We start from the raw sequence: 144,179 nt of genomic DNA, 5'->3' as shown, positions 1-144,179 counted from the left end.
GAGGTGGGGGAAATGGGGAACCCGCTCTAACCCGCCCCGAATAGGGCAGACACGTCCCGTTAATACGTGGAATGTGGTAGTGATGGGGAGTAATATTCTGCCCCGCCAAAATCTAGGGCAAGTATGGTATATGTCTAATCCCCATGGGGATTCCCCGCCCCGCCCCGCCCCGCCCTGCATATGTATGTGTGTCTATATATAATATTATTTATTATAATATATTTATCCCTTTTCATATTAAAATTATTATGCATGGTTATATTGTTATCCTAATTTGACATACATATATTTATTTAGTGCTTGGCTACATGACACGTACGCATTTCTAGTATACATGTATTGTATATATTTTTTTAAATTCTCAGAAAAAAATTACTATCCTTTTAAGCTTAAAATTATATATAAGAGCGGGACAAGGCGGTTGGAGCAAAAATATTTAAAGTCCCCAGTAGCGCGGGGATGAGAATTAAAGGCGGGAACGGGGAGGAAAAAATATATATGGGCGGGGTTGGGAATTGAAGTCCCTAACCCATTTTAAACCCTAAAAGAACAGGATCAGGATAGCAGAGATCATTAGGGTTGTAGAGATCAAGGAGCTGAAGGATGGTGCAATTCTTTGTAAGTACACAAAAATTTCTATACACCGGCTCTTGATGATTATAAATAATTTTTTTGTGACATCATGAATCCCCATACGATGCACGCACTTTTGGGTAACACTTTATAAAGCTAAAACTTTGCTAGAGTATATTTTTGAAAGCCATGTCAAGTTGTTTATGATTTCTGTATTAATCAGATGAATTATAATATTGATTTTGAATAATATAGTCATTGCAATCAAGGGTGGAGCTGGGAAAATTATCATACCTGGGCTATTAAATAAATTACTGACTATAAAACAAAAAATTGCTTATTGAAGTAGGCTGCAACGCCACAAACCAGGACACATTAACCAACAAATTATCAATATTTGCAAACCAGCAGTAGAACATTAGGATCAAGTGCTTCGTACGGACCGTACCTGCAAAAAACAGCATGACAATCAGGCTCGTAAAATTAAAACTACATAAAATGTAATGAAATTATAAAATTCAGAAAGTAAATGAAATAGCTACTCTTAACACTTGGGAACAAATTGAATTTTAAGAAATCTTATTTCATTTGAGTTGCGCTGTTCGATTTTTCATAGCATAAAATTCATCTATTATCGATCTATTTCTATATCTTCAACAAGTTTTTGCTCAATATGAATCATCATAAAATCTGCCAAGAATGCCTCATCCATATTGTTTCGTAGACCAGTTTTAATAAGTTTCTTAGCTGAGAAAGACCTTTTGGGAGTGGCTGTAGAAACTGGTAATGTCAAAACAAGCTGAATCAATCGATCAATCAAATTATAATGTTCCATCTTGTTTGTTTCAACTAATCTATGACACAATTCATTGATAGGAGTCATATTTTGAAAGCTCGTATGATGAATCACATCAAGTTTATAGTGCTCAAGTTGACTTCTTAGATAATGCAATTCTTGTCCACTAAAGTCACTTAGATATAAAATTTCTGCAAGCTTGTAAATGTCTTCAGCTTTAAATGATCTAAAGCTGTCCTTAGGGTCTATAGCAAAGGTGAGTGTAAGGAGTTCCACTGCTCCATCACTGAACGTGGATGCAACTCTTCTTGCTGAAAATCTATTGTTGAAATAAATATTTTTAAATGGTAGTGCTGGTAGATTTTCATCGAGTCTTTTGCCTGGCAAGAACGTCCTGTTGCGCTTTTGTACAAAGCATTCATATTTGGAACTTCAATTCCATGTTGCGTGCAAATGGATTGCACATATATAGGGAGATGATCAAATCCTTCTTCTGTCAAGGTTACAAGTAGTGATTTAGTAGTTGAGACTAGATCTATGGCACTTAAAATGTCAAGAGACTTTTGTTATAGTGTCCAACAAATTAAGTCTGGAATTTCCATGATTTAATGCATCATTTGAAGTGTAAAAATAAATTTAAAAGATTTCATAACTACCAAACAACCACCAGCTTATCCACGTAGTGAACTAGATGTTCCTTATTCAACAATATTTTCAAGCACTGAAATGGTTGCACCATACATATCAATTAAACTACAAATTATATCAAAATGAGAGCTCCATCGAGTGGCACCACTCCGATATAGATTACCAATCTTATTAATGCCTCTACCTGTCTCAAGTTCACTTGAAGTTATCATACGAGCAATTTTAATAGCTTGAGTAGAATGTAACTCACTATCCAATTTGGGAGAACAACCAATAAGATTACAAATGACTGATATTTCTTTTTTTTTTGGCGGGGGAACCACATAAAAATCTCATTTTCTGGAAGCTCCAACCAATTCTAGTTGTAATCTATGAGCAAACCAATGTATATAATAGGTATAAGGAGAATCATTAAGAAATAGAGCTTGAAGTCCATTTCAAGAAACCAGACATATTCTAGCACCATCATAACCCTGACCTCTCATATGAGAGATATGTAAATTATATCAGGAGAGGACAATGGATATTTTCTCCTTCACTGTTGAGGCAGTGGTGTTTGAAACATGAACGATCTTAAAAAAAGCTCTCGTATAATACGAAGACGGTCAACAAATCTCAAAACAATAGACATCCCTCCCTTATTTGCAGAATATTTGCCTTCATTAACTAAAATACAGAATTTTGCTTCTTTAATTTTTTCACAAATTTTTCTTCTCGCTCCATTTGCAAAAATATGTAAAACTTCTTTTTGAATAGTCGGTGAAGTATATTTGTATTTTTTGGACCTCTTTCTAAGAATATATCACCAATGACTTCATTCATTCGACCTGCAAATCTGATCATCTCGATAAGATTACCATGATTGCTAGACTTTGGAGATTCATTATTACCTCTAAATGGACAAGATAGCAAGCTAAGCCCTCGAACACTCTCAATTGTTGCTTTAAGTCACATTCGTTTCTTCTAAATTTCTTTCAAATTTTGGGTACTAGGCACTTTGTCAGTATGCCCCATAACTTTTATTAAATCTTTAACACAATGTATTGCATTACTATGTGGTGAAGTTAGACCTTCAACATGCATTAAAAGTGGACATCTAACTCCATCATTAACCCTCTTCCAATAATTAAATCCATCAGTGGTAAATGTTGGATGAGGAGGTGTTTTATTGTGAAAAAAAAAGAACCAAACCAAATCAGACAGACCCAGTATATCCCGCTTGGAGCAGGGTTTGGGGAGGGTAAAATGTACGCAGACCATACCCTTACTCTAAAGAGTAGGGAGGTTGTTTCAGTGAAGACCCCCGGCTTAGAAACACGGGCACCCCTTACTCCCCCATAAACGTGATCTCAGAAGATGATAACCAAGAGAATTTTTCAAACCACGAGTATTGAAATCTACGGTACTGTTTCTGTGTCCCATATATTAATCTTGGATAATCAACTATTTTAGGTTGATATTCGATGGATCAATGTTCAGATGATGACACAGCAGCTGGATTATTCCCACCATATCCTCATGACTCCAAGCAAATACATCAAGATTAGCTTTTAAGAACTCCACCAGTTTTCACTTTTTCTTAAGATTTAGTCGGGACCCTATTTTAAAGTCTTATCATCACTCCCCGGGACTACCTGTACATCTACTTCATCCTCGCCAGATCCTGCATTCTGACAAGCATAGGCATTTTTGGGGCCAAATTGAAATTGTATTCATTAAATTTTTCCAAAAATTGAGAGATTTCGCCCTCCAAAGGAATGTTGTCCTCTAGTTCGATGATGGGATACAACTCACGTATAACTGCCTTCCCATTATTACCAAAACTATCGGGGTTTCATTTGAAAGATTGTTCCTTCAATCATTGGATTTGAGGGCATGGCCCGAGGTTATGCTTTTCGGGGAGTTGTACTGGATACAGGGTTGACCTTTCGTTCTTCATAGTTCAATAACTCATCCTTTAGGTCTTGCTCATTCTGAAAATCCTTCACTGAGCGACTATAGTAGTCCCGCGATTCATACTAGCAACCTCTCACACATCCAACTCTTTCAGGAGTAGGGAATATTATAAATAGGTGGTAAATTGATGTAACCACTCTCATATCCATTCAGAAGGCACCCAATAAGTGCATTATGCATCGACTCCTGTTCAATCGGCATGAATTCCAATTTGAGTAACAGTACGGGGGACTCGACTAAAGTCAATGGTAATCTAATAGTGCCCTTCACTTTGATAGCCCCCCAAAACCCGTACGAGTTTATGTTTTCAACTATCATGTCCCTCCATGGTATTCTCATCTTCTTATAGGTATCATAATAGAGGGTGTAAAACCATCGTGATTTCATCTGAAAGACTGTTCCTTTAATCATTGGGTTTGAGGGTGTGTCCTGAGGTTCTGCTTTTTGGGGAGTTGTACAGGATACAAGGGTGACCTTCCGTTCTTCATAGTTCAATAACTCATCCTTTAGGTTTTGCCCGTTCTGAAAATCCTTCACTGAGCGACTATAATAATCCCGAGTTTCTTACTAGCAACCTCTCACACATCCAACTCTTTCAGGAGTAGGGAATATTATAAATATGTGGTAAATTGATGTAACCACTCTCATACCCATTACGAACGCGGCCAATTAATGCATTATGCGCCAACTCATGTTCAATCGGCATGAATTCCACAATTTGAGTAGTAGTATGGGAGACTCGACTAAATTCAGTGGTAATCTAAAATTGTCCTTCGCTTTGATAGCTTATCCTCCAAACCCGTACGAGTATATGTTTTGAACTATCATGTCCCTCCATGGTATTCCCATCTTCTTATAGGTATCGTAATAGAGGGTGTTTACTAAGCTTCCATTATCAACAAACACACGATGCATGTTCAAGGCCCCAATCCGGATAGGTACCATCAAAGCAGAATTGTGAGGGACCCACTCATCATCTCCTTCAGTGAAGGTGATGTCTATAGTCTCTAATTCACATTAGTTATGGGGCTCTCTTTTGCTTCACTAGCTATCGTTCCATTGTGTTTCACCTGCCACCATCAATATAAGGTACCCAAATATCTTTGGATACTAACTTCCTTTAGATTTTAATTTTTAAAATTTGATTAATCATTATAAAACCTACTTAATATATTTTTGATTATACTAATATATCATATGTAATAATAAAATAAAGTATACTTACTAAAGTTTGATTATTTCTTCTCATTAATTCCTGATCACTCAATTAATTTCTAGTTTGTGTTTAAATCCCCAAGAACTATTCAACCCCGTTCCTAAATTTTAGATATAAGTATCGTAATATGAATGTGAAAACTCTCACAATTATTGAATTCACCCGACCTGATAGTACCCATTTTAGGTAGCGTCATAATATAAACACTCAATTATGAAAAATGGAAAAATAATAACAATATGATGTTTTAAAGTTTATTTTTAGCATAAATATTACAGAGCTGCAATTTGCGATCAGAATCAACTTCAAATATAATTCCAACATTTTAAAATAAATAAAAAATTGAAGAAATTTTACACATGACATACTCTAAAATGATTCTTATATAAGTTGGTTGATATTAATCTGTTGAGATTTTTTTTTAACATATAAGGGGTCATTATTATTTAAGACTTTAAAAATTAAATAATATACCCCAAATTCTAAATATTAAAATTGAATTCTAAATCTTGCTATTAAAAAGTTAATCCCTAATACTAAACCTTAAATCTAATTAAAGTTACATTGAATTGTATTTGTTTATGAGTTGCAACTAATTATATTTGTAGTTGCAAAACGTATTTTCCCCAGAATTTTACAAAGATTGTGAATACAGGAAAAATAATCTAAAAAATCGATATTTTAATAAATACTCTATAATAATTTACACATGTTATGCGCCTTATAGTCATCTGGCCATACAACATGTTTGGTGTATATTTTTCCGTTGAAGATAAGGAATTAATTTTGAATAAATTTTATAATTTTATATAATACTCCCTCCGTCCATCCCGTTTTTTATCAAATGGGTTGGGCATGGAGCTTGGATCAATTGATTTTTAATGTATAAAAAAGAGACAGTGGAAGAAAAATGAAGGAAGTGGTTGGACTCATCGATTATTTTTGATAAGTTTTTAAATGTAAAGAATTAGATAGTACAAAAAGGAAAGTGTAAAGAAATGGAACGGACGGAATAATTTCTAACATAAAATATATAATAAGTATTTATTGTCTTTTTTTCACAAAAATATTGTCACTTATTTTAATAAACAGTACCAAGTTAAGAAATAAATTATTTATTTCTGGAAAATGGTATAAATCAAATGGATCGATATCTCTGGTTTAGTATTATTTCCGAAAAATGTATAGACACCCGTAGAATCCACATTATTTTATTTCGAAGAGTCAACTTATAGTAGCATGCTCTAACAAACATCCGAAACTTTCTGGTTGTTAGAAAACCTATGATATTTTAATTCAACCGCCCAACTTAATTAAGCGACACAAACCATACTAATCTCACTTGAAAAGCTTAGATTATAAATTAAACAGTTTCATATTATATACTTATATATAATAAGCGTAAGGGAGATAATTTGGTCGCATGGTCCTATGGTCCAAAAGTTTATCATCCGTTGGATCGTATATTGAACAAATAAGCACCATTAGATTAAAATTAAATTAAATTATGTTATATAAGGAAACTGATATATACTTGCATGTTTATAATTCTTTTTCTAAATCCAAAACAAATTCTGTCTTTCATGTCTTTTTGGTTTTTTTTAATCCAAAATAAATGTTTCCTACCAATTTTAATTGTACAATCGTATAAATCGCACCGTCACAAAATTATTTTTATCTAAAATATTTTAAAATTAATATGCCCGATTTATGTGAGGAACGAATACAAAAATGTTTTCTTAATCCAAAACAAATTCTACTATCTTATTGCATGTTTATGATTCATCTTCTTAATTCAAAACAAATTGTGTTTATCAATTTTAATCTCGAACCATAAAAATATTTAGAAAAATATTTTAATCACAGTATAATAATTCTAATATAAAATACATTTATAAATATAATCTAATAGGAGTTGACGTCACATATTCTACTTAAAATAATTCAAAATTTGATAGAAAGAATTTAATACTTTGGCATGATACATATTATTTTAATTTATTATTTATAAATTTAATTTTTCACACCATTTAAAATATATTTAAAAAGTTTATAAATAATTAAAAAGCTCCCGTGCCTTGCACGGGCTATAAGCTAGTTTAAATAAATATTAGATAAATCGGTATCAGATGCATGTACTCAACAATTTTGAAGAAAACATATATATTTTTATTCAACTAGACACGACAAATTTGAAAAAAACATATAGTATATTTTTATTCAACTAGACACGACTCACGAGACAATGACGCACACACATGCAGGCTACACAAGATACAAGCTTTTTGCCAAATTCCTGATTTAATGCCCCAAAAGTAATAATTGAGAGGAGGAAGGGAGTATTCCTCAAATATGGCTCGGTCCCACTTAAAGCTGTAAATGAGTTGATACGCTTGATAACTGCTCGGTATTTGGTTCGAAAAAAACTCGGTTCAATTCATAAACGAGTCGATTTTGAAAACGGTTTGTTTTATGAACGAGCTGAACTTGAGCACATAGAGTTCGACTCGATAGTTCGTGAACACGTTCGAATTATCAAACAATTATGTTCTATTTTATATAATTTATTTATGTCAAACTTTGTTTTTTTTTTTTGTTTATATTGGATTAAGCATGTGGGAGTTTTATTAGTGGATAATTTATTATGAATTAAAATAATTTAAATATTGTTAAAATTTTAATATATATTTTTAATTAAATTAAATAACAAACCAGCTCGTAAATAAATTTATGAGCATAAGCTAGCTGTTAGTAAAGTTTGTTAAACAAACTTGTGAACAAAATTAATGAGCGGGTGGTTAGCAAAAATTCGTGAGACACGTTCGTGAGCGTAAGTTAATGAGCGGTTCGTGAGCAAAAGCTAATCAGACGGCTCGTGAGACATGTTTGTGAGCGGTTCGCGAGCCGTTCGTGAACAAAGTTATTTCTTAATGAGTCGATCCTCAAACAATTTGTTTGGCTCGATCCAAACTCGAGCTCGAACTCGAGTTCGCTAATTTTTTAACAAATGATACATGAGCACTCTAGAGTTCGGCTCGACTCGACTCATTTATACTCCTAATCCCACTTGTTTATTTAGTGTTTTCGTTAAATGTTTGACACATTTTAAGATATATATAAATTATAATTTCATAATTTATTTTTTAAATATTCTTTTTAATACAAATTAAACACGAAATTTTTATTTAAAAGAAAACATATTTAAAATAATTTATAGAACTATACTTTATAAGTATAAACAACTCACGCCACCAGACAAAAGGAGTATGAATCATTACTTTTCAAAAAAAATTTATAAATTTCCCATTCTTGCTATTTATTTAAAACTACTAATCACACTCTACCTTTTACATATTGTTAACATTCAGTAATGATTAAAATTGAACTAAAGATTAGATCTTAAAAAATTATACTAAGAGGTGGCAGTAGTTGTTAGAACTTAGAAACTTAGAATGAGTACAAGGAAATGTTTGTTGCAAATCGCGGTATCTTCCGTTTCAAAGCACGCCATAGTGGTCCAGTACTTGGGAGAGTATAACGACAGCGTTCTAATTTGTATATACGTTTGCATGCATTTTGAATGTTGACCCGGATAAAGACTAGTTTTATACTTTGATCTTTTATTTTTTTTCTAATATAGGAACCCTCAACCGCTACCTTTCGGGTATGCATCGGTAAACCCACAAGCTCACGTAATAGCCTGCAAACTACGTGAACAAAATAAACCGCACTTAAGTGACATACTCTGATCCAGGAGGTATAACCACACATTCTCGCTCCAACAATATTATTTTTTTAATTTTTTATAAATAAAAATATAAAATACTAATATTTTTATTCACAAAAAAGTATAAAAATAATAATTTTTAAATATATAATTAAAATTCTTAAAAATACATGCAAAAATATCAACAAACTAATATATTCAGGAAGTATTTGATTTTGAGAATCTGACATCTGCCCGGAAGTTCCCTACGTTTTTTCCTAATATTAATAAACAAATAAATGTCAGTAAAGAAATGGAGTTGTGGTCACCTAGAAATTTCTCGACTAGACTTTGAAAAGAAGTTTTACAATTCAAATTTTCAAGAGAAAATTCATGCGGTCGCGCTTTCCAGTCAATGACATTTTTTTTTGCCAGAGAAATAATAAATTTCATTACTGCAGATCGATCTCAAGTACATGAATAATATCTGGAGAGACATCATTTATCTTTTATGTGCGGTCAGCTACACAGAATCACTACAGCTTACAAATACATGAGCTAAGCTATTCGCAGATCGCTTTACAAACTTAAAGACTACACCTTTGTCTTTCACTTCCATCAGAAGGTTTGTGCACTCCTGAACTATGACTCCAAAGTACGATGACATTGTGGCACTACCTCTGATAGCTTGGACAGCTACAAGGAAGTCTGTTTCCACCACTACCTTCTGCATCTGCTTTCCTTTGATCCAACTCAAAGCCTTCCTTATGCCCATGGATTCAGCATATTCTGGAGTGGTTCTTCCTTCTTTACAGCTGGATCTAGCTTCTAACAACTCTCCTTTATAATTTCTTGCAGCAAATACATAGGAATTTCGATTAGAAGAGTCATAAACCGCAGCACCAGTATTTATCGTAGTCGTATTTTCAATTGGAAGAGTCCATAGCTCATCACCATCGTCTGGGTTTAGCAATGCCCAAGATCGATCGAGAAATTTGTCTTAAACTTCTTTCCATTGACTAAGAGCCACTCTAGCTGAACGAATGCTACTTTCATGCACTTTTGATTCCACACTAAATCGTTTCGACACTTCCAAATTCTCCAGCACAGCATAGCACCCATTTGACGTTCATCATTACTCTATACATTGTAATCGTTTAAAGCCCAATCAGAGAAAGATACCTGAGTAGTATTGTTATTTCGAGTACCAACCATTCCCCAACAAGATTTTGCGAATGAGCATTCTAACATCAAGTGGTTCACAGTTTCCACCTCATTGTTATAGAGAGCACACACCACATTAACATTAACCTGTTTCATTCTAAGCACGTCCTTCGTTGGAAGACACTCCGTAACAGCATGCCACATAAAGTTTTTGATATTTGGAGGGACTGTTAAATTCCGAAGCCTTATCCAAAAACTATTATTACCAATTTGATTGGGTAGGTGCTTTGATTCTTGAAGCAAAATATATGCTGTTTTAATTGAGTAGTTCCCACACTTCTCCTTTCTCAAATACCAGATGTCTATATTCCCATTTGATAGCGGAGTAGCAAGAGTAAGATTGAGATCTCACTCTATAAAAATATCTTTGATCGAATCTGCGTCCCACTGCCTCTCCTTAGGGACCATCAAAGCTGATATTGTTTGTCCTTTAATAGACTCACTTTCAGTCATTACAAACGGATTTTCAGTGCTCGATAACCACGGTTTGTTCTCGATTCGGACTAACCTGCCATCACCCACTCTTCGCCCCAGGCCCTGTCTTAAAAGATGCTGAGCTGCTAAAAAGCTACGCCAAACGAAACACGGGTTTGCACCTAATTTAGCACCCAAAAAACTCTCATTTGGAAAGATTTTGCTTTGAATATTCGAGCCACTAGTGAGTTTGGGCCTCTGACTAATCGCCAACCTTGCTTCCCCAGTAAAGAGATATTAAACTCATGGATGTTTGGAAACCCAAGACCTCTATAAAATTTTGAGACGCACATACGCTCCCAACTCATCCAATGAATGCTTTTTTCTTTCTTCCCTGATTTCCACCAATACTTGCACATCATCTGTTCCATATCTTTACACATCTGTATTGGCAGTAAGAAGACCGACATTGCATAAATAGGAATTGACTGTGCTACCTTCTTGAGTAAAACTTCTTTACCACCCCTTTTTAAAAGACTACCATCCCAGCTCTGAATTTTGTTGCAAACTCGGTCCTTCAAATATCCTAGGACTGCCGCTTTATTTATATTCATACAATTTGGAAGTCCGAGGCATTGAGTATTGGAGTCAGCTTCAGGAAAACCAAAAATTTCAATCACTGCGTCCTTGATCTCCTGCTTTACGTTTCGACTGGAAAAAACACTAGATTTGCATGTGTTTATTTTCTATCCAGATGCTTGTTTGAAAATAGCTAGAATCTCCATTACTTGTGTAACTTCTTCTTTAGTGGCATGACAGTATATATAACTATCATTCGCGAAAAACATGTGGGACACTTATGGAGCACTCCTGGCTACTCTGATTCTTGTGATCAGACCTTGTCGTTCATAAGACTTTATAAGAGCTAATGAGCCCTCCATACAGAGTAGAAACATATAAGAGGAGAGAGGGTCACCTTGACGCAAGTCCCTCTGAGGAATTATGTTTCCAAATTCTTTACCCGAGTGAGCTATCTTATACTGAGCTCTAGTCACACATTGCCTGAAAAGATCAGTAATTAAGTCAGCAAAATCTAAGTTAAGAAGCATAGCTCTAATATAACTCCATTCCATCATATCATAGGCTTTGCTCATGTCGAGCTTCAGAGCCATCCATCCTTTCTTGTCTCTTGTTTTACGCTTCATGTAGTGGATAATTTCAAACAAAATCAGAATATTGTCCGAGATTAAACAGCATGGAATGAAGGCACTCTGCTCTTCATAAAGAATTAATTAATTACTTCTTTCAAGCGATTAGCAAGTACCTTTGATGCAATCTTGTACCTGAAATTGTAGTGGCCTAAGATCTACCATGTATTGAGGATTTTTCTTCTTCGGGACAAGGACAATATTAGTATCCGTATACCACTCTCCTAGAGTACTTGTATCAAAGAATGTCCTGACCATTCGAATCACAACACCTCCAACTGTTTGCCAATATTTGTGATAGAATCCCGGACTCATACCATCAGGTCCAAGGGATTTATCAGAGTGCATATGAAAGATTGCTTGCTTTACCTCTTGATCCTCAATATATTTCAGCATAGCTTCATTCTGCTCGACTGTGATTTTCCTATCAATACAGCTGAAAACTGGATTCCAGTTCGACTCCGATGATGCAAACAAACTATTAAAATACTCTATCGTTAATTCCTACAAACCTCGTTCTCAATCCACCTGATCTCCTCCATTCAACAAGAACTTTATTTGATTATTCATCCTTCGGGCTCGAGTGGTGGTGTGAAAAAATTTGTTATTCTTGTCCCCTTCCCTTAACCACAACTGCTTCGATCTTTGTTTCCAGAAAATCTCTTGTTGAGTAAGAATTTTTGATAATTCCTTGGTTGCACATTGATGTATTTGGATGGATTTTGTATCTCTTCGACCCTTAGTATTTTTTATGATTTTCTTGCACTTCTCGATCCTCTTATGAAAATTACTAGTAAAGTCTTGACCCCAAGCAACCACTTCTTCAATGCATCTGACAATTTTTACTGGCAAACTTTCATCCTGATTTTTACTCCACGAGTCCTTTACAATTAATTTGCAAACTGGCTCACGAAGCCAAGCATTTTCAAACTTATGATTTCTAATTCTTGGTAAGTCAATAGATACTATTGGCTCGAGTAAGATAGGATTGTGATCCGAGGTTGAGGTCTCAAGATTGACTAACCTTGCATCTTTAGACAAATTCAGCCACGAACTAGAAGCTACAACTCTGTCAAGATGTATTTCAACCCATTTGTCCGTGCGATGTCCTAATTCCCACATAAAAGAGTAACCTTGGAGCTCCAAATCATGAAGGTCACACTTTTCTAATGCCTCATTAAAACCATTAATTAACCATGAAGGATACAAAGGACCACCTCTTTTATCAGCTTGACCCAAAATGTTGTTCATATCGCCAATTATCACCCAAGGAAGCTGATTATGAGTATGCAAATTTCGAATAAGAGTCCAGGTTTCTCCACATTTCAACCTGTTAGGCTCATTATACAACCCCGTTAGTCTAAACTGATGCCACCCTTGGATTCCAACAATCGTGTTTATATGGTTGGCAATATAAGACTGAATTGTGATTTCTTCCTTATTCCTCCAAAACATTGCCAACCCCCCTCCCTGCCCCTGACAATCAACAGAGACGCACCTTCAAAACCTATTCTTTTTCTTACATTTTCAACCTTCTCTTTTCTGCAAAGAGTTTCACTTAGAAAAATTATATTGGGCTTCTTTTGGATCATTTGATCCTTTAGGAATTGAATAGCCCACGGGGTTCCAAGCCCGTGGTAATTCCAGCTAAAGGTTGTCATAATCCTAGGCATGCCCGACTTTCGGAACCCGCCCCAAATCCATTTTTTGGACCACTAATTAAATCATCTTGATCCATATTCTCATTTTTTGATTCATGCCCAATTTCCGTATTAAAACCCATAGATTCCTCCCCCTCACAATCTGTCCTTCTTTTTTTATTTTCCACAATAATACTTTTGACACTTGGATCGGATTTCCCTCCATCAGATATATCCCTTTTATTTGAAATTCCTAATTTACCGTTCATCAAATCTTTCTGTTGTGTAACACCTCCAATAATTTTGTCATCCTTATCTATCACAGAAAAATCAGGAACTGAACACGCATGCTAAACAACTTTGTCCGGCACCGGATTTCGTTTATCATAAGATAATGTTGAAGACTCACCCCTTCGGGGATATGAAGATCTTAGCACCCCGAGCCTATCCAACCTAATTTATAATCTTTAATCATGTATTATGTGAGGTTATATTTGTGCGGGGTTTGAGTTGATCATGATTCTTATTGAAAGCCCTCTGAGGTAGTATGAAGAACGTTCACATATCTTGATCCTGCATTCTGATGAATAGTCGTCCTTAGAGGATTGAGATAATCGTATGTCTTGGTAATTTATGAGGAGACCTTACATTGTTCTCTATTGGGTTACTATCGTTGGGGATTAATGACTCGTCCATACACATCAAGGATGGACATAACTACACACTGTGTCTCCTTCTATGATATAAAAAGTAGTGATTAGTGTTACCTTTAATAGTTAGGAGTAATTATAAATCCGTGACGTAATTCAATTTGGAGCGAGGTATTGGACCTCACAACTAGGCCTTGATGGAATGGGCATTCCCTCTGTTAGGAATCAATATTTTTTGATGATAACATAAACATTCTGTAACATGTCTTACTTAGAACCTTTATCAAATTTCAGTTGTAATTGTTATGTTTCTTGTCTTTGGGAATTATCAACGGATGGGTAGAATAGGATGGCTAATTGTAAATATCCAATGCCATGTAATTTTATCTAAGTGAAGGATATTCAACTGATGAGATGTAACTATTCAACTGATGAAGACTGGATGTTGTTTCAACTGATGAAAATCAAGCATTCAACTGAAGACAAAGTGTTCAACTGATGATGCTGAGGAATTCAACTGATGAGACTGGAACAGCATTCAACTGATGAAGTTTGTAATTCATTCAACTGATGAGCCGGGCATTCAACTGATGAAGTCAAGAGCAGTTGAAAGTAACCAGAACTTTCAACTGATGAAGCAAAGAGCAGTTGAAAGTGACTAGAGCTTAAGTCTGACAAATCACATGGATCGAATTACACTAAAATAGACATGGAAGCCTAATTAGGAAAATAAAGAAGAAGCAGAAACATACTTATCTCATGCAATGCAATCTGGATCAAATCAAGATGATGGTCAAAGATGAAGACATCTCAGAAAGCATGCATAAGACAAAGTTGTGCAGCATTGTTTTTAGATTAGAGTGCATTTTGTAATCTAGCTAAAAGTTTTGTAAAACTTGGAGTATATAACCAAGTTAGTAGCATCAGTTGAACTTGTTCAAATTACTTGAGAGAAAAATCTGAGAGTTAGAACTAGTTTTGAGTGATGAACCAGCAGCTGTGCGAATTGTAAAACAATCCACAGATTCTTCTATATAAAATCTCACGGGTGGATCATTCAATCCACCCGTATTTTTAATACTTGGTGTTTTTCTGTTTACTGTGTTCTTAGTGTATCATTCTTGAATCTTTTAAATTTGTAAAAGATTGTATTCAACCCCCCCCTTCTACAATCTTTCTCATAGTTGGTGTAAAATAACAATTGGTATCAGAGCGAGGTTCCCAACAAACAGGGAAAAAGATCAACACTGCTAGAGAAAGATGGGAAAGAAGGATGCTGGAGTGAAGATTCCTGTTCTTGACAAAGACAACTATTTTCACTGGAAAGTGAGAATGCATCTGCATCTGTTGTCCATTGATGAAAGCTATGTGAACTGCATTGAAAAAGGACCTCATGTCCCCATGAAGGTCTGCACAAGCATGGGAGCTGATGGTGAAGACATGGTGGGTAAGATGATTCCAAAACCTGTCCATGAATATTCTCAAGAAGATACTGAGGAGGTGCACAAGGACAAGAAAACCATGAACCTTCTGTTCAATGGTTTGGATCAAGAAATGATTGATAGTGTTATTAGCTGCACAAGTGCCAAAGAAGTTTGGGACACCATCAGGACTATCTGTGAAGGGAATGAGCAAGTGAGAGAAAACAAGATGCAGCTTCTGATTCAACAATATGAGTCATTCCATTTCAAGGCTGGTGAAAGTTTGAGTGATACATTTAACAGATTTCAAAAACTGTTAAATGGTCTAAAGCTCTTTGGAAGAGTATATCAAGTTAAGGATTCAAACCTGAAATTCTTAAGAGCTCTTCCTAAAGATTGGAAACCCATGACAGTCTCTCTCAGAAATACACAAGAATTTAAAGACTATACTCTAGAGAGACTGTATGGAACCTTAAAGACTTATGAGCTTGAAATGGAACAAGATGAAGAGATTGAGAAAAGCCAAAAGAAAGGGCATTCATCTGTGGCTCTAGTTGCATCTCTGGAGGATACTGTCAAGGACAAGGGAAAGTCTCAAGTTGAAGAAACTGAGAAGTTGGTCAAAGAGGAGAGCTCAGAGTCAAGCAAAGGAAGAAGAAAGGAGAAAGAAGTAGCTGATTCTGGTGAAGAAAGTGATGGAATTGATGAGCATCTAGCCTTCCTGTCAAGAAGATTCTCCAAACTGAAATTCAAAAAGAATTTTAATTCTGCAAAATCTTTTAAAGGCAATCCCAAGTCTGATAGAAGCATGGTAGACAGATCAAAATTCAAGTGCTTCAACTGTGGGAATGCAGGTCACTTTGCAAATGAGTGCAGAAAGCCTAAAGTTGAGAAGAAGTCAAGTGAAAACATTGACTACAAAAAGAAATATTATGAACTTCTCAAACAAAAGGAAAGAGCATTCATCACAAAGGATGATTGGGCAGCTGGAGATGATTCTGATGAAGAGGAGGAGTTTGTCAATCTAGCTCTAATGGCCAACTCCACAGATCAAGAAGAAAACACTGGAAGCAGTAGTCAGGTATTCACTACAAACCTAGTTGAGTTAACTAAAGATGAATGCAATGCTACCATTAATGAAATGTCTACTGAACTGTATCATTTGCATGTTTCTTTAAAATCTCTTACTAAGGAAAACAGTAGAATTAAGGAAGCTAACACCTTTCTTAGTGATAGAAACAGTGCCTTAGAAGCTCAATTTATTGAATTTGAGAAGCTGAAGATTGAGTGTCAGACAGCCAAGGATGATCTCTTGGTTGTTCTGAAGAGAGAAGAGGTCATAAGAAAGCAGCTTGATAAGGAACAAGAGATCATTGCCAAATGGAAATCTGGTAGAGATGTTTCCACCAATATCATTAACATGCAAGGCAGAGAAACCTTTGTGGAGAATGAATGGAAGAGGAATAAGAAAGTGCTTAAGATATCTGAGAACAGTTCAGGTGATGAGAATACTGATGATGATCATCAGTTGAAGAACAAAGTCTCAACTGATGAGAGTCATCAGTTGAACAAAAACTCATCAGTTGACAAGAATGTTCTCAAGAAGCTTAACAAGAAATATGGTCCTGTTAAAAAGAATTTTGTTAAAGGTGAGAATAGTTCTTCTGAGACCAGTGATAGTGTTAATAACACTCTTCATTCTAGTAACAAGAACAAGAAGAATTTGGATACTAATGAGCATAAATCTGAGGAGACTAAAAGGAAGAAAGGAAATAGAAATGGCAAAATAGGAGTTAACAAGCACACCAATTACACTCCCAATGCTAGTGCTCTTAGGAAAACCTGCAGTAAGTGTGGTAGTGTAAATCATTTATCTGCTAATTGTAAAACTGTGATTGCTCCTAATTTGTCTTTGCCTATTCCTATGACATCTGTTCCTCACATGAATTTATCTGCTATGAATATGATGCCTGGTTTATTGCCTCACAATCCTTATTCTCAGCCTAACATGCCATATATGTTCAATCCTTATTTCAATGCCTTTAACATGCCTCAATTTCATTCAAATTTGCATGGAATGAACAATGTATGCATGCCTCAAAGGCCTGTGTTTGAAAACAAAGTTGATATTCCAGTTTCTCAACCAAAACCAAAGATTGAACCTATTCAATCCAAGGAAAAGGTTGAGAAGGTGGAAAAGGCTGCTAAGACTAACAAATCTGGACCCAAAGCAATTTGGGTACCAAAATCAACTTGATCTGTTTGTGAAATGTGTGCAGGGAAACCACAAGAAGAATTTGTGGTACTTGGATAGTGGATGCTCCAGGCACATGACTGGTGATTCCTCCCTGCTCACAAAGTTTGTGGAGAAAGCTGGCCCTAGCATTACCTTTGGAGATGACAGCAAAGGATATACTATGGGATATGGCTTGATTGCAAGAGAGAATGTCATCATTGATGAAGTTGCATTGGTGTCTGGTCTTAAGCACAACTTGCTTAGCATCAGTCAGCTCTGTGACAAAGGTTACAAAGTAAATTTCACTTCTGCAGCCTGTGTTGTCACCAAAGGAGATGACAACAATGTGGTTCTGATTGGACAAAGAAAAGGAAATGTGTATGTAGCTGACTTCAATTCTGTCAAGTCTGAATCTATCACTTGCCTTCTCAGCAAAGCAAGCTCAGATGACAGTTGGCTATGGCATAAGAGATTGTCTCATCTAAATTTCAAAACCTTGAATGAGTTAGTAAAGAAGGACTTGGTAAGAGGTCTACCAAAGATGGAATTCTCAAAAGATGGACTTTGTGGAGCTTGTCAGCTAGGAAAGCAAAAGAGAAGCTCTTTCAAAAGCAAAACTCTTTCATCAATTGTGAAGCCCCTTCAGCTCTTGCATATGGATTTGTTTGGACCAGTTAACATCATGTCTATTTCAAAGAAGAAATATTGCCTAGTGATTGTTGATGATTTTTCAAAATTCACTTGGACTTTCTTTCTGCATTCTAAGGATGAAGCTGGGAAAATCATCATCAATCATATCAAGGCATTAAACAACAATCCAGATGTCAAAGTTGGAAGGATAAGAAGTGACAATGGGACAGAATTCAAGAACTCTGTGATGAAAGAATTTTGTGAAGAAGAGGGAATTACTCATGAGTTCTCTGCACCAAGAACTCCACAACAAAATGGTGTTGTTGAAAGGAAAAATAGAACTCTTATTGAGGCTGCAAGAACCATGATTAATGAAGCTCAACTTCCAACCTATTTTTGGGCTGAAGCTGTGAACACTGCTTGCTTCACTCAAAACATCTCACTAATTACCAAACCTCATAATCTAACTCCCTTTCAACTCTTCAAAGGAAAGAAGCCAACAATTAGCTTTCTTCATGTATTTGGATGCAAGTGTTATGTTCTAAGAAATCAAGGTGAAAATCTTGGAAAATTTGAGGCCAAGGCAGATGAAGCTATTTTTGTTGGATACTCTGATGGAAAATCATTTAGAGTATATAATCTGAGAACCAACATTGTTATGGAATCAATCCATGTGGTTTTTGATGATAAGAAGATTCAAGGATTCTCAGATGAAGGATTTCATGATAATCTCAGATTTGAAAATGAAGGTGAAGGTGATCTGTATGACAGTGATGATGATGATGACATTATTCAAAATGTTGGAATTAATCCTGGAATTAATATCCCAACTGATGACTCTCTAGTGCAAGGAACAACTGCAACTGGAAATTCAACTGAAGCATCAGTTGAAACTACATTGGAGGGATCAGTTGAAACACCTCAAGGATCATCAGTTGAAAGAATGTCTCAAAGTTTCAATCAGTCTAGAAATAATGAGATGTCAAATTTAGGGGGAGCTTTCCAACATGGAAACCTGAACTTCAACAATGAAGCCACATCATCAAGACAATCACTTCCACCACAAAGAAAGTGGACAAGGGATCATCCTTTTGAACTAATTATTGGAGATGCAAATGCATCTGTACAAACAAGAAGAGCAACTCAAGATGAGTGTTTGTACAGTGCATTCCTTTCACAGGATGAACCTAAAGTCATAGAAGATGCTCTCAAAGATGCTGATTGGGTTCTTGCTATGCAAGAAGAATTAAATCAATTTGAGAGAAACAATGTTTGGAAGCTGGTGCCTAAGCCTAAAAATAAAACAATTGTAGGAGTAAGGTGGGTATTCAGAAACAAGGTGGATGAGAATGGAGTTGTCACCAGGAACAAGGCCAGACTTGTTGCTAAAGGATACTCTCAATCTGAAGGAATTGATTTTGATGAGACCTTTGCACCAGTTGCAAGACTGGAAGCAATAAGAATGTTCCTAGCTTATGCTGCTCATGCCAACTTTAAAGTTTATCAAATGGATGTCAAGAGTGCTTTTCTAAATGGTGAACTGGAAGAGGAGGTATATGTCAGTCAGCCTCCTGGTTTTGAAGATCCAGAATTTCCAGAGTATGTTTACTTTTTATTAAAAGCACTCTATGGACAAAAGCAAGCACCAAGGGCATGGTATGACACTCTGTCTCAATTCTTATTAGATAATCATTTTTCCAGAGGAACTGTGGATAAAACACTATTTTACAGAAATGTAAATGGTGCCTTTATTCTGGTTCAAATTTATGTAGATGATATAATTTTTGGTTCTACAGATGAGAAACTTTGCAAGAAGTTTGCTAATCTTATGAAGAGTCAGTATGAAATGAGCATGATGGGAGAGCTCACCTACTTTCTTGGTTTACAAGTTAAACAAGTAAAGGAAGGTATATTCATAAATCAAACTAAGTACATCTATGATCTACTTAAAAAGTTTGATTTATTGGATTGCAAAGAAGCTAAGACTCCCATGCCAACAGCCACCAAATTAGAGTTAAGTCCTAATGAGAAATCTGTGGACATCTCTAATTATAGAGGCATGGTTGGTTCTCTTTTATATCTGACAGCTAGTAGACCAGATATTATGTTTTCTACATGCCTCTGTGCTAGATTTCAATCTGATCCTAAAGAATCACATCTTATTGCTATAAAAAGAATATTCAGATATCTTAAGGGAACACCAAATCTTGGCATTTGGTACCCTAAAGACTCTGGATTTGATCTAATTGGATATTCAGATGCTGATTTTGCAGGATGCAAAATTGATAGAAAAAGTACAACAGGCACCTGTCAATTTCTTGGTGACAGATTGATTTCTTGGTTTAGCAAAAAGCAAAATTCTGTATCAACCTCTACAGCTGAGGCTGAATACATTGCAGCTGGAAGCTGTTGTGCACAATTATTGTGGATGAGAAATCAATTACTTGATTATGGATTAAATCTCTCAAAAATCCCAATATTTTGTGACAACACCAGTGCTATTGCTATAACTGAAAATCCAGTACAACACTCAAGAACCAAGCACATTGACATCAAATACCACTTCATAAGGGAACATGTGATGGCTGGTACTGTTGAAATGCATTTTGTTCCAAGTGAAGAACAAATTGCAGATATCTTCACAAAGCCTCTTGATGAATCCACATTCACAAGGTTGGTAAGTAAATTAGGTATGTTAAATTTCTCCTAATTTAGAGTGAATTTTTCTGTAATTTGGCAGCCAGAATTTGATTAATTTTGATTTATCAAAATTGAATTAATTATAATTCTGGATAAAATCTATAATATTTCAACTGATGAACTAGTGAAATTGTTTCAACTGATGTTTGAAACAATATCCTCCTGCGCTGTTTTTCATTCAACTGATGACATCAGTTGAAGACGCCTTCAACTGATCTTCATCAGTTGAATAGGAAGTTTAAAGAGGCGCTTATTTCATCCGTTGAAAGTATTATCAGATCTGAGCCGTTGAAATTTCTTTTGTCTCTCACCTACTTTATACACACGATCGTGTGTGTAATTTTTGTAGAGTTCAATAAGAGTAATTTCTTCTCAACGGTAATTTCTCAGCCAATCACAGCAATTTTCTGAGAAAGTATTTAAGTGTTTTAATCTATTTTCATTTCTTTTCATCTTACTCTTTCGAATTCTCAAAGCTCTCTTCTCTCTCTGTGCAAAAACAAGTTCTAATTCTTCTTCAAGCTTTCTCTGTAACTGCAATGGCACCAATGAAGAAGTACACTGCACCAAGTGGGTTTATCTATGAGAAGAACAACTTTGCGTCATTTGTGGATACCAAGGCTGTGGAGGAGAAAGAGTATCACAGGATGATGGAGTTCATCAAGTCAAGCCAGCTCTCTTATGCTATGACTGAAGCTCCCATCATCTACCATGAAATTGTTGAGGAAATGTGGACCTCTGCAGAGTTTAATAGTGAGCATGAAACTCTAACTTTCTCTGTCAATAATAAAACTTACTCTGTTAATGCTGATGTTATGAAAGCATGCTTTAAGATTCCTGAAAATACTGTTTTATCTTTGCCTAGTGATAATCAGTTGGTTAATTTACTTTATGCCATGAATTATGTTTTGCCAACTGATGCCTTAGGTAAAATAGAAAGAAGGGGTCTTAGGAGAGAATGGAGTTATTTATGTGATGCTTTTATTAAGGCATTTTCTGGTAAGATTAGTAATTTCAATGCTCTTACTTCCCAGATCTTACAAATGCTTTACATGTACCTGACTAATGAATATTTCAACTTTGGTGGTTTGATGATCCAAGAAATTGGGGAGAAACTAGGTGATAAAACTGATAGACCTAGGAATATATATTATGTCAGATTTCTTATGATGCTAGCTAATCATCTCAATGATAAGCTAGTTATTACTAACAAGGAAGCCAAGCTTCCCAGTTTTGTGCAGGAAAAGAGAGTCTTTAAAGACCTCTTTAGGATGAATTTATACCCCTCCTTGGAGGTGGTGTACCTGCCAACAATGGAGGCTGGAAAGCACAAAGAGGTACATGGCTTTCCTACTACTCTCTCTCAACCCTCAACTTCTTTGCTTTCTGCTATCAGGGCTGTTGAAGAGGCCCATCAACAGCCTACACAAGTAGCAAAACCCTCTAAAACCAAGTCTTCTAAACCAACCTCAGATGCCTCCCAAAAGGCATCTGTTGTAAAAACTAAGAAACACAAGCCTGAGGGGAGTGTGATTGGAGGAAGTGAGGGGGAGGGAAAGGGTGATCATCAAAGAAACCCTAAGGATAAGGATGGAGAGGTGAGTGCTAACCAGCCTAGCCACTCTGCAGTCTCCCAAAAGACTGTAGATGTTAATATGGATTTAAGCACATCCCTAGCAGCATCCTCCCAAAAGGATGTTGTTATTGAAAATAGTCCTCAGCCAAGGACACAGTCAAAAAGGGGGAGGGACACCACTTCTTCACCAATAAAAGCCTATGGGAGAAAGAAGCTAAGAAGTGACAAACTGAAGCACTCTGCACGCACACAGGCATCCATTCTGGATTTTATGCCTTTAACTTCTCAAAGTCAGATTGATGTGACTCCAATAAATGTGGAGTCACAGCCCCTCTCTTCATCTCAACCAATCACCCATATTCATGATCTTACTATTTCCACAACTCAAACACAATCCCCAACCTCTTCTGTGGATGTGGAATTGATCCACACCACACTTGTAAATTCTCCATCTTTAGATTTCATGGAGAAGTCCCCCTCTGAGATTGATCATCATCACTTTGATGATTTGTTGGATCTTTCTCTTCCAATTCCTTCTTTTGTGACAGTGTGCTCTGTGGATATACCATTAAAATCAATCACCACAGACTCAACTGTCACAGCCTCTAAACCTATTTCTTCATTTTCTTCAACTGATCTTTCTCATCAGTTGACAAGTGTTTGTCCTTCAACTGATCTGCTTAACAGCTCTCATCAGTTGAATGCCTCCTCTACTCATGTTTCAACTGATGTCTCTCATCAGTTGACAACTGCTACTACTTCAATTACTTTACCTTCTTCTACAGCAGTTGATCACATGGTAGCACAAACACTTTTAGGATTGAGTGGAGTGAGCTATGGAGTGGAGAGGCAGCCTAGTGAGCTGGCAAAAGGAGAGGGTGTGGAGAGTCTGGCATTTTCTTCTAGCCAGGAAAAAGGAGAGGATATGAGTGACCCTTTAGTAAGGGTAAGTAAGGGAGAGGTGAGTTGTGTGGTGAGCCAAGGGGAGCCCTTGATGCAAGAAAAGAGAGAAATTGAGAGAAATGCAGGTGTCAGTGAAGGGTTTAGTGAACAAGAGTTTCAAGCTGAATACAGATCCATATTGGATGGTGTTTCACTAGACCCTGAGACTTTTACTCATGGAATGTCTTCCATTCAAGATTTTGCCAGATTGGACAATCAAGCAGCTGAGAGGCACCTTAATCTAATTCACACTACATCTTCTATGCTTAGAGCAAAGGAGGCATTTACAGCTCTGCCTGCCAATGCTGGAGATGATTTTCAATATGATGATAGTGATGAAGACCTCAATGATGCTCTTGAGGAATCCCTTGGTGAACAACCTACCACTTCTTTACCTTCATGGCTCTCCATGCAGTCTGCAAATGCAATGGTTGTCAGCATGGAGCTGGAAAGGCAAGCCTCCACCATTCTTCAATCACAACCTGGAAGCTCATCCTCCTCTCAAGCCATCTCTGCCACCATTGCCAGTCAAGCTTTGGAAAACCTCAAGCTTCACAAATATCAATCTCTCCACTTTCAGAAAGAGATAGAGCATCTCAATTGTCTCATTGCCTCTGTTAAGACTGATCTGACCAAACAAATTGATGAAAAGCTTCCAGCTCAGGTCAAATCAGCTATTTCTGGTTCTGAGCAAAAACAACTGCAATTGGAGAAGCAAGTAGAAGCTCTGGAAGGCAATGTCTATATCTTAAACTCTAGGATGGATGAGATGTTGCAGCATCAAAGAATTCAGACTGGACTCCTTCAACATCTTCTTCTTGCCTCTGGTGCTTCTCTTCCCAGTCCATCCCTTACACTTGCTGCTAACAAAAAGGGGGAGAAAGAATTACCAACTCCTGCAGAATTAATCAGTCAAATTCCTCCTCCTTTCCACACTGAAAGGGAAAAGCAAAAGATTGAAAGGATGAAAGAATTGGACTCCATTGCAAAGAGAGTGGCTCAATTGGGCAAGAAATCATCTACATCTTCTACAGCCACCACAGCTCAAATCTCTTTTCCAACCACAACCACAATTCTCAGGGTAATCACACCTGAGATTGTTATTCCCTCCAAGACAGAGAAGGGTGAGCCATCATTTCTGAATGAGTTCAAACCAACTCTGTTTCCAAACAATTGTGGTTACTCCAGGCCTGGAAAAGACTCAAGCTCAATCTACTTTCCATTAGCCAGGCCTGACAAAAATGAATACAAGCTTTTGGGCCAAGAAATCAAAAGTTATAAAGATTGTGCAGATGTGGCCTTAAAGACTCATTTTGCCATCATCTACAGAGAAGGCCAGAAGTTGTTTATTGGAACTGGCCATCCTCATTTCTCATATGCAAAAGCTGAAGAGGTGGCCAGAGAATGTGAAAAAGAGGAGTTTGAATCCCAACTCTCTTTAAACCAAATAGAGGTGGATGAAAGGTTTGCTATTGAGCTGGAAGAGGAGTTGGCAGCTGAGCTTTTAAATGAGGAAAGATTGCCTCTTGAATCATCTCCAAAGAAAAAGAGAGTCAAATCTAAGACTAAGATGCCTGAGGCAGCCAAGAGAAGAGAAGAAGTGCCAGAAAAGCCTATCTCAAAGCCTTCTTCTCCAATCAAGGACACCACAGTGGTACATCCAGATGTCAACTTCCATGATGAGCCAATAATGCCAAAAGAGGAGCCAGTTGACTTGGAAGATATCCCAATTCCAGCTTTTCTTGTTCAAGAACCTTCCAAGCCAAAGAAGAAAGTCAAGTCTGTTGCTAAGAGGATGGCTAACCCTCCTAAACCTCCAAAAGAACCTGAAAATCCTGATGACTATCTGATCATTGCTAACATTGAAGAAATTTCTGAGTTGGAGCTGGAGCTGGATGATCTTCAAGAAGTAAGAGGAATAGAAGCAACTTCAAAGTTACCTGAAAGACTGGTATTCTCTTACAAAAACAAGGGTGATGTCATCTGGCCTCTTCACAGAGTTCTGAATTCTGAGGGATTCAGTTCTCTAACAAAAATATATGGATCTATGAAGAGGACTGGAGGATTTACACCACCTGCAAAGCAAATGGTACTAAAGAGAATCCTTGAGATCAGGAAGGAATGGAACTCAGATGCTAGTCTACAAAGAAGGCTGAAAATTCCCTACACTGGAAAGAAAATTCATCATGAACCTACTCCAGTTATGGAATTTAGGGACAATCAAGGTGTTAGGAGATTTTTCAGACCTAAAGATCAACTCAAGGTTGCTAGCTTGAATACTCTGAAGACTCTCCAATCCAAGCTCAACAGACAAGATAGTGATGAAGAATGGTTCTACAGGATCTTTCAGAAGCAAATTAATATTCTTGAAGAAAAACTTAAGTCCAGAAGAAGAAGATCTTCTAGGAACAAGTAACTGCTCAGTCTAGAGGAGCATAATCATCTGTAATCTTTTCTAACTCTTGTATTTAAATTCTGCATTTTATTTTATTAATGTTTTTGTTATCATCAAGTGTAGAATTTATGTCTGCATCTTCTCCAGTCATAAATTGGGGGAGATTGTTAGGAATCAATATTTTTTGATGATAACATAAACATTCTGTAACATGTCTTACTTAGAACCTTTATCAAATTTCAGTTGTAATTGTTATGTTTCTTGTCTTTGGGAATTATCAACGGATGGGTAGAATAGGATGGCTAATTGTAAATATCCAATGCCATGTAATTTTATCTAAGTGAAGGATATTCAACTGATGAGATGTAACTATTCAACTGATGAAGACTGGATGTTGTTTCAACTGATGAAAATCAAGCATTCAACTGAAGACAAAGTGTTCAACTGATGATGCTGAGGAATTCAACTGATGAGACTGGAACAGCATTCAACTGATGAAGTTTGTAATTCATTCAACTGATGAGCCGGGCATTCAACTGATGAAGTCAAGAGCAGTTGAAAGTAACCAGAACTTTCAACTGATGAAGCAAAGAGCAGTTGAAAGTGACTAGAGCTTAAGTCTGACAAATCACATGGATCGAATTACACTAAAATAGACATGGAAGCCTAATTAGGAAAATAAAGAAGAAGCAGAAACATACTTATCTCATGCAATGCAATCTGGATCAAATCAAGATGATGGTCAAAGATGAAGACATCTCAGAAAGCATGCATAAGACAAAGTTGTGCAGCATTGTTTTTAGATTAGAGTGCATTTTGTAATCTAGCTAAAAGTTTTGTAAAACTTGGAGTATATAACCAAGTTAGTAGCATCAGTTGAACTTGTTCAAATTACTTGAGAGAAAAATCTGAGAGTTAGAACTAGTTTTGAGTGATGAACCAGCAGCTGTGCGAATTGTAAAACAATCCACAGATTCTTCTATATAAAATCTCACGGGTGGATCATTCAATCCACCCGTATTTTTAATACTTGGTGTTTTTCTGTTTACTGTGTTCTTAGTGTATCATTCTTGAATCTTTTAAATTTGTAAAAGATTGTATTCAACCCCCCCCTTCTACAATCTTTCTCATAGTTGGTGTAAAATAACACCCTCCAAACATATCAAAACCGTCTTAGTTGATGACTCTTGAAGACTCTAGAAGACCAATGGGCTACCGCCTTAGTCTATGACTCATCCACAAGAAACCTATTAATTCTAATCGACTTAGATTTCTTGGCCTTCAAGAACTACATATGCCTTGTTCCTATAAATACAGGGTATATAGGCGCATTGAAAGGACCGAAAGTTGAGATCAAGAAAGCAACCTACAATCTTTTTTTATCTCAGCCACCCATAAACACACTCAACCACATTCCGTCAAACAACCACTAAAATAGATTTTTGTTCCTGCAAACAACCTCATTTTTGTTGACTATCAAATTCTTCCATCAACAAATTGAAACTAGAATGAGGGGATTAAACGTCTGAACCTTAGGAGGAAAAAAAGGATGATTTGTGTTGATAATTTGTATGAAGATGGAAGCTACTACATTGAGGATGAGTCTGTGGAGGAGTATGTCCCAAAACATGATATGTATCCATAGAACATGCCTGGTAGTCGATCTCCCGATTTTGGCAAGTAATACTAAACTTTTAGATATCTTGCATCGTATGGATCAGAACTTGCAAAGGTGCATGGCTAAACCGGATATTATAGAGTCCATGATGGATGGAGGGGTATCCTAGAAACACCCGTCTTTCAGGAAATCGTGGTAGAGGGAAAAATAGATATTTTAGGCAATTTACACTATAGACAATTGGATCGTAAAGAAAAAAATAAATCCTAAAATTTGAAAAGAAAAGTTTGTCCAAACACGTTGTTAGAATGGCAATTAAAACTCTGAATTTCCTGGTGGGATTGTAATTTATGATCATTTTCATCATGGGAAATGTTTTTAGCTTAATAATATTGACCCAAGGATTCCGTGAACTCCTAGTTATATTGATATGTATTCGATTTTAGATTTCCGTTTGCTTGAATTCAAAATTAAGACTTATGACCTAATCTGATTTATTGTGATAAATTGAGAGTGTAACATGTTTCTGTGGATATTTTTAACTTATTAATAATTTATGAGTTATTTAAAAAAACGTGATTTAAGGGTAATTTATGGGTAACTTTTATCATAAAAAAGTTTAAGAAAATGAAGCCACCGAAAAAAAAAATTCAAACTAATTTCTGATTTAAAATCAGTTTTGACTTATTATTAATTTTATGTCGGTTTCCGACTTATTTAACAAACAAATATTTTCAGCTTAAAATCGAAGTATAGTTTAAAGCTCAACTTTAAACTCACTCGTGAAATATGACTTGGGAGCAGTCCAAAATGAAATTGATTATCAGGCCTGGTAGGCCCGGGTAATGCTCCGAGATAAATCTGGTGATTTCTGCGGATCTAACTTTATTCTTATGAATTGATGTCAAGCCAATGATGAAGAGAGGTATACATGGTTCCACACTTCCACTCTTGTCATTTTGACCCCTAGAACCTAGGTAAAGAGTCTGCATTTATCTGTATGAAATATCGAAAAATTAAGTAGACATTTTACCTGCAAGTAGTTCAAATTTTAAACTATTTCCGTTCCATAAGAAAAAAACTATGGGGGTGTTTGGTTGGAGGCTTATGGGCTTGGTAAATGGGAATGGGCTTCCCATTCCGTAACCTTGTGTTTGGATTAAATTTTTAAGACAAGGGAATGGAAACTCGTAGACCTCTGGCATGTTAACACAAACCTGGCCTGTACCCCGAATTACGAAATTTGATTCTCAATCTTCTGCTCACTCGATATACATTTCTCTTTCATCGTTTCTTCGTTTCTCTCTATCATCATTCTTCCTGTCTTTCATCTCGCCTCTCACCTCTCTCTCGATCTCGATCTCGCCTGCCCCTCTCTCTCTCTCTCTCTCTCTACTCTCCATTTGCTCGATAGTCAAGGCTCTTTCCAAGGTAACTTTTTACACAAAACTCTCATCATATCTATACTCTCGTCACAAATATATGCATATGTTTGTGTAAATTGGCTCACCATTTATGCAAGCCATTTATGCAATTTATGATTCTGTTGTGCTGTGTGTTTATTATCTGCTCATGAAAACTGGTATCAAGGTGTTTGATTAAATGTCTAAGTGGGAATATTATAGCTGAATTGAACAAGTTATGTTATTCAATATTTTGATTTGAGTTAAACCATGTCATAATCCAACTATGTTGATTGATGTGGTTTGTGCAAAGTATGTCAAAGTTTGTAATATTGGATAATTAAAGCATATTCTTGTAGGATTTTTCATTTTTTTTCTTACGATTTTGATTATTTTTCATATTTTTAGTAAGACATTACGGTTTTTTGAAAATTCAAATAAATAATAAAAAAAATGAAGAATGAATTGATAGTGAAAGTAAATTATGAATTTCAATTATCCATGTAAAAATAAAAAATTTAATTTCTACAAAAAAGTAATAAGAATATGATTTTTGGAATTATTTCATATTTCTAAAAGGAGTAAAAAAATAGAATTTTTTTTTAATTATTAAAAACATATAAGAAAATTTTTAATTATTTAAAAAAGTATTCTGATTCCCATTCCAGTATAAACCACGCAGCATGTGGTAATCTCAATCCGATTCCAATACGATCCAAAAAATATCAGTAACCTCATTCCCAATCCTGTTTCTCCCCATTCTCAGACCCTCCATTCTCATTCCCTACGCCCATGTACGATCCAAATGGCCCCTATAATTTGATTTGGGAAATGGAGTGTCGGACCAAACAACGGTTAGTATAGAAATATTTGCCTGTTATATATTGACCACACTCAATTTTATATTTGTTAAAAAAAATTTAAAATAATAGATTTTTGTAATATAAAAATCTCACCCACAAAGTACTTTCGACTATATTTCTGATTTTACCAATGAAATATTGATGAGTCTTGTCATTTCATCCACTATTATTTCTTTTCTCATTAATATATATTATTTTATACACATGTCTTGATCTCCCTCTCATTCGTATGTATATAGTGGGAGAGAATGAGTACATTTTAAGATTTTGTTGGGACTTCATAATATCAAATGTTGTGATTACAGGGGATCTGAACCTTCTGCAAAGAAGCTTGATACAAGTGCCGCTGAACAATATTTTGGTTTTTTTTTTGAAAAATATAATCCTCACACAGGAAAGGGAATTGAACTCGTTTCTATTTTTTGTGTTTTTTAAACAAACCTTATACCTTATCGCTTGCTTTGCCGCTTAAGATTGGCCTTTTTCATCGTACATGGCAGTTGATTTTACTTGTATGATTTCTCACTAAACACGTCAATCCTAGGTTAAATTTACAAACGGCTCTTCTACCAATTTTGGTTGTGTCCATCAAGGTCTTAATGCATGAATCTTTCTCTCTTTGTTTTTTGTAAACTTATTTCTAATGCCTGTAATTTGGTTTATGCAGGATGATAGAAGAATGGGTAGTCAAGTACCAAGCTGATGAAGTCTACTTGTTAGCTTCTCAAATAAAAAAGAACAAATTAGATAACTGGATTAGATTAATCAAGATTAAAGCATGTAAACCAAACTAGATGAAACTGGAAAACAATTTGAAGATCATATTGTAAACCCCGTAATTAAACCTTCCATATTGCTACATAGTCACTCTCTTTTAGCTATCAAATTCTCTTACTGGACTTGAGACTCACAAATATAAGCAAATTCTATAGTGCTGATGTTATATGAATTGAAGTATGGTTGATTACCGGTTGGTCATTATTCTTCAACATGCCATCAAGTTCGGCTACGAATTTTTCCATTGCAGGTGCTGGTAAGCAAATCGGCATCACAATTCCGTTCTCACCCTTCTTGTTTTTAAATGGTATGTAAAAACTAGTCAGGCCTGGTATGACACCCACCCCACCTCTGGCTGGACCGCCATACGCAGGTTTTCCCCATCCAAAATCAATTTCTCCGAATCCTGCACGTGTCACGTCAGACACGAGATAGGTGCGCACAGCTGTGAAGTGTGGCCGGTCTTTCAAAACCATCAGGTCTGCGACAGATCTCATGTACTCTTCGGTAACATCTTCTTTAGTTTTCCTGACAAGCTCCAAGGCATATCCAATTGGATTCTGACAGAGCTTTCCAGCTGTTGTCAGAGCTCCTGGGAACGCAAATGCATTGCCATAGTATCCAATAGGCAAGGGAGGATTGAATCTTGCTCGTGCATTAACAATACAGAGCATACGGACCTCCTCCTCGGGCTCAAGCTGCAAGGAACGAGTACGACTTCTCCAGAGACAAGCAGTGAGCAGTTCAAAGGAAGAGCACTTGCGAAGGTGAGGAGGAACCAATTGACGAAGGGCACGAATCTCCGTGGGACCAAAAAAGAATGAACGATGAACCATGTCATCCAGAGGAAGAATGGTTCCGTTTGTGTCAGCAACTTCATCATACTCACGGTGGGTGCACGTAACACGTGGTGGATCCCTAGCATTAAGTAATTCCCTCTGCCACACAGGAGGAATAGACGGGACACTAGCACCTCTGGCAATTTCACTTAGAGCAGTCATAAATTGAACAAGTCCAGCCGCATCAGACATTGTGTGATTAAGTCTCAAGGCAAATATAAATCCTCCACACTTGAGCCGAGTCACCTATAAATCATAAGCATAAACCATAGAGTTAGAATTCATTTACCACTGTATATCAAGAGTCACATGCTTAACTAATATATTTGCTGTAAATTACTAAAAATCCTGAATATAGACCATAAAACACATAACTTATATATTGTAACGGGTGGATTTTATCTGTTGGGATATTTTATAAAATTTATTTTCAACAAACTATAAACCTGTGAATGAATCATTTAGCCAAAACTTAGATAGCAGCAGCAGCAGAAGGGCTTTAAGTACACACTCGAACTCTACAAGCAAGAACTAAACTCAACTCCTTTCATTAGATTTCCGAGTAGCACCATCTCATTGTCACATTCCTAAACTTTTAGACTTTATACAGGCATATCATCTGGCAATCTAACCTTTTTCCCCTGACCAATGTACAACAGTTAACTAATAGTCTTCTTAAAATAGTAGTTATACAAGTCTTTTACAGTTTTCTGGAATTTATTTATTGCTTCTGTTTCCGGTTGTTGCATCTGATGACAATACAAGTACAAGTTCAGATGAAATCCTACAGTCCACAAGTTTCACAAAGTTTGGAGATCCTATCCTATATAAAAAAGATTGGATCAAACATTGTGACTTTTTTGAGTTCCACTACTTGGTAAAAAAGAATTTTCCTAATTTTCTAAGGTTTCAAGAGAACCGATTTAACATGATATTAGAGCTTATGCCGACGGTACTCGAGTTTGATTCTTATAGTCAGGATTCCGTACTCCACTCTTGACCCAAAAAAAGACTTTTGAGTGAGCGAAAATGTCTCGAGTTCGACTCCAGCCTCCAGGGATGGTAGAAGTAATGCATCATAGGCTAACTCTCAAGAAAGTAATTGAACATAAAAATGAACCAATCATATATGGGTCCAGGTCCCTGGCATAGGTCCCTAGCATATGTATTCTGAGGACATGTTAAAAAACATACAGAGTGGCCGTGGGATGAATATCCACCGGTTATGATTAAAACAAAATTTTAATATGTCCAGCGCTTTTTCAGCGTTTTATGGGTAAAACCCATTTTTCACACGTCCAGCGTTTTTTTAGCGCTGACAGGATTTTTCCCGTCCAGCGGCGTATGTTTTTTAACAGGTCCCAAGTCCCAACATATGTGTATGCTAGGGACCTGGACCCATCAGATATACATAAATAGTCCGCAATCACCATTCAATTTAAACCTCACGTTCAAGATTAACAAAAATATTAATAAGAAATCGTACAATGCTACCAAATTTCTTGAAACACTTTGTTTAACAGTCAATTTCGCAAACAGATTGCGGGCAACACATTAGTGTTAGAATTTTGATGATACACCATCATGCACGTGTCGTTTAATTTTAGGTACAAATAGTAGCTTTCCAGGAAGTTCACTGTAGACCAGATATATTTTGTCCAAAATGAATTGTATAGTTTTATCATTTATGTTGTTTTGTATCAACACTAAATAAAAGCAAATGTTTGAAAGATGTTTTTGAAATTATAGCAGTCAACAATATTTATTAAACGAGTTATGTTCTGTTGCAGTCTATGTTTAAGTTGAGTCTTCAGATATTGCTCATAATATTTTAATTTAATGATAAATAATAATTATATTAAGATTTAAAGTCCAGGTTTCAAGTTTCAACACGTCAAGTAACAATTCCCAGCGTAAAACCCTAAACCCCAGCTTTAATAGCTTTATAATTTATTTTTAATTTTTTCCTGATTAAAAATTTAACTATTCAATTTTAATTGAAAGAAAAATTTAAAAAATAAATCATGGAACCATATTTTAAATAAACGTATAGAATTAAATGGAATAGAGGAAACTTCAACGTTTTGAAATCACAGCAGTACCTGAATAAGAAGAAGAGGACAATCCAGGACTCCAGCAGAGCCAGGGACATCAAAAAGCAGCTCCTCCAAACAAGGAAAGGGTGGCTGAAGAGCATCACCAAACTCCTCCAGAGTAACATCTGCATCAGCTTCAATGAACATCACTCCCTCCGCTGTACAATCCACCCCCATTTTTCGCCCCGCGCCTTCCCTTAACCGCCCAGCAAACGGGTAGTAAAACACCAGAGTTTTCGCAAGGGCCTCCCTGATGACTTTGACAGGGTCCATTTTTCGTGCATCCACGAAATCATTTTTTTTGGCGTAAAATTGAATGACTGGGATCTGGAACCGGAGACCCTCTTGATCATCAATGTCGGAGAGGAGTTTGTACTCGTGTGGAGTCGCTTTCGACGGAGTAATGAGCTCCGGCGATTGCCTTGTAACTGTGAAAGCTAAGGACTCTTGAAGTGCCATGAAATGTATTGAGGTTTGAGAAATATATGCGGGAGTTTGCAAGCAGATACTGGCTAGTTTTGTAGCAAGAGGAGTGGTACCCAAGTTGTGAATTAGGGACATGTATTTATAGTACTGGATTTGCCCAAGTCTGTCGTATTAGTGGCAAGTGTTTCATTTTTTAAATCAAAATATCATAGAAATTGGAGGGACATCAAGTTGCCTAAAATGTAAAGCGCAGGTTTCTTTGGGGAAATGCCACCTCAAGACCGCAATTACTATTCCCTCCGTCCTCAGTTACCGAATGACTTAGGGGCCGTTTGGGTGAGCTTAAAATAAGTGTTTATTGCTTAAAATAAATAAGTGGAGTAGAAGTTGGAAGCAATATCAGACTTATAATTGATTAAAGTGTTTGGGAAATAAGTAGAAGTCCTGAAACAAAAACTAGCATTCCTAGCTTTTTATAAGTGCTTCTTGACTTTTTACACAAACGGTACGAATAAGTGCTTCTAACTTATAAGCCGAGAAGTCCGGCTTAAAATGGGTTGCCAAACACCCACTTAGACTTTCGGCACCTATTTTGTCTGCAGCAGGACCAACACATAATTGACAACTATTTATTTATTCAGGGAAAATAGAATTTTTCGCCATCCAACTTATTGTTTGTTTAGAAATTTGCCATCGATTTAAATTTTTTTTCTTTTTTGTCACTAATGTTAGGTTCAGATTTTTTTTAGCCACTAACTTTAGGTTCGGATTTGATTATTAATCTTATGTTATTTTTTTAATATATGTCTATATCTGTGTATATACTACTTTATATGTCTCCTGGATAGTTCAACTTGGAGGACGAGAGTTTGACATATATTTTAAGACTCCTAATAGATTTAGTTTCATAAATTATTTTAACTTTCCTCAAAAAAAAGTTATGATAATCTATTGTCTATATTATATATTGTTTCATAAAAATTAAGGTTAGATGTCATCTACAATTATTTATGTTATTGTACAAAAATAAGGACGAATACTATAAAAAAAAGTAGACAATAAACAATTATAGAATTTCTTAACCTTGATTTGCGGTTATATGATATCTAAATTGGTGGTTGAACTCCACAAAAATATCGTATCACTTGATTCTAGGGGTGTAAATTGATACGGACTATGTATATCGGCTTATATCCGGCTCGAAAATATGATACATGTCTCATATCCGTTTTGAAAACGATCCAAATCTGGCGGAAAAATTAAACATGTATAATATATGATCCCGGATACGAGCACACCCATACCCGCTCAAATTCGGTCTTAATTTTTTATAACATTATCCTACCCGAATAACCGAATATGATCCACGGTTCATATACTATTCGAACTCATATACATATTATATTTTAAATACATCACATTTGTAAGTAAATAGTCATCATTTTATAAATTTTTAATATTTTATTTAAGTTTATATCTTCATAATATATGATTTTTATTTAATGGGAACATGCTTATTATCTTCATATATATATTTAATAAATGATATATATCAACATATAACTATAAGTTTTAATTTAAAATTAGTATATTCTATAATATTTTGTTTACTTAAACTAAATGATAATTATTTGAATAATTGAAACAATAATGATATTTAATGTTAGTGGATCATATTCAGCTCATATTCGATGGATCATAAACTACCCGGTTAAAAAATTAGAAATTACGATACTGGATCATATTCGGTCCAGATCCGGATCTCAAATACCCGGGATCTCAGATCACCATAATATTGCGGCTACCATTATGTTTCAATATTGCTAAAAAGAATAGTATAATGTTAATAATCAAATCCGAACCTAACATTAGTGACAAAAAAGAAATCCGAACCTAATATTAGTGGCAAAAGGGAAAAAATTCCTAGTTCGGTGACAAATTTCTAAACAAACAATAAGGTGGGTGGCGAAAATATCTATTTTCCCTTTATTTAGAAGGTAAAATTTTATTGACTGAAATTTTTGTGTCTATCAATAACAATTAGATTTTGTAATCAATAAAAAAATTCATGACATAATTAATAAGTGATTTTATTGCGTATATAGATATAAATAATAAATTGTGATTAAAGTAAAAAAAAGTATCTTATACATATCTTTACATATGTTTAGATATTAATTTCTCTAACGGTTTTTTAACTGTTCGACACATATTTTAGTGTGTGTATAAAAAGGTGTTGCTAAATGCAAATCACCTTTGCTTTGCGCACACTAGTATATTAGAGAATTCCAACAATGTCCTACTAGATGCCTTATAAATATAATAAAATATAGTGTCCTGGTCATTGAAGGCATAATTTTTGTGTATTCACTTCAACAATATGTCTTATAAATGTTTCTTATGATTAAAATAGTATTATATTTGAATTAAAGTTGAAAAGAGAAAAGATGAGAGAGAACAGATGGGTAAAAAGTGAGGAAAATATATTTTCTATTGGTAAAAGTGAAATAGGGCATTGCTTAGTGAGGCACTTGGTGGATGTCCTAGTGTTTTAAAGCACCACTAGGACATTGTTGGAGCACTTATCTATACAAAATGCCTTCAATTCTAGTTTAGGACACTAGTTCATGACACTTTTGGACTTGCTTTTACGTTTATATCTTCGGATGCATTTAAGTGAATGAGACCCTAATTAATGGGGCCGTTTGGGTTAGCTTAAAAGAAGTGACTTCTTGCTTAAATTAAAGAAGTGGTGTAGAAGTGAAAAGTAAAAGAGTTAATAAAGTGTTTGGAAAAGAAGTAGAAGCTCTGAGAGAGAAGCTAGCATTCTCAGCTTCTTAAAAGTGCTTCTAATTATTTACACAAACGGGTCAAGAAAAAAAAGAAGCCAGAAGTAGAAGCCACTTCCATTGCACAAACAGGCCCAATGTTTGGCTTGACTTTGTAATATTAATAATTTGTCCCGCATATTTGTGATATATCTACGTGTTATTTTGTCGTGCACATTTATGATAAATCTAAGTGCATTCCTAGAAAAACTGAAAGGATCATAATTGTTGCATAACTCATGTGCATCATTGTTGGATAAGGAAAGAAGTTATAATCTATTAAACTAGAGAATATTAAATATAAAGTGCTTAATAGAGTAGAGGCGTTGGATTAGAATAGAATGAAGGGCTATAATCTAGTCTTTATATATATATATATATATATATATATATATATATATATATATATATATATAGAGAGAGAGAGAGAGAGAGAGAGAGAGAGTACGACTCCACTACAAACCCCTCTCATTATACAAACTAAAAACTAGGCTGAAATATCACTGAATCCTTAAGCAAACACCACTAATATGTTTAACAACCCCATCTTCACCAACCCCGCCTCCATCCTCCGCCATAGACTCCACCTCCGTCGTCATCACCTCCACCTCTATGCTGCCCGCCACCTCCATAACCGCCGCCTCCATGTTCACCTCCATTATTTCTCAAACAACACAATCTCTACCTCCATCTTCATCAGGCCGATCTTGGCCGCTGCTTCCACCTCCTTCAGCCCCCGTTTATACATCTTCCCCCAACTCAGGTTTACTTCAAAACGCGGCGGAACCGCTATGGCATAACCCCTACTTCAAAATCGCTCTCCACCCGGTAACAACACAACGGTTTTGGCCTCCCCGACCTCCGCTAAACTCTTCCTTCATCTGCACCGCCACCACCACCACCTGAATCAATATGAACAGGTCTGGAGATTTTCACCAGTTTCTAGAAGTTTTCACCAATTTATGTAACACAAATCACTAAATCCTACGAGTAATATCACTAAATTCTAAAGAGAATATCACTAAATCGCACTGGTTTTTAATTTTTATTTTAGGAGTATGTGTGTGTGTGTTTATATATATATATATATATATATATATATATATATATTTATTTATATAGGGATAGGGTCAAATAAAAACTTTTTTAAGTTACAAACTTACAAACTTTTTTTTTTGAATTTTTTTTATTCTCCCATCACGTTAATCCTTAGTTATAGAAAGTATCTATGTTGAAAATTCTTGAAAAAATATCACAATTTTTAAAAGTAACGCATAAATAAATCGTGCATTCAACACATTTGTAACTAGGGTTCAACATCGGGTGTAGAACACTAATTATCATTGTGTTGAATATATCTATAAAGATACTTAAACTATACCTCTGGGATTTAGGTAGGGTCTAGAATCATAAATATTAGTTATATAATACGTTTAACTTAGTTCTTACATTGAAAAATTAGTTTATGTACTTCTCCAACACAATTTTAATCGATGTTCAACAAAATATATTAAAAAATGTTGAACTCAATTATATATGTGTTGAACGCATAAAGTTTGTAAGTTTGTAAGTTTGTATTAGAACACACCCCTATATATATATATATATATAGGCTAATGATCAAATAAAAACCACTCTTAAAATAAAAACTAGAAACCAGTTTCCCTACCACTATATATAACTACGGGTATCACTAATTTATTCTGCACTAATCACTATTTTTATACAGTATGTAAACAGCGATTTTTAACATCAAAATTGAGAAATTCTACTTATCTAAACTATTGATAATCGATTATAGATGATCAATTTCATCCGTAGGAAGGTTCTTGACGATAGGAAGCCGCAAGAAAAGTTGTATGATGATGGTAAGCAGTCGTTAGTTTTGTAAGTTATGATGGAAAGTGTATGTGACTATTGGTGATGATAGACAATGGTGGCAAGTCATGAAAACGGCTGGTAATGGTGATAAGAGATCCATTATTACGATTTGGGTGAAGATGATGGTCATATACATTGCATATATGTGTGTGTGTATATATTTATATCCGCGAGATATGCTATTTATAAATTAGTGATATGTTATGTACAAATTAGTGATTTATGTAGTTAAAAATAGTGATAAAAAACTGTCCAGAAACTAGTTTTTAGTTTCTAGGCTAATTTGGTTTCTATTGGAGTAGGACTATATATATATATATATATATATATATATATATATATATAGTCATTTTCAACTACAAACCATTTTAAAATAAAAACTAAAAACCACGGGCCCAGCCCACATTTGGAACATCTTAACCCACCCAATTAAACCTTGCCCACTACTTTACACTAAAACTGCTACCCGTTACAACTGATACATATGCCTATACATACAAAACCATTAGAGCGCACTAAACACAAACCCACTTTCTCTCCACTCTTCATATTTTTCGATTTCAAGATGTAATTACAACGTGTTATTGGTGTTTTGAGCAGATATTTTCTGTTTTGAAGTCTGATATTCTCGTTTACAGGTGATTTTCGTTTTAACACACAACAAATGTGAGTTTCTGCTCTGGAGTTCACGAATATCACTAATTTATAAAGCCAATGTCACTAATTTGTAAAGCGAATATCACTAATTTGTACAACATAAATCATCGATTTTTATAACTATGTTAACAGTCACCCCGCCTCCCCCTCTTCCACCACCTTCATCTCAGTCTCTGCCACCACCACCTCCGCCTAGAATTCTACCACCCCCACCTTCACCTCTGCGCGCTATCTCAGCCCCTACCTCTGTCATACCTCCACCTCGACCTCCAACTCCACCATCTCAACCCCACCCCCGCATCCTCCATGCCCCAGCCCCCCCCCCCCCCCAATGTCCACTACTTCCATCGCCACCACCACCAGAATCAACAAACAAGAACAGGATTAGAAGTTTTCATTCAAGTTCTGAAGACTATAACGAATATCACTAATTTCTACAGCGAATATCATTAAAATGTACAGCTGATATCAGTGAAATGTATAGTAGACATCATTGAATTCTATAACTATATCAAAGCTTGAACAACGCTAAAATCCAAAACTGAACTTTAGTCATTTAAGACATTAAGAGAGAGGTCGTCGAAAAAGATTGGGGAAGTGGAAGGAAAAAATGGAGGTGATGATGATGGAGAATGAATGGAGGTGGTGACGACGGGGAAAGGAATGGTGACGATGAAGGGTGGGAATGGTGACGATGATGGCGAAATCAAGGTCAGAGATGGATCGACAGGTGACAGCGATGGTGGGTTTTAACTCGAATTACAAGAGGTATCACAGGGGAGAGGGGGTTGTGAAAGTTGGTGAGGCAACTGGGTTTACCAAGTGCAAGTGCAGGTGTGTGTTTTACAAACTGCAGGTGTGTGGCGTTGGTAGATAATTTGTTTTAGTTGGTTGCCTTTAGTAATTATAAGACTTTAAATAGTGGTTTTTAGTTTTTATTTTAAGTTTGGTTTCTATTTGATCATGAGCCTATATATATATATATATATATATATATATATATATATATATATATATATATATATATATATATATATATATATTATATATATATATAGTTGGGCTCAACGGAGACCAAAAATTTTGGAGTCATTAGAGACTACAAGATCTACCGTTAAATAATATGGCAATTAATGGACATGATTAAATATTATTTGTCCTGCATTTCTTGTCCTGCATTTCTAGTAATGTATTATTAATATTCTTGTCCTGCATTTCTTGTTTTTAGTTTTAATTCAAAACTATGTTTGTAATTTACACTATTCTTGTCCTGCATTTCTAGTAATGTAATATTAATAATTTGTCCTGCATATTTGTGATATATCCAAGTGTTATTTTGTCTTGCAACAAATTCAATTCGTTGCAGGACAATGACAATGAGTTCAGTGCCAATCATAGCAGTGTCCAACTACATCTTTGTTTTGTATGCAATTATTATTTTTATTTGTTAGGATTTCGGTGATTGAACACCAATATTATGGAATTATTATTTTATGTTATGCAAGATTTAGAAGTACTGCTTGTTGTTCATCGATTTAGAAGTGCAGGACAGGATAGGGAGAGAAAACAAACGTGCAGGACAAAATATATGCAGCCGTTGGATGTTTAATGATTGGATGGCCAGGATTAGGTCTCTACAGTCTCCAAATAATCCAGTCTCCATAGAACTTTCTTCTATATATATATATATATATATATATATATATATATATATATATATATATATATATATATATATATATATATATATATATATATATATATATATATATATATATATATATATATATATATATATATATATATATAGGTGGGTTCTGGTACAAACTTACAAATTTACAAACTTTATGCGTTCAACACATATATAATTTGAGTTCAACATTTTTTTAACATATTTTGTTGAACATCGATTAAAATTGTGTTGGAGAAGTACATAAACTAATTTTTCAATGTAGGAACTAAGTTAACTAATATTTATGATTCTAGACCCTACCCACACCCCAGAGGTATAGTTTAAGCATCTTTATAGATATATTCAACATAATGATAATTAGTATTATACACCCGATGTTGAACCCCAGTTACAAATGTGTTGAATGGACGATTTATTTATGCGATATTTTTAAAAATTGTGATGTTTTTTCAAGAATTTTCAACATAAATACTTTCTATAACTAAGGATCAACACGATGGGAGAATAAAAAAAAGTTTATAAGTTTGTAATTTAAAAAAGTTTTTATTTGATCATATTCCTATATATATATACACATCATATGAATCATCAAAATAAACTTATATTTTCAAAATTATCCATTCATGTCATGGGTCATAAACCAGTGAAAATAAAATTGCTAATTATCTATTGACAGTGCCCTAACCTCACTCATGAGTCATGAGTATCACGAGTTGCAGACAACATAAACAAAACGAATATTACGAGTCAATGGTCTACTGAATCATTTACTTCACATACATTTCCTTCTCTGTCACTGCCATGAGTGAGCGTACGAGTGGCAAATAATGCACTAACGCGTCAGTGGTCTACTGGTCCGTAAGTTTAGTTCACACATGTTTGCCGAGTGGTCAATTAGGTCACATGCGTTTCCTTTTCTCGGAGCAAATGGTCCATTAGCTCCAAGTCTAAGCAAATACTCCTTCCGTCCCAATTTATGTGAACTGGGTTGACTTTCACGGAGATTAAGAAAAATGTAATAAACGTAGTTGAAAAGTGGGTAAAGTGGTGGGACCCATCAATATTTAATAATAGATTTGAGATAGTGGAGGAAAGTAGTGGGTGTAATAGTGTTTATTTAATAAAAAGAGAGTATAAAATATAGAGGTAGTGGGTGTAATAGTGAAAAGTAGTGTTCAAAAATAGTAAGTATTGTAGATTCATTCTTTTTGGGACGTCCCAAAAAGAAAATGAGGTCGCATAAAATGGGACGGAGGGAGTACCCTACAAGACATATATAGTGCAGTTGTCTCACGTGATTTGTTAAAAACACGTGAAATACGTAGCTAATTCATTTCCTATTAAAGATTCAGAGCACAACTACCATGAATAGGATATCTTCTTCTATAAAGAGGATGTGCTTGTCTAATACTCAAAATATTGAAGAATTAAGAAATTTAATGAGTTTGTCAACCGTCCAACTAAACTAACCCGGAGGTACTAGATGAGAAGTTGATATTTACTCCCTCCATCCCATTTTAAGTGTCCACTTTGCAAATTTCACACATCTTAAGAAACAATTAATGTAATGTTTTTATCCTTATCTTCACACACCTATTCACCTTGGTTTTTATAAATATTAATTACATATAGCACCACTCCTATTGTGTATTTGACCTTTCTTCATATTAGAAAGTTGGTTGTATTTAATACTCCCTCCGTCCCTTTTTACATGTCCATTTTGGAAAAAAAAATTGTCCCAAATTACTTGTCCACTTCTCTTTTTAAAGCAACTTTTTGTATGTTTTTTCAAAAAGTAACAACTTCCAATGTTTGACTAGCATATATATATACACAACTCTATCTAATTCATTACATTTATTAGGGATATGTATGAAAACAAGATATCCAACTAACATTTTTTTAAGATGCGTTATTTTTTCAAAAGGGACAAGTAAATGGGGACGGAGGGAGTACTATATTGGAATATATTGGAACTAGTAATAAATTGCATGGGTTAAAAAGTATGACACATATTTTGAGAAATTTTTTTTTTGGCAAAATAGACACTTAAAATGGGATGGAGGGAGTATTATTCATCGACCTTTTTTGTAGCATTCACATACTGTTCACTGAATTCAAATTTGTTTGCAATCTGAAGTAAAATGTGATTCACGTAAAACACCTTCGTCCAAATATGACCTGATTCATGCTTCACTTCACTTCCAAAACAAAGTTCTCCATTTTCTGTTTTGACCTCTAATTTAGCTTGCTTACTGCCTCCATAAACATCCAACATGCAATAAATTTTGTAAACCATGACTCAAGTTCATTTCCAAGGCATGTTTGTGTGGCCAATAGATACAATTAACTGCCAAATGATTATATATGACTATATGTTCATGTAGAATCAGTCTGTCATGAGTTGGTCTACATTGAAATCAAAATCATGCCATGCAAAACCACCAACAAAGAGACGACTTATGACAAGTTACTCTACTTTAATTTAAAACCATACCAAACCACCACCAGAAAAGAAGACTACAAACTGCATATCAATCTCAATCTATCCTAATTTGAGATCAGTTTAGTTCATGTAAGCTTGTAGGTTTCAAGCCAACCATTTATCACCCTTATAATGCCACAAATATTATACTCATGGTCAGAGCAACACAATGTAATGATTGTAATGATACCAATGCAGAACATAGAAGCATGCAATCGTATAAAATACATTGATAAGGTGATTTCTAAAAACAAGAAAAGTACAAAGGGTAGTTGAACTTTCACAACATATAAAAAGCCCAAGTCTGTAACTGAAAAGATAAATATTTTCAGGCCTCTATCCTCATCGGCCGGACATCGTTGCAGTTTAACCATGACCATGGACATTCTTGTCTGCCCTCAAAATTTTCAAGTTAATTATTAGACACGACATCCTTCTAAACTATATGTGAAATTCTATAATATGTAACTAAAAAGACGATGAGAAAGAAAAAGTACAATCAATTTACCCAGAATCTCACAACTTGTCTCTGCAGAGACAGGATGATCAAAGATGGACCATCCCATTGCGCAATCTATAAGGTCCATTACCTCAATGTTCCAGTAATTCATCATCTGACTTGGGAGGGAGAGCAGAGTAAACCTGAAGCATCAGCACCGACTGTTGCAAGATCACATACATTACAAAGCTGCCCATCCTGGGCTGGCACAAACCTGGAGCTACAGTATGGGCATGACACATCTTTCTGTCCTCGGTAAATAGGAACATATGTGGCTCCACAAACCACAAAAGGATTCCTAAAGTCATAGTTCAGATGAGACGCATCTTTCATATTCTTCTCAGCAGCTTGCAGAACTTGCCTGGCCATCTTGGCTTGGTTCTCATTTGTTGGGTTGGTCTCTAGAAGGCGTCTAGCAAAGTTACCAGCCGTGTTAAGGTTTTTAGCCCTAAAGCAAACCGTCATTGCATTCTGCAAAGCTAGCCTCAAATGCGGTAGTTGAAGGTTACAGTGGGTAAAATATGCAGCAAGCTCTTGTTGGCGGATAGGATCATCTTTAAGTTCCTTTCTTTTTAGCTCCATCTGCAGTCCTAAAACATACTCTTTGACTATAACTATCAATTCCTTAACTTCATCAACTTCCCTTCTTGAGTCAACTACGATTAAAGGAATAGTATGCAGAATAGTAAGAAATAGCCGAAGAGCTTCAGTGAATTTCCCAGCTGTTGTTGCTTTGTAACCAGCCTTTAATTTCTCTTCCAATTGAGAGAAATTAAAAACTAGGTCTGGTGGACCTCTTACATTAGGGCTAGAGGATTCTGTCCACCCTCGTTCCACTGCCACTGATAACACTGGAGCAGAGGTAAGTGCACGGATATAACTATGACTTCCGTTGTGAAGGTCGAGGAACATTGATTTCAAAGGAACAAAGTTTCGGATACCCAACTGACGGCTCAACAACCGCATAGCAGTGTCAAAGTTACCAGCAGCAGCATGTTCAGCTGCAAAAGATGATCTCTGAGTCCAAATCTGGCTTACAGCAATACCAGGAGTTGGGGCCACAAATACTCGAGAGTTTACAGATGCCTTGGGAGTATCTGCTTCAGGAGGGAGGTCCAAATCCTCAAGATCCCAACCGCCATCCTCCTCATTCTCTTCCGCTGCTTCTTCATCCTGAATCACTGCAGCCAATTCTCCATTTTCCAAAGCTTCTGCATCAACCACATCCAATGCTTCACCCCAGTTGGCATCCATATCTTCATCATCCTCAGCTGGATCGCCTTGAACAATATTGTCCAGCCCACCCTCGAAAATTCCTCGCATGACTCTTAACAGGGGCCAATCTCCAGCACAAACAATTGGAGTGGGAGGGATAAGAAGGGAGGGTGATTTGTTTGTTGGCAATGTTGGAACATTATCTCCCAATGCCGCTGCTAGCCTTTCTGCGACCTCATTCAATCCATGAACAGAAGCAGTAATATAAGCAAGTGGCAAGTGCCCAGCATTTTCCAAAATTTTCACACGCTCCTGAACATCACCAAGATAAAGAGCATTATGAAATTGGCCCATCACATCATTCTTGACTTCAGCAATTTTAAGCATCTTGGACAGCTTTTCAGTATTCCCAGTTATAAGATAAAGAAAAGATAATCTCTCAAAGTTTTTCGTCCTCTGGTAAGCATATTCAACTATACCAGCATTACCCTGACGTAGAGCTTCAACCCCTAATCTGTACCAGTGATCCTTCTCATCAATTTCCTTGGCTGCAGCAACTGCAGTCTGAATATTACCACTCTCTATTGCCAAACTAAAACGAGTTCTCTCATCTTTCACAAAATGAAGAGCAACTTCGGGGAACCCCTTCTGCTGCAAATAAGCAATCATTGCTTGCCCACAAAGCTGTGAATTCCTGATCATGCTCATAACATGTTCATATTTCTTCCTCAACAAGGACAGTTTGAATATATATTCTGCTGCATCAATCACTATCACCCTGTTCTTCCCATCACGATCCAAGCAAAAAATCTTATTGCCAGAAACTTTAGTTATGTAAATTGGAACATCAAGTGTCTTTATTATTCCACTATCTCCATTTGGTAGGCAGTATTTGATGTGATTCAGTGTTGTATAAATAAAGACTCCATTGTCATCCCAACCACCACTCTTTACTCGAATTGTTTCATGAAGGGTGCATTGGTGTACAAGCTTCTTACTAGCAATCACAATAGCATGCTTGCTAAGTAAGGCGACACTTTCCATGTCATTTGACCAGACAATATACTTCACAAAGGGTGTATGCAGATCACCAAGAACAACCCGTTGCTGGAGGTCAAATATAACCACTCTGTCCTCTGCTCTACAAAGCAAATTCCCCGTTCCAGCATAAAATATTGCATCTGCAGCTATAGGCAAGACACTTTTTTTGACGGTCTCATTCTTGAGGTTTTTGACCAACACTTGATTGTTGGTTCGGTCAAGCACAGCAAACCGATTTCGAGCCACAAATATAGCCGATCCACCAATGCCTCTCTTTGCCTCTTGGACTGTATCTCCTCTACTAATGCTATCTTTCGGTATGATGTATAGCTCATAAGATCCTCCGTCCATGTCTGAACATATAAGTATCGCATTTTCTGTAGGACTGTATGAAAGTGTTCGTGGACTCTGATTCAAACTTGCAGAGCCAGGGCGTCTTATTGGAATCACCTGTGTTTCTCTCTGTGTTAAGAACTCATAGAACCGCAAAAAGCGATCCTTTGCATAAAACATAGAATCACCGCTCACTGAAAATGCAGGCCTTTCTCTCTCCAACTTGAAAACAATCACACCACTGTCGTGGCCAGCAGCAAGCAAATTCATCTCTGGATGAGATGCAAGAATCCAAAATCGATCTTGTTCACGACGAAAAGTTTGGATAGCAGTACGTTTTGTAGCGTCCCAAACACGAATGCTCTTATCCTCAGAGTTGGAAACAATGATATCCTGCTTGGCATGAAAAAGGACACATGAAACATTATTCATGTGACCTCTCAATGTATCCACTTCCCAGGCCTTTGTATCTGAAAATATATGGAAGAGTATGAACAGACTGTATAGCATGTTCCAACTGAATAACTGATGATTCAAATAAGAGGTAATCTCAACCAATCATGATTCAAGAACCAAATATGTAACATTTAATCAGATGGACATGTAAAGATTTAAAAAGGCGAAAAAGGTTCTACAATAACTAACCATTCATACGCCAAAGCTTAACTTGACGATCATCAGCTCCTGAGACAATAAGAGGCAAGCTAGGATGGAATGCAGCCCAGTTGACTCCGCGGTCATGACCTTCCAGTACATACTTGACCACAGCATCAACTCCACCAAAAAAATCGGTGTTCATCTGACTGAGACGTAGAATATCATCAGCAGGAGATGCCGACTTCTTCCTAAGTGCACCGATATCCCAGACACGAACAGTCTGATCAAGTGATGCCGACACAACAAGGTCATCTTTAGGGTGGAATAAAGCACACATCACATAATGGTTGTGCCCAGTCAAGACAGATATACAGGTTCGTGACTGCCAGTTCCAAATTCTAATAGTCTGGTCATCACTTGCACTCACAATCCAAGGATGCTCATGATGAAACTGAACAGTGCGGATATAATCAAGATGTCCGAGAAGAGTAAACAAGCACCGATGCAACTTGTAGTTCCAAACTTTAATTTTATAATCATCTCCTGCATTAAAACAAAAGGCTGAATTGTGAAAAATGCAAGTGCATGCTACATAACAACATTAAACTTCAATATGACATCAAACAAATTACAAAGCAGTATCATCAAAATGTATATCTTCACCCTCCATTTAAACAAAAAAATTACTGGAACTGAATAGATTTTCTCTCAGAACCCACCTGGAGATAAACCCATAGTCAATATGACATTAATCTCCACTACAATATTATGTTAATTGTTACCATAGCAATCTTTATATTTGATTTTCTGTTATAATAAATACTAAATTGATAATAGATGCAGACATCCGAAAAACATACTAACCATGCAAATTAATTGCATAAATCTAATGTTTCTGAATTCTTATCATAATTCCATGTAACCACCTAAAACAATGAATTATTAATAAAGCCCATCCATACAATTTCTTTTTTGTATACGAACGCTTTTACAGAGTGAAAATTGATTGACTGCCATATATCATCCTGAATCTTGATTACTGATTATTGTTAAGAAGTTCAATATTTAAGTACCTTGCTTTACAAATTATCTACACAGATGTCTTCAAAGCTTATTTGTATATTATTAAGGTAATTATCTTACACAAATCTTATTTTAAATACATGATAGCTGTGCAAATCAACACATTCTTATGAAAATGACGAAAATAGCCTAAGCAGGCCCTTGAACTGAATTAACTAGAAATTCTTCTAACTTATATAGCATCCCTAAACAGAACAATACACTTATCTTCATCACAACATCAATCAAGACAAATAAAAACAGCAATAACAAACCTACAAACATCAAGCAATGTCTTAAAACCATACCTCCAGAAACAAAAAGCGGCTGTGATTTATGAAAATGAACACCGCGAACAGGCCCATCATGCTCATCAAACCTATCAATCAGCGTGCCCATTCGATAATCCCATAACTGAATCACACCACTGTGAAGACTCGCAAGGATCCACGGTCTCTTACTATGAAAACTCAATCCCTTGACTCTATTACTCTTCGTTTCAAATTTCGTCAACATTTCACCTAATCAGAAGCTCGATAACCAAAACCTAGCACCACATTCATTAAACACCACCAAAAATCAGATCAGATCCACCTATATACAACTCGAAACAACAACAACAAAACACACAGTACACAAAACAATTCAATACACAAAATTAAAAACCTAATCAGCTTAATCAATTAGCGATCTACAAAATCAAATAAACAGACTTTACACATAACTGATTGTCTATCATACATACATCTATAACTTCTAAATCAGATTCGATAATTGAGCGAAAAATGAATCGATCTAGAAACAATATACATACAGATGGCATATAATTGAAAAATTACCTGAAATTTGAGAAATTTAGGTACGGATCAGATTGAATAAGTAAGTTTGCTTAGGAAACATATACGTATGCGTGTTTGTGTGTGTGTATGAATCGAAATATAGATGGCAAGCTCCGAGAGGGATGAAAGTTTCGAAGTGATGTCTGCGTTTTAATTTTTCTCGGGGAGAACAAGATTTAGATCTACATATATTTAGGAACTATTTTACATACAATTTGAGTCCTCTTTTATCATATTATTATTATTATAAATGTCAACATATGATCTACTATTTATTTAATATATTTGAAGGGTTTCGAGTGTAAAACTAATTATAAAATCTAAACCTTTCGAAAATTTCATGTAAAAATATTGATTTAATTCGAAAATAGGTGATAATTTATTGAAAGTTTAATAAAGGGTCACTATTAGGAGTGTTTGCTAACTTGAATCATCACGAAGTCCACTATGTGATACATCTCTGTATAAAATGATAACGGGTTAGATCGTTTCGAATTTCGTTATATCTAAATTTATTTTTTTGTGTTTCGGTTCAGTACGAATTCGGATCTTGATATTGAAAATGAATATCCAAACCCAACTTGTGAGATTTTTCCGAATTTCAGTTTGGTTTTGGTTTAGTTCGGATCTAATAACAGTAATTAATTAAAAATAAATAAATTCATATAATTACAAATACCAGGATTTTTTTTTTTGCCAAGATAACAGGATTTTTTAATGTTAAGAATATAAAAGTTGTAGCTAACTAAAGGTTGGTACAGAGATTGAGATTTTGACTTTCCTAAGTTAAGGATGCGACTCCCGTGTGAGTGTGCTTAACTAAAAGAAAATAGTACTCTATATATTGATGTAGTTCAATATTAGCGTCAAATATATTAAGTTTAATTATAAAAAATTATTCAATTTATCGGCTATAACCAATAGATCTAATTATTTGATGTATATAAGTCATGTATCATTTTTATAAAACTATATAAAATAATTCATGATATATATGTAATATATATGTAATATATATATATATATGTATTATATATATGTACATGTTATGGGATTTTTTTTTCTCATTTTGAGTTCAGATCGGATTTGGAACGAATTTCGATTTTCGGATCGGGTATCAGTTCGATATACTTAAGATCTAGATCCAAACTTTTTCGAGTTTGAAAAAAAAAAATCAAATCCAAATCCAAAATCCAAATGGATCGAGTATCCATCGGGTGAGACAAAATTGTCATCCCTATCTCTATATTCACACAAATGCTTGTTTTTTGAAAAAGAGATGTATACCTACATTTAAAACCAATCTTTCTCTATCATTTAGCTCTCAAACAGCTTGAGTTTACTAAAAGGTTCTCCATCTTAATTTGAGATTTTAAGATGTCGAGAGGAGGATTCACTTGATTTTGATTATAACATAACACTTAGTGCATTATGTAATATATATATAAGTGTTGTAACTATCAACGGAGAGCATGATGCCTTCGATATCCATTGATAGAAAACTTATCAACTGATAAGTATTTTGTAGCATGTCTAATTTAGTTCATCCATTAACGGATAAATTTGATAATGTTAGTGTGAAAATTCAATTAACCATCAACGGATATATGGAATAGGTTGGTCAATTATAAATATTATATGCCTTGTAATTCTTTATGTAAAGGATGGTCAATTGATGAAAACGCTTGCATAAATCAACGGATGTTACTAATAAGCTTCAACCAATGAGAGTGTAATATAATCAACGGATGAATAAGATCTCAAAAGATGAAGAATCTTTCAAAAAATAACTTTTTAACATCTGTTAAAAGTGACTGGACAAGCATTTTTACAGTTCACATGGATTGATCACACATTCTTGGACATGGAAGCCGATTTAGGAAACTAAAGAAGATGTAGAAATATTTTAATTTCATGCAAACAGGTTGGATCAAGGTAAACAACTCAATCAAATATTAAGACAGTCCTGAAGATTTGCATAAGACAAAAAATGAAAAAGCAAAATATTCTGAGTATAGAAAAATGTGTCATTTTGTAGTTTAGTTTGCTTTGTAAACTTGGAGTATATAACCAACAGTGTCGGCCCTGGACCGGTGCAACCAGTGCTCCAGCACTGGGCCCATTGGTCCAGGGGGCCCAAAATTGTTTTAGGTCCAGTGTATGTGCTACTATACTTCTACAGGCTGTTTTTTTTCCCCTGATACAACTCAACGCACTCAATGCACAGGCCACGTACACTTACACGTTACCTGCTCCTCTGCTCTATTATACGATCAGTCCAATTACAAAATTAACTTCAAGTTTCAAGTTCTAATTTAGTACGTCAATTCTTAGAATAACAAAGGTAATGGCTAATTTCAATCTTTTGATTTAGTTGTTTATATATAATATATGTGGATGACTTGACTTTAAAATCTTTATGTGTGACAGGATGGGAAAGTCGGATCGAAAGTGTTAAAGCAATAAGAACTCAAGCTCCAAATGAGCCTTAAATGAGTTTTCAAGTTTTGAATTTATATTGAGTTTGTTTATTTGGCATGATATTCTGCACAAAATTAATTTGGTGAGCAAGAATTTGCAATCTGAAGATATGTGTCTTGATGTTGCTATTGCAAATTTAAAAAGGATGGTTTCTTTCTTTGAGAAATATCGAGAGAATGGTTTTACATCAGCTATGAATAATGCTAAAGAGCTTTCTAATGAAATGGATGTTGAACCAATTTTTTTGATAAAGCGTAGGATTAGAAGAAATAAACAGTTTGATGACAATCCTGACACCAAACGGGAACAACAATCTGCCTTGGAAAATTATAGAACTGATTATTTTCTTGTACTAGTGGATATGGCACTTTCTCAACTGAAGATAAGATTCGAACAAATAGAATTTTTTGAGTCTGTGTTTGGTTTTTTGTTTGATGCAGCGCAGTTGATTTCTTTGGATGATGAAGGACTAAAAACTTGTTGTCTGAAACTTGAAAAGTCCTTAACTCATGGTGATGCTTGTGATATTGATGCGAAACGGTTGCTTTCAGAATTACAAATTTTACAGGAGATGCTTCCAAGTGTAGCATATGAATGTGAAATACCATGGAATTCTCTTAAAGTTTTAGAATTTGTGAAGAAGATGGACATGTTTCCAAATATTTTAGTTGCTTATAGGATTTTATTAACTATCCTATTACTATGGCATCTACCGAATGGAGCTTCTCAAAATTGAAGTTAATAAAGTCTTATTTACGGACAAGCATAACTAAAGATAGGTTGAATGGATTGGCAATTTTGAGTATTGAGAAAAATATACTCAAAAGTATTAACATGGAGCATGTAATCGATGATTTTGCTTCTAAAGATGAGGATTGATGTGTTGCAGGTTTTCAATTCAGGATTTTATTAGGATGAAAAAACATGATTTAAACATATGTAATTTTTGTTATTTATGATATATTCATTGTGACGACCCAGATTTTTAAAAATTATTTTATTATGTTTCTGAAAATAAGGAATAAAATTCAATATTTTATTCCAGTTTGATAATTCTCAAAAGTATATGTTTATATTATTTTTCCGGTTCATTAAGGTATCGAATTTTTTTTGTCTGTTTGTAATTGATTACCATGTTAAATATATGAATTAATTGTTCTACAATTCAACTTTATTATCTGGATGTGATTTATGCTTGTGTGTATATTTGTTGCTAACTACTCTGTTGTTTTATAAATATTTATGATTATCTTAAAAATGGATTATAGGAGCAAATTTCTAAAAAATACAAAAATGACTTGAAAAATCCTTTTAATTACTTGAAAATGATGATGAATATTTTTGGGAATTTTTAAAATATTAAAAATCTTATTTCTATAAGGACATGATTTTTAATTAGTTTCTGAATGCAACAAACTTCTAAGTTTTGTATGAATTTTGAAAATGCTCTATAAATTCCGAAAATTTTATTTGATTAGTTTTATAATATTTAGGATTTATAAAAATATTTCGGTAGTTGTCGGGAGAAATTTTACTACAAGTTAGAGCATCTCCAAGAGCCTAATTGTTGGCTCCTAAATATAATATAAAAAATGTAGCTCCTAGCAATTTAGGATAAAGTTAAGAGTGTGAACTCCAACAATACTCTCTACATCTCTTCTCTATTTCATATTTTATTCATATTGGGCTCCAATATAACAAAAATTCAAATTCAAATTTGTACGACTCAAATGATAATAATATTGTGTACTCAATAACTTGATTTAAATGTTAAAATTAATAATTCACAAACTAAAAGATAAATTACTTCAAGGTATTAATGAAATAAATTATTGTAAATATTTTATTTAAGTATTTTGTCGAAACTAAATTTTACTATTAAATACATCATTAAACTTGTGTATGAATTAGAAATATATTCTTTAAATATTTTGTCGAAACAAAATATTACTTTGGCAGACTACAGTGATGTATGCTGAAGTTCTACAACGGCTCTTCTCTTCAACGGTCAGCTATCAATTACCTATCATCTTCACATAACATTTTCATCAGTTCACCTAGCACTTTGTAATTTAACTTCTCTCATAATGGATCCTCAAGACATGATTGCATATTTGCTTGAAGAAGAAGAGCAGGAGGAGGAAGAAATGACTACTGTCGTGACCACATTCACAGAATCCAATCGCCGAAGAAACAATCTCAACATCATCCGTCACGGAGGCTCAGTATTCAATCACCGCGTCATTCATCGTAACAGAGAATTAGGTAATCAACTTATATCTCGTGATTACTTTTGTGAGAATTCCACGTATCCGGATTATATATTTCATAGATGATTTCGTATGCGAAAATCACTATTTGTTCGAATACAAGCTGCCATTGAGTCCCATGATCCCTATTTTGTACAAAGATGTAACGCGGCTGAAATCCTTGGACTCTCACCACTCCAAAAAATTACAGCTGCATTTAGAATTATTGCATACGGACTGCCAGCAGATGCAATTGACGACTATGTTCGAATTGGGGAAAGCACTGCAATTGAAAGTCTCAGAAAGTTTGTCAAAGCTGTTGTACAAATATTTGGGGAACAATATCTGAGAAGGCCAAACAATGATGATATTCAAAGACTAATGGATGTTGCTGAGAAGCGCGGATTTTCGGGAATGCTAGGCAGTATAGATTGTATGCATTGGAGGTGGAAGAACTGCCCAACAGCATGGCATGGAGCATTTTCAGGTCGTTATCACGAGCCCACGATTATCCTTGAAGCTATAGCTTCACATGATCTTTGGATATGGCACGCTTATTTTGGACTACCTGGATCACTAAATGATATTAACGTGTTAGATCGTTCAAATTTATGCAGAAGGTCGAGCACTTGAGGTTAACTATACCATCAATGGCCATGATTATACTATGGGATACTATCTTGCTGATGGAATATTCCCCCATATCCAACTTTTGTCAAGACAATATCAGCTCCTCAAGGGAACAAAAAAAAAAATTTTGCTCAAATGCAAGAGTCCGTAAGAAAAGACATTGAGCGTGCTTTCGGTGTACTTCAAAGTAGATTTGCTATAGTACATGGACCAGCGCGTTATTGGGACATTGACACCCTCAAACATATTATGTTGGCATGTATAATTATGCATAACATGATTGTCGAAGATGAAAGGGATCTTCAAAATTTAGATTATAATTATGAGGCATATGATGGAACTCCATCCATCTCAATTTCTCGTGAGCAAACAAGCACTCTCATGGAGTTCATGCAATTTCACCATCGAATTCGAGATAAAGGTGCTCACATTCAACTCCAAAATGACCTTGTAGAGCACTTGTGGGAGAAACATGGTGGACAGAAGTAATTTTAGATGTCTTGGTCTTCTGTTATCTATTATGAGTTTGCAGTGATCTGTTTAGTCTTCTGTTATGAATATACAAGTCTGTTATGAGTAAAAATTCTATTAGTTTGCAATGGATATTAGTTTAGTATATATAGCAGCTACTAGTGGTTGTGCATTTGTGTATGTGTAATATGGTTCCATTTACTTATTACAGCTATACACAATTAAGGACTTGTTTTGGCCTTTTCGCAAGTAGTTCAGCAGTGCATCTCCATTTTTGTAGGCTTTGCAGGGTGTGCACAACTAATAAAGTTTAGTGTGCACAATATTAGTACTACTAATTTTCAATCTTTTTGGCTACTATCATTTGCTGAGGTTCCTTTCGAGTTGCTATATATCTTTCGTAGTTGTCAAATTAGAGTGCTACTGTATATTGCAAATAAAAGATGGCATAGCTACTTAAGGCTTAGTTCTGGCTCTTCTTGTCTTTTTAGTTGTGACACTAGAAAATTGTAATATGGTGATGTAATAATATATCTAGTGTTACCAGTTTGTATATTGCCCTGCCCTTGTCGTTTTATATACCGAGTAATACTGGAGCAATTAGTTGCTATTAGTTGCTCTTATGTTATTCATGTTCAATGTTCTTATAGTGATCTGGAATGTATATTGATGTTGGAGTGCTTGTTCTGTAAAATATTGTGTTGACAAGAGTGATTATGCCTAATTGTGCCATAAAAATTAATTAAAAACAAATATTGTCCTGTTCTTTCTATAAGAATAAGATATACCCTGGAGAGGAGTTTAAATAGTCCACAATATCTTTCTGCAATTTGGTTCTTATCGGCCCAGATTCTTACTAGTATCTGTAGGGCTGAGCAAAACCGAACCGAAACCGAAAAACCGAACCGAACCGTGCAATTCCGGTTAGGTTCGGTTTTTATTTTTCTGAAAATTTCGGTTAATTCGGTTTTCGGTTATTAACCGAATTACAATTCGGTTCGGTTCGGTTATTAAAATTATGAATTCGGTTATAACCGAAATAACCGAAATATATTTATATATTATTTTTAAATTATATATATATATATATATATATATATTATAAAAATAGTTAATAGAAATACAGATAACAGATAGCAGACTTACACTACACGAACCCAACCCTAATTACACGCTCTCTAGTCTCTCGCCTCCCCTGGTCAGTAGCCACAAGCCGACTTCAAGAATCTGTATCTAATAGTCAAGAATCAAATCAAAGATTTAAAGGTACTAATCTAATTTGTATCTAATATTCTAACCCGTATCTAATCGACTACTCTAGTCTCTATATCTTTTGTTTTTCCTTGTTTTTCAGATGGTGGCCTACTGGCCTGTGACTTTGAGTATGAACAAAGCAGCAACAACAAGCCTCTGGAAGTCTGGAACACTTCTGGCTTCATTTAAATTCTGTTTTTCGATTAAGAACTAGTACCTTCCACTATCTTGTGATGTTGTAACTGACCAGAATATTTGGGATTTGTGTAAAACTAAATTCTTGATTATTTTGCTAATTGCTAGAAGGCTTGGGTGTATTAATTTTTAATCGCTCTTTTGATTTTTCATAATAATGTTTTTTTAAAATCAAAAAAAAAATCGGTTATTTCATAACCGTAACCGAATTAACCGAATTAATTCGGTTCGGTTTCGGTTCGGTTTAATAGCTAATTCGGTTCGGTTTAGTAAAAAAATTGCATTTCGGTTTTCGGTTATTTCGGTTCGGTTCGGTTTTAAACCGAACCGACCGAATGCTCAGCCCTAAGTATCTGGTAGATTGGTTCTTTATTTTTATCGTTGTGATATTCTCAATCTAGTGCCAGATATAATCTGAAATGTCGATCTGCCAATTTGCTGTCTGGATACTATTAATCAGCACTGGAAATGAGGTAAGGATGGAATTTTGGCATTCAGCAAACTTATGTTGTCAATATCAGGGAGAGAGTTTTATCTAATTAAAATATACACAGAAGTAGGATATAGTAAATCCAGCAAGACTGTTTATATCAGCTACATTAGAGAAGTAAATCTCCAGTCTAATTATGTTTACTGTAGTTGCATATCAGCAAAAGATATTTATGAATTGCACCCCAAAAACCTTCTTACAATTCTTAAATGACAGAAGCAACTTAATAGACAATAGAAGCATAAAATAAAGGCTCAAAAATTGTTCTGCAAAATTATTTGAATCAATCAAGCTTCTTCAGAACCACCACTGTCTATAGCATTCTCCAATCACTTAATCACTTGGCAAACTGATTGCGCTTTCTTTCAATAATTTCCTTTTTCCTCAAGTTAAAATACTCAGCTACGATTTCCCCCATAGAACTTGTATCCATAGCCATTATTCTAGCATCAGCATCATCTTGTTCAGCAGCTTCTCTTCTCTTCTCACATTCTTCTTTCTCTTTTGCTAATTGCAGCAACTCTGTGAGGTGCTCATTTCTTTGTTTTCTTGATTCCAATTGATCAGCTCTCATCTTTTCTAATATTGCTGCTCCACCATCATCAGCATACTCACTCTCCATTTTCTTCTTTTCTTTTGAATTTCTTTTGCAGCTTTCCTTCCAATAGGCCTATCAAAGTCTGAGTTATCCAGCAGTACACAATCCGGAGTAGATGGAGAATTAACTGTGGGATTTTATTTTTGAAAAACTTTTGTCTTCTTCGTACCAAAATCAACATTCCATTTAGGCAAATATCTCAACAGCTTCCAACAATGCTCAAGAGAAAAATTATGTTTACAAACATCTTTATACATATCTTTTGCACCTTGTATCTGTTTAAGAAATCACAATTATGTATGTCATTCATGTAAATATTCAATTAATTACAAATGATAAAAAATATTACCTTATCAATTTCAGTGAATCCACTTCTTCCGTCAAATTGGTTATAGAATCCTTAAAATTTATTGACCCCAAGATGAATCACGGACCAACGATGCATCAATGAACCCCAAGTACAATCTGATTCAAAGTCTTTGTGTTTCATATAGTAGTTGTGCACCCTTTGCCAGTAAGTCCCAGTTGTTTGATCAGTCCCTGTGATGGGATCCATCGAAACATTTTGCCATGCTGAAATTAGTAGTTCATCTTCTTGTTTTGTGAAGTTTTTTGTTCTCTGCCTTTTCTCTTTCAACTTTTGTGAACAAAACAATTGAGGGGGAATCGACATCATTTCAACATTTCCTTCTTGACTTTGGGCCATATGAACATTTAAATCTGGTGTAGTAAAATCATCATATACCGGAGAGTCTTGACTTTGTGTAAAATGAGTTGAATTTGATGTTGAGAACTCATCATATACTCCACAATCTCCAGCAAGCATATTTGATAACGACGGTAACTTTCCACCATAATTCATCCCCAAATATATCTATAAGACCAAAGAATAAAAGAAAAGCTATAAAAATCACCTATAATCTCTTGAAATCTAAAAAGATCAATCTATAGTCAAATTTAAGTGCTATTTACATGTCCACATGAAGTTAATTACTATGTCAATAATCTAATTTAACATATGTTATAATTTATTTATTCCACAAATGATGGAGACCAAAGTTAAGAACAAACCTGAGATTGCTGATTCCGTGCTACAACAGTAGGTTGTGGGGGTGTTTGATGATTATCGGGTGAGTGTGTATAATCCATAGTTTATCACTGGTATGAAGCTTTCAGAAATTTTTAAAGCAAATCCATGTAGTAGATGATACATAGTCTGCTGTAGAGAGAAAAGTTACTATACATTTTCTATTCACTGATAGAAGTCGGAGGGAAACAAAACAAAAAGAGAGGGAAATGGATCAAAAGAGAGGGAAAGATGAGGTGAATTGGAGGGAATGCTAGGTCCAGATACGATTGTAGAAGGGGGGGTTGAATACAATCGATACCAAATTATCGCGGAAGTGAATCTGATTGAATGTAACTTGTTAATCAGATTATAATTAATTAATATAACAATGTTTGAAGTCATTATATAATTAATATGGTTCAGTTTTAATGTCCACTAAAGTTCGTAGAATAAATTCGACAGGGTATATTCTAGATTTAGTGATTAAAACAACCGGGTTATCAAAGCACAGAAAACTGTGGATATAACGATCAAGCAAGTTACGAACAACTTGAAAGCTTTACAAATGCTTTGAATTACAAAGTGATGAACACTTTCAAATGAAGAAACTAAGCCATATTTATAGGCAAAACTTTGTACATGAAAGACAATCACTAGACAAGACAATTACAAGCTAGGAAAGACAAATATAAAGAAGGTATGACAATCTAGGCTTGGGCAAGACAATACAAGGCAAGGTAAGACAATTTTGGATTGTCTACCATGCTTTAAACTCGTCAGAAGGACAATTCTAGGGAAGGTATGACAATTGCTATGGCAGAAAGACAAACAGAATTGTCTTACACAAGTTAGCACATTCGGCAAGACAATTAAATTGTCTTGGCAGCCCCTCTTGATTTCGGCAAGACAAATAAATTGTCTTGGCAGAGGTGTGAACTTCGACAAGACAATTCATTTGAATTGTCTTGCTGCTTCATTAATCCATTCGGCAAGACAATTTATTAGAATTGTCTTGCACACCTCTTCCATCCCTTGAAGCAAGTTCAGTAAGACAATCATGGATTGTCTTGCTGAGCTTGTTTTGGGGATTATAAATGGAATATAAAATCATATAAAAAATAGAAAATTATTCACTTAATTAAGTTAATCATATAAATTCATAAATTAAATTAATTCGAGAGTGAATTAATTTAATAAATAAATTACATAATTAATATAATTATTTGAGAAGTGAAATAATAGTCTATTAAATATTTAATCACCCATCTTCAGTAGAACTGCTTCCTGTCTTCTTTAAACTTTAATAACTTCTTCTTGATTTGTCGAACGAACGAACTACCACTTCTGCTTGACTTCAAATATTTAATTTGAATAACTGATACACAGATGTACTGTCTGGTTCATCTGTATCGAGTTAAATCAAATATTCTTCGTCAAATAAACAATAAGAATTTGGTTTGTTCGTCGAGTCTTCGTCTTGTACGTACTTCTTCATTAAATGGAATCTTCTGATGAAATAAAGTATAGAAACTTTATATCTTCTGAACTCCTGGACGTGCCACAAAAGATTATTTATGCACTGAGGCTTGAACATATTAATGAACTTCTTTCAGTGATATGCAGCAGCATCCTGGAATTTATCTAACATATAATTCCCATAAATCATTTGACGATCTTCGTACTGATTCCGATGACTTGCTATTTACTGAGCTTTCTCATCTGAGTTAAGTTGTACCTCTTTAAATACAAATAGGCTGAACATATGCCTTTCAGGGAAGGATTTTTTTATTGTGAAAAAATAAGTTAGGAGCCATGTGGTGGCTCTTAACTTTGAGGAGAGAGAAACAAGAGGCTCTTAAGATTTAAGAGCCACTTAAGAGTCTCTTGGAGCAACATTTTTCCTCTCTCTCCTCAAATCTCAAGTTAGGAGCCTAAATGAAGAGCCTCTTGGAGATGCTCTTATCTCCGTAAAAATAATTAAAGCAGGTATAAGATCAGTTATTAGCCAGCCTTATAAAATAGATGACAGTTGTGCCACGTGCGACATATCTCTTCTTTCTTCAAGGCACGTGCCCCGTATTTTCCTCCACCGCCTATGTATATACGCGGTACGGTACCTCTTCTTTTTCCTCTAAAACATCAGTGTCTCTCTAAACTCCCCCTCTCGAAATTCTCTCTCTTTGCTTCGTCTCTCCCACGCCTTGTGTCTTCTCCTTCTCTGTCAAGCTTTCCCGCCATTGATATGCTCCAGACGATGTCATTGCCGCCGGTTTTGATTCCGGCCCGAACTGTTATGGTCACCCCGTGAGTTTCTTCTTCTCCATGCTTCCTACTTCTTACCAGTCGGAAGTTACCAGTAGGTTTCTTTCCGGGTTCCTCTACAACTGAGTCTCCAACACCTGCATCAGTTGTGGCGTATCTATTCAGCGACACCAGCCCTATTCCATCCCTCGAGTTTGATTCAGTTCGGTATAAAGCTCTATTTAAATTCTTATAATAGATTTACATGTATTTTTGTGGGTATAATCTGATTATGTGAATTACATCTGTATTGTTATGTGCTAATCGAGGCTCACACTTAATTGGGTGATTAAGGACAAACTGAAGTTAAAAATTGTGTATATATGTGTATATGGGTTGTGCTATGTGCATAATAGAGGACTGAATTGATGGGGATTAGTATTGATTAATTATATAATTAAGGCAAATTGCTTGCTTATATACATGTTATGTATATGTGTTATAGGTAACTGGCCAAGGGCTGATTGTGTGCTTAATTGATATTTGAATTGGTTGTTAAAGGTTGGTTATAATTAGTACGCCAACTAGTAGTATAATCGGATGACTTGGGTACTTGAATTATGGGAATATATAATTGAGTATTCAAGTTTTCAGGTTTGAGAATTTGTGTAAATGTTTTCAGAATAGTGTTTTAAGAGTTTAAGTATTGGGCTAAAAATTTAGATTTACACATAATCGGTTGAATTCTAGGTTGTTGCTGATCTGTTTTGCAGTACAATTTTGGGCTCATAGAGTCGAATTATATGCTTAATGTTTGTGTGGTTATGTGCTCCTCAGAGAGTAGTTTATGTGCGCGAAAGAATCGAATCGATTCGATTAGCGAGCTAGGAGATATGACCGTTTTAGCATGGTGTCTTATTCAAAAACCCAATTAAACAATGAATAGTTTGAAAAAGAGATTATCTTATGTTAAAAAGATGATTGATTTCATTTTTATCTCTACAGCTTTAAATTCATATATTGATGCAAAACTGTTTATCATGGTATACTTTCACTCTTTTATACTGAACTGTTGATTTACAACATCATGTTTAATCCAGAGCTTACCTTTACTTCAAACATTCTAATTCACTTAAATATGTATATCTTGTGGCTTTCACTTATCATATTCTTGTTGAGCATCATTGCTCATTCTTGCTATTCCTTCTAACCCTTTTCAGCTAGGGATAAAGATGATTCACTTAAGACTGCGCGTAAGAGTAATGATAGGCAAGGATTGCAAGTGGATGAGTTTCAGGCAGATGGTCAGGTAGAGTATCTATTTTTTTTTGAAAAGCGAATAAGATGCATTGATCAGAAAGGTTGATTACATAAGCATATCTACTAAGATATGTAAAGACATCCTTCATCATTACTACCCAACAAAATATACCCTGGGAATAACAACTACCCAATCAGCATTTTATCCTTCAAAAATTCTCTCCTGCAACCACCTAGAAACCTGCATAGCCACCAAAAACACAATCTCCCATACATCCCCATGCAATAGACCCCATAAGCTAATAATACCCTATTACTACTAGACTACCTAGAACTAAACAATTGTTTGCATGCCCATTTTACTCTTGAATCTCGTCCACCTCCACCGGCTCACCATCAACATTCACCTGAGCGTCACCTCCCACTATCAGAGCAAGATCTGGTTCTTCTTCCAACACAGGTTGATCCATAATGTCCGCATCGTTCACTGCACCAGGGCCAACATCTTCTTCGTTCACTGCCATAAACTGGGGTTCTGCTGGGCCAAGCCCCATGTCTGCATGCCAGATTTCAAAGATCCTCCCGAACGGCTGATTTATGACCACCATCACCTGATAGTTTCTCGCACCGTGGTCAGCCAGGAATGCTGCTAGTTCATTAGCATTTCTATCACAGATGTCGACTTCCATCTCAAAGTTGTGATCTGCTCTGCGTTGGTTAAGTTGCTGCACAACATACTGATGATCTGGATGGACCCCCTCGACAGCAGAGTGCCTCCATTCCCAGTAAGATTGGAAGTGATCCGACTCCAAGATGTAATGCTCCCAGTTCTCCGCATAAGCTCGTTTACATCCTTCAAGCATGGCATAGTACTCGTTAACCCTCCTGTTCTGAATCCGTAGGGACCCAGAAAGCATGCGCAGAATACGACCCCGGCTGTTCCTTATGACCACTCCTATTCCGGTTACATTTCCGTTGGGCAGAGCCTCCACAAAAAAGCAGCCATGAACGTTTATCTTCACCATTCCTCTTCTGGGCAAACTCCACCTTGGAAGAGCTTCGACATTCTCCACTTGGGCCATGCTTGTTTTAGCACAGTGTCTTAACAGTTAATGACTAAAGGCTTAAGGGGTGAACAGTTTATTTATAAGCTGTAACTAGGTTAGTGCGAAGTTACTAGAACTAACTCTTCGAGTTCCACTACTCAAGGCTTGGGCTGGGAGAATGGGCCACTGCTATTTGTGATCCAACTACTTGTGAGATGTTTACTCTTGGCACCTTTTTTGGCTAAGAAATCAGCTTCGCTGTTTAGGTCACTAGGAATAAAAGCGCATCTGATTTTTAGTCCTTTAAAAATTTCTCGTAATTCCTGCTTTTCCTCTGTACAGTGCGCAGTTGTAACTTCCAACACCTTGTGCACTAGTTTTAAGCAATCCGAGTAGACTACCATATTACTTGCCTTATAGCCTGAATTTGAAAATGATTTAACCAGAAACTCCAATGCTTGACTCTCTGCTTCGAACGAGGTTGTAGCGCTAGAGGGTCCTGAGAATGAAAAGATTACATTTCCTTTTTTGTTGAAGATGTTCCCTCCTATTCCAGCGAATTTAAATTCGCCACGTGTTTTGCATGAGCCATCTGTGAATCCGATTAAATCTTCCTCGACCTGCATTATATTGCTTAGCTGAGCTCGCTCGGAACTTGTTAAGACTCCCATTGGATTGACACTCCACCATGCTGCTGCATTTTGAAGAATCAAGTTGTTTGCCAAGCACCACTCCTTGGCTAGTTGTTTGAAGTAGCTTATGACTGATTGCAATTTGACTTCCATATTACGGAAAACCACCTGATTTCTCACCAACCATATGCACCACAAAGCTGCACTCACACATACTTTCCAAGTGATTCGTGCTTTCCTAGTTGAGAACTGCTTAGACTGTTGCCAGATGCTCATTAGTGACATTTCATGCGGAGGAACTGGGTTGATTTGCCACCAACTGAACATCTGGGTCCAAACTGCTTTGGCCATTTTGCACTCTATCAATAAATGACTTGTTGTTTCCCCTTCTAACTCGCAAACAGGACAAGTCGCTGGGTCGTTGAATTTAATATTCCTGAATGCTAAGAAGTTTCTAGTAGGAAGGATTCCCAAATGAGCTTTCCAAAGAAAGATCTTTACTTTGTTGGGTACCTTTAATTTCCAAACGAATTCCCAACTGATTGGACTGTTGTTGCATGTCAAGAGGTCTGTGGCAGCCTTAACTGAGAAGCCTTTCTTAGTGTATGCCCAGATCATTTCATCTTTGTCTTTTGTTAGGGTTATTGTTCGGACAAGGTCGCCTATTTTTGAGGCTTCCTCCATTTCCCACGGTCTAAGTGGCCTTGACCAGAACTGACAGCTTGTACTAATGTCATTCCCCTTCCAGCGTTCAAACACTTCTGAGACTGAGGTCTCTTTCAGCGTAGACAGCTTATACAGCTTAGAATGTGCGTCTTTTAGCGATGATTTTCCAGACCAACGATCTTCCCAGAATAAGATTGTTTTGCCATTTTTCAGATTCCATGCAAAATTATCTTGAGATAATTTTTCTCTTAGACCGGGAAACTCTGATGCCTTCTTGATTGCTTTCATACTTTCCGACAATTTATTCAGGTGCTGAGTCGAAGTCATGCTCTCGTGAGCAGAGATACCATATTTCCCTCTCATCCAAACATTCCAGGATTTTTGTCTTTCACTGTTCCATCTAAAGTTCCACTTGCTTAGCATCGCCACATTCTTTACTCTGATGGGGATTAATCCCAGACCTCCTTGTTCCAGTGGTTTGCACACTTTACCCCACGAAGTTAAGTGTAGCTTCCTTTCCTTAAGAAATCGAGTGCCTACGTGCCCCCAAAGAAAGTCTCTCCTTATTTTTTCCATCCTCTTCAGAACTACAGCTGGAATGAAATGTAAGTTCATCCAATAAATTGGTAGGCTGTCTAGCACTGATTTGATAAGAGTGAGCCTTCCAGCTTGGTTAAGAGATTCGGCTTTCCATTTAGAAAGTTTACTTCTCATTTTCATTAGTACAGGCTCCCAGAAAATTTCTTTCCTAGCAGAACAACCTATAGGAAGGCCCAGGTATTTCATTGGCCAAGCACCTACTTTGCATCCCAATATTTCAGCACAATTCCTTAAGCTCTCGCCAGCTGAGCTAGAAGCGTATAGTTCACTCTTGCTGTAGTTGATCTTAAGGCCAGAGATGATTTGGAAGCACTGCAAAACTCTTTTGATCCCCCTTGCCGACTCCAACGTTCCATCTAAGAAAACAACCGTGTCGTCCGCGAATTGTAAATGTGTGATGTTTGCAGTTCCTTCTACAAGAGTGATACCCTTGAACAACCCTTCTGAAGCTGCTTTGGTAAGCATGGAGTTTAAAACTTCTCCGACTAGATTGTATAATAAAGGTGAGATAGGGTCTCCTTGTCTGAGACCCCTTGCTGGGGTGAATTCCTTTGTTGGGGAACCATTGACTAAAATAGAAATTCTTGACGATTCCAACAGAGCTCTTATCCAGGAAACCCACTTGCTATCAAAATTCATTTCCAGCATTACACTGTACAAGAAGTCCCAATTTACAGAGTCAAAGGCCTTCTCAAAATCAAGCTTGAGAATGAGACCTTCACCCTTTCCCCTTTGAATTGTATGCGCCACCTCCTTAACTATAAGTATTCCTTCTGAAGCCTGACGACCCTTGATAAAGCCTGATTGCACATCACTTACTAGCTTATCCATGCATCGAGCTAATCTAGTGGCCAGTACTTTCATTAAAATCTTCATGCTGGAATTAATGAGGCTGATAGGACGGAAATCTTTGACTGTGGTTGGATTGGGATTTTTAGGAATCAGCGCTATGAAAGATGAGTTGAGCCCTCTCGGCAAGATAGCCTCTTTCCCAAACTCTGATATTAGGGATTCTATTCTTGGCTTGATGAACGGCCATAGAAATTTCAGACTTTTTACATTAAAGCCGTCGGGTCCAGGGGCCTTATCCTCAGCCAGGGCTCCCAAAGCACCTTCAATCTCCAAATCAATTCTTGAACACATTTGAGAGTGTTCTTGAACACACAAGTGCTGAAAAATTCGTAGTTGTGTATTTGTAAAATTATTACAGATTCTTCTTATATAATTATCTCGGATGAAAAAACAATCCACCCGAAATTTTGAATATCTTGTGTTTACTTGATTGTTTGAAATTTTTATTTTCTAAGCTATTTATTAGAAAATTAATAAAAATCTTGGATTATATTCAACCCCTATTGTACAATCCATTTTGTTAGATAGTTGCAAAACAACAATTGGTATCAAAGTAAGACCCCAATATACAGGGAAAAAGATTAGCAAATTACTAACAAGAAATGGGTAGAAAAGACACAGGAGTGAAGATTCCAATTCTTAATAAAGATAACTACTTTCATTGGAAAGTAAAGATGCATCAACACTTAATGTCCCTTGATGAAGGTTATGTAAACTGCATGAGAAGGGTCCCCATGTTCCTATGAAAGTTTGTACTCGTTGAAAGGGGTTGAATATAATCTACAAAATTTTCGAATTCTATTTGTATAAATAGATTGTATTCAAACACAGAGCAATTAAATCACAAAATAGGAATTTAAGAACAAGGTCTTTCAAATATTTCAGGTGGATTGTTTTGTCCACCTGTGAATTTTTATATTGAAAACTTCCCAAGTAAATCTATTTGGCTGCTTACAAAGAAACTGAAGACCAAAATTTTTAAAATCATACTTGCTAAACTATCATTCTTGCTCTTCTGTTCTTGGTGTGTTTGTTACAATGAAATGAAATATTACATTGTGAATATATACTCCTACATACTAGGTATGACTATGCTAGTCTGTAAGAGAATATACCTATTTTTTTCTCTCCAAATACAAATCTAGAATTCCTTGGACTTGACAGAAAATATGGCAGCTGAATTCTTGTTGCTTTACTTGAAATGGTAGGTTTTGAGATTTTCAATATTTGACTAAACCCTTTATAGTTTAGCTTCCAGAACTGATGCAACACCTTTCACATCAACCCATGTGACCTTTGTCATTCTATTTGATCTGTAGATGTCAACTGATAACTTGTGGAACCATCAACTGATAACTCAGAGAGCAGCCGTTGATGAGTTGAGATAGTAGTTGGTGATTCTTTTATTCTTCATCCGTTGATTCTGTGATTAACAATTGATTCTTCGCTTCACTTATACACATTACACTTGGAAAATGTTACTTATATAGCATTTTTTGGAATGTGTTATGCAAGTAATATACTTGCATAGTTTTTTTTTAAAGGAAAACATGGTACAAGCTATTACTAGGAAGGATGAGAAATAAAAGAAGAATTAAAAAAATACTAGCATAGCGTTGTTTTAGGGAGCGTTATATATAATCTTTGGAGAAATGTTATGCAACATATATATATTTTAAGTGATTTTGATTTATTTTTATTTTTTTAAAATTAAGACTTCCTCAATGTTTGTGAAAATGCTACTCTAAGGACTGTAGCCTAACTCCCAAGTAATTTTACTTATTTATTTCTTCTTAGTAGCTCAAAGAACGAGTCTTTGATTCATCCATTCACAACAAAGTTTACATCTAGCAAATTCATAGTAAAAATTCAATGGATATATTTCAACAACCTGACCTTATGAAGATAATATCTAAATATCATAGTAAATAAATTTATTTAATACAAATTTAAATTGTATAGTATTCATTTTGTAGATATTTTTTAAAATTATGTTAAATGTATTGATTAATCAATTAATATTTGTCAAAAAATGAATGAACCGAACCACTAAATTATTTACAAATTTACATATTTATTCGTTTTTACTACCATAAAGTTGAATTTTTAATTAGATGTATAAGTATTGGGAATGTGAAGCACACTAGTTAAAAAAATTTATACTATAACCTTCAAATTCTCTTTTCCCTATTTCTAATACTACAAAAATATGCATCTATAATGTATATCTTTAAATATACCTTAAAATATAATATTTATATATAATTATATAATTAATTTTATATAGTGTCTCGAAACTAAAAATGTACATAACAAAAAGATACATGAACACAGGTACACGAACCCGAGTCACTTTGGAGTTTTGCATTTTACATACGAAAAGAATATATGAAAGAGCATGTTTGGCAATAACAAAAGCCAGGTTATTAGGGTTTTAAGCTGTTATACACCTATTTGGCGACCAACGTTGGAGTGGACATAAAGTCCAAAATAGCCTAAAAGCCAGAAGCCGGTAATAACTATTTTTCCTAACTTTTTTATGTATCGACCTTGAGCATGTCTGGTAGTAACTAAATCTAGCTTATCAGGGCTTTAAGGTTCTATACACCTGTTTGGCAACTCAACACTAAAGTGGGCTTCAAGTCCAGAGCAACCTGTAATAGCTATTTTTCCAAACTTTTTTATATATCAACCTTGTTTCTTCGTTCTTTTTATACACTGTGATTAATATAAAGTTTAAATACCCAAACACCCACATGTAACTTAAAATCGAAACTTTCACGTTTAATTTAAAATCACATAAACCAACTTCAAATCATAAGTAACTTATTTTAATTTAACCTAAACATGTTGCTATTCGTTTGCGTCACTGCTTGGTTTAGTATATAGAATTATATACTCCCTTCGTCTTCCTCAATCACTCAATCTTACACATCGAGTGAATCATATATAATGGGAGACGAGGACAATGACAAACACTATTCTCTTATAGAATACAATTTTGTAATTTATTCAAGATTTTCATTTTTGAATAAAAATTAAGATTTAAATTTTTTATTCAGATTTTAAAAAAATTAAAAAAGTAAGTTCTAGAATTATATTTTATAAGAGTATTAAAATATGTGCCTGCAGTAAAAAAACATATAAAAATGAGTAGCAGGGAGGGAGTATGAAATTAGGTTACCAGAATCTGAATAGGTCCGGAAACCATTATGAAACAGTTTATGGCTAACAAATTTTCTTATTTTAAAGAATACAATGTCCCTCGGAAATCGGAATAGACAGATAAAGTAGGAAAATATTTCATGCACATTATTGGGTACAAAATCTTTCGCAAAAAAGCATGTGTTAAAATGTGTTGAGTTTTGATTGAAATATACCTCGCATAAACATCATCAACTAAAAATCTCACCTTAATTGCCATGTCATTTTGTGCAAATTTTGCACCCAATTTTATGAATGTAGCACTACTCGATAAAAATGAATAAAACAGTATGCCACGATGCATGTAGCTCGTTAACTTCTTGAAGGATGGCTTATGCTGCAATGCATATAGTTCATTAACTAGATAAATGGATAATGTGAATCAGTTCAATCAAACCCTATAACAGAAGTAAAACCTCATCTGGTATTGACTAACTAGAAAGTCGGTAAAATATACTTTTGCAGGAGGATACCTATGGGCTAATCTTTTCTATGCCGGCTGCTTTGTATAGTATAGTAGCTGGAAAATCAGTCCCAAGCATCGAAATCCATGCAAAATTCTCTTCAACCCACAAAAATCATATGTACTAATGGACAGGGAGTTTTCAAGTCTATCTGCTTTATCTAAGCTGAAGAACAGACCTTGTCTGAAACAGAAAGTCATGGCAGTTGTAAACGTGGTTAGTCTCAAAAGATCCAATATAATTTAGAAGATAAAAATTTCAAACCTGAACTCGGCATCTTACAATAAGAACACTTGCAAAGCATATGTTTGTAAATTTCAAGCGTATAATATGAGAGGGCAAAGGTTACTATTACATTTTGGAAGGAAGCATCATTGTATGTGTTTTGGTGATTTTGTGTGTGTGCTTGTGTGTGTGTGTGGTGGTGGTGGTGGGGGTGGGGGTGGGGGGGGGTGGGGGGGGGGGGGGGGGGGGGGGTTCAACAGTGTTACTATCTTATGATGGGACCGTGGTAGAGCAAAATAATATTTGGGGCGCAATCGTCAAATTTAGGGAGACCAGTTAACTAGGGGGAAGTTATGCAAAGGAGGGAATAAATTAAATGCCAGATGAAATCAGTAAATGAGATGGTTCTCTATGGGACTCTATATAAGATGATTCTCTATGGAACAATGGCACATATATATATATAGGGAAGTGCTCAAATACAAACTAAGTTAGTATACAAACTACAAACTCAATATAAGCTCTTGGATGAATCTAATCCAATGGCCCCGCAGGGGCAACCACACACCAGTTAATATACACCCTGTCACACATGATCCGCAGATTCCCCTTCGTTTTTAATTTGAATTTTCCCGTTAATCGGTGAACTTTTTTTGAAATCCGACTTCACTGTATTTTTGTTCATCTCGCAACGATCAATTTCCATACCATATGTGCTATATTTCGATTTGATTTAGAGACTTTTTAATTTTAGTTTGTAGTTTGTACACTAAGATGGTTTGTACCAGAGTAGGACAGTCCTACTCCAGTACAAACTCCTTATGGTACAAATGTACAAACCAGTGATTATGACAATAATATTTAGTCATTGACAGATTTTAACTTAACATATACATACATCCATCCATCACCATCACCACCACAATCACCTCCAATCACCACCCACCACTAGGGGTGGCAATATTGGACCCGACCCGACAACCCGACACGAATTCGACCCGCAAAATACGAATTCGGGTTGGGGGTTTTCGGGTTCGGGTCGAATTCGGGTTGACCCAAAATCAACCCAGAAAAAACGGGTCATTTTCGGGTTGAATTCGGGTTACCCGAAATTGACCCGAAATTACCCGAAAATTAATATATAATATGAATATTATATATATTTATATTATTTATATTATTTATATAAAATTTATTAGTTAAATTTAAGATAAAAGTATTTAATTTAATAAAAATTAATTTTTTGGCTTAAAATAATATCTATTTAATATTTTAAAAACATTTTTATTAATAAATATTAATTTTCGAGTCGGGTTCGGGTTACCCGCGGGTAGTGCGGGTCGGGTTCGGGTTGGGTATTCTGACCCATTAAAATTTCGGGTCGGGTTCGGGTTGGGTAAATTTTTTCACCCGCGACTGTCAACCCGACCCGAACCCGACCCGAAATTGCCAGCCCTACCCACCACCAACCACCACTGCCACCCACGAGCGCCACAAAGCAGCGCCCCTGCCGAACACCATATCTCTCTCGCCACTGCCGAACACCATCCCTCTCTCCCTCTTGCTCCCCCTCTCCCTCCCTCTCTTTCTCCTTCCCCTGTCCCTCACGCCACCATAGATGGTTATTCATCTTCTCCGACCAGTGCTGTACACATGCACACAATATCACCACTTCTTTTCTCCTCTCCCTCAATCGTGCTAGAAACACTGCAGGCCGCGCCGGCGTCGCGGCTGCCGCCAGCCGCGCTGCACCACCACGCAGCTATGCCGCCCCGTAAGTGCTCCCCTCCCCTTATCTCTCCATCAGACCTCCTGGTAGGTTTAGTGATTCTGTTCAAACATTTAGTGATTCTATTCAACACATTTAGTGATTGTTTGTACCGTAAGGAGTTTGTATTTGAGCACTTTCCTATGTGTGTGTGTGTGTGTGTGTGTGTGTGTATGAGACTATTGGAGCACCGGTGAAAACCATATATATTGCATTATTAATTAAATTAACAGACTTTTTGCATAAGATCAACAACAAAAATTGAATATATTTTGAAATCTAGAGTATATACCAAAGGAAAGACCAACATAATATAATAACTTAATAACTAACTGATAGGTTTAATTGCTTTATCAGGATACACTCCAAAATACACCAAGGTAATGTGATTTATTGAGATGATATGTTTCAGGTGATTCCTTATTAATGTATGTACGAGTATTATTCTATGGAACAGTCTCTGCTCTAAGATTCTAGTCAGGTCTCATCAATCTCAAAAAGCAATAGGCCTTTCTACTGTATTAGTTTTTCCAGTTCCCTAAATAATCCAGGGGATTCTGCTTAAACATTTACAACTCAAGTCACATGAACAATTTTTAACACACTGGCTACATCACTGTAAATAGAGCAACAGCTCCGACTTTAACAAATCAGTAGTAATTGTAACCTCCAGCCTACGGGAAAATTAAGTTGGATGAAAACAGAAACAATTAAAATTGCAAAATTAGATACCAATGAGGCAAATTTTGTTTTGCTGCAACCACAAAAAATTTATATATCTTTAAGTAATGCATAGAAACATTTGTACCTTGTCTTGCATTACTACAGCAGAGCCGACTATCATCGATATATGTTGCTTGGAGACCCATCATCCATGAACCAACTGATGTATCATCATATGCATAGGTCTTCAAAGATGCACTATACAAGGCAGATCATGTGCAGAAAGGATCAGAGGATATAGAAGTATTGCTTGGCCTGCTAAATATAATTAACTGAGCAGGAATGAAATGGTTAAAGACTGTCATTGGGGAACTGGCATACTGGAGCTATATTCCAACATGACTTCTGCAAATTTCTCTTTTGTATACTTTTGCAGTTCAACTAGTACATATTCCACGTATAATCATACTCCCTCCATTTTACAGCTCCTTTGCAGCATAGAAAAGAGTTTCTCCAGTATGGTAACAGAAAACTTAAGAGCACCACAACTAAAGTCCACTATTATAGTGAAATGTATGAAGACAACAAATAATTGTCATAGTCTACCAATACAAATTAATTCTCTCTGTTATGCCGAATAAATGCTACATATTAGAACAGCTAAGAAAACTTACATGGTACTTGAGTGGAACATAGGCAGTAAGATGAATAATCAGAGAGAGAGAGTGACGTGTATTATCTCAGTTAAAGAACAGAGGGAGTAACATGTATTATCTCAGTTATGCCAAGTAAATGTTACATATTACAACCATGACATCTATTATCAGAGAGAGACCATGGCCATATTAAAATGTTGTTGTCTTCAGCAAAATGTTAATTAGATCCAGATACATAATAAAATTATTGAGCATTGATGTAAAAGTTAAAGCGGCTGTTTTTAGACAAAAAGTTCCCAGACAAGAGCATAAGAAAAATCCGTGCATAGAAGGAAACATATCAATAGCTAAAACTTCATTTAAGCATATCAGCCAACCGGTTCAGACCTCATAAATGAAGGCATTCGTCTAACCTGTTTATATTGATATACTGAGCAAACTTTTTGGATAGAATGAAAAGTGAGCCACTAGCATGTCGAAAGTACCTGGAGCAATATAACATTTAAGAACTGAGATATAAGCCAAATGTAGTCGAGTTTTTATATAAAAAAAAATGATATACAAAGTATACGGTTATATGTACTTCATATAGTTCAGAATCATATGCTTCATGTAAATCACAAACTCCGAGAAAACCACGTATATTTGGTAAGAAACTTTAGGAAAGTAAATGACCATATGCTTTTAGCTGGCATGTACCAAAGTAAATAGCTGTCATCATTTTCGGAACAAAACAATTTAGAATCCAATTTAGCAAGTATGGATAAGAATGATCATATTTAACATTATTACAAATCAAGCAGGCATCTATGAGCTGTTATTAATATCCTTCCATATTCTCATCTAGCAACCAATGATAACTCAACAACTATGATGGTTGCACATACTTTGGCCGAACATTAATACATGGTCTATTACAATGACAAAACACTAATAGTTTATGTTTCAAAGTTTAGTTACAAGGGGAGATTAGTGTACATACACTTGCTGCATATACTATAACTATAGGTGCATAAAATTTCCAAATTCAAAGTAGTAGATAACATAATCAGGATGTTTACTTTTACGCATAAAAAGAATACTTACGATTTCTCATCCCCAAACTTCCACCAATCAGGCTCATACCATGGCCTTCCCCTGGAACACCAAATATATTGATTATTTACAAAAAGTAAATACATAAAAAGAGCCAAAGACAGGTATGACGATTAAGTCATAAAATTATGTGATGAATTACTAAACTTAATTGATGTTCAAGGACTCATTCGATATAATATCCATGTATCTCCATAGGTATGTCGATCAAGTCTAACTAAACTTATTTTGATGTGCAATGACTCATTCGATATAATATCCATATATCTCCATCGATTTGTTTTCTAAATCTATTGCAAGAGCTGTCAGACTTCTCTTCGACCTTTTCCATTGCAACAAAGAGTTAGGAATTGAAGATGAGAGCAGTACATCAGCTTTTAAGGAGACTGCCAGGAGTTCTCTGAGATGCAGTTCAGAATATATTACACTTAAGAAAGGCACATCGGCTTGTGCAGAAAGAGAGTACTAGATAACTGGTCTACCCATTTCTTCCTCTCATGTAAAGCAATTTGCATTAGTAGTAGGTCTTCTCCAGCTCTAAACTGGTCTACAATAACTTCCTAATAACTGGCAAGTGCCTAATGAGTGTAATCACAATGGTCATCAGGTTAGTATCTTAGAATCTACAGAAGTTTCCAAGGCTGGGATTTTCTTTTCCCCAAGGTATTCACAAATTTTCAGCAGAATAATAAAGTCAATCAGGTAACACTTCCTGAGATGAAATCAAGCACCTCTACCAAGATTTAGGAACACGTTAATAAATTAATTTCTTTTCTTGTTCATAAATGATTTTTCTGGAAGAAAAGAAAAGGGAGCTGGAGATTGGAAAAGAAATTCTTTTCATAATTGTGTCCAAACCCACTTTCTATTCTCTTCTTCTTTTCCTATGTGTTCAGGAACACAGTTTTAGTACGATAACTAAGAGCATCTCCAAAAGCATCCTAGTGGGTTCCCTATATATATATTATAAAAAATACAACTCCTAGTAAACTAGGACATTATATTGAATGACAACTCCAACAACAATCCTTATATGTGTTCCCTATAATTATGATAATATTAACTTAAAAATATTAAGAGGGAAATAATGTGAAAAAGGTTCGAAAGAGTGTGAGGAGGGAAGTGAATATATTATTCTTGAAAACAAAATGTAGAATGGTTCCAGATTCCCTAAAATTACGGAATGAAGTAGGTAACTCAACTTTTTAGGGAGCTGCTAGGATATTGTTGGAGTTAAATTTTGCACCATATACCTCAAATTATAGCTTAGGACATCATATATAGCTAATCTCTTGGAGATGCTCCAAGGATAACAACAGTAGAATGATATTTCTCTTGTCATATCTTTATACACTAGGATATGAGGGTCAAAATCTATGTTACTCGGACTCGGCTAGAAGTGTCCGACATGGATACGTGTCCATGTGTCGGACTCGAGACTATTATGAAAAATTTACATTTTTTTGGCCGAAAATAAGTGTCCTAGTCCAAGTGTCCATGTCCGAGTGTCGAGTCAAAATAGACTTTACTGGCTTAATGGAACACCAGAAACACTCAGAGCACTGCATATTCCTGTTATTACTTTTCCTAGTAAAGGTGATACAAGCTAAAATCGAATATTTTACTATCCCTTGGTAACACTTAATAGTTAATACTTTCTCCAATCAAATTTTAAATTACCCATTCATTACATATAGGAACTTACTCATTCAAATCCTTTAAAATGGTTCTTCCATCAGTTTAATGGTGTCAGAATATGCCCATACATATCGATATTTATGGCTTCATATGAGGAAAAAAAATTACATGTCTAACTTTGAAGCATGAATCTGTTCTCCCACCAAGTTATAGGCGCGTTTGTGCATATCTAGAATTCACCAAGTGCAAAGTCTATTGATCTTACGTGTAAGTTTAGAGGTTATCCCTCGTGTCCAAAGGGGTCACAAGTTGTGATCTTTTTGCAAAAGAGTTTACGCATCAATAAATCTTAGTTTATAACAAACTTAACCAAAGAGGCCTTATAATGAGATGCAACTGGGCATTTGCGGTAAAACAGAACTATAGAAGCTAAATCGAAATAAAATCTACTGGCTAAAACAATTTGGTCTAGTCTGGTACAATAGCTAAACTGAACACACAAGGGTCCCTGTCTTATGTGTTGTGATTGTGGTTGGGATCCGCAACAACTACTTGTGGACAATGTGATCCTGCATCGAGTTTCTAATGAAGAGGTATATATAGGTATTTCACTAGGCTTTTCTAATAACACTACATTAGGCACAGTTAGATGTCTTTATGATTTTTTGTAAATTCTTGACGACATGAACAAGAACAATCTCTGTTTGTTGGTTTTAATAATTCTATAAAACTGTGTAAACTTAGATAGCTGGGTATATCAACCAAGTTGAGAAGGAAAAATATATCATTACAAACTATTCCACTGTTTACAAGAGGGTCATGACTCATTACACTAAATGTACATTAAATTCTATATGCTTATTAATGACACCCACGAAGCTATTTTCCACTTTTCTATTTTCTGATACCTAAAAATGACTGCCACATTTTTCTTAGAAGTCTAGGATTTCCCAGATTTTTGCTATTTAAAATCAGAAACTTTATTCAATATTTTAGCACTTCATCCAGTTGAGACATTGTAGTATTCCATGGCAGACATTTTTCAATAGGCTCCCTTAAAAATGAGTTATATATATAGTACCATGGACAACTTCGATATTATTGTCTATAATGGCTGCTCGACTTCAAGAGTTTCTTTTCTTGGCAAAACTAATTTTGTAAGACATATGCCAATTTGCGGGCCCTTTGATAATCATCTTCTGACTTGGTGAGCAAAGTCCAAAAGAATGGCTTATAGAAGATCTTGTATTTTCTATGCAATCAGTCTAGTACTTGGTAAATTCTGCATTATCAATATTGTTCAACAGATGCCTTCATTCGAAGTCTTCACTATATGTCTAATTGCACATAGTTAAAACAGAATGACATTTAAGTGTAAGCATTTACAAATTTAAAGTAGGCTAACATTGCAGGGTTGTGGGAAAAAGACACGCTTTTTCTTATGATTATAAGCAATGGGTGCTTCTATAGTCCTATGGAATCTAAAATTGCAAAATATTATTAAATTTCTTGTTCAGAAGACTTCCACTCTACACTCTGGAACACATCTGCCACTATATTCCCTCACGACACCTATTAACATGGTAGCCTCGAACACTTGAGTCATGGAGATCAACTTTAAAGCATTTAAGTTCTAGAAAATTTGATAAGGTGAGATTAATACCATGTGTTTTATGTTAAAGACAACTTAGCCAGGTATATATTTACTAAGCATGTTATTGTTATTAAAATGGCTATCTTATTTGTACAACTACTTCATGATAAAAGGCTGAAGCACCAAAAGCTAAAAGTCAAATTACTGAAACCATAAGAAGGTTGAAACTATGCAAGGGCATAATCAAATTCAAACCATACTAAACTGGATAAAGTCAAAGATAAAGCATTACTCTTCAGCAACAACTTCTCCCGATTTCATGCATCCAATGTAAGCATTATCTTGACTACGTCGGCTCTCAAGAAGTTCAACAAGTGCATCTGATATGCAAAATAGAAAAATATTATGTCTAACCCAGGCACCATAAGGATGGAACTGCCATTAATTTTAGTAGTGCAATAATTATACATATGCATGTACCAAGATCAATGTCAATGTTGTCATCAACTTTTACATAAAAATCAGCATCCCACTTTTGAACAGCCGTACTGAAGAAGAACTTTGCTTTCTTAGGAAGTTCTTCTTCTGCTTCCTCGTGCCCATCCTTAATAGACATTTAACTACACAAAGTTAATATTAAGATCCAAACATTTCAAAGAAAATTCAAAGGTACAGTTACGACCTCCAAATATATACAACATATGCATAAAGGTGAATCAACATAACAATCTATTCACTTGTTCTTCTCATTTCATGCAAACTGAAAGAGTCACTGGCACTGAATTGATGATAAACTGAACTTTAATACTAAACCATCTAGCTTAATCTAATTACGAGCTCTTTATACCAATCAATGTGTAAGCATGCATACTTTTGTAATCATCTAACATTATCTTCTTCAACTCGTAACTTGTCAGGAATTAATTGATTCCTGAGCTGCTAAATGCTATTTTTGGTGTTTTCTGTATATATTAGCTGAGAAGATAAGCAGAATAGAGCAAGAGAGGTCAATTGAAAGAGATTAAGAGAGAATTCATACAGAAAAGAGAGAGAACAGAGAGTTAGAGGGAGAGAAACCCTAGAGAGAGAGATAGAATAACAGAATTTAGGGAGAGAAAGAAGTGGTGGAAACATTCCATTTGATATATTTGCATAATCTCAAAGTACATGACTCAACAACTATTTATAGACCATGAACTTGTAAGTAACTCTAGTATAGTAAATGACTCTATTACCCTTCTTACTACTGTTACCCCATACTACTATAAACTACTACTAAGCTGATTCCCAACATAACTTTATACAACTTGATCTAGTTATGACTATGAGCACAATTACACATTTTACATATGCCCATTACCCTATCTGGCCGTTCTTATTTTCATCTCTTTCTAACTACACAAAACATCAAAGTTCAAACCCATCATGACCTCTATTAGTCCCCTACCTTTTTTGTGCATGTAGGCTCTGTTTGTTTTACAGAAAGTAAAATACAGACATACAGCAATACTATACATTAATTTTCATATCAGGAAACACAGACACACTCCTACACAAATATATAGACTAGAGATGCATACAAATCATTTAGTAATTAGCATAGTATGGTCTAAACTTTTAGCCATAACTTAATGTTGGTACCTTATAATCAAAAAAGATACAGAAGAAATGAAGAATGCCCTCAAAAATTCATGAACATTGATTCAGATTTTGTAATGTCATACTTTATAAAAGCCCACACAAGCACCACTTCAAATATTAAATTCAGTCTATCAAAAGCACTTTCTTCAACATAGCAATTATAATTTAACAGATCCAGAACATGAATTTTAAAATCAATGCTACTCCAGGTAAGGAAACATTACTATACGAACAGAAGCAATATGATAACAAAAAATGGCAGCCATATATGTGAAAAATATTTTATCGTGCAAGTTACTCTGGGTAAGCTGAAGTCAGTTCTCAACTTACCATAATTAAAAAATCATTTGTAGTACGATTTTCCTTGTCTATATTGCGGTCCAAGCTATCACCTCGATTGGCACTTCATATTTAAGAACAATAAGTAAGTACAAAATTATGTAATGAGACTAAAGAAATTTCCACCTACTACAAGATAGTATGCTAATTAAAATTTGAATATGAAAGAGAGTTGGAAGACCTTCGACCAATGACAAAACGTATGACCACTCCCCTTTCTTCAAGTTTCTTTAAAGCATCACCTACAACATATTATGTGAATGTATAAAACTTGCCTTCACAATATTACAACCTAGATAATCATCAACCATTATGCTATACAACCCAAATGGCATCCCAATTGCATGTCTCAACTTCTTTCTGCAAATTTGAACCATCCAATCGTTGAACACTATAAAGTGATTGATGGACACCCAAAGGAAGCTAACCAAAAAACTTATTTGACCGAGTAGATACCACAGTTCTAGGTATCTCGAAAAGGCATATGCAAACTCATGCAAGTGTTGACGGACATCATTATGTTGGAACTACCAGAATCTTGAGATACGTGTGAGATGCAAGATGCATTGTGATGATTTTCAAGCAAAAGAAAAAAAAAAGAAAAAAGAAGAAGGGTAATAGACCAAAGGACAGGTTGTACCCTTGCCTCTGTTACAACTATTTATTTTAATTACAATAGATTTAAGCATTACCTTTTGGCATCCAAGAACCTCTAAACACGTTTCGCCTCAATCGACTTCCAAATCCAGTATACACACCAATAACAGCAAGAAGCCTTTTGCCTGACGTGGACCCACTTTGCTGCAACTGGAGGTAACCTTGGCTTTTCACCAAAGTTAATTCCATCTCAGCTTCCACAATTCTCCTCTGCAAATCCCTGGATATCATAGAGAGAATTATCCAAGACTATTGATCTTCATGTGTATCTTTACAAACTTGATATGTATGTGCCTATAATAGAAAGAAACAGAGAGCTTGCCTGCATCCAAAGACTGTAAGCTTATCTTCAACAGTAAGATACTTTGGCCTCTACAAAAAGAAATGAATACAAGCACTCACTTGAGATTAAGAAAAAATAACATGGGAGGGAGGCTACTAATAAATGTGCATGCACTTTCACCAACCACCTACTTCCTGAATTTAGTTATTTCGGATATTAAACACATGCACATTACTACAAGTAGAAGATATAACTATCCTTTTTGGATTAAATTTGTGTGCCCATTCCTGATTTTGAGTCCTTAAGAAGGGGATGCATTTGAGTAATATCACTGGTTGCTTTTAATTTAAGTACTGTTAAGTGAACACTATTAGTTAATAAGATGCTCTTATCTTTAAGATTTTGTTTTGCTGGATGCCCATTAGAACAAACAAATTATACATTACATCAATCATGTGACATTATACATATCCTGCATATTGAGTGGATGAGTGATCATTGACATAAACCATTATCAAGTCAGCTAGCTCAAACACCTTAGGCCAATTTTCCTAAAACCTCAAAGTCAAACTCTTGAATCCTTAAAGTTTTGAAGCATCTCCAGGAGGCTCTCTATTTAAGCTCTTAAGTGAAAAAATAAAGAGTCATGTATCAATTAGAGCTCCAAGAGGCTCTTCAAAAAGTTAAGAGCTCATTCTCTCTCCTCTTTTTTAGGAGCCACAACTTGGCTCTTAACTTATTTTTATCAATAAAAAAATTCTTTCCCTCCAATTCATCCCCACTCTTGAATTTGGATTTTTGTTATAGTGGAGCCCAACATGAATAAAATATGATATATAGAAGAAATATAGAGAGGATTGTTGGAGTTCATGCTCTTAACTTTGTACTAAATTGCTAAAAGTCATTTTTTTTTATATTTAGGAGTCAATTAGGAGGCTCTTGGAGATGCTCTTAGGAAAGGTCGTATTGGGATCATATTATCTTCGACATCCCCGTTGAAAAGCCCATTATCTGGGTCCGAAGTATGCATTACTAGGCGGTTTGTCACTTCTTCCCTTGGTGGGCCTCGGGTTCTATCCAAATTTCAATTACTAGGTAGGGATCTCATGCCATCATTGACCCCACCATAATACATTAATGAATCATAAATATTGGCCTGATCAAAGAGATTTGAACTCGAGATCTGATATCATGTTAAATTATCTAACTCATCAAAACCTCAGAGTGTCTGGAAAAAGGCTTTATTGGTACACATTATCTTCACAAATGCATATACTAGATTTTCAGAATTAAACTGTGTGCAACAGCTGAAGGGATAATAACAGTGCTCACCAAGCATCCTAATTCACAGGATTCATAATTTTTATGAATATAGTATCTGCCCCGAAATTTAAGATTGAAAACACAAATCAAGTAAGAAAACAGCTCAAAAAATTCTAAAACCTCAGCCACCATTCCACATTATCGATTTCCATCGAAAATAGAATCACTAGGTCTAGACGTCTAGTTAATCCTCAGCAACCATTCCACATTATCAATTTCCATCAATTAAAAATTCAAAAAAAACCTGATTAGAATTCTTCTGCAGGAGGTTCGCCAGCAATTTCCTGTTTTCGGCATCTTGCCACAACCTAATCATCCAATCGAAACACAATCGCAACTTATAAACCATTCAACACATTCAGAACTATAACAAAATGCAGTTATCAGAAACTGAAATCACCAATACATAAAAACATATATACACGACGAGGTGAGTGACTAACCGTCCAGCGATATAGATCCAAGCGAAGCAAGAGAAGAATGCTAAGAACAGAGAAGGCTTCGATGAGGAGTTTACCGATGATTTCGCTGATGATCTGGATTTTCTATCTGCTTTCGAGAACGACGTCGTCGGGAGAACATCCATTGCTCTCAAAGCTCTGATCTCAACGATAACAGCTCAGCTGATAACTGCTGATTAAATTGGGGGGTTTAGTACTAATCGGGGGTGCACGGAAATGAAAATTTCTTTCGTTATTTTCGTTATTTTGGGATTTATTGCGATTTGCTTTATTCAGATTTTCATTTTATTATACATAGAATTTGGATTGTGTAAATAAAAAGTGAGGAAATAATATATCTTATTTTATAGTATCAAATTATCTAAGCGCAAACTCAAACGTTAATTCCGATCAAGTGGAGGATAATCAAAAAGGACTAGCAACAGCTCAGAGGAGTAAATAATGAAAGTGGATCCCCTAGTCATCACACTCAACACAATTATGAATTTGGAGAATCATCAAGGATGAATCTGCCAAGGCAAACGGTATGGAGCAGAGATCATCTCTTTGAACACATCATCAGTGATCGGGACACAGCAGTGCAGATTAGAAGACCAACTTAAAATGAAATGTAACTTCGCAAGATTTATGTCTCAAACCGAACCTAAAAAGGTTGAAAAAAGCTTTAAGTGATCCAAATTGGGTATCTGATATGCGGGAAGCTCAATCAATTTGAAAGGCAGAAAGTCTGAAAATTGGTGTCAGGGTTCAAAAGCAAATCTGTAATTGTTACCAAATGGGTTTTCAGAAACAAGCTGGATGAAGATGGCATTTGCACGAGGAACAAGGCAACACTAGTAGTCAAGGGTTATTCACAAGAAGAAGGAATCGACTATGATGATCCTACGATTCATTTGAAAGGCTTGAAACAATCAGAATGTTCTTAGCATTTGCTGCACACTCCAACTTTAAGGTATTTCAGATTTATGTGAAAAGTGCATTTCTGAATGGTGTTTCCAGAGGAGGTTGTCTATGTTGAACGACATCCTGGGTTCGAAGACAAGAAATTTGAAGACTTTGTGTGCTTTCTCTTCAAAATCACTCTATGGCCTTAAGCAAGCCCCTCGGACATGGTATGATACTCTCTCCAAATTCCCACTTGAAAATGATTTCACAAGAGTTATCATCGACAAAACTCTTTTTCATAAAAAAACATAAGAATGATATAATTCTGGGACAAGTATATGTGGATGACATAATATTTGGTTCTACTAATGATCTTTTTTGCGAGAGATTTGTTAAGCTTTGTAGAGCAAGTATGAGATGAGCATGATGGGAGAGTTGTCCTTCTTCCTTGGACTTCAAATTATTCAGAAATCTGACAGTATTTTCATCTGTCAAACAAAGTATATCAAGGACCTTCTTAATAAAAATGAAATGAAAGAAGCTTCTCCTGCCAAAACCTCAATGCCAACTGCTGTCAAACTTGATCAGGGCAAATCTGGTAAGTCAGTTGATATCACGAAGTATCGAGGTATGATTGGCTCACTTCTATACTTAGTTGTTAGTAGACCAGACATTATGTTCGCAACTTGTTTATGTTCAAGATTCCAGGATGATACTAAGGAGTCTCCATTTATATAGTTGTTAAGCGTATTTTTAGATATCTTAAGGGAACCCCCGATCTTGGGATATAGTACCCTAAAGATACTGATTTTAACCTAGTTTGCTATACAGATTCTAACTTTGTAGGATGTAATATTGATAGGATGAGTACTTACGGGAAGCTGTCAGTTTCTGGGACGAAGGTTGGTATCATGGTACAACAAGAAGCAACATTCCGTATTTACATCAACAGCTGAAGCTGAGTACATAGCTGTTGGAAGTTGTTGTGCTCAAATTTTGTGGATGAGCAAACGACTACAAGATTATAGACTCATGTTGGATAAAATTCCGATTCTATGTGATAACACGAGTGCCATTGCCTTTGCTAATAATCCTGTTTAACACACCAGGACGAAGCACATTTATATCAGGTATCATTTTATTCGTGAGCATGTCATGAATGGAATAGTAGAGTTACATTTTGTGCCTATTGATCAACAAATTGCAGACATATTCACTAAACCACTAGACAAATCCACTTTCTCTAAAGTGGGTGGTGAACTTGGCATGTTAAACCTGTCTAATTAATTTAAAAATAAATTACTGCAATTTGTCGTAAGATCACAAGTATGTAAATGACCATATTTCTAGGACTTGTGAATTTACAACTGTAGGAACAATCGGACCTTGGCCCTGCGTTTTATGATATCAATTGAAAAAGTTCGAACAAAATATTAACCTTAATCGCTACGGCGCAAGCGATTCAAATCCACGTTTTCTACTGTATTCCCTAATTCTCCTTGGACGAAGTGTGGCCTTCGATCTCCCAAGGTGTACCTCTCCTTAAAGCTCCGAAATTCCAAAACCCTAGCTGGCTCCTTGAGAAAAACGGCTGCCTCTCTCAAACCCTAGGATGTGAATTCGTTTTTTGTGTGTCTCATAGCTTTTGGAGAACGAGAATATATATAGGCTACAGTAGGGATCATGGACCATTAGGTCAGACCTTCCAATGACATTCCGGGCCAAGCCCAATGTCATTAAATATTAATTCAATCCACTAAAGAATTAATATTTGCACTACCTTTCCTAATTCTGTAAATTAATTATTTAATTCGGCTCCCATATTAATTGCTTATAAATTCCTCATGTTTAAGATATCGCATGTCCATTAATTAAATTAATTTCTGACAATTAATTTAATCAATATCTTTTATCATTGATCATCCACTCAACCTTATAATTATGCAAGAACAAATCTGCCTGCAAGACTAATGCATAATTATCTTTATGAGTTTTCAAGACGACATCATCACCCGAATATATTTTTCGGACACGGTTTTCTTTTATAGTTAATATCCCACTCTGTATATAATGTCATTGCCCAATACATAAATTCGTAATTCAAAATAAATTACCTAACGTATGAATCAAGACATGTGCATTAAATACAAGTGCCAATCACTATATCCGGATTAAGAACCTAAGCAATAATAACATCATAGAATTTTAGTTCTTTATTGTCAGAATAAAAAAAACAATTATTATACTATTTTGATCCCGTTCAATATATACAAAGTATATAAGTATTATTCAATAGTCAAGATAAACTATTTCTAAATAATACCTCAGCCGTTCCAGTGGTTTGTCTAACACCACTTCGACTATAAACCTTTATTATATTATATAAGAAATTTGACAATCTAACCTTCTGCTATCCCATTTGATACTAGATTGTCTACAATATATTATATACAGACAATGTGAAAACATGCATTCAAGATTCTCAAATAATTGTTATATACTTCAAACGAATATTTCAGTATAAACCCTAACAACAACTACATCTAGTATTTTACATATTTATTTGTTTATTAGTTTTAATTAATTGTCATGATTTATGTGAATATATGCTTATATGAAAGTTAATTAAAATTAATGTTGAATTATTGAAGTGCTCATATTGAATTAATGGATATTAGCATTTATTTAGTTCATAATTTAATTGAATTTATTAGATGGATTTGAAGCAATTGAAATTATTATCAGTTTTCCATTAGTTAGGTATAATTCAAATAATAGCAGCATAATTTATTTATATTCATTTGACTAAATTTACTTTAGTTAAATATCATTTGGATTAATTGTGATTTTTTTTTTTGCATGACTAATTTAGATATTTAAGTTTACTTTAGTTATGAAATTATCATTATTTATTGATTTATTTTATATTTAATGAAAATCAAATTAATATGTAATGTTGATGGCTTGTATGGAAAAACTGCACAGCATACCTATATGGATCACTTGATAGTGATATTTATATGAAAATCCCTGAAGGATTAAATATAGAAGACACTAAGCCTCGACATTTATATTCTGTTAAATAACAACGATCATTGTATGATTTGAAATAACATGGTTGTATGTTGTACAACAGGCTTAGTGAATACTTATTGAATGATGGATATGTTAATAATCAAGTATGTCCTGGCATTTTCATTAAACGATCATCAACTGTTTTTGTTATTATTGCTGTATATGTGGATGATTTGAATATTATCGGTACTAGTGAAGATATTACTAATGCTGCTAACTATTTGAAAAATGAGTTTGAAATGAAAGATCTTGGAAAGACAAGATTTTGTTTAGGTATACAGGTGGAGGAGCACTTATCTTCAGGAATATTTGTTCATCAATCAAACTACACTGAAAAGATTCTTGATCGGTTCTACATGGACAAAGCTCATCCACTAACCATGCCAATGGTTGTTCGATCACTCGAGGTTGAAAAGGATCCTTTCCGTCCTAGAAAGCAAGATGAAGAGGCTCTTGGACCTGAGACTCCATATCTCAGCGCAATTGGTGCTCTCATGTATCTCGCAAACAACACGCGACTTGATATTGCATTTGCAGTGAACCTGTTGGCAAGATTTAGTTCCGACCCTACTAAAAGGCATTGGGATGGAATCAAGCATATATTCAGATATTTTCAGGGTACAATTGATCTTAGGTTATTTTTTCCAAGCAGTTCAAGTTCACAACTAACTAGATATGCAGATGCTTGATACATGTCAGATCCTCACTTTGGACGATCACAGACTGGTTATTTGTTTACATATTGTGGTACTGCTATTTCTTGGAAATCTACAAAACAGACTATGGCTGCAACTCATCAAACCACACAGAGCTACTAGCAATTCATGAAGCAAGCAGATAATGTATTTGGCTAAGGTCTGTCATCCAACATATTCGAGAATCATGTGGATTATCAAATATTTCAAACAGTCCTACAGTTTTATTTGAAGATAACTCGGTCTGCATCAAACAACTTAGGAAAGGATATATTAAAGGAGATCGAACAAAATACATATTGCCAAAGTTCTTCTACACTCATGAACTTCAAGAAAATGGTGATATTGATGTACAACAAATTCGCTCATGCGATAATCTGGCAGATATACTTAAAAAGTCACTACCTACATCAACATTTGAGAAGTTACAAAATAATAGGGGTATGCGGAGGTTAAAAAGCTTACTACATCAAGATGTCAAAATGTGAGACATTTTATTCGGGGCGAGATTGTACTCTTTTTCCTTCGACAAGGTTTTTATCTCACTGGGTCTTCCTTGCAAGGTTTTAACGAGACAGTCAATCTTTGTAATGACTCATATTTGACAATAAAGGGGGAGTGTTATAAATGCAAGCTGTGATTGTCAAATAACACATTTATCCATACACGTACGTGGAAGTTGAGTTTGATTTTGGCTACTACATTTTACAGTCTTATCGCTTGTTACCAATACACGCAAGCCGCAATTCACACTACATGTTCCTACGCAACTAGCTTCATGTTTTGTACCATACATAGAGGATCTCAGGTTTTCATATTTTATCACTTTTGTACGAAAGCATTTGATAATATAAGAAACACAATTAGCTCTTCATTACTTCTACTTTTTCTCGCTTTTGTTATTATTTTATAACAAAATCTTAATATTAATATAATTATTTGGATGAATTTTTATTGGTTCCCACTTTTTTCATCTTTTAATATTTTAATATTTAGAATTATAAATATAATTTTATCTCGCCTAACGGGCATAATTCCCTGGTAGACCAAGAATATGGTATAGTTAAACCTCGATTAAGAGAAAGTAATAACCTCGTTTAATTAATAAATTTTGTCGGTCCCAACTTAAGCCAATGTTGTAAATTAATATTTTCGCTAAAAGCATAAGATAATAAAAATTTAGAAATTCATTAAAGGCCCAAGTAATATGTAAAGTAATAATTCATGAATTATATATATATACATGAAGTATATCAATTAACAAATTTAGTTACTTTTAAAATATGAATCTATAGTAGCTTGTTTCTTCTTTCCACCAAGGCCAAAATTAATCTCACCATTGACTTTATGTAAAGCATAAATAACTCCCGATATGTTTTGCTCATGTTGTAATAAGTAATTGTTTAAAATGTTGATTGCTTGAAGTGCTTCCTTTGATGACACGCCTGGGATGACATTGCTATCGTCTAGTGCATGCATGAATTTAGTTTATCGATAAATGATAAAAAATTTATTATAAAAGTAATTTTAAATCAAATACATTGCATGCGACTGATTCTTGTTTTCAAAAATAATTAAATATAATTTGTAAACATATATAAATTCGGTAAAATAATAAAATATTACTTTATCGATAAAGTAATAAAATATTATTATATCAATAAAATAATAAATTCGGTAAAGTAATATTTTTTCCCAGTCCGAGTGGTATTACTTTAAAGAGGTTTAACTGACCAAGATTATGAAATGCAATTCACTCTATTTCTTGTCATAAAAATATTGCTCCTGCTGTTCTCGATAGACCTGGCAAATTGTTCGTGTCGTGTATAAACGTGTCGTGTACTTTCGTATTTCGTGTATCTGGTGGGTATACACGAACACGACACGAATTCAATTCGTGTACATGATTATAAACACGACACGACACACTTAGAAACGGGTAAAAATGATACGAACTGTAGTACACGAATTTTTTCATGTACACGAAAACGACACGTTACGAATTAGTACATGAAAACACGAAATATACACGAAAAAATACATGAAACTGGTAACGAATTAGTATACGAAATATTAAAATTTTACAAATGTTGTCCAAATTCAGGCTTAAACATAATATATTATATTTGTTATAAAATTAATATATTAAATTTTAAATTATAATATATATATATATTTATTTATTTCGTGTACCTCGTGTCGTATCGTGTAGCCAAAGGGTAAACACAAAACCGACACGACATCTCAGTCGTGTATTTCGTGTCGTAGGGGTGTTCACCGGACCGCCCACGCCGCACAAACCGCCCACACCGCACCAAACCGCACCACAAAATGCGGTTTTAAATTTTTGTGGTGCGGTCGCGGGTTGAATTTTTTACAAACCGCGCGGTGCGGTGCGAGTCGTGGTTTGAGATTTAGGTATCACGGTTCAAACCGCACCGCACCGCATATAATATATATATATATATATATATATATATATATATATATATTATAATATTTATATAATATAATATATGTATATATAATATTTATATCATATAATATATGTATATATAATATTTATATCATATATTTATTTTGGCCCATATTTCAGATTATCCCAGCCCAACAATAGTGTAACCTAATATTATTAACCCTACGACTCTCATCTCTTCACAGTTCATTTGACATGTACTTGTTTTTATATACCACTGTAATGGCTCCTGCCACTGTCTAGCATGCCAAATATGAAGTTGCTTTTGAGTTTGTAATTGACTATTTGTAATGTGATTTTACACTCGGATGTTGATTTGGCCACTCAATGAAGAGACGAATTATTTAGTGACTTCTAAATTTTATTGTAATTTTTAATTTTGAATATTTTTATAATTTTAAAAGTAAAATTGTTAGACCGCACAAACCGCATAGACCGCACTGCACCGCACCGCATTTATGCGGTGTGGTTTACGTGGTTTTTGATTTACGCGGTGCGGTCGCGGTTTAAGTTTTTAACCAAACCGCATATGCGGGTTGGTCTGCGGTTTTAGGTAAAAACCGCACCACCCGCACCGTGAACACCCCTATCGTGTCGTGTACTTTTTCGTGTACTAAAAATGCAAACACAAACACTAAATTTTCGTATCGTTTTTTGTCGTGTGAAAATTTGTCGGGTCTAGTTCTCGACGAATATTTTAATTTATTTGCGAGACCATAGATTAATTTTTTGTTGAACAGAATTTTGCTTAAATCTCAGCAGTGTCATAAACTGCGTTGTTTCTTCGTTCTCTCACTCTCCTCTTCTTGGCAAAATGGGAAGCCTATACAACAAGAACAGAGTGTTTGGATCATCATCAACCCACAGTAGCCCCACCTGCACACGCACACACCAGATTGGAGCCCTAGCTCTGATCTTCACCACCTTCTTCCTCACCAGACTCCTAGACCAGTCTTTCAACTCCACCACTTTCCAATACAAATCCCAGAACGACGCCGTTTCGCAGGATTTCTACAAGGGGTGGCCACAAAGAGGGTATGGGACCCACCTGTCACTGAAGATCTACGTGTATGATGAAAATGAGATTGAGGGGTTGAGACAGTTGATGTACGGACGAGATGCGAAAATATCGGTGGATATGTGTGTAAAGGGACAATGGGGTACTCAAGTGAGTTTCTTAGCTTCATTTTACATTTTTTAACTTATGTTATTGTAAATTTAGCTGTGTATGTATACAAATAACTGACAATGTAGGATTTTGATTAGGAGAAATTGCGAGGAGTATATAAATTCAATTTGCTGGTTTGTAGTTTGTAGTTGTATTTTCATAACGAATCTGACCTATGTATATCCGATTTTATACGGTCCCAAATGACGGGTTACCATATTATACGTTCCCAAATGATGGGATGAGGGTTAACTGCCAACCTGATTTTGAAATTATTGCTTTGTGTGGAGATTTTGACTGGAATCGAGGAGAATTTTTTTGATAATGTTGTGTGTGCCCAGTACCTATTGTTTTGCTATTTTTCTTCCTCATTGTTTTTAAGTTTGCATTTTTTTTCCACTCCCTTTGGAAATGTCTCCCTGACTTTGAAGCCCCGTTTTACTTCTGACTGCATAGGTAGAACGCTTAATTTTTTGAAGTAAATAATTTTTTAGTAATGAACTTAAGCGCCTCATGTCGACAGTCGTATTTCTATTGATATGAATATGATGTTCGAAATAAAGATGATCTTTTTGACCAAGCATGTAATGTGGTAAATCCACTAATACAACAACAGCATGCTGCCTAAATGATCACTTTTTGACTTTTATGGTTGAATGTGACTGCAGGTAAAAATACACAAGTTGCTATTGCAATCAAGATTCAGGACATGGAAGAAAGAGGAAGCTGATTTGTTCTTTGTGCCGACTTATGTTAAATGTGTTCGTATGTCAGGTGGCTTAACTGACAAAGAGATTAATCAGACTTATGTGAAGGTATTACATGATTCAATGCTTGATAGTATACTAGCCCACTTATGGAGCAAAAAAGTAACATAATTGCTTGGTCCCTTGCTTTTAATAAATCACGAAATATATCCCATTTCCACATTTTTTTTTGAAAAAGTCACGCTGTCTTTGCTGATTTTGGCTTTCTGGATTGTTCCTGGACACACTCTTCTCTTGAGTAATTAATATAGTATCACCCTGTTTTGGTAAGGAATTGACAGTTCTTGTGAGTTGTAACTTATGATTTTAAGTGCATTTTATTGTTTTCTCCCTACTTTTGGTTGCACTTGTTAATATTAAAAGGCTCATTCTGATTAACATTAAGTTCACTGTTCATTATAAATCACAAGAGAGAAAGTAGTTCATTAATTTACAGATGTACGAATTCAGTGAACAGGAATAAGGCGATTCAGTCTCAAAAACAAATAACTTGTGATGTTTCATGTAAAAATTATCAATTCGATACAGAATTAAATCCAACTGAGGGAGAAACACAGAATTATAGAAATATTCAGCAGCTGGTAATGGATTCTCAAGAACAGCAGTAAGTGACATGTGGGAGAAGGACTGTCTGATGAAAATTTGTAGCAAAGTTAGTAGTGTACTACATTTTCTGACTGGGTTCGTAAATCAAGTCTCAGTATAGCACATATTTAAATTATCTGAACTCAAATTTCCTGTATGAGATATTCAAGTTAAACAGACTTAAATAAGGAGTTTTAAAGTATCTAAGTTGCCTTCCCTAATTTTAAAATCCTAAAAAATGCTTTTTGCACAAGTCATAAGATTATGTAACTCTGGAAGAAATCGGCATTTGTATTAAGAAGCAACTTAAGATGATTCTATGTAATATCGTTCATACATTCTGCTTTCAGGTCTTAAGTCAAATGCCATATTTCAGGTTATCTGGCGGTCGCGATCACATATTTGTTTTTCCAAGGTTAGTTTATTAATTACCCAGTTAATTTTAAATCAGTATTGATGTTTGATATGTATTGATATGCACTTGCATTCCATGCAAAATTTGGTACAAATTTGTGATGCTACCCTTAGAAGGATTTGAATATCTGATTAATATATTTATAGCGAGTCTAAATAACATGCTAAGACCGACATAACAATTGTTTAGTATTTCTGTACTCTGTACTAACAATTACGGTCAATCTATCTGAGTTATAACTTCTGAAAATTTTATCTTAAAAAATGCTATCGTTAAGATAGTTTTAAGGCATGGTTGTCATGTCGGTCGACTAGTCGCGACTAGTCGGCGACTAGTCGATTAAGCGATGAAGGGATGTCGACTCAACATTTCGACTAGCTGAATGTCGATATTTCGGTCGCCTGGTCGACTAGTCAGTCAACTAGTCGACTAAGCGGTCGACTAGTCGACTATTTCAGCTACAGATTGAGCATTTTGACTTTTTTTATTGCCGACTTCTTATTGTTTCCACTTTCCAGCAGAATGTGTTTACTGATATGTTAATGGTTTCTGGTTATGTGTTTCTTGCATTCTGTATTTCTAATTTCTGCACTCCGCAGTTTGATTTCTGTTACTGTTTGTTCTGCACTTATGCAGATTTCTGCTCTTTATTCTACAGATTATTGCTTTTGCTCTGTTTATTTGTAATCTGCATTGTGCATAAATAATTCTGTATATATTATTTCTGTATAATTTTGTTGTGCACTGCACTACCAGTACCATACTTAATTACAAATTACAACACATCACAGTATCACACAATTGTTAATTTGTTAATTGTTACATATTTTACATGATCAGAAGTACTTTGCTTTGTTGTTATTTGTTAACTCTTTCCACTTTTCCGTCATTCTCTTCACGTGTTCGATCTTTAATTCCTTAGATTCTGGAATATAATATTGTGAAGGTGTCAGAACTTGGGAAACCTGAATTACATAATGTATATATATTATATTCAATATATAATAATATATTATTTTTTGCCGACTAGTCTGCGACTAGTCTACGACTAATCGACTAGTCAACTAGCCGAAGGTCCATCGACTCGCTTCGACTTACCGACGTGACAACCATGGTTTTAACTTTGTAATCTTCGAAGTAGATACATAACCTATGCACACTTAGTTAAATTTATTTAGATACAAACCCATGTTTTCACTGTAGACTACTATATTGATTAGGCAAATGGTAGTATCCGAGATTAAATTTCTTCATTTGGCCAAAAGGAGTATCATGTTTTAGACGGGGTGCATCATAAGTGTGAGGTTATGATTAACAACTATATATTATGTTTAAGAAACATAAAGTTGACATTATTATAATATATATGTGGCATCTGCACCTCAACTTATTCTGTATTTAGAAACTTAATACCATTGAACTATAATTTTTTTTCTTTTTGTCACTAATGTTAGGTTCGGATTTTTTTTGTCACTAACGTGAGGTTTGGATTTGATTATTAACATTATGTTATTTTTTTAGCATTATTAAAACATAGTGATAGTTTGCAATATTATGGTGATATGATATATGTCTATAACTTTATAGGGTCAGGTTCGAGATAGAACCACATTATACTTGGAACTTAGATCCTATAAATTACCATTAGATATAAATAGGATGTGTGGTTAAGATTATCACTAGTATTAATCACATGTTATATATTCATGTATCATTTATATGGGTGCATATTTAATAAATGAGAGTGAATAATCAGATTTATTACTTTCCATGATTAAAACAATTCTCAATTAAATTTCATGTATATAAATCAGTATAATAAAATAAAATATATCAAATATTTTGTTTTCATAAATGGAAATACATAACAAATTTGTGTGATTTAATTCTATACATGTAAATGTATAACAAATTTATGTGATACTGCTGCAGCACTTGTACTAATATAAAAGAAGATAGTATTATAATGCAATATTTTTCTAAAAAAATAGAAATACTGCTATGGTACGTCAAATATCATACTTATATTATATAATATTTATACCAATACTATTGCAGTACATTTTTAATAAAAATAAAAGTACTGCTATAGTACATCAATTATCATACTTATATTATTTAATAATTATACCGATACTACTGCAGTACATTGAAAATATAATATCAATCAATATACCAGCCATTTAATTATAGAAGGCAAATTTATATTTTTCTACATATAATTATTGAAGTTAATGCATGCATTAATTACCTACAATCATATATAAAAAACAATAGTACATAGCCAATTTAAAATGCAATATATGATCTTGACCATTTGTTTAATCAGAATCTAATGAGTTTGTATGAGTTCTAAGTTCTAACTTTAAAACTGGTTCTAATTTGAACCTCACCCTAACTTTATAAAGATATAAAGATATAGACACATATTAGATAATCATGATATTGCAGACTACCTCTATATTTTAATAATGCTAAAAAGAATACCATAGTGTTAATATTCAAACCCGAACCTAACATTAGTGACCCAAAAAAAAGCCGAACCTAACACTAGTGACAAAAAGAAAAAAAAAATTATAGTTCAGTGGTAAGTTTCTAAATACACAATACGTTGGATGGCGAAAAAATCTATTTCCCTTCTGTATTTAATAGCTGATTTAGGAATTTATTTTGTTTGATATCAAATTTATTGCTTGTGAGCCACTTTTAAGAAAATTCTCGGCAATTAAAATTTGTGCTTATCTACATTCCTGTTTCAGTGGTGCAGGGGCTCACTTGTTCAAATCCTGGGCTACATATCTGAATCGCTCCATAATTTTGACTCCTGAGGTACAGTTGGTGCAGGACATTTGTTCAATTAATATCTGAATTATAGTTATTTGGAAATGTAGAGTCTATGCTATTCTCGGATTCTTAGCAACTTTTCATTACCTGCTGAATGTTAATAAATCTGGTCTTTTCTATTTACAGTTTAATAACTAGAATAGTGATATACTTTATCTACATGATAGTGTTAGTCATAGATAGAACTGCGGAATATTGTTAATGTCCGCAAAAGTATTAAGTTTAGCTTAGCATCCGAGAGACGCACTCAGACCATTTTAGTGGATTGCAGTATTATTGTGTTGGCTTTGGTATATACTTGAAAATGAACATTGCCAGTTTCAGTTTATGATGCAAGTAGCTAAATGTGACTTTTGGTTTTCTGGCTTTCCTGTTATCAAGGGAAATTACTTACTTTTAGGGTGATTGCTTTTTTTAGTTATATTTACAAACGTTTAGAAGTTGAAATATGAATTAATGCTGCCGTGATATGCAAGAATTCCTTATTATGATGAACCTACATTTGTAACTCTAAACATTTGTGGACAAAGTATAATGAAAATATTTAGAGGGAGAGAATGAAGAAGGAAAAAGAGTTCACACTGTAAAAACATTGTGTTCCATACTTCCATCTCTATTCCTGTTCCCCTTCAGAATTAAAGTCGTAAAACCTCTGCTTTACTTAATTAAGAATCTGATGCTGAAGGAGCTTTCTTATTCATCTTTCCTTCTTTTTCTAAAATCATTAATCTTCTTCTAATGGCAGAGGGTGTATTGCCTGTTTACATGGTAACTGATGGTGCACTGTAATTATTTTTTTTATTAAGAATTTTGCTGCAGTTGATTTTGTTTCCCTTACCAACAAACAATAAATAATGTTTATAAATATTTGTATAGATGTTAATATCCTCACTGAAAACTGCACCCGTACAAATGCAGGGGGATCGAACAGATAAGCGTGATACAAGTGCTTTTAATACCTGGAAGGACTTAATCATCCCTGGAAATGTTGATGATGGCATGACTACTCAGGGAGCAAGATTTGTTGAGCCATTACCCTTGTCAAAAAGGAAGCATTTGGCAAACTTCCTAGGTCGGGCACAAGGAAAGATTGGTCGTCTTCAATTGATAAATCTTTCAAAGCAGTTTCCGGATAAGGTTAATCTCTTACACAGTTTTATGGTTAAGTGTCCTACTCAATTTTATATATGGATACTTATTGCTAGTCGTGACGAAAGTTGGAAACTTTTTCATTCTGAAGTTCTATCTCCATCTTTTCTGCCCTGAATTCTTACTACATACGATATGAAATCCAAGTAGATTCTATGCAAGTTAAAAGAGAGAAATTTTCGGAATCTTCAAGATTATTTTACTTTGGTTTTGCAACCAATTTTTCTGTTATTGTCAGCTTGCATGTTTAAATGTAATGTATACATGTAGAATATAAATTATATTTACTTATACCATAATGCATTATCAAATGGAAATGTCACATAACTTTTGTGCCTGCATGAACTATGTATACTACATCGGGTCAAAAATTGAGCCTTACTTTGAAGCTTGAACTATATTTCCATCAGTACAGACAATACAAAAATTCACCTATTTAAATAGATGGTTAGGGACTGATCTCCATTGTCCATTAGGATTCTACATACATTTTTTTTGTGGCATAAAATCGTTTGCTATATGCATTGAGTTTTATAGGGTTCAATTTAGACAACTTGCTCTACCAATGAATTATCTGATTCCATCCGATTTGTATGCATCTTGAAACAGTTGGAGTCTCCTGAGTTGAAGTTCAGTGGCCCTGACAAACTTGGTAGAAAAGATTATTTTCAGCACCTTGGGAATGCCAAGTTCTGCCTTGCTCCACGTGGCGAGTCGTCTTGGACACTTCGGTTTTACGAGTCATTTTTTGTGGTCTCTCTCTCTCTCTCTCTCTCTCTATATATATATATATATATATATATATATATATATATATATATATCTGTGTGTGTGTGGTTTGTTTGTGTGTGTGTAAATATATATGTATGTGTGTATATATATTTTATATTTATATTAATTCATTCTCTAGATAAATATAAATGGATTGATGAAAGCCGCGTATTTGGAAGTTAAGTCTTGTTTTTAACAGGAGTGTGTGCCAGTGATCTTGTCAGATCAAGTGGAGTTGCCTTTCCAGAATGTTGTCGATTACACACAGATCTCGATCAAATGGCCATCCACTCGGATAGGTCGTGAACTTTTAGAATACTTGGAATCAATACCAGGTCTTCCCTGAACTGATTAGCTTGTTGTGGTGCATTTGTTTCACATGATGAATTAGTAGATCTAACAAGTTTTGTTTCCCAGACAAAGAGATAGAAGGGATGATAGCTCGTGGTAGAGAAGTGAGGTGCTTGTGGGTGTATTCTCCTGACTCAGAACCCTGCTCTGCATTTAGCGGAATTCTGTGGGAACTTCAGAGGAAAGTGAGGCAATTTCACCAGTCAACTGAAACTTTTTGGCTGCACAATGGATCTGTAGTCAACAGAAACTTAATGGAATTCAACAAGTGGAAACCACCCATGCCTTTGCCTTGATCTTCAATGACTTTGTCATTATTATCTGTCGGACTTCATCAATTTGTGTTTAGGTAATCGGAATCCTAAATTCCATTTTATTCTTTGATTAGCTTCTAATGTAGCAGTCCCATGAAGCTTTTTCCTGTTTCAAGTTTTTGTTGATTTTACACTGTTATATTGTATAGTCAGGTAAGAATTGTATAATTGGCAGAGCAAACAAGTAGGATACTGGAGCAACTGTATCTATGCTTAGGGTATATTGTGCAACCTAAACTTTACAGCCCACACATACAAAGGAATATCAATAGCTTATAATGCTTCTCCTTCTATGCAGTCTTTCCACTAATTTTCGTTCCATGTACATATATGTTCTCTCCATTGGCATTTCTTGCAAAATATTTATGCAATACTATTTTCCAACTTAAATTGGAGTTCATTTCTTCATATTTATGGTTGCATATGCTTTTATAGATCTCGTCACAATATTTACATGAGAACACTTATAAATAAATCTCAATATAACAAAATCTCATTCGACATCAACCCAATTCGGCAAAGTACAAATTAGGTCTGAATTTTTATATATTTATAGTTTTCGGATTGGGTAATCTTTTATGAAAGTTAGGTATAGTTCGGATTGATCCAAAATACCTGATCCTCCCTCACTCTATAAAGTACAGTATACAAATTTATAACATACAAGTTAAACCTTCTTTCAGCGGCAAGTATCAAAATTTATTAATCGATCATATAAATTATTTACTTAATAATAATTATTATACTATTATGAAAATACTTTCATGTTCATCGGGATTCTATAGTATAACGATTATCCCACCAACAAAATTATATCATTGACAGAATTATTTATTTTAATTTTTAAAACTTATACAATTTGACTTATGAAATAATTATCAAATAAATAAGTAGTTTATGTTGATATAACATCAAAAGTACCAATAGATCATCGCCACATAAATTTTTATTTAATTAAAATTATTATTGCACTACTATGAAAAGACGTAAATGTTGATCAGGATTTTATAATGTAACGACTATCTCACACAGAATCAATATGACTATTTGTTTTAATTTTTAAAACTCAAATAATTTAAATTATGAAACAACTCTATAAAATTTTTATTATGGGTTACTTATCAAATAGCTTTTGTGTTATCTGTCATGTCTGAAAACTGGGGACTAACGGGGTGTCACCACTGGAAATAACCGGAGGAAATCTGGTTCCATTATTTTCTGAATTATCTGGAAACAAGAATGCACATAAGCTCATTGCAGCTTTCAAGGAGGCTCTATGATAAATAAGAATAGGGTATTAATTTATCACGTCTATATATTATCAACTAAGGGTCTGTTTGGGAATGCCGTTAAAAATTGTTGTGTTGTCAGAAAAAGTGCTGGTAAAAAAAGTGCTGTTGTAGAAATCAGATAACTGTTTGGTAATTTTTTTTAATATTTGCAAATATTGAGTTATAATATAAAAAAATAATTTATTTGGTGAGTTTTGATAGTGAAATTTGTAACAGCTTCCTACAAAAGCTGAAAACAGCTTTTTCCAAAAGCATGTGAGGACCTGCTTTTTCTAAAAGCAGCTTTTCAGCTAAAAGCTGCTTTTAGATTTATCAAACAATTTTTTACCTGTTTTTCAGCAAAAAGCTGCTGTTCCTGTCTGTAACAGCAACCCCAAACAGTACCTAAATAACAATATCGAAAGCAATTGGTATTATGTACATGGTATCTTCCTTTTATCATTCTCAGAATTATACAAAAGCTTGAGATAACACCTATTCATTAACTGTCTAAGCATCCCTATATCTGCGGAGTAGGAATAAGCAGAATTTACACCACCAAATCACATTACTATCACTATCAAAAACCACTTAGCAGATGGTCAGAACACTAGCACTGCTAGATTCTCTTCAATTACACCTAGTTTTCCCTTGTAGCACTGCAATGCATTCTTTTCGCTTGTAATCACTGCGATTATTTCATTTGGCAGGGTGACTGGATCAAAAGACGAATGTCTTTCCTGCAGGACTGCCATCCAATGTTTAAGCAGCACAGCTGGTTTGGATGCATTACTGAATATTTAAACATCAAGGAATGTCGGTGAGTAGATTATTCCAGCGTTGTTTAAGGATTTCATATGCAGCGGGACAGGGAACAGCCTCAACTTCAGTTTGTCCATCGATGCAAGTTTCCTTGACAAGACCGAGTCTCGCCAGTGTGTTTATGGCCTTATGGATTGGCATGTCTACCTGCAAAACTCAAATTAGTGAGAAAATCCTTCCACTAACCAATGTTTATTGCAACGAAATGTAGTCACCTTTTCTTTAAACATGTTATACATGAATCTCTCACATCTGTCCTTCGCAACTTCAATGCAGGTTACCTGCATTTTAAACAGTTATTATGCCATGTTCATAACGAGGGAATTATTGTTTTGCATAGCTGCCTACCAGTCAGAGAAAAACCATATGCATCTAAGAGTACAGAAAAAAAAGAAATTTAGAGAAAGACCTACTTAAAATCCATATCAGAGATGAAACTACTGTTTTAAGGCCTTGAAATAACCTATGTTCAATTTCAACTACGCTGCTATATTAATTAGTGTCATCTTAAACCATAATTACATTTTAAATCCTGAAGCAAACAATTTTTGCCCGCTCATCAAAACGCAATAAGTTAATAACTAGAAGAAATTAGAACTAACCTGGCCATTTTCTTCTTTGAGTAGGATCGCATATGCCAAAATTGCTTCCTTGTACTGCATATGTTGTTCAAAGGAGCAAATAATCACATGTAATTAAAATTTTTTTATTTTGATTTAGATGGCTGAAATTAGTGTTCCAGTTTTTCAAGGTTGCTAAAACGGATTTTCTAGTGTGCGCCCATTTTAGTCAGGTGGCAGATTTATATTGGCTCCAATCTCATTAACAACGATGACCCCTCTACATGCACACAAATCTCCACCAATAAAAATCTTCCACCTTTGTAAAGAGTAGACCCTTCTAAAAATTATATAAGTTAAATATTTTCTATAGCTTATATCTAGCAGAACTGCAGAAGTATTGATCAATACTTGAGGAACACTGAAAAAGCACATTTTATTCGCGCTATTTTCTACCCTCGTAGATATAGACGTCATCATTATTAAAAAATGTGTAGTAAATTCTCTTACTTGCTGCTGTTCAGAAGCATCAAGAAGAAAGTGAATCGAACCAAAGCCACTGGCTACTGTTTTCTCATAGAGTGTTCTGTTCACCAAGAGCTAAAAGAAGGAAAGTGAATTAAATGTACTTTCACAGCTCATGAATGCATTCTAGCATATAAAAGCAGAAATGGACTTACTTGATACCTGTCCCACGTTTGTTTATAACCCAGAACTATCCTACTAACGGATATTATAAGAGCAGTGATCGCAATTACGTCTAGAAGTACAGCTGATCTGTTCAGATAACAAACCTACTAACTGTCAGAAATGATATGAAATGATTAAGGCTTTCATAACGTGTGGAAATATATTATCTGGACAGGTAATATCTTATTCTGTTCCGACCTCTTTTGATTCTAGAACATTCCATAAGTCGGAGATATGCATTATCATCATAAAGATCAAATATGCAGAGTAGGATTAAAAACTTATATGAATGGAAAATATCCATTATGATTGACCCAACAACAAGTATTGCTGACAGGTGCACTTCAAATACCGAACAGAAAATTATGAAACCGATGACCTTATAAAGTAATTTAAACCAAGACCCAGTGGTAGTGCAATTAACCACAAAATTATTCAACTTAAGACAAAGTTCCTAGTAATCTTATAGACAAATTGTGGAGTACATACGGAGATGATTTTATGTCCTCGAATTTGTAGTTAATAAAGAATGCTAAAAGTCCCACGATTGTTGCAGCGTCCAAGCGTACCTACACAAGAAGAGCATTTAGGATGCATGCCTATATCGAAAGGCAAACCATCTCAAGAAATCAGTGTTAAACTTAAACATTAGGGGTGAGCATATTCGTGAACCAATATACCAACAAAAACTTACTCCCTGCATCCAAAAGAGGGTTTTTAACATCCATTGATTATATTTTCACTTATTCCTACATTTTTTAATCCATGTCATAACCCCTCTGCCTCAAAACTGTGCACATTGCTGATGTCGTCTGTTTCAAGCCAACATTAACTTAGACATGACTACTAAGGAATGGTAAAGATTTAAAACTTGATCTGCACCCTTGAACAGGGGAACTTTAAAAAGTGCAAAGATATCACATTTTTGGATCAGGGAAGTATCGTATATTCGTATGTTAAGACAGTTAAACAATTTTCCATTGTTACTCTATTGACATAATGACATCTCTTACTGTGTCCAGAATCCGGAAAGATAGCTTCTTGTGTGGAAAAATTACCTACAAAGAAAGTACTTACCAAATAAGTTTTCTTTTAGTGGTGCCAGAAAGAGAAATTAAGATGCAACTGTACATATAAGCAACAAATATGAACATAAAGAGTGGAAGAGATATATTTACTGGCAGTTCTGGAATAGGAATAGTCTCGTAGATTTTGAGTTGTAATGAAGGAATCTCACTTGTATCCATGGCTTCTATTTCATCCATTTCCTCTGTATAAAGCAAAATTAGTTCCTGGAATGCGGGCTCCTGTTGGAAGAGTATATTCCCAAAGATGATTCAATAGTTAGCTATAAAATTATAATTGCCTTTTCAAGATGAAAATTGTTAGTCTAGAGTCTTTTCAGAAAAAGAAAGCGTCTGCTTCTGAAGTTCCAAAATTGTCGTTGGTGGTTTTGCCATTTTGTGCCAAGTATATGTCATAAGAATTCTTGCCTGCCAAACCTATGTGATGTTCATAATTGACTAAAATTAATTTCAATTTGATTCAAGTGGTGATCCCCTGATCTTGATCTGATAAATCTACTTGAAAAAAAATTATAATTTAAAACCTGCTTCACTTGTCTGAAAAAGTGTTGGGATCTGAAAAATTGTGCCGGGCTCTTCAACTTGATGTTGACTGAGATATTTAAATAGCATGTGCGATTCAAAATTCAGGCACAAAAAGAGGGGACAGAAATGAACAGAAAGGAAACTGGAAGCAACAGAGAGAAAAGAAGGAAGGAAGTAAGCAGCACAAACAGTTCTAGTTACCACAAGACTACTTTAGCTTGTGAGTTGTAACATAAGGCAGTAGGAATAAACAAGTATGTTGACTGAAAGTACCTGAAGACTAGATTTGGAAGAAAGAATGGAAAATGCAGCTTTCAACATTTTCCAAATATCATTTCCACAGACCTTTCGTGTAGCAGGTTCCCAAATATCACCAAGTGATATTCTAGGCAACGAAATAGGCCTAGGGAAGAAACAGTTTGATGCTTTAGTCATTTACCACTTCACAAACTTACTAAATGTAGTCTGGTCTTGCTCTGATGACTGGAAAAAGGGCTAATATAAATGAAATTGGTGCAATTATGTGCATATACAATTTGTAACTACTCTATCTAGTTTATTTCTCATTTATTATATTACATATATATTACATGGAGTATTAACAGAGCAGAGTTTAATAAATCCAATAAATTTTATAACAACTTAGTTATCTGTTCCAATAAGATGATTGACTTCTGGAAAGAAGACTCACATGTGCACTAGTTACAGAAGAGGGAGGAATTCAATAAAGACTAACCTTAAATGAGATTCAATAGTGTTAGCGATCGGATCAAGTTTAGATGGTCTTTTGGGCACCGAGGGTATAAGCTCCATCCATGTCAGGAACTTTCTTAAAAGCCTGCTACGGGGACCAAGCGATGAAAGGATACCTTCATAACGATTCACTGCCCTCTGAGCAGCCAACCAAATAGGAAGATCTTCCTTGGAAATTTGGTCTACATTCTGTTCCTTTTCGAACTCATTTTCATCAAATGAATATGGCCACCGGGAAAGAGGCATATCCTCGAGCCAGAGCTTCAATTTATTAACCCATACTTCTGTGCTCTGCCGCTGGATACTTTGTTTGACAGCCTGTCCCCAACAAAAGTCGATTTGGAAGATGTCAAAACTTACAAGATTGTCACACTATTTGAGGAGATATCATAATTCTGAGACATTATCGAACATCGGATAATTATACAACACGATATTTAGAAGCAAGCTTATAACATATAATGCTTGTACTGCATAAACCAGAAGGCGGGAATTAGAATTGACAGAAAAGATACTATGAATTCCTAATCTGGTCCTAATATATGATATGGATCAGTCAATAACAAAATTCTTTCAACAGAGAGAATTAAAACTTGAAGAGGAATGGAGAAGAAACAAGCAAACCATCCAGATTGTGACTGTCACAAAAAACAAAAATTTTAATTCAATTGCTCAATTATTCCAAGTATACACAGGAGATGTTCTTTATGCAGAAAAAAACTGCCATGGAGGGGATATTATTAATGTTTGTTTACACATTGGTAAGGAGTTAGAGAGTTGTTCCATATGCCAGTGCCATAGTGCTAATGAGATTTTACTGCTTGTAACTCTGCTGTTATTTGTAACATAGTTCAAGTATTGGATACTAATTATAATCATTTTCAAATCATAGGTGAAAAACTGACAACTACCTCAGCCACCCATGACCCCACTTTTCGAAGTGGTTTCGCTACCAGGAAAAAGATGCGGAGAAGAAGTCTTGACTGCAAGTAATCCAGCTTTTCACCAATTAGCAGGCCCTTCTGTTTTTCAGTAGTATAACCACGCCTGTACAAGGAGAGAAGAATTGTCAAATCTTAGATTAATATAGTAGTTCTAATCTTAGATTAAGCATGCACCTATACCATGAAAGGAACAGAAAAAAAGTACAGCGATAGTAACTTAAACAAAATAATATTGTGGAAATAAAAATTTGAAAAATACAGGAAAATTAGTGGTTTTTACTTTCAGTAGATATAATCAAAATTGTAAACTTACAAATTTTGCATCCTAAAACCCTGAAAATTCAAAGTAACTCGCAAGAAAAAAATTTAATGATGTGGCATATTGTAAGACAATTCTGGATCCTGACCGAAATAAGGAGAAAAATAAGTAACCTGAATATAATTGCTTTAGAATCGGATGCTTTCTTCCAGTCGACATATATTGGCAATGTAAGAAGATAATCAGTATTCAGTGCAGAGGTCAGCATCAGGTCTGCCTCAGACAATTCTTCAAATTGAGCGTTATGAAGAAGCTGCATGAATGCACGCTGGAAACGAGTAGCTATGGCAATCCTGTAATCAAAATTACATGTTAATCAGATAAATAGAGGATGTAAATAAAATAATCCATTTCATTTTATATAGCTTTTAGCTAAAGAATCATATATGTCTTTAAACAAAAGACAGATTGCAATATTCCTTAGTTTTACTAGTGCCAGACGTCCAAAAACTCTTAAAATAAGAACCAAGCTGTAGTATGCCTGTATATTGGAGCAAATTTTATGCCCCAAGTTAAAAGGCACAACCTGTTCTCTCCGTGGAAAGTAAATCCTACTTCCAAATGTGATCAAACCCACTAACATACAAACAGGGGACTGGAAAGACCACCTCAAGCTTCCATATATTTAGGAGCCACAAAATTAGGGTACCTTGTTGTGAGAAAGTAGCATCTCAAGACCAACAAACTGTAGCTACTTGAATTAATTTTTTTCACAGTGCATATCACACAAAACAAAATGAAATTTCAATTAGTTCGTAAGTGTTTGGTCAGTTTGCCTAATAACTTCTAGAATTCTTTGTTTTTTTAACTGAAATCTTCACTCGTTTGATGCCTAACCAGGATATTTCCAACTTAAACATATATGTATAACTATAATGTAGATAAATTCGACTCCATATCTTTTAAATTCTAATACTAAGGATATAACAACATGCTATTGTTGACTAAAGGTCTTCATTTACTCTTTTATGTTAATCAATCTCTCGCAGTCACAACTACAGCAGCATTAAGTTTCGTAAGGGGTAAATTTTTTTGAGAACAAACGCCTCAAGTATCCATTGCATTTTTTTGCTTAAATTTTTCCTTTTGTGGTCCAACCAACCAAATCATTCATGTAGTAGTTTGGCTAGGCCCAGTAGTGCTCAAATAAACACTTTTGGTTGTGAAGTACATGTAATCCATGTTCAATTTGGCCTTAAAGACCTGCCAAATCGGACACTGTACATTCTTTACTTGAAGCATTAATAGCAAGAATCTGGGTATCTTATGGAAGCAGAGAGAACTTAACGAACCTGGATTCTTCATCATGGATTTTCTTCACATTTTTGGTTTTAAAACTATCAAAGAGATATTTCAAATCAAACGCCACAGTGGAAGGCATGGCCAAGATAGATTCAAACTGGCCCTCCAAGTGTTCTTCTCCAATTCCATTAGGTTCATACGCTGCAACCTCGGAATTGTTTGGCTCAGATACATCAGAACTTAGTTTCAAATCATCTTCTTCTTTTCCACTGATATTCTCCTTATACCTAGTGGCTTGCAGAAGATCATAGTCCACTCTCATTTCCTCTAAGATGCTCTTGTGTTCAGCATGTAAAATAGAGTCCAAGCACCTAAAATCATATAAACATGTAACCGTAATTGATATTTTAACTGGTAATTTGCTTAGACTTTTCTACTCTGGCTCATAGATATGATTCACTAAAAAGAACATAAAGAAGAATTGTATTGCAGAACAGGCTGCAAAAACAGTACCCATAATCTATCACATTTCTAGTCATGTGACGCCTTGACAAATATGCTCAACATCTGACACCAATCAAAACTTAGGCGATGTTTGGCTGTGTTTTCTGTTCATAAAACAACATTCTCATATGTCTCTGGTAATAAATTTTTTGAACTTTTTTAGGATCAGGAGCCAACGCCATACCTAATTTCTGAAAACTGTTTTTATGCTTTCAAATCGAAAAATAGTTTTTTAGTTATAAAACTAAACTAAACAACCACTAAGTGTATTAGTCCAATAATAATTAAAAAAATGGATTTAGAAGCCTAGCAATAGTAGTACAAAAAACTATTAATAACAAACAAAATGAGATGAAGTGAAAAATTGAACATACGAGGAAAGAAGTAGAAACTGCTGCTTCACATCATCCTCTTCATCCATGACAATGGCGTCGAGAAGATCAAACTTAGAAGTAGCGATGTACTTCTGTCTAGGCACCTCGACTCCTCCTCTATTGTTGGTATCAGCACGAAGAGCTGCAGCAGCAGAAGCAGAAGCAGGGGTTCCTCCACCGCGGAGCTCCGACTTGAGCTGCTCGAAATCAGGACCATTCTTCTCAGTGTTGGTTGGGGTGATTCTAGACTGTATTGAGCAGCACGGAAAGTGGATTGACTTGCTGGTGGTAATAACACCTCCCAGACGCAACAATATCATGATTGATGAAAATCACCATTCACCACCCAATTTTATTACACAATCTTGTTATGTAATACTATGTACGTACGTAGAATCTGTTAGGACCCGGGGTTAGGATTAAGTTGTGTGGCTTCATTTAGCTGTTGCCCCCAAGCTCTAATTAAGTGGGCCCACCGGAAATGCAGGTAACTGATATAACAACCATTCAAATTTTGTTTTCGTGATTATAACCTACTCCTATGTACTTCCATCGTCCCATTGTACATGGCCCTTTTAAAAAAATATGTATATTTAGAAAAAATTTGGTTAGATATAATTTTATCTCATATTTTTTTAATTAAAGCATTAAGTAGTGAGAACAGAGTTGAGTTTCAAAAATATCAAAATAAACATAAAGATTTAGCGCATTCAGAAATGAGACTAAAGTTGAGTTTCAAACAAGTCACAATAAATATAGAAATAAATTTGTGTTAAAGAAGGGAGGGACATGTAATTTGAGAATTTTTTTTCCAAAAGGGACATGTATAATGTGACGGAAGGAATTATAAAGACAGAGATTCAGTGCATTGAGAAATGATTTGAGTTTCAAAAAAGTCACACTAAATATAGAGATAAATTTGTGTTGAAAGGGACAAATTTTTTTCTTAAAAGGGATATGTATAATGGGACGAAGGAAGTATACTTACATGTATCAATATAATCATTGGGCCGCGCTCAAAAGAGAACCAATCCTTAAAATGTGATCTTAGAACCACTAAAGTTCTGCTGCAGAATCCCAAATTTTAAATAGATATTCACGATTTATATTTAAATACATGTTTATTGCATCGTTGTGTGTGTTCAAAAATAATTTCAAAATATAAGAACTAAACACAATATCTTTTGGTCCAAACAACCAGGCTTTATAGTAAAAAATAATTATTTACAACAATATACAAAAAGGCTATTCTTGGGTTAATCAAACAGTTGGGCTTTATAGTCTAGAAAGGCATAAATATTCAGACGTACGTACTCAAAATGAAGGACAATTATCTTGTAAGTTGGATTTAATTCAATGCTTTTCTCTTAAAAGTAGAGTGTGATTTGTTCTTAAACCAACTCTGTATTTTTAGTTGCATTTGAGTTAAAAACATCATTCTCTAACTTCTTCTTCTAATATTGGTTTTTCTATGTATGTCCCTCAATTTGTGAAGCATCTTGATTGTATCGATTGCTCTTCGAATGAACTGGTATGTCATTTTCATTGGCATGTCTCTTCTTTGCCTAGCTCTCTACCTCTGTTTCTTTACAGTCAATTCCATCAAAAGTTCTCCAACAAATTCGGTAATCAGGTTGGTCACTTAGTGAAGCTTAAGTTCCGTAACGGGTACAAGATTCGTGTTGTTTTCGACCAGAATGACAGTGAGTTCCTAGGTATGCATGACACATTTGTGGATTTTGGCTTATTTGGCGGGGAAGTTCTTATTTTTAAATTTTGTTAGATTTTGTAAAAGTGATTGATTCAAAGTTTATATCATTGGTTCTGATTGTGGTGAAATTGAATATCCGCTTATTGTATACTTTGCTCAGAAATCTATTCCAAAAACTAGTAATATGAATTTTGAGATGAAAGATCAATATTTTTGTTATTTTTAATGTTATGTAGTATTTTTTGTAGTGTCTGTGGGTCGTGATGGTTGGAGGTTTGTAAAACATCTGAAGCTCTTTGAAGGTTTTGGTGATGTAGTGGTTAGTTTGTGTAGATTATGCATGATTTATTACGTTCTTCATGGATTACTACATGTTTTAAGTCTTATGTTTTAATATTATGTCCCTCCACGTTCATTTCTTGGAAAGTTTGTAGCCACCCTACCGACACGATTTCAATATTTTCTAAACAATGGTGCTGGGTTTAGAGGTAACTATATTGGGCAGGAGCGCACCTTGATTGGTTTAGGTTCAGTTCCTAATTATTTATGTGTAGAGGATTTGAATCCATTTGAGCTGTTAGTCTTCACCTTTGATAATATTTGGGAGTTTGATGTTACTTGTTTTAATGGTCATAACATGGGGTTGGTGTTTTATACCAATATGTTACGTTCGGGTAAATTTAGAACTTGTACCTATTTATATGAATAATTAAAAATATAATATACATGTATAGTCTAAACGATGCTAATCTGATTCGATTTTATGTATATAGGTGCCCTGATTCAAGCAATTAGGCCTCCATTTTTCTTTGCAATAGTAGTGCAGCCATTTCATATATTGGAGAATTATCAGGAATGGTATCCTTAAGACTGTATCCTCATCTAATTCCCTTAATTTTACAAATTTGCATAAAGTTATATCTTGTAAGACCATATCCTGTTATAGGATATATCTTCATAGTACAAACCTGTTACTGAATGGTGGGGCAAATGAGAGGAAATCAGCATCTTTAGAGGTCCTCGTCATTTTAAAATTGAAATCCGAAAGCATGCTGATAAGAAGAGAACGATAATTCATGCTGCTTGGATACAACTACAGAATGATCATCAGCTTGCAGTTGGTGAAACATGCTGGTTCAAGTGGAAGGATGAGTCATATCATCGTTTCATTGTTGAAGTGGTGAAGACTTCTGTCTGAGGTTCAATGAAATTTTTCATATTCGTGCCTAAGTAGTGTCTTTTATGTTATCTGTGGAAGACTGAATGTGTGTTTTATAACCTTATCTTTTGAACTGTGATATGTTTGGTATCCTGCTAGACATTATGTAGTGCCTAAGTGCTTTATTTGACATTAATCAGAAATGAACTCATGTTATTACTTTTATGAGTAATGTTTTAATGCTAGTCAATGTTGTGTGATCTCACTTTTATTGAAAATAGTAAGATGCCACTTTGGTTTGCTATTGTTGTTATGAATATAGTAAGATGATTCCTTCATATTGTGTATTGTATTAATGAGATTTGTTGCTTTTGTTATGCAATTTGGATTGTAAATTATTATCTGTCTAGGTGAGAAGATTGTTTTTATAAAAATGTAGTACGTATAATAATTATACTTTTTAATTAAAATGTAACAAAGGATGATCTAATTCGGATAGATAAAAACTAATAAGATCATTCTAAGCCTTTCATAAGCTTCATCATAGTAATGACACAAACAATTTCACAAAACATGGTAAAGCATTGTTAAGCATATGTAATTGTTTCATAGGTTACATATCCGAATAACATTAGAGGTTTCGGTGTCTGAAAATAGATGCTGTAAACAAAAGTGTTGGAGAGGCATAACAAAAGTTCTTTATCCACCACATCAGTCCTGCAATATAGGTTATTCAAATCAATGAAAAGCCAAACTTTAGAAAGTATGCAAAAATATGATTTAAACTTACCATTGTTCGTTTCAGTTCTATGAAAATGTTCTTTTACTAGGGTTGGGAGATATCGTCTAAGTGAATACATGTCCTAGTTTGTTATAGAAATATAATGTTACTTATCTGTCATGACTATATAATATATTAAAGGCTTGAATATATGATAATACCTCCAAGCCTAAGGTTTCTGTTGTGACCAATGTTTCTTCCCGCTCTGACATCTCTTCTTCAGTGTTGAAGCCTTTCATTATATGAGTTTTTAGGAATTTAGAGCTCTTTTCTTCCACATTTTTTGTTGTTACCAACTATTTTAAACTGCACCGCATTCCTTCAATAGCTTTAATTTCTTTTAGCAATGAATCATCCTAATACAATGTGAATAGTGGTTAAAACACTTGGTTCCAGAATTTTGTGTTAATTTGTTTATAATGTATCAATTTGGAGATATGATAAATATAGGAAAGACCTCAGTTTCAACTTCTTCTACAAATTTGTGTATGAGATTCCGGATTTCATGATCCCTGAGAAATGTTTTGAGTTCTCCAGTTTGATCAGCCACCATAGTTGAAACATGAAACCTGCAATTTAGGATAGTTAATCGTATACGTAAATGTTTGGTGATTCACCTTATTCTTTTATAATATATGTATTTACCTTTTGAAAGGATATGGAACCAATCGCTAACATCCCACACAATATTGGAAATTATCTTTAAATAAGTTTGTCAGTAGCATGATGTGCATATTTGTCTTTTCCAATCTGTTTTTTCTTCAACACTTTTGATGTTGCCCTTACAAATGACCTCCTCCTGATCAATATAGTTGATATATTAGAAAGAAGTATAGTTAACACTTTATTTAAATTTAAAAAAAAAATTGACCTAATTGAATTCCTTGTCTAGAGTTAGGATCTCGTTAATGTTAAAAGCATTAACCTTCTTCTTCAATTTCCCCAGCTTGTTTGGGTACGACTAATGTTCCCTCGTTTTTGAATAATGCCAATAACATCTATACTATTGTGGCTGGTTAATAATGAAACTTATGTAAGTAACCCAAGCTTCCGAACATTGAAAGATGATTACCCGTGGGATATGTCAATTGTCCAGCCTTTTTTTTTAAGATCTGAGAAATCAAAAAAATCAAAGTTGTTGTTAGGGATGAAGATTTCAGTTTCTTGCAACTCTTTTACTTTTGTCTCAGTAGTGAAAACAATTTTTCTATCCATTTGTGCAACCTTGAACTTGTCCTTCTCTGTATAGTCCTTCACATTAATTCTAGATGAGATAAATCTTTACCTCTTCTACAAGCCTAGCCATTTTGTCAAAGAGAGCTGCTGGTATGAATGCATGCATCCTACAGTTCTGTGATAGACCATATTCAAGTTAATTATGCCTCTTAATTGAGGGCTTAAACTGTGCCTTCTAATTGAGGGCGTTAATTGTGCCTTACTTGAGGTTGTTAATTGTGCCTTACTTGAGGGCGTTAATTGTGCCTTAATTGAGGGCGTTAATATTTTATTAATTGTGCCTTAATTGAGAGCTTAATTGCCTCAATTATGAGTTATCATGATTGTGGGAATATTTTTATGAGCACATGCAATATACACGTGATTTTATAATAATTAATTATTGGATATATTATCTTTTATTTTTATAATATATATAATCTGTTATATATATAGACTTATGTTCTTCTTGTTTCCTTTATTTTATTTTCAGGATTCTTGGAAGAAGACGGGTTTTTCTTTTCGGACATTAAAGTTATATTGTCTAAATTTCCTCGGTCATCTTGCATAATATGCATTCTTGAATGAAAGAATTATCATGGTGAATTGCCGATTCATATTTGTTGAGATTTATTCTCATTATAAAAAAAAGCATGCAATCAAATCTCATGCAGTTGCATATCAGTTGGTGTATACATTTTTGAAAAGTGAGAGCAATAGGTTGTTAGTTGTATGTGGTTATCCGGATATTTGTAAATGGAGATTGTGGGCTACAAATAATATGTCCACAAAAGAAAGTTTTCAAATTAAAATCTTGAATAATAAGCATACATGTGTTAGGGACTACAATGCAGAAATTATTACTAGTAGCTGTCTAGCAACAGAGTATGCAAGAAATCTGAGGGACAATCATGCAATGAAGCTCAAGGAGATGCAAGCTGATGTGAAGGAAACATATGGTATCTCAGTCACATTAAACCAATATTTTAGGGCAAAACAAAAAGCAATGAGGGAGATTGAGAGGGATTTAGAGCATCACTATGCTATGTTATTCAGCTATGTTGAGGAAATACCACAAAAAAATCCTGGAAGTAGGGTGGTAATTGATGTTGCAAATCCAAAAGGTGCCATAAAGTTCAAAAGAATTTATGTGTGCTTTTGAGGGATCAAGAAGGGATGGAAAGAACACCATAGAAAAATTACATGATTAGATGGTTCTTGGTTGAAAGGGAAATGCATGGGGGAATTACTGTCAGCAATAGAGAGGGATGCAAATGATCAAATGTACCCAATATGTTGGGCTATGGCTGAGGGAGAGTCATATGAAAACTGGATTTGGTTCTTGAAATTGCTGGTGCTGGATTTAGGCCTTGATGATCCTCTTAGCCAAGAACAAGATGGACTATACTCTCAGATGAACAAAAGGTACGTTTAGATAGTATTGTATTTTGATTACAGTGTAGTTGGTTATGTATTGTGTTCTGATAATATTATGGTTACTATGTACAGGGTCTGATAAAGGCAGTTTAAGAGATTATGCCAGAGGCAGAACATAGAAATTGTTTTAGGCACATATATGCTAATTTCAAGAAGAAGCGAAATGGAGCTCAATAAAGGAAGTGGTTCTGGGTTGTAGTAAAGAGTAACATCAAGGGAGAATTTGGTAAGGCTGTGTCATCAATCAAAACCCTTTCTAAGAATGCACCATTTTTTAGTCGTTCATGCTAGGGACTATCACATGAGTGGCTAATGTCACATGTCCTTAATGTTTGGAGTAGAGCATTCTTCAATTCTGCTACAAAGTACACAAACACTGAAAATAATATATGTGAGATTTGTAATGGTTTTATTCTGAGTTCTAGGGATAAACTTCTTATTTTTTTTGCATGAAGATATTAGAAGGGATTTAATGGATAGGAGGGAAAGAAATTTGGCCATTGTTCTTGCTAATGATTCAGACCCTATCTACCCTAGGATTAGGAAAAATTGGAGGATAAAAAACAAGTGTATAGGTATTGGAATATAAAACACAGTGGGGAAGACATGTTTGAAGTTTTTATTAGTCCTACATGTGGGTATGTTGTTACCATGAGAGAATGGACACGCACTTGTAACATGTGGTGGATTAGTGGCATACCATGTGTGCATGGTATTAATGCTATATATTATGAAAATGGTAATACAAAAGATTTTGTGCATGAGTGCTATATGAAAAACACATATAATAAGATTTATAATGGTCACTTGCAACCAAGGCTCCAACACGTGACCTGAAAGTAGCATATAATCTGTGCTTCCACCTGTGGAGAAAAGATTGTGAAGCAGACCAAAGAAAGCTAGAAGAAATTAGGAGTTTGATGGAGATGGAAAAAGCAGTTCCAAACCAACTATACATACACTCAAAGTCAGCAAAAAAATCTACAAATTACATGTAATCACTGTGGAGTCCCTGGACACAAGAAAAAAACATGTAAAATCCCCTCAAAGTGGTGAACCCTCAACCGAAGAAGAAACCTATCAGGCCATGGGTGGAGAAGCCTATAATATTTGTTGCTCCAAAGAAAAAACAAGCAACAAAAGTTTACGAACATGGGAATTGGCTTATACACTGATCCAAGGACCGGAAAATTCTATTTGAATGTAAGTTTGTATGCCTTGTTTTTTTTGTCTTTAGTCTGCCTTTATTTGTATCTATATGTCTTGCATAGTTTTTAGACATGTAATGTATTCTTTCACATGTTTTTCTAAAAGGACTATTTGATACCAAGTGGAGAAACTAATGCCGGAGAAGCTCAATCTCAAAATTCGAATCCTGCCACTATTATTTTATTAGAAAATTGTCCTCTAGCTGAACAACCCAATTAATAGAATGTTTGATTTGTTGATTATCACCGGAAACGTTACCTTTTTACTTGAATGAAAAAATTTGTCCTAATGATAAGTTTTTGGTTTATATCTGAATAATTTGAAGAAAATTTCAATTTTATGTTTGAATGATTGAAAGGAATTTATGATTTTGATGTCCGAATGATTTGAAAAAATTTATGAATATTGTCTTATTAATTTTATATTATGAAATTTTAGTAATGCAACAGGAATATGCAATAGAATTTGTAGTATTGTAATTATGCTCTGACTCAGTTAGTTTGAATGAAAAAAATTGAATGGAATTTTTTTTGACAATCCTAACTAGTCTAATAAAATTACTCTTTCGTGCCACGTGGACTATCTTGATTTATCACATCAGTTGTCATTAACCAGGTTAGTCCATTAACTGTTTTTTTGCATGATTTTAAAAAAATTGTTAGTTAAACTTGTTAATGAAAAAAGTTGTCGGTTAATTAGCAAAATAGTGAAAAGATTAATTGATTTTTGGTAGCAAACTCTAATTTTATGAATTGTTAATATAAGTGATTTTAATAATCGGTTTTTAAAAAAATATAAACGAAGTGGACTTCCGATCCGAAGATTCATTATACAATGAATCCGAACATGAATCATGTTAAAAAAATCCAACTATAATTTTATCTGATAAAATTAAATGAATGAAGATATAAATCAAGACACTCCCGAGATAAGTCTCACATGTTTTGACAACAGTAGCCGGAAAGTTATAGGAAGACGGGGACAAGGGGCTTAAAAGTCATTCAGCCTATAATTTAATTAGATATACGAAACTCGGCTGGGTCTCCCATATCGAAAACAAAAAAGCAGAGCGTATCAATCTACAATGGAAGCCTGCCGGAGATTGATTCTACAACTCTGCATCCTCCTCTCTCTTCTCTCTTTATCCTTAGGGTACTTTTTGTAATTTTTAATTATCCGTTTGTTATTTAATTAACTATTACATGAATCCTCAAAGTAAGATCCAATTTCTATCATCGTAGTTGTGTGAAGTGATTGATGATGTCGGTTTATGGCTTGCTGATTTTGTTTTAGTTACAATAACTACATCTAATTGAATTGAACTTTAATATATGTTGGTGGATTCTGATTCGGTTTAGTTTTAATTTGTACAGGAAGAGTGAAAGCTATACGATTAATGGTAGAGTTAAGATTCCTGGTATGTTGCCTTCACTCCTTTGTGTATGCATAGATCGTATATGTATGTTTTCGTGTTCTTAGGGGTTATGGGTTTTTTCGTGTGGTGAATGCTTTGGTTTCTTTTGATTATAACTGAATTGTTCTTGGTGAGGAAATTGTGACGGCTGTGTACAGCTATTTAGTCCTCTTGTTAATTTTTTATAGGATCGGAGCTTATTCTAGAGGCTTTGTTTAAAGAAATTCGGCTTTGTATAGATTTGGATTAATATAAAATAAAATAAAATAAAGTTTTGTAGACTAGTACCTTTTGACTCGAATCGATTCTGTTTGTCATCTTGTTTTGATGGGCTGAGTTAGTTTTGCTTCTAGGATGGCAACTTAGGCTGCTTATAGTGCGGTGGTTAATTTTGTCGCTGTTCACAGTATGTTAATAAGGGCTAATGTGCTAAGAAAACGGAGATGATATAACATGACCTATTCATGCCGGAAAGATGGACCACTTGATTTTGAATATACTAATTGGTAGTCAGAGAGCCATACAGGAGGCTCTGGAATGACCTCATAAGTCTCTTGTTCCTTGTTGGGTCATGACAAGTCCGAGATTTTTTAGTGCACAAGAACTTTTGTCAAGGATATCTGCCATTTATATAATATCAGGCTATTAGCCAACTGGAATATTTCCCGGAGATGATAAAGAACCATTTCCCATTGTTATATTATGGTTTCTTCATTCTTGTAAATTCGTGTTCGCCCTAAGTAGTTAACGGGGTTAAATGGCGTTTTGGTCACTCAACTGACCGGAAACTTGCAATTGGGTCATCCAACTCAAAAAGCTGTCAGTCACATCATTATACTCTTAAAAATTTTCATTCAGGTCGGTGGCCGTTACACTCCGTTAAAAATTTGACGGAAAGCTGACTCAGCGTCGTGACTTGGCTTAAATAAATCCACCGTGGCATGTACAGTCAGCTGAAGTAGCATTTTGGTCACTCAACTGACTACAAACTTGCAAGCGGGTCATCAAACTCAAAAATCTTTCATTTAGGTCACTTATCATAATATCGGTTAAAAATTGAAAAAAGAAAGATTTAAAAGCTATCATGCAGCACCTTTTTTTCTCTCCTGAAAATACCGAAACTTATTAACAAATGAAACAAATAACACACATAAAATCAATAGCTTCACCCACAAAAACTTAATCTTTGTTTATCTGTTGTATATATCTTGAGGCCATTTTGGAAAAACTTCATACTTATAAATCTATTGTCATTTTATAATATCTTTGATGGTCTTTTCCACAATGACCAAAAGATATTATAAAATGACAATAGATTTATAAGTATGAAGTTTTTCCAAAATGGCCTTAAGATATATAAAACGATAAGAGATAAACAATGATTAAATTTTTGTGGGTGAAACTATTGATTTTATGTGTGTGTATTTGTTTCATTTGTTAATAAGTTTCGAAATTTTTAAGAGAGGAAATAAGGTGTTGCATGATAGCTTTTAATTCTTTCTTTTTTCAATTTTTAACGGATATTATGATAAGTGACCTAAATGAAAGTTTTTTGAGTTTGATGACCCGATTGCAAGTTTGTAGTCAGTTGAGTGACCAAAATGCTACTTCAGCTGACTGTACATGCCACGGTGGATTTATTTAAGCCAAGTCACGACGATTAGTCAGATTTCCGTAAAATTTTTAACGGAGTGTAACGGCCAGTGACCTGAATGAAAATTTTTAAGAGTATAGTGATGTGACTGACAGCTTTTTGAGTTGAATGACCCAATTGCAAGTTTACGGTCAGTTGAGTACCAAAACGCCATTTAACCCGTTAATGTTTCAATATACTTATAACATATTTGACCTTCCTCATTCTCTCCTCTAAGTGGATAAAAATTAATATTTCAGTATGCACCTTCATTGGCTTTCATTCTTGTAAAATTGAGTTTAGTTATGGTTTAGCATTAGATTGACATTTTCCTCTTCTGGATTTGGAATTTTCATAGGAGCTGCTGCAAAAGGATTTGGTCTGCCCGTAAAAGTATCAAATGCGAAAGTTATATTAAATGGTGGCCAACAAGTTACCTTTCTTAAGCCTGATGGATATTTTTCATTGTATCCTTCCATTTTGATATATGCAGCTTTACTGAACTCTTTATATAATTTGGCTGTCTGATTGCTTGTTCTTACTTCTTACTTCCTTCTGTTTTGGGGTTTGTAGTTAGTATATTAGAATGATTTGCATTTGAACTATCGGCTATATGTTTAAGGTATAGTGGTCACCCAATCTGAACCATGTAACTCATGATATTGTCTAAGTAAAAGCTTAACAAAGAAGAGTTCTAGCGGGGGCATATAATATCTCATATGGATTGAATTTGTGATGCAAGATTTACTGTATGATAGACTTTGAACTTTCTGCATGTCAAAGCCTTTCTTGTATGTAATATGTAAATTTTGGGGGCTGAATGACATTATGCCACCAGTCATGTTGATAATTTTCTTCATTTCCTTAATACTTGCATAGCCATAACGTACCAGCAGGGACTCATCTAATTGAAGTGGCTGCTGTTGGTTATTTCTTTTCTCCGGTAAGATTTCTATCGACGAGCATTGTCTTTTCTTACTGGATTTACAGCTACTTACATTATTGCATGTTAACCTTTTCATATTTCCGATCTTCCTCTAAATGTTCAGGTTCGTGTTGATGTAAGTGCCAGAAATCCTGGTAAAGTTCAGGCAGCGCTGACAGAGAACAGAAGGGGTTTAAGCGAGCTGGTATTAGAGCCTTTAAGAGAGGAGCAGTATTATGAGGTAGTTATTACTCTATTACAAGCCATTGTTTCGTGCCTTTTCCTTATCTTTGGTGTAATTTTGGTTGATTCTGGATCTTCAGTAACACTAATGATCTCCATGCTCTTATACCCTTGCAGATAAGGGAACCCTTCAATGTAATGTCTCTAGTTAAAAGTCCAATGGGTCTCATGGTTGGTTTCATGCTAATTGTGATGTTCCTGATGCCCAAACTTGTGGAGAACATGGGTACGATTTCTAATTTTTATCTTCGATGTTAACTTTTGTGCCTGACTTTGAGCAGCTTTAGATATTAACAATTAATCAGTTATACAATATAAACCTGCTTGCTTGGTATTTTGAAATGGGATTCCCATATTATCATATATGGTAAATTTGTGCATCCGTGCACCAGGGGCTCCAACCCCTGCACCCATATCCTCTTGCAGTTTTGCTTCTTTGGTCATAGTGCTTGTATATCTGAACATATCATATCAAATAACTTCCCTAATCTCCATGTTTACAAGAGTCTAGGATATATTTTAGAAAACATAACTTCTAGTTGCAGGTTGGAAGTTCTTAGTTGTAGGTTGGATGTTCTTCTTGTATCCAATAGTGAGAAAGTAACAAAGCTGATGTCAGGTGTTTTAGTATGTTAAAATTCTATTAGTAGAGGATTTTCTAATGAGCAAGGTGCGTGCTGAAACGTTACTAGTAGCATTTATCACCTGTTATAGAGTGAACATATTAATTTGAGTTTCCTCTGACATAAGTATGCCAGAATCAGGATTTAAAAGACTGGTTTGGCACCATATTCTAAAAGTAAGGTCTGAAGCCTAAAATACTAGTGAACGTCGACCACATTCTTACTTGACTTCTGGTTTACTTTTTTATTAGTCACATCTAACTTTTACTTAGGTGGTGTATATGTGACGACTATCGGAATTATTATGTTTTCATTCTTTTCTGTGAATTTGATCAGGAAAATTTCTCGTTAATTGCCAAGTGCTAACTGATTAGGTTGTTCATAGACATCTTTAATATATATTAAATATATCTCTTGAGCTGTGATTCACACAGGGTACATTTAAATTGGCTGATGGCAGTACAAATTATTGAAATAAAATATGTCTTCATTTTGAATTCAATTTTGTACCAACAGATCCTGAAGAAATAAAACGTGCTCAAGAGGAGATGAGGAGCCAAGGAGTTCCCTCTATTGCTAACTTATTGCCTGGAGCTGCAAGGAACAATTAAACTCTAGAAATGACAGCATAAAAGCCTTTCATTCTGCTCACTTGTTTACAGGGAAAAATTGAAACAATTTTCGGAAATGATTTGCATCTTGATTTAAACATTTGGATATGGGATCATGAGATTTGTTGTATAAGGAGGTTAGATATACAAATTAATAGAATTGGAGAAAGTAGTGAACTATTTTATTAAGTTGTTAAGATTTTGCTAGACATAACTATGTTTATTAAAGGAATTTTGCCACTGCTGCATTAGAGTTATGCATCTTTTTATATAACTTTCTGTTTGCATAGTTGGCTTGCAGTTTTTGCATTTTACTTTCAAGGCCATAAGTATTTTCTTTTTTCTCTTATGTTAGAGCATCTCTAACGATGCTCTTAATCTATTTTTTTAGAAAATAATATGATATATGACTCGTAACAAATTTATACATTAAATATTGAGACAATTTCTATCCTACTCTTTATACATGCTATTTGTTCATATTATTTGGTTATTTGAGAGAAAAGTCGGAGAGAAAAGGAGAGATAAGCGAACAAAAATAGAAGATAGTGAATATTATATCTAATGATAATAAGTTAAGACTTAAGAGTATCTAGATGTTCTTTAAAAAGTGAATAGTGTGGAAGCTATTGAATCTTTAAAGAACAACTAGTAACTCATTTAGAAACTCATTTCTCGATATGGATTTAAGTATCATCCTCAGTCAACTCTATGGATTTTCTGGAGCTCAGTCAACTCTATGGATTTTCTGGAGCAGTAGCTGAGCTGAAAGGTTCAATTAGGCTTTCCATTACTCTTGGTAAAGGCCCATTTCTATCATACAAGTTGTTGACTAGTTAGTTGTGAATTAATACTTCTGCTTCACTATCATTGGCCGCCCATTCAAGAAAATGAGAGCGGGCGGTGACCTCCATCTATCACTTGGCCATGAAATCCCCAATCTCGGAGGAATAGGTTGTGTCAAGGGATGCCAAGATGAGTCTCGGGATTGTTACAACAAGGCTCTTCAGATAGCAAAATGGGAGGAACCCAAACTGGGGTACCCGATAACATGGAAGTGGACAAGAATGCGGAAGGAATGAGCATAGGCTTCACTTGCAACATGAACAGGATTGAGGAGTTCCTCGAAGGATACTTTGACAATTTGGAAATTCAAGTGCAGCCTTTAGTACGGGCCCGTCTCAACCGATCATGGTTCTCGTAGAAGGTATCGTTGCAGAGGCCAGTGTTGACGAGAAAAATCTAATCTTGTAGACCTTCCCAACAAGATCACGAGGAAGGTCACCATTATCATTGAAAAACTAGGGTAATAAGCAAAAAAATCAGTGAACTCATGGCTAACTTGCAGTTGGGTCAATGAACTCAAAAAGCTTCCAAACTTTAACTTGCAGTCAACTATTGGAACTAATAAAAAGTTGCATTTAGGTAACTGTCGTTGGCACGGCCGTTGAGTATCAGTTGACTTCAACCAAATTCCGAATCCGTTAAAAATATAAAAATCCAATAAAAGTGTAAAAAAATAGAAAAACGTTGAAAAAACATTATAAAAATTCATTTTTTTTGAAATCTAAAAGTTTCCGAAGCGAGGTCATTTTTTTAAAATATAAAAATAAAAATAACTTTAAAAAAATCTGATTTTTTTTAAAAATATTTCAGTATTTTTTAAAAAAATTCATTTTTCGAAACTCTATTTTTTCCCATGCCCAAAGAGCTTAGAGCAAGTCCAAGAGTGTCCTAGTTCAAACCCCAAATATAATATAAAATATCATGTCCTAGTAATTTAGGACATGTTTTATTAACTTGAAGTCCAACAATGTGCCTTATTCTCACAATATGTCTAATATTTTATTATTAAAGACTCTCTTTTATCATTAAAGCGTAATATAAAAGTAGAGAGAGAAAGAGAGTGTTGATTAATATTTATATAGAATAGGGCAAGGAGAGATGTGCCCCAAGAATAGGGCTTGAGGAGGTTGTCCTACTGATATAAGGCATCACTAGTACATTGTTGGATCAAGTTTTTTCATAAATTGGCCTAAATTATAACTTAGGACATGATATGGGGCATCTCTTGGACTTGCTCTTGTTACCTTATTGCTCCTCGCTAGACACTTTGTTTCCTGAATGAATAATATTGCAGGCCTTATACTATCTACCAACTGATCGACAAACCAAAAACCTACTAGTCGAGCCAGTAGCTCCTCTCAGATTCCAAGAGATATAAGGTTGTGCCATCGTAAGAAAAACATTGCGATTGAATTGACATGAGAGGAATCTTTACCTCAGATTTTTTCTGATATGCTTAACCGGTTTTTCCTTGGAACTAAATGGCAATAATCCCATTAATACACCTGACTCAAAAACCGCTTCCGCCTCATCAAAAGACGAGCTGAGGAAATAGTGAGTGCATTGTTGCAAACCTTCCCCTTTTGATTTCTTTCTACGTGGTACTTTAAAATGCTTGTTTAACTTTTTTGGGTTGGGCTTTCTCGGGCGTCCTCTTTTTGTTTGAACTTTTAGATTCGGGGATCCTTTAATATACATTGATTTGAAATACAGAGGTCTGTGATGTCATCTCAAGTATTCTCTTCCAACTCTGAGTTTTCCTCCTAACTGAGACATTATATTAGTGAGATCGAGGAATTATTCTCCCTAGGCTTCCAGTAAGTTGTACAAAGATTCTCTCTATTTGGAGAATGAGGGTCGCTTTCTGATTGACCTTGAGGGGGAATCCTTCTCAACCCATATTTTTAGTTTACCATTTTCTGCCTGTTCAATTAGCCGGAGGGAGATCATAATCAAATTTTTTGGGGGCACTTCCTCAAAATATTGTGTTTCCCCCTTATGAATTTCACGAACCGTAATAGGCCATACCTCTCCCAAAAATTCTACTTTTAAATATTTTCATATGTCCATGAAAAATTCAGTTTCTACCAATAGCCCAGGAGTCTGATAGAAGTCGCCCCCATCTATAATCCGACCAAACTGTAATACTTCTCCCCATCTGTTGGCCACCTTAACAATGTTTTCCTCTGTCCATCCGATAATACGCAGAACCCTCAATTTTACCAATGTTTGTCTTGACCGGATGAGATCTTCATCCGGAATATTTCTGACCTCCTCAAATCCAATCTTCAGAAATTTTAAGTCATCACTCTGTAAACATTCTAATGAATGAAAATAAGCAAGAAATTTTGTTCCTGAAATGCATCTTATTAACACATCCCTAAATCCCAGCACTTCCACTATGAACTCAACCATCTTATCTACCGTAAAATGGTAAATGAAGAAGTTGCTTCTAGAACAAAACCTTTAACCTCACTGTGCACTCTCTTGTATTGTGTCCATAAGATTTTTTGTTTAGGCTCTTCATCAGAGTGATTACTGATGATGTGCTTGACTTAATACACGATGCTCTGGCTGACGAGCGAATTTCAATGGACTCATCCTGTTGAGAGAATGATTCCAGAGACTGTTTTATTGCCTTTTCAGCTCTATATTCTTTTGAGAGAATACAGATGAGCAACAGTTACCTCAAGTTCAAAAACACCTTTTCTTCTTGAGAGGTAGAGCTGTGGGTACACTATCCCTCACATCCTTATTTGCTGCAACAAGTACAGTTTCTCCCTCATTGACTTTTAGTCTAATAAGTTCCTTATCACTCCAGGGGGAAAGTTGGGATGTGTTCTGAATTTGGTTTTATAGTCTGGGATAAAGATTGTTGGTTTTCAACCTTATGACTATCTAGGAAAGCCAAGAGGCTGATTAGGTTCCAAAGAACAAAATGAGATATAAATGCACTTTAAAAAATCTATGATTTTGAATGAAAGCAATTGCATTTAATCTTTTGAGAAAAATGAATCAATTGTGATTGTAAAAATGATTTTCATAAAGAATGACAATCACAACCGATGAAAGAATCAAAGTTTCCCATTAAAAACTGGTTTGAGTACGAGAGTCTGAATCTATGCATAAAAGGTTTAAATGAACTTGTCTTTGAAAAAGACACAGACTCCTGTTTCTCACTACAATTTAAAAAGGAAACAAGAAAATTTATGTGCTACAGTGTATAAAGCGCTCGCCACAATAATTAGTGAAAAGGCATCATACTAGCACATCGTCAAAACAGACGCTGCAAGTGACAAAGATTACCATGTACACAAATACAAGATAATCAATGTCTCGTCTTAGGACGCTTCATGTATTGATGTAAAATATTCTAAGAAATATTTATGAAATAGAGTACTGGATACCAATTGTTGAAATCAATTGATGAGGAAATTTCTTTACAGAAACTCACCACTCCATAACATAAATACGAGACAAAATAAAGATTTTGTTGTCTCCCTTATACCCAGAATATTAAACACCTAAAAATATATTGGCACCAGTGGTTTTAAGAAATATGCAACAATATTTCACCAGTGCCAATACATCACAATCAATTCACAAATAAAACATCAATAAAGCATCAAAAATAGATACCAATTAAATACTTCAAAAATGAATTAATCATGCTTCTATTATTCTATTAAAGTCAACCATGAAACAAATAAGCATATAATTGTGGATCACAATTTAACTAAGATAAAATAATAATTACCTACACAATATCATATAATTATCAGATCAGCATATAACAACTAAAATCATGACAATCATACAAAGATATTCGCAAGCCCGAGGGAAAGTTGAAGAAAAGTTCACGAGTCTTATACAGATAATCATTAAACACAAGTGGACTCACACAACTCCTCGCAGAAAAATATTGACAATTAATATTAGTGATCTACATATAAGCATGCAAAATATCACTAACACTTAAAGTATCACACCTATATGCAGTTAGACATGAAATAAAATACCAATTAATAAATCATCAAATATCTAACACAAATAGCTATGTTTCAAATATATACACTAATATAAATTGATTTAGCCTAGAGAGAATCTAAGTAACTCCACAAATACTAGTATATCATGACTAAATTCTAACTAGATTCAAACTAGATACCAATTACTGATACAAGTCACAAGTCTAGAAACGAATAAGTCATGCTTCAGATTTTATACCTATAAAAATGAATTCAACCTAGAAAATAATCCTAAGTATGTTCACAAATACAGATATATCACAACTTGATTATGACAAAGTTCTCTACTAGATACCAATTGTTAAAGAGGTATAGATCAAGAAAGATAACATAATTAAGTCATGCTTCATGTCATCTCTAATAATTTAAATCATGAACAAATAAGTCACTTAATTGTCATGCAACACAATTTAAATAATTTGAAATAACAAATACTCATGCTAAAACATATAATCACCATCTAAGCATGCAAATCAATAAACATGGCAATCATATATAATAGCAAAAAGCACGAGGTACTGGATTTTAAATAAATTCACAAGTCCTATGTATAGACAATTTAATACTCATAAATTCATTCAAGAAATACGATAGACATGCTCATGAAAGAAGTAATACCTTATAGAAAATATATCATGTGATCCACTTGCAGTTAAGTAAAGTGATAAGTTGAATACCTCTAAGACTTGACATTTCAGTTGATGTACCTTTCTTGTACTGATCAAGTCCAGTGGTTGTTGGCATAAGTCTTGGCAGGTCTAAAATCTTCCAAAATGCGCATATTCAAAAGATCCTTGACTTCCTTTTATTGCCATCATTCTTTAGGCTAACTAGTAGGCCATAAAGAATTGCAACTTTCCAACAAACTCATCATATCACTAATCTGCATTCACTTAGCATTTATCTTGCACAAGTGACATTAGTCCACATATAATATAATCATGGTATCACAGCACATATATTTGTATTGTGTGTGCCTTGTATCATGAGAGGTAATAATTTGGATACTAAATATGACTCTAGCAAACAGATTTTAAGATAATATGTTAGTCAGAAGTCATACCATGTCCGTGACGATCATCAGGTGTTGGATAGCAACTCATAGAGAGCTGGTGAAGAAAGAGAATACAAATTCTGTTGGATCTGCAGCTGCAAAGTCCTTGAAATGTTGCATGAAGCTTCATCTTCTAGCTCACTGTAATATCCTGAACCCGAGTCTCGTCAATGCTGCTTTAGTTCAATCGTGAAGGTCGTTGAGTCCTCTAAGATGTAGAGTCCTGAACTTGAAGATTCTATTTCCATCATCTTCATAAGCTTCTCTTTTGAAGTAACTCTAAGCAACCAATTTGGCTTGTCCCTCGTAACAGAGCCAAAAACCTCCGGTTGGAATCTGAATACCCGAAAAGTACTAAGTACTGAATTGTCTTTTAGTCAGTGTATCAGAATCCGCACAATCTGCTTTTCAAACTGATTGAGATCATCTTGCTGTGCAATCACTCAATCTGGATCCCTTTAAGAGCTTCTGAATCTTCCTTAAGTTTCACTTAAGAATGATACCTAAAGAAACAACATCCTTTCACAATAGCTCTCCTAGTCTTCACTTCACCATTCGGAACATTTAAGAACTAGAACCCAGGAATGATATTGACTCCAAACCCTTTGTCTAAGCAGATGCGTTCTTGATATGTCCTGTTCATCTTCAATGTGGTGTTGAGTTTGACTAGTGGATCCACCAAATGCTCCCCCTAAGCTGTTGCTGGGATTTCCTTAACAATCCTTATCCTTGCAAAGAGATTCTGCATGGATTTGAATCATCATAATACCAATGATATCACCTTTAACAGCTTGGAGCAAAGTGTCGTTCAATGTCCTATCCAGACTTACAATCACCTTCTGTTGATTAATCACAATCACCCTGTAGACTATAGACTCCATTGAGTGGCCGAGAAAAATATTCTTTGATCTTCAAATGCAAGACTTGCAAAGAGACATTTTCCTCCAAACACATACCAAGAGTTAGTGTTTGCTTCTGATTGGCCACTAACAGAATGGTGCCTTTCTGGATTTATCAACGATCAGCGTTCATCTTGATCAACCTCTATTTGTGACGTCTTGTCCTTCGAACACATATGAACAACACAAAAGAGTCTAGAGTAGTCAACGATCATCGCAAAAAGATATCTGGCTTTGTTGTAGATATAACATTAACTGATCCGTAGAAATCCATATGTATCATCTGAAGCGGCTCAGTAATGTTGATCATATCTTGGCTTCCGTGCGATGCTCCTTCGACTTCCCTAATGACATACCTCTTGAGCTTCATCCATATTGAATTCCAGATGAGGTAGTCCTCTCACCAATTCTCTTCTTATTAATAAAAAGAGCTCCTTGTTTTGACATACAAGTTTGAGAGCTTCAAGTGCCATAGCTAATACTCATCCGATGAAGCTTTACTATCGAAACAGCTCACTCCATCTTCAGTTGAAGTTCCATCTTAGCTACGAGTAAAATTTACATCCTTCCTGATTTAAGATAAAACATTATTCCGTGAAATGACATGATGTCCTTTGTCAGAGAACAGTCTGATACTAAGAATTTGTGTGCTTTGACTCTTCCAAGAAAGATGTGCTTTTATAATGACATTCCATCAAAACAAGCATGTCCCGTAAGAGAATCTTCGTTGTCATCTTCCAAAGATTATTGACGGAACTGCTCACACGATCACATATGCTAACAGTGTACTTTTTGTGAATCATATGATTTCAGCTACTCAGCAAACAGAGTGCACCAAAAATCATATGAAACATATGTAACCTGCAATCACAAATGGAAAGAGTTCTAGGTCCCCAATCATAACTGGGTCCGGATGGATTAGAGATTTTTCTTTAACAGTGGTAACAACAGAAGCAACCTTAACATGCTAATTCTTATTTAGACATTGCCCTAATGTGATTCTCAAACATGCTTTTCTAAAATCAATGCAAGTACAAAGACATGCATTCATGACATGAAAATAAGCAGACATGATGTTGAATACACATGGCAAACAATCAAAAATAAGACAAGAGCAAGACAGGCAGTTATGCAATTCAGAAGATTCAGTACTCTCTACTTAAACCAATTAACACAAGTGCAACAGGTATAAAGTAGAATTATATATATTCAATAATCTTCTAAGAGCATAAGGATCTGATTCCAATCTGTTGTTATATGGCATTATACTATCTCTATTACCTAAGTCAGTTTTAGATCTAACATGAAGTTCTAAAATTTCTACTGACACAAGGTAGACATTCCATCATAGAACAAATAAATTCCTTAACAAACAATTCAGATAAATAAGCAAGTCTAATTGTACTAGGGAATCTGAAACAAAGTGTTTTAACAAAGTTATACATGCTAGGATCATAACCCCTAAAACTAAGAGTCGTGTTCCAAAGGAAAGCTTCTAATCTCACCATTGCAAATAATCAAATCCTAAATATTCATACACATGTTAAGAATCTGCTAAAGACACATGCACAAGATTATCATCAATCCTAGTTACCAGAACAGTGATCTAGCATACTAGTTCAACATTATCTATTGTGATGTTATCATGCTTGTGCTTGTGTGTTAAACAATTCTACTCAGAGATTTAAAACATGCTTTGAATATAAAGAAATATGTAATGCATAGTTAAAAAGAATTCGTACCTGAGAAGTGCGAGGTGAGTCATCTTCAGAGAATGCTAGGATAACCAGATAACCATAATCATCCTTCTCATCAGCAACTGATCCATCTCACACATTTCCTTAAGTAGCATAAAAACTTGTTGTGACGCTTCTTTCAAAACATCCACTTGAATTTCAGATAAGCCCTATCATCCTTGTTTGTCGAGGCTTCAATATATATAGCAACCCTTCTTTGCTAAAGATACCAATCAATATTATGTGTACTGACCAACTCAGTTTTCAAACAACCTGTCGAACTGAACCCCGAAGAGTGATCTCCACTTGTAACCAATGGATTCCATCTGAATCTGACATGACTAAACCTCTCAGACAGTGTTATGCTAATCCTTGAAGTTTTGTCCTCACATTCTTCAAAATTGTTAACTTTTGTCGACTTGAGCTTCCTCAAATTCAGCAGCTACAAACTCTTCTGTTCAATCCTAAGGTTCTGACATAAATGCACGAAACTGATTTGGTGCGGTAGTAACTCGATAAATATATCCTTAAACCTCCACAGTTCTCTGTCTTTGGTTCAGCTGATTCCAAATAGATTTAGCATTGGTACAATTCACTGAGTAATTGTATATCCCTGAATCACTGAGTTAGATTGAAATCCCTTGAAGATTCTTCTGCAAAAACTTCTCTTTTCCTACTACTAGTGGTGCCATACAAAGTTGACATTCCGAGCCCTGGAAAGATGCTTCATTGTAGATGTAACAAATTCCCATCCTGATCTGGTGATCTGATAATCAAGTCGGAGTAATTACTCAGATCAAGGCCTGAAGTACCTTCTTCAAAATCCACTTTTAGTAGTACCAAATTAGTCTTCAATAGAACCTTCTTCGAATCACAATCAGCTTTGTCGAACATAGAAAACTGCTTCTAATAATCCTTTGAGAAATCAATTGGATTGGGTCATCAATGTACTTCCATTACCGGTTCTGAGAATCTGGTATTTGAAAACCCGGTGTTTGTCTTGTAATCTGTCAGCCTGATCTGTCTCAACTAAATGTCAATCTGATTTGTCTTGGAGTAGAATAATTAAAAAGGTTACGGGACACTTGATTATTTAAACTAAGTTTAAATTATAAAGAAAATAAATTTAAAAATAAGTTTTAAAAAATAAAAGAAAATGTAGTATAAAATAAACTTAGTTAAATCTATAAAGTAAATTTAATTATATTTAAAAAATAAATTCAAATAAATTCATAATAAACTGAATAAGTTTAGAATAAATTTATTTCAAATTCATTTAGTAAATATATTAAAATTTATTGCATAAATTTAATTTGTGAAAATATTCAAGTGTCTCGTCTCCAATTAAATCATAGCTTCCAGAACAAACGAAATTGAACCCTTGAACTTGAACTTATATTCATAATCAGTTAAATCCTCTTAAATTTATATTTAATATTTTAACTTAAATTTAAATCATAAACTATACAAATTTAAATAATAAATTTATAAAAATTTATGATAAACTTGATAAAGTCTAAGAGTAAACTTTACAAGTCTAAAATAAATTTAAGCAAATTTATTAAATGAATTTCGTAAAGTTTATAAAGTAAATTTAATTAAGTTTATAAGATAAATTTAATTAATTTATAATAAACTCAATTAATAAGTTTAAAATAAATTAAGTAAAATTTATAAAATAAACTTATTAAAATTTAAAGTATAAATTTATAAGTCCCAGTCCAAAGTTCAGTATCCGACGGATAATCCTTGCTTAGGCCTACGGACAAATTCAGCAACACAAACCGGAAGAACATTTCCCCTAATCAAATATCCAAAGCTAGGTTCTTGATTTTCCGTACGATAAGGATCCTGATTTGTATATCAATCAACCTGGCTCTGATACCAATTGTTAGGTCCAAAGTATCGTAGAAGGGGGGGTTGAATACGATACTCACTACAATTTAAAATTCTTTCGAATCTTGCGGATAAATAAATTGCAGTCCTGTAATGGGTTTCGTGTTCCAGATATTTATAAGGTCGGTTTCTGAGGATATGAAAATATTAAACCAACACACAATATTTTCCAAGGTATATCTGTATATTGATAAATACCTCGAAGGGTGCTATAAATCCAAACCCGAAGGTTGGCTACAATGGCTACTACTACTTACACTCACAAACCCTAGCTTCTAAATATATATATAAGACAAAACTAAGCTAGAGTTTATTTGTGTGTAGTAGTGTGCAAGGCACCAAGCCATTCCACCATAAAGGTGGTGAAGAGTGTGTGTTACAATTGTGAGAACACACATGGGGTATTTATAGGCTTTTCATAAACTAACCCTAGTTAACAACATAAAGCCAAACTTGCGCCGAGTATATATATATATATATATATATATATATATATATATATATATATATATATATATATATATATATATATATATATATATATATATATATATATATATATACATATATATAACTCAAACTTGCGCCACTTTGCCAAAGATAGAGAGAAGAGTCGGTGCAAGTCAATACTTGCGCTTGACTTTTCTTGGTCAATACTTGCGCTTCCAAAGCTTCTCTGTATGTGTACTGGAGGTGTAGAATACTTAGAGAATTCTTGAGTTCATGAACTTGCGCTCCTACAGTGGAGAGTGTCCACTGTTCTCTCTCTTCAAACTCCTTGACTTAGTTTATCCACAAACTTGCGCTTGTATATAGCATATGTGTGTGTCTGTTATCTCTCCTGAACTTGCGCCACATGAGGGAAGGAGTTTGCGCCAGTAGTTTATCCCGTGTAAGTCTTGTTACTTAGAATAATTCTAAGACACTTGAACTTGCGCCTCATATATACACAAACCCATGTTCTCTCTCCTAATTAACATGAAAGTTGCGCCTGATGAGTTGTTCCATGTGCTTCACCCTTCTCTCTCATCAAACTTGCGCCAACTGTGCTACCAGTGTATCACCATGACTTAGAAAAAATCTAAGTAATGGTGAACTTGCGCCATACAGTGTATAGAGGGTGCATGACTTAGTTTAAAACAAACTAAGTGTGAAGTTGAGCTTGATACAGTGGAGAACTCCATTGTTATCTCTCCTCCTGCACATGCAAACCCTAGGTTGCCCTAGACACCTGACATCATCACATGCATGCATAATACATATAATATAATATATTATGTTGTTATTATATTAATAAATAAAAATATATATAAATATATACACACATATATATTTTATTTATATGAACATATAATAATATATGTACATATATTAAAATATATTCTCATATATTTAAATATATATAATATATAATTAGGGTTGCACTCCACACAGAACACTTTAAAAAAAGAACAACACAGAACACTATCATAACACTTTATTTTTCATGAAAAATGATTTGTTAAGACTATAATTACATAGTTAGGCACCATTTAAACTTAATATATGAAATCTAACATCCAAATTCATCCACATTATTAATATGAAATATTATAGAATCCTGAACGGAATCCAGAATAGAATCCGGAATAGAATCACATATATATTTTTTCAACAATTAATTTTACATAGAATCATGTTAGTTTTAACCCCAAATTTATTTTTAAACATGAAGGATACTATTATCATTCATAATAAAACATTAATCAACTTAAAACTTGAAAGTAATTCAAGTTTTAGATGAGATTCTATATATGATTCTGAAGTGTTCTGTGTTATTCTTCTTTTAAGAGTGTTATTTTTTGAGCAATGACCTATATAATTATATGTAAATACAAATGTAAATATATATAAATATATATAGAGATATATATAGTTATTTATAAATATAAATATAAACATAAATATATATAAAGAAAAGTATATATAAATATATACATATATAATATTTATATAAACATATAGTAACATATATATACACATATATTTAAATATATTCTCATATATTTAAATATATATAATATACATATAACTATGTGTAAATATAAATATAAATATATATATAAAGATATATATAACTCTCTCTAAATATACATATATTTATGCACATAATATATATATATATATATATATACACTTAATTATATAATTGCTTATGTAAAATATAAATACATATACTATATACATATATATTATATATATTATATTTAATTAAATATACATATATACATATATATAAATATATTTGTACATATACAAATATATAAGTGCACACATATAAAAGATAGGTCACCTGATATGGCTTTGTGTGGAAGCTTGACATATGGCATTTGAGCAGAGACTTTGATACAGCTTGCAGAGGCTAGGCATTTGGCTTGGCTTGAGTTTGGAACAAATGACTTGTTATGACTTGATCAATTCTTCGATTGATAAATACTTTGCAAACTCCGTATGTGCTGACGCTTAGTGCACTGGTCTGGTTCACAAGCGACTAACACTGAAGTCACACATTGTACCTTCTTTGTCAGCAAACATTGATCAGTCGGTTCCGGGTTAGTTTATGCTTCAGTTTGTTGATTATAAATAACCAACCAAGATATATAAAAATATCTTGCTTCAGGGGTTGCACTGAAATCTTTCGAGTACTTGGACAACATCTTCATTGCTTCCACAATCTTGAATACTTCAATCTTTATTCTTCACCGAGGCATGAACATATTAATGAACTTCTTCCAGTGAACTTATTCATTCAAGACTGTAGATGGCTTCTTCAACCTTTGTCTTCGTATCTTCCGATTCCGGTGCAGGCGTAGTGTTATTTACTTGTCCTGTTCTATTGTTGAGTTATCATCCCTATGTAACAGATAGGGTTGTCTTTACATTTAGACTTACAGTGCATTTCTGGGTTACTACCCTGGTCAAAAAGGCTACAGGGTACTTGATTTGAAAACTAGGTAGATTTTTGTTTCTAGGAATGTCAACTTTCATGAAGGATACTTTCCATTTCATGATCCGGACTCCCTTCAAAAGATTGATACTGCAATCTATTTACCTGTGTCAGCTTCAACAGTATCCTATGATGATTCAATCAATCCTTCTGCTGTATCTACAAGTACTCATAATAGTGGTGCTTCTTCTCCAGAAAGTCACACAACATCACAGAATTCTACCCAAAACTTTACACAGCATTCTCCACCTACTACACAACCTAATACATCTGACACACGCATGACGAATTCTCAGCACACTACACCTCCTTCTGTTCATCTCTCTACTACCAGTATAGTTGATCTCAGTTCTCATACTGAGTTTCCAGAATTAAGGAGGTCTTCCAGAGCACATAAAGCTCCTACATACTTATCTAATTATCAGTGTCATGCCTTTGTTTCTTCACACTGGTGCAATCTTGTTCAGCACCAACCAACTGTGACCCCATGTGCTGTTACAGAACCTACTTCATATGTTGAGGCTGCCACTGATCCTCTTTGGATATCAGCAATGCAAGCTGAGATTTCTGCCTTAAATAAGAATCATACATGGGACTTAGTCACATTGCCAAAAGGGAAGAAAACAATCGGATCAAAGTGGGTGTTTAAGGTCAAAGTGAAGGCAGATGGGAGCCTTGAAAGATGCAAAGCCAGGCTTGTGGCCAAGGGCTTCAATCAAAAATATGGCATCGACATTGTTGAAACATTCTCGCCTGTTGTGAAAATGGGAACTGTCCGCATCTTGCTTGCCTTGGCTGCTAGTAAAAATTGGTCAGTTTTTCAGCTTGACGTAAATAATGCGTTTTTTCATGGTACATTGGTTGAGGAAGTGTACATGAAAGTACCTGAAGGTATCCCCAACCCTGATAATCTGGTATGCCTGCTTAGAAAATCGATTTATGGGCTACGACAAGCTTCACGATGCTGGAATTACAAGTTGGTAGCTGAACTTTTTCGCCAAGGTTTCTCTCAGTCTAAAAACGATTACAGCTTGTTTACTAAGCATTGTAATGGTAAGATTTGCATTGTCTCTGTCTATGTTGATGATGTTCTTCTTATAGGAACTGATCTTGATGTTATTTAATCTTTAAAATCGCATCTGGATGATATGTTTACCATCAAAGATCTGGGGAAGGCTCGTTATTTCCTTGGTATTGAAATAAATTATCTTCCTTCTAGTTTTATGATGAGCCAAAGAAAGTTTTCAAAGGACCTTCTTGTCACCTCAGGCCTTGAGCTCACCAAAAATGTTGTTACACCACTACCTGTAAACCTCAGGCTCAATAGTTCAGATGGTGACCTCCTTCCTAATCCAGAGTTTTATCGTTCCCTTGTGGGGAAGCTCAACTACTTAACAAACACACGACCTGACCTTGCTTTTACTGTCCAAAGCTTAAGTCAGTTCATGAATGCCCCACGTACTCCACACCCAGCAGCACTGCATCATACTTTACGATATGTTGCTCACACTGTTAACCAGGGTATTTTGTTAAATTCTTCTAATGAGCTTAAGCTCCAAGCGTTTTCAGATGCTGATTGGGCGTCCTGTCCAGAATCCAGGCGTTCCATCACAGGCTATATTCTTCTACTTGGTAACTCTTCTATTACTTGAAAATCTAAGAAGCAGCCTATTGTTTCACGTTCTTCATCCGAAGCAGAATATCGTGCCATGGCTGCTGCAGCCTCAAGGTCACCTGGGCAGTTCGTATTCTTGAGGATCTTGGTATTCATGATCTTAAACCAGTCACACTTCATTGTGACAACCAAAGTGCGTTATATATAGCAAAGAACCTCGTGTTCCATGAGCGTACCAAACATATCAAACTCGACTGTCATTTTACTCGGGACAAAGTTTTGGAAGACTTACTTCAATTAACGTATCTCCCTACTTCATCACAGTTGGCGGATATCTTTACTAAGGTTGCACCCTCACCACATTTGAACTCATTATTGTCCAAGTTAGGAGTTTCATCCTTCCCTCCTAACTTGAGGGGGGCTGTTGCGATAACATATAACATGCATGCTCAAAATGCATGTTGCAGTTGCAAGTTATGCACAACTGATGTGGATCAAACCTTCCAGAAGGTTACAGGATGGCGCTAGCAATGCAATGCCAGCTCAGCAAAGCTATTAGTTTGTTAGGCTGTTAAGAGTCAGTTACAAGAAGATTCCACAGCATTCCACACACACCAGTTGGTTGTATATAATAGCATTAGTATACTAGTAGCTCACTTTCACTTTTCTTTTCTGCAAGTTTGTAAACACAGTTGATGAAGTAATGGGTGGTTCTTAGTTTTCTTGTTTCATTCTCGATCAAGCTTGTGTTGGTGTATCGAGTCTAGATTAAGATTTTAACACGTAACTAAACTGAGAAAACTTATTCGAAAATATGATAAAATTCGTAGTGGGTTCACATAAAATTCGTAGCAGGTTCTCACGTGAGGGCATGAACTCTACCGAGAGTTCACGTAATAGGACTAGGAACAACGATTAAAAGAGAATTTAAGACGAAAAATATAACAATTTCTAACAAAACCATGCAGAGACTCCACATGATTTTGTTAGAAATTGTTATATTTTTTGTCTTAAATTCTCTTTTAACCACTAGTCCTATTATGTGAAAACGGATTATAGGTGAAAGATAATAGTTCTGATATATTTTAATTTTAAATCATTTATTATAATGCTTGTGTTTTATCTCTTTTTCGAATAAATAATTAAAAAGTGGGACTAGCTGAAGCGAGATTTTATCAGAGGACATGTGTTATCCAAAAAATATGATAGGATATATCTCATTGGATTTTAGATTTGCAAACCTGCTTCGAATTTTCTAAACTGCTCAACATTTAATTAAAAAAAAACATTTTCGAATAGAGTTGTTGTAGCTCCAATAAGTTACTCCCTCAGTCCCTTTAAGGTGCAAAAAAAAAAAACTAACTTCTACACATTATTTTTCAAATTTTCTATTTTGAATAAAATTATAGATGTTAAACTCTTATTCAGAAAAGAATAAAAAATAATATATAGAAGTATGATCTTTTTGCATCTAAAATTACGTTAAAAAATCAAAACAATACTTAATTTAACTTATTTTGTGGGAGGCAGTATATAAAAAGTTAGAGGGGAAAACAAAAATCTCTCCAAATTCCCCGCCCACCCTCCCCCTTGTTCACTTGACTGCTCCTAGTCCCTCTCTAATACTGCTAATTTCAAATCATAACATTCATTACATACACACTATTACTCTGCTATCTATATACATACATACTTACATACGGAGAACAAGTAACACAGCGCACGAGAGGGAAAGATGAAGAAGATGAGTTTTGAAGGAGTTTCTGCTTCTGCTTGTGAAGTGATTTCCGTCATTGTACTCTCCACATTGCTCATTGTACTCTCCACATTGCTCATGCTTTCCGTGCTTTTCTCCGCCGTTTTTCACAGTTCGTCGCCGTCACCGTCGTCGTTTTTGTCAGGTGTCCGATCCGAGTTCAGAGTTCCGGTCGTCGCGCTTCAGACGAATTTACTGGATCATCAACATGCTCCGGCTGCTGTAGTTTCTACCGATTTCAATTCTGCACTTTCGTCTCCTCATAATCACACCGTCATTGTTCGTAATCTCTCTCTCTCTCTCTCTCTCTCTCTCTTCATTGACGATTCTATGTGCTATGTTCTATGTTGCGGATGTGTATGCAAATTGCAAAATAGATTGCAGTTTACGTGTGCGTGTGTACAGTAAATTTATCTAATTTGATTGTGTTCGCGCTGTATTGCTAAAATTTGGCGGATCACAATCGAATTCAGGATGAAATTTTTGTGTTGCATATAAGTTTGTGTCTTTACACACACTACTGCGAGTGTGCTCTGTTTAGTTAAAAGTTGTTATAGAGCAATTAAAACCAGAAATTACGTTCGTTTTGAGTTTTTCATTAGTAGAAATAAAGTACGTAACGGATGACACATTCTGTATCAAAGAGATTAGCTGTACACTTTTCAGTAGTAATTATAGCTAATTTTGCAGAGAGAAGAAGATCGAGTGGAACAAGGACTGGCTCGAGCTCGAGCTTCCATTCGGACTGCTGCTGCTTCGACTCGTAATCTCTCAACTGTACTCGGCAGTGATTATATTTACCGTAATCCTGGTGCATTTTATCAGTAAGTCTATGCTCTTCTTCAGCTTCATGCTAAAGTTGTGTGTTTTCTGTACTTTTGTTAATTACGTAAATTTGCTAATTTGCTAATTATTTGTTTATTTATGTTCAACGACTATATTTAGTGTAAGTTTGAGTAATAGGTAAAAGAATTTAATTTGGTAATGAACTCAAATCAGAAAGCCTGTACTCTGTCTAATCTTTAACTTACAGACAGACTTTAATCTAATAAAAGAACAAAGAGTTATCTTAAAGAAATCTCTAAATCTACATTTATACTATTCTTATTCTTACTGCATCGAGGTTTGATTAATGGTTAAGTGTTTGATTAACTCTGTTCTTTTGTGGAAAGGAGAGAATGCTCTGTCGCTATAGATAGTCTACTAATTTGAATGTGACTAATATACTAGTGCATGATAATGCCACACCACAATAAGAAGAAGAAAAGATGCAGGCGTGAAAGCGAAAAATACATAGGTAATGCAAAATTCTTGTGGAAAAAGGTACAAAATAAATAGTGGAAGGTAAATATGAACTTATTCACTTTGTAATCATAGCAAAAGTGGGCCATTTATTAATTTTGAACGATAGGATGAGCAAATTATTCAATATATATTTATATTTATTTAAAATTAATCTCTAGGATATTTGATTTAATCTTGCTTCCTGAACACAACTTTAGTTATTTTGCTTTTTCCTACTGGCAACTGGCAAGTGTACATTTTCCATTTGTACTATGGTAACTAAACAACAGTGTTCTCTGTTAAACTTGAGGTTTAATTTTTCTGGTGAGGTTTTTATATCAAGTGGAGTTGAAAGAAAAAACAACGTAGAGCTTGATGCGCGAAATGATTGATAATTTGGAAACAGAGAGATGAATTAGACTTGAAAAGAAGTATTACTACTTCCCTTCAAAGCCACGTTCAAAAATGACAACTACACAATCCATAGCACTTTGGGTCTGTAAACTCAAAAGGTTTCTATACACCTTTTGGGATACATTCTGTCAACTCTAGTCGTGTACTAGACGCATGGGTTGTAATGGGACTAGTGCGTTTCACTCATTTCACTTCACTCCATTGTTTCAACTTGGAAAAAAAGGTGAGGTTTTTTTTACTCATTACAGGTTATGAGATTAGCCGTGTTTCGTACTTCAGTTTTAGGCTACTCTATTTGGAACGACAGATTACAACGTAACCCTGTTCAACTTTTATCTATCAATCTGTCAAATAGAAGCCAACCCATACTCCAAGAGTCCAGTGTCCTCACTGTAAGTTTTTCTGTTGAAGGATATGTTAAGTACACCGCAGGTTTAGTTACAGAGGTTCTTTATCTACTATTCTATCCCATTTAGTTTAAATACTATAGTAGATATTGTATGCTACTAACTTCTATTCTATTGTCATCTGTAATGATTATATAAACTCATTACAAGTCTTTTTATGTGCATGTAACTTGAACATCTTAACTATCAAGACATGATAGAGAATGTAATCGATCATTACAAATGGAATAATGGTGGTATCATGTTAATGATAACCAGGTTTGCTGTTAGCCAATAATTAATGTTAAAACTTGCACATCTAGTTAATTACCTAGATCTTTCAACACAAAGTGCCATAATCTATAGAGCACAGTCTTTCTATATATGTTCGTGTAACTTAAAAATCTTCATTATCATGACTTGATGGAGAATTGGATCGACGATCATTACAAATGGAATTAAGGTAGTATAATGTTAATGATAACTAGGTCTCCATTTAGCCAATAATCAATGTTAACACTTTGTACATCTAGTTAATTACATAGATCTTTTAACGAAGAGTAATGCTAATTCAATAATTGATTACTAATCACCAGTATGTATATTTTTCCTTTTACCATTCTCGGTAGTCTCAACAATAAAAATGCATATAATGATCAGAAGATGTGTGCATAGTAAACCTTAAATCTTTTGTAAGATTTATGACGATAAACTCAAATTGTTTACTCAACTATACAATAGGTAGCTTGTTTGTGAAAAAAGTGATCCCTTTGCATGAGTCTGTCTTTTATCATTACTTGAAGCATAATAATTTTGTGCGAGTACCTTTTCATACATTACATCCTCTGTTTACATTCTTGCAAGTTGTAAAAAAAATTGTTCTAGTTTATTTTAAACTTGTAAATAAAGTAATGCATTATATTTACAGAAGTTATCTAGAGATGGAGAGGAGGCTGAAGGTGTACGTATACGAAGAAGGGGAACTGCCAATTGTACATGACGGGCCTTGTAAAGATATATACACAACAGAAGGCAGATTCATACAAGAAATTGAGCAGGGGAAGAAGAGCAAGTTCAGAACAAGAGACCCTAACTTAGCTCACCTTTTCTTCATGCCCTTTAGTGTAACTTGGATGGTGAAATACCTTTACACACCTAAATCTTATAATCTCAAACCACTTCAGGACTTTGTTTCTGATTACATCAGAGTTGTCTCCACGAAGCACCCTTTTTGGAATAGAACTCAGGGAGCTGATCACTTTATGCTCTCGTGTCATGACTGGGTATGTTTTCTTTAATCACCTCTGTTATGAATTATGATGATTATTTTGGTACACTTCAGTATGTATATTATTAGTTTATTATCAACAACATAACATGCAGTTTCTAGTCCTTACAGTTGTAACCATGCATTGCAGGGGCCCCATGCCTCAAGAGGCAATCCTCTTCTCTACAACACATCAATCAGAGTCTTGTGCAATGCTAACTCCTCTGAGGGTTTCAACCCACAAAAGGATGTCTCCCTCCCCGAAATCCACCTTTTCGACGGCACCATTCCAGCTAAGCTCCTCACACCTCGACCAACTTCCCCGCCTCAATATCTGGCCTTCTTTGCTGGAGGGAACCACGGGCCCATCCGCCCCATTCTCCTCAATCACTGGAAAAATCGGGACACCACCCTCCCCGTCTTCGAGTACCTTCCTAAAGGCCTAGATTACTACTCTTTCATGCTTACCTCCAAGTTCTGTCTATGTCCTAGTGGTCATGAAGTGGCTAGTCCAAGAATTGTTGAGGCAATTTACGCTGAATGTGTGCCAGTAATATTGTCGAAAAACTATGTGTTGCCATTTAGTGATGTATTGAGGTGGGAGGCCTTTTCTTTAGAGATTCCCGTTTCAGATATTCCGAGGTTGAAAGAGATTTTGAGTGAGGTTCCTGAGGACAAATATGTGAAGCTGAAAGAAGGGTTAAGACAAGTGAGGAAACACTTCGTGTTGAACAGTCCCGCTACGAGATTCGATGTGTTTCATATGGTTTTGCACTCCGTTTGGCTAAGGAGGATAAATCTTAGAGTTGATCAAGATGCTACATACCCGTAAGCCGTAAATGTATAAACCTAAGTTTAAGAAAATATACAAAATCTTACCAACAGATATATATATATTCTCCAAGTGCTGGTGACATGTTTGTATATTAATTCCTGCAGGGGTCTTTGTCTATAGTTCTCCGGCGTTGATCTACAAGTTTGATTCATTTCAAACTCATGCCTCATGTTTAGTTAAAAAGTATTTATATAAAATCGAATTTCAAATCCATATTTCAATATCCAAGAGTAGGGCTGAGCAACAAATCGAATTGAAACCAAAACCGGTGAAAATCGATAATACCCGAACCGCCTAAAACCGAGCCGATCCAAAATCGAAAATTTCTAAACAGAACTGATTATAACGGTTGCGGTTTCGGTTTTAGGCGAAAACCAAAGCGAAAAAACCAAAATCAAAGTGATTATTCAAATATATATATATATATATATAGGGTGGTGCTCAAATGAGAACCCTATAATGTGAGATATGAGATCTAATCTCAGCCACACATTTTTATCTCCAAATCAAATCACAACCACACATTCAAACCTCTTCTCTTTCATTCACCTCCCAACACCACCACCCATCACCATCACGCACAGCCACCTCCCCGTCACCATCGAACACCGATCTGCTCTTTCTCTCTCCCCCCTCTCCCTATATACGTCATGACCGGGAAGCGCCGCGGCGGCTTAATCGCCACCGCCGGCAGCCACACACACATTGTCTCCTGCATCTCCCCGTACGTTCCTCAATATGACAACCACTGCTCCTCCAAACAACGCCGTTCCAAGCCTCGGCAACGTCCTGGACTGTTTAAATCCACAGCGCCGCCTCTGTTCTTACCCCCATTGCCTGAACTCGCCGAGTCAACTCGGTCCGCTTCGTCGAGTCGCCGTTTGATTCTCTGTTGACGGATGGATTTTATGTGAAGCGATTCGAGAGGGATGAGGGGGAGACTCGAGGCTTTTTTTAGATGGAGAATGAGAGAGAGTGTGTGGATGTAGAGAGAGAGAGAGGAGGTGGAGAGAGATAGTGAGGAAGCTGATGAATTGGAAATGATAATTTTCTATGGTGTTTTTGATTTTTTCCGACGGTGATTTTGTTTTGTATTTGGTGATTTTTCGGATTTGGGGTGGTGGTGGTGGTTTTTAGATGGTGGTGATGTGGTGATTTTAATTTTCTGGCGTTGATTTTTGATTTTCTGGCGGTGAATTTTAATTTTCCGGTGGTGATTTTATATTTTACGATGGTGATTTTATATTTGCCGGTGGTGATTTTCTGGTGGTCGCCGGAGGTGGTGGTGGTGGTCAAAGGGTGGTTGAAGGTGATAAGTAGTTGAATGAGAAGATGGTGTAATATTAAAATATTAAGTGAATGGTGAGAGATGAATATAATGTATTTAAATGAGTGGCTGAGATTAGATCTCATATCTCACCATAAGAGTGGTTCTCATTTGAGCAAAACCCTATATATATATATATATATATATATATATATAGGGGAGGGTTCTGGTACAAACTTACAAACTTACAAACTTTTTTTGTTCAACACATATATAACTTGAGTTCAACATTTTTTTCACATATTTTGTTGAACATGGATTAAAATAGTGGTGGAGAAGTACATAAACCAATTTTTAAATGTAAGAACTAAGATAAACATGCTATATAACTAATATTTATGTTTCTAGACCCTACCCAAACTCTAGAGGTATAGTTTAAACATCTTTTTAGATATATTCAACACAATGATAATTAGTGTTCAACACCCGATGTTGAACCCCAATTATAAATATGTTGAAAACGCGATTTATTTATGCGTTATTTTTGTAAAGCATAATGTAATGTAAATGTAATTACGATAACTCAACACAACAAAAGACAGGAAACAATACGTAAGTATAATACAGGAATCTACAGGTTGGAGATTCGATACGAACAGACAAAGACAATCAAGGTATCTGAGACGAGCATCCGTCCACTGGAAGAAGTTCATTAACATGTTCAAGCCTCAGTGAAGAATAAAGTTCAATATGTTTCTGCTATCAAGATTGTCTGAAGATCAAGTATCAAAGACCAGAAGATTCCAGTATATTTAATTTGATTATTTACAATCAAATTTATCGAAGCAACATCTAACCCGGAATGACTGATCAAGTATATTATCAAGCAAAGGATTCAAAGAATTATTTTAGTTCGAGTCGTTCGTGAACCAGACCAGTGCACAGGACGTCAGGACATACGAAAGTATTCAGTGGATTCAATCAACGAACAATTGATCTAGTCAATCGAGCTGCTCCAGAATATTGCCAAGGAACTCATTATACATATATATATATATATATATATATATATATATATTAATTGTGAATTACTTGAATAAATTAATTCAAGTAATTAATTAACACAATTAATTATGTATATATTTATATATATATAAGTGAGACATGTTTGGAAATCAAGGATTTATCTAAGTACACCACTGGGGAGGCGCCAACATCTGTTGAAGCGCAAACTTTGACTAAAAGTCAAAGTTTGCGCCTCAAATAACATTCCAGTACTTGGATTCTTCTAAGTACATACACAGTATACACCTGAGCTCTCCTAGCGCAAGTTTTGACTGGAAAGTCAAAGCGCAACTTTAAGTTGCCCAAATGATTCTAAGTCAGGACATACAGTGGCACTGAGGGGCGCAAGTTTTGACCGTGTCAAAGCGCAAAGTTTGACTTAGTCAAAACTTGCGCTTGACACTGAATCAATTCTGTGTCTAAGTAAATATCCTCTCACCACTGTATTAGCGCCATGTTTGACTTCACTGGCGCAAGGTTTGACCACAGTGGAGATGTGTGTATTTGGGGCGCAACTCTCATATATATATACATTTACATATATGTATATGAAAGTGGCGCCACCCCTTATACATTCTGAGTTAGATTTATTTTTATAAATCGAATCCGTCCAGGACGAACTCAAGTCGTCCAGGACGAACTCGTTAACCATGGTTAGTTGTTGGAAAGCCTATAAATAGAGGTTGATGTTTTCATTTGAAAACAACTACACACTTTGTAAAGTGCACACACTATACACATTCTCGAGAGTTAAGATTAGAATATCAGTTTTATCGAGAGTTTGTAATAGAGTGATTGTAGTCTCTGCAGCCGACACTTGTGTTGGAATTTGTAGCACCCGAGGATTATTTCTAATACAAGAATATTCCCCGACTTGCTGGAGTTATTTATTTACGATTGATTTAACATGGACTGAAACAAGATTATCCGCAATTAAATTAAATCGAAGAAAATTGGTACGACGTATTCAACCCCCCCCCTTCTACGTCTGATTGGACCTAACAATTGGTATCAGAGCTTAGCTGATCGATATACAGATCTGTGATCCATAACCAATCTGAAAAGCTAGCTGTCCGTACAATCGTAATTTTATCTGATAACAATGTCGACACACAAGTTAAGAATCAAAGTACCTCCATTTGACAAGGATGACTACAACAACTGGAAGATGAAGATGTTGCTGTACATCAGAGTTGCTAATCCCATGTTCATTGGGATTCTGGAAAATGGTCCATTTGTGCCTATGAAGATTATTCCTGAATCTGTTGAAAATGGTGTTCGTATCCCACAGAAGTCTGTTCCCAAAGAGAAAAGTGAATACACTGACACTGATAAGGAATATGTTGCACAGGATCATAATCTGCAACTCATAATTGTTGAATCAATGACCAAGACAATGACACATCTGATACTAAGTCTGAAAACTTCAAAGCAGATGTGGGACACTATTGAGGCATTAATGGAGGGATCTG

General features: G+C 34.9%; 9 protein-coding genes, 1 long non-coding RNA gene and 1 pseudogene across 12 annotated transcripts; 6 read left to right on the top strand and 5 right to left on the bottom strand.

Moving 5' to 3' along the window:
• Nucleotides 1-28,267: 28,267 nt before the first annotated feature.
• LOC108206904 (uncharacterized) lies at nucleotides 28,268-30,796 on the top strand. The gene is made up of 2 exons (XR_001804189.2): nucleotides 28,268-28,980; nucleotides 30,483-30,796. It is a non-coding gene; the product is annotated as an uncharacterized LOC108206904 (long non-coding RNA).
• Nucleotides 30,545-34,064, bottom strand: LOC108206895 (benzyl alcohol O-benzoyltransferase). Its single transcript, XM_017377328.2, has 2 exons — nucleotides 33,534-34,064; nucleotides 30,545-31,677 (listed from the first exon to the last, which is right to left on the bottom strand). The coding sequence occupies exons 1-2, from the start codon at nucleotides 33,984-33,986 to the stop codon at nucleotides 30,742-30,744; spliced, it is 1,389 nt and encodes a 462-aa protein (XP_017232817.2). The 5' UTR covers nucleotides 33,987-34,064; the 3' UTR covers nucleotides 30,545-30,741.
• Nucleotides 34,065-43,701: 9,637 nt separating this feature from the next.
• LOC108203594 (coatomer subunit alpha-1) lies at nucleotides 43,702-49,304 on the bottom strand. The gene is made up of 4 exons (XM_017372589.2): nucleotides 49,084-49,304; nucleotides 48,553-48,791; nucleotides 47,231-47,725; nucleotides 43,702-47,055 (listed from the first exon to the last, which is right to left on the bottom strand). The coding sequence occupies exons 2-4, from the start codon at nucleotides 48,758-48,760 to the stop codon at nucleotides 44,108-44,110; spliced, it is 3,651 nt and encodes a 1,216-aa protein (XP_017228078.1). The 5' UTR covers nucleotides 48,761-48,791; nucleotides 49,084-49,304; the 3' UTR covers nucleotides 43,702-44,107.
• A 4,347-nt stretch (nucleotides 49,305-53,651) lies between these two features.
• LOC108219394 (uncharacterized) lies at nucleotides 53,652-54,932 on the top strand (annotated as a pseudogene).
• An 8,293-nt stretch (nucleotides 54,933-63,225) lies between these two features.
• LOC108219386 (uncharacterized) lies at nucleotides 63,226-66,108 on the bottom strand. Its single transcript, XM_017392808.1, has one exon. It carries the CDS (start codon nucleotides 66,106-66,108, stop codon nucleotides 63,226-63,228), a length of 2,883 nt encoding a protein of 960 aa, XP_017248297.1.
• A 3,190-nt stretch (nucleotides 66,109-69,298) lies between these two features.
• Nucleotides 69,299-82,079, bottom strand: LOC108205495 (hydroxyproline O-galactosyltransferase HPGT3). Its single transcript, XM_017375475.2, has 12 exons — nucleotides 81,811-82,079; nucleotides 81,612-81,675; nucleotides 80,084-80,133; nucleotides 79,797-79,981; nucleotides 79,286-79,346; nucleotides 79,096-79,168; nucleotides 77,605-77,728; nucleotides 77,417-77,504; nucleotides 73,884-73,934; nucleotides 73,211-73,282; nucleotides 72,287-72,399; nucleotides 69,299-69,668 (listed from the first exon to the last, which is right to left on the bottom strand). Exons 1-12 carry the CDS (start codon nucleotides 81,951-81,953, stop codon nucleotides 69,646-69,648), a joined length of 1,047 nt encoding a protein of 348 aa, XP_017230964.1. The 5' UTR covers nucleotides 81,954-82,079; the 3' UTR covers nucleotides 69,299-69,645.
• A 7,616-nt stretch (nucleotides 82,080-89,695) lies between these two features.
• On the top strand, nucleotides 89,696-97,614 carry LOC108206251 (probable glucuronosyltransferase GUT1). The gene is made up of 8 exons (XM_017376492.2): nucleotides 89,696-90,127; nucleotides 90,796-90,942; nucleotides 91,830-91,894; nucleotides 94,654-94,723; nucleotides 95,657-95,875; nucleotides 96,497-96,640; nucleotides 96,858-96,993; nucleotides 97,076-97,614. Exons 1-8 carry the CDS (start codon nucleotides 89,774-89,776, stop codon nucleotides 97,303-97,305), a joined length of 1,365 nt encoding a protein of 454 aa, XP_017231981.1. The 5' UTR covers nucleotides 89,696-89,773; the 3' UTR covers nucleotides 97,306-97,614.
• Nucleotides 97,615-99,000: 1,386 nt separating this feature from the next.
• LOC108205289 (uncharacterized) lies at nucleotides 99,001-106,901 on the bottom strand. Of its 3 annotated transcripts, XM_017375190.2 has the most exons (14): nucleotides 106,413-106,900; nucleotides 105,585-105,905; nucleotides 104,406-104,585; nucleotides 103,941-104,076; nucleotides 103,013-103,347; nucleotides 102,550-102,679; nucleotides 101,845-101,973; nucleotides 101,680-101,724; nucleotides 101,156-101,235; nucleotides 100,657-100,753; nucleotides 100,487-100,576; nucleotides 100,019-100,072; nucleotides 99,632-99,697; nucleotides 99,001-99,563 (listed from the first exon to the last, which is right to left on the bottom strand). In XM_017375190.2, exons 1-14 carry the CDS (start codon nucleotides 106,730-106,732, stop codon nucleotides 99,402-99,404), a joined length of 2,145 nt encoding a protein of 714 aa, XP_017230679.1. In that variant the 5' UTR covers nucleotides 106,733-106,900; the 3' UTR covers nucleotides 99,001-99,401. The 3 variants fall into 3 exon arrangements, 2 of the variants coding, with proteins under 2 accessions (XP_017230679.1, XP_063949374.1); XM_064093304.1 differs by lacking the exon at nucleotides 101,680-101,724 and having other exon boundaries at nucleotides 106,413-106,901; XR_010292052.1 differs by lacking the exons at nucleotides 99,001-99,563; nucleotides 99,632-99,697 and having other exon boundaries at nucleotides 100,017-100,072; nucleotides 100,664-100,753; nucleotides 106,413-106,901.
• A 7,987-nt stretch (nucleotides 106,902-114,888) lies between these two features.
• On the top strand, nucleotides 114,889-119,662 carry LOC108205228 (ER membrane protein complex subunit 7 homolog). The gene is made up of 7 exons (XM_017375094.2): nucleotides 114,889-115,076; nucleotides 115,298-115,341; nucleotides 117,330-117,438; nucleotides 117,851-117,914; nucleotides 118,021-118,137; nucleotides 118,257-118,365; nucleotides 119,279-119,662. Exons 1-7 carry the CDS (start codon nucleotides 115,009-115,011, stop codon nucleotides 119,371-119,373), a joined length of 606 nt encoding a protein of 201 aa, XP_017230583.1. The 5' UTR covers nucleotides 114,889-115,008; the 3' UTR covers nucleotides 119,374-119,662.
• Nucleotides 119,663-133,966: 14,304 nt separating this feature from the next.
• On the top strand, nucleotides 133,967-134,470 carry LOC108219359 (uncharacterized mitochondrial protein AtMg00810-like). Its single transcript, XM_017392776.1, has one exon. The coding sequence runs from the start codon at nucleotides 133,967-133,969 to the stop codon at nucleotides 134,468-134,470; it is 504 nt and encodes a 167-aa protein (XP_017248265.1).
• A 1,525-nt stretch (nucleotides 134,471-135,995) lies between these two features.
• On the top strand, nucleotides 135,996-140,470 carry LOC108196508 (probable glycosyltransferase At5g25310). Its single transcript, XM_017363823.2, has 4 exons — nucleotides 135,996-136,468; nucleotides 136,880-137,013; nucleotides 139,202-139,556; nucleotides 139,692-140,470. Exons 1-4 carry the CDS (start codon nucleotides 136,169-136,171, stop codon nucleotides 140,370-140,372), a joined length of 1,470 nt encoding a protein of 489 aa, XP_017219312.1. The 5' UTR covers nucleotides 135,996-136,168; the 3' UTR covers nucleotides 140,373-140,470.
• Nucleotides 140,471-144,179: the final 3,709 nt, after the last annotated feature.

The sequence above is a fragment of the Daucus carota genome, chromosome 1 (genome assembly GCF_001625215.2).
Source record: "Daucus carota subsp. sativus chromosome 1, DH1 v3.0, whole genome shotgun sequence".
NCBI classification, from domain to species: Eukaryota; Viridiplantae; Streptophyta; class Magnoliopsida; order Apiales; family Apiaceae; genus Daucus; species Daucus carota.
Note: the sequence above shows the minus strand (reverse complement) of the source record. Positions and strands in the feature narration are given on the sequence as shown.

What these genes read in the sequence shown, in the direction of transcription:
- LOC108206895 (XM_017377328.2), bottom strand. Translation starts at nt 33,986, where the DNA reads ATGGCACTTCAAGAGTCCTTAGCTTTCACAGTTACAAGGCAATCGCCG. An exon ending in GTCCTCTTCTTCTTATTCAG is followed by an intron (nt 31,678 to 33,533) that starts GTACTGCTGTGA and finishes TATGATTTATAG; the next exon opens with GTGACTCGGCTCAAGTGTGG.
- LOC108206251 (XM_017376492.2), top strand. Translation starts at nt 89,774, where the DNA reads ATGGGAAGCCTATACAACAAGAACAGAGTGTTTGGATCATCATCAACC. An exon ending in CCATAATTTTGACTCCTGAG is followed by an intron (nt 94,724 to 95,656) that starts GTACAGTTGGTG and finishes GTACAAATGCAG; the next exon opens with GGGGATCGAACAGATAAGCG. An exon ending in ATACTTGGAATCAATACCAG is followed by an intron (nt 96,994 to 97,075) that starts GTCTTCCCTGAA and finishes TTTGTTTCCCAG; the next exon opens with ACAAAGAGATAGAAGGGATG.
- LOC108205228 (XM_017375094.2), top strand. Translation starts at nt 115,009, where the DNA reads ATGGAAGCCTGCCGGAGATTGATTCTACAACTCTGCATCCTCCTCTCT. An exon ending in TGGTAGAGTTAAGATTCCTG is followed by an intron (nt 115,342 to 117,329) that starts GTATGTTGCCTT and finishes GAATTTTCATAG; the next exon opens with GAGCTGCTGCAAAAGGATTT. An exon ending in CAAACTTGTGGAGAACATGG is followed by an intron (nt 118,366 to 119,278) that starts GTACGATTTCTA and finishes TTGTACCAACAG; the next exon opens with ATCCTGAAGAAATAAAACGT.
- LOC108219386 (XM_017392808.1), bottom strand. Translation starts at nt 66,108, where the DNA reads ATGTGTTCAAGAATTGATTTGGAGATTGAAGGTGCTTTGGGAGCCCTG.
- LOC108196508 (XM_017363823.2), top strand. Translation starts at nt 136,169, where the DNA reads ATGAAGAAGATGAGTTTTGAAGGAGTTTCTGCTTCTGCTTGTGAAGTG. An exon ending in AATCCTGGTGCATTTTATCA is followed by an intron (nt 137,014 to 139,201) that starts GTAAGTCTATGC and finishes TTATATTTACAG; the next exon opens with AAGTTATCTAGAGATGGAGA. An exon ending in TGCTCTCGTGTCATGACTGG is followed by an intron (nt 139,557 to 139,691) that starts GTATGTTTTCTT and finishes CATGCATTGCAG; the next exon opens with GGGCCCCATGCCTCAAGAGG.
- LOC108205495 (XM_017375475.2), bottom strand. Translation starts at nt 81,953, where the DNA reads ATGGATGTTCTCCCGACGACGTCGTTCTCGAAAGCAGATAGAAAATCC. An exon ending in TGCAGAAGAATTCTAATCAG is followed by an intron (nt 80,134 to 81,611) that starts GTTTTTTTTGAA and finishes TTCTTTTTGTAG; the next exon opens with AGGCCAAAGTATCTTACTGT. An exon ending in CTGTAGTAATGCAAGACAAG is followed by an intron (nt 69,669 to 72,286) that starts GTACAAATGTTT and finishes TTTCTGTTTCAG; the next exon opens with ACAAGGTCTGTTCTTCAGCT.
- LOC108219359 (XM_017392776.1), top strand. Translation starts at nt 133,967, where the DNA reads ATGTTTACCATCAAAGATCTGGGGAAGGCTCGTTATTTCCTTGGTATT.
- LOC108205289 (XM_017375190.2), bottom strand. Translation starts at nt 106,732, where the DNA reads ATGATATTGTTGCGTCTGGGAGGTGTTATTACCACCAGCAAGTCAATC. An exon ending in ATCCATGATGAAGAATCCAG is followed by an intron (nt 104,586 to 105,584) that starts GTTCGTTAAGTT and finishes TTTTGATTACAG; the next exon opens with GATTGCCATAGCTACTCGTT. An exon ending in CTTCCAAATCTAGTCTTCAG is followed by an intron (nt 101,974 to 102,549) that starts GTACTTTCAGTC and finishes CTCTTCCAACAG; the next exon opens with GAGCCCGCATTCCAGGAACT.
- LOC108203594 (XM_017372589.2), bottom strand. Translation starts at nt 48,760, where the DNA reads ATGTTGACGAAATTTGAAACGAAGAGTAATAGAGTCAAGGGATTGAGT. An exon ending in GCCGCTTTTTGTTTCTGGAG is followed by an intron (nt 47,726 to 48,552) that starts GTATGGTTTTAA and finishes GTTTTAATGCAG; the next exon opens with GAGATGATTATAAAATTAAA. An exon ending in TAAGCTTTGGCGTATGAATG is followed by an intron (nt 47,056 to 47,230) that starts GTTAGTTATTGT and finishes ATATATTTTCAG; the next exon opens with ATACAAAGGCCTGGGAAGTG.